Source organism: Odontesthes bonariensis, chromosome 20 (assembly GCF_027942865.1).
Source record: "Odontesthes bonariensis isolate fOdoBon6 chromosome 20, fOdoBon6.hap1, whole genome shotgun sequence".
NCBI classification, from domain to species: Eukaryota; Metazoa; Chordata; class Actinopteri; order Atheriniformes; family Atherinopsidae; genus Odontesthes; species Odontesthes bonariensis.
In genome coordinates this window covers 2,856,764-3,000,449 of record NC_134525.1, presented here as the reverse complement: position 1 = coordinate 3,000,449, position 143,686 = coordinate 2,856,764, and the positions used below count along the sequence as shown (strand labels likewise).

Sequence of the window (143,686 nt, the reverse complement as noted above, 5' to 3'; positions counted from 1 at the left end):
CATTTAAACTGACGGGAACGCGCTGAGATCAACGGATATTAACTGAATATTTAACGTTTTTTTTTTAGTTCCGGCCTCACAAGAATTATTTAAAGCAGAATCAAAGAAAATGTGACTTTTTGTTTATCAAATTTATCAAAGTAAAATTTATCAAATGTACTTATTCATTTATGTACCAAATTTATCGAAGTAAAACCCACATTTATGTTTGTGTAGAATAATAATTTAGTTGAATTAGTTTCAGATTAAAGTTAAATTTTTTCTTTAAGCAGTTAAATCAGCAGAATTATTGTACATGCTAATTATTATGTAGCTCTGCATAATAATTATTATGGCAGAATAAAAGCAAAACACATTATTACAGATGTTTTCATCCGTTAAACCTTCTAAATTACCCAGAATGCAGTAGTTACTTATCAGTACTATTTGTAATGTAGCAGCTGCAACACTTAAAGTTATTTAAGCATTTAATAATACATTAAATTATCACAGGAATACTGTTTTTAAGCGTCGGCCCGTAAGGCTCGGAGGAAAAGCCGAGCCGCACATCCCCGTCACCACCAGCGTCACCGTGACAACAGCCTGTCATCACCCCGCCGGCCGGCCTATCACATGTCTCGTGACACCAGATACCTGCATTCACCGGAGGAGACGGACGGAGGCCGCTTTTCCTCAGGTGACGACTGGAGGTGACGCACAAACACGACAGCGTCTGACGTCCGTAGGAAGACTTACGGTCAAACCGTAAACCAGAGGAAGTCGAATCGATTTAGACGTCGGAGGAATTACGATGAAGGAAAAACAGACGAGAAGGAGGAAAAGAAATCCAACGCGGAAACAAAGAAAATGTAAAAGAGCTTCAAAAAGGAGAAGAAGAAGAAGAATATTTGACCTCCAAACAAAGGAAGCAAAGAACAAAGGGAGAAAGAGGAGGAGGAGAAAATGAAGATGAGTGAAGATAGGACCTGCTGACATGTCGTTGAAACGCCGCTCTCCGATTGGCCGCTCTGACGCTCCACAGGTGTCTCCTGAGGTCGACCTGTGGTGACCCCCCCGCCTGTCAATCATCCGCCCACAGAAAGAAGTCATTGTCTGTGTTCGAAACCGCCTACTAAATTACTACATACTGCATACTACATACTGCATACTGCATACTTCCATACTACATACTGCATACTACATACTACATACTGCATACTACATACTTCCATACCGCATACTACATACTGCATACTTCCATACCGCATACTACATACTGCGTACTCATCGATCAGACAGTATGCAGAGCGTTTACCCACAATGCATTTTGCTCCTTTCCCGTTGCCTTTTATCACAGGGAAAGCCATTAGGATACAATTGGTGCTTTTGTTTTGAAAACAGGAAGTGAACCTACCCTCGCTGTAGCTAGCTTGAAACTGCCGTTTTGACAGGAAATGACGATCGGCGACGTCACGTTACGTTGCATCTTGGGTAGTTTGAGTATGAGTAGTAACCTCATGATGCATACTCAACATTTAGGAGAATCTAGTATGCATCCGGGAACTTAAAAAAAAGTTAAAGTTAGTAGGAGTAGTAGGCGGTTTCGAACACAGCCATAGTCTTCTTAACCGTGTGTTTGCTGATGAAAAGCGAGGCGTCATCTGCATAAAGACAACACGTCTCTTCTTCTTTTTCTCATCCTGCCATTTCTTCATTGTTTCCTTTCATCACGTTTGTTTTATCTCCTCTGAGTCAGGTTTGTTATTCTTCTTCTCATCATCATTTATCACCCCTTCTTCTTCTTCTCTGCAGGTGATCTGTGAGAAGATCTTCAGGCCCTGGTTTTCTCCCACGCTGCTCGGGGCCAAAGCAGGGCTCCCACTGCAGGTACTCCTCATATTATTCACATTTACGGGATATTTTCATGCATCAAACATTCTTTTAATTATTTCAGTTCAGTTTATATTTCATGTCGAGTCAATAAAATCAGAGATGACAATCAGAAACCTGAATAAGAGACGAGTTGCCACAAACCAAAAGAATAAAAAAACGACTGTTGGACACTTTCATGAGCGTTTATTTGAACCTTTTCTCTTATTTGAAAAGGCTCTTTTCATCACAGGTTTGTGTCAGTCAGGTTAATTAACTCCAAAATGATGTTGAAGCAGCTGAAGAAATAAAACGAGAATATGTGCCCGATACTCTGGCCCTCCGATAGTCCAGCAGAAAGCTACAAAAACAGGAGGAAATACAGTTTGTTGTAGCGCAAATCATAGTGTCAATGTATGCTTTTTTCTCTCCTGCTTCTGTAGTTTGTCTCTGTTTTTATTTGTTCAGAAATGGCAGATGTTCAAACCACAGAGACGGAGCAGTAATCAATCAATAATCACTTGTGGAGCACCTCAGGGTTCATTTCTGGGCCCCTTTTTATTTGCCTTAATTGCTTTCTTGTGAAGGTGGAGCTGCAACGAGCTGTGCAGGAGTGCTCAGAAACAGACGGAGGCGTGGAAGAGCCTGAGGAGCACCGAGAAGGAAGAGGCGAGAATATCCATCAGCGTCTTGTCAGCATCCTGAACCGCCTCATCCAGGAGGGAGGGGCCTCAGGAGAAGGGGGAGGGGTCTGGGAGGGGAAAGACCACGTCCACACGGCTTTAAACTTCTGAGGAGCTGAACGGAGGGCCGACAGGGATCTCCAAAACTCAGAAAACTCTCTGATGCGAGAAGGTTTTCTGCTGGGAAGCTGATGAGAAGCCATCTATCAAAGCGCTGACTGATGAGAAACCGATCAACAAGAGTAGCAGTATTGGGTAAACGGAGATATCCACCAGCAACAGGACTGACTGCCCCAAAAAAACTGGAGTCAGCGTCCGGGACAAAGTTTTATTTACTGCTTTGTGGAACTTTTAGGCCTTTTCCACTGCAGGGATCAGCATCATACAACTCATATAAGGACATACAGGATGTGTGGCCCTCATCTGTAACACGTCTAACCCCACCCTAAAAGATTAGGTGGACCTCCACCTTTATAACTTCTCCGTGTGTTAACAGCTTTTTAATTTAAAAACACTTTGCAGTGAACCTGGAAACATTCAGAGTTCAGCAACGCCTCTAGCATCCTCTCATCAGAGATGCATCTTTCTCCCGCCTAAAGCAGAACTTGGTAACTTCCAGAACGAGATGAACTTAGCAGAATCAGACTTGTTGTTTTCGCTCAGATAAAAACAACCAGGGGTGGAAAGAAGCTTTGGGATCTCCAGACAATCCCTCCAAGTATCACAGAAGCTGCTGAGTTCTGCTTTAAACAGTTGGTCTCAGTGAGATTTAAGTCATCTCTCTTGTTTCAAGAGAAACTGGTAAGAAAACAAAAAACATTATATGACAATAAATGCAAAAGCTGCAAGTAAAACAAAGGTGTAAATGACTGATGGATTAACACACTTTTTCACCCTAAAGTCTCATTTACAGACTTTTTAGATCTTTAAAGTAAATTAGTGATTTTTTTGGAGGGAATCTGACAATTCAGTTTGTTTGTTTGTTTGTTTTTTTCCGGCTGCATTTAATTCCTTCCAACAAACTGTTTCCAGAATTTTTGTCCCCAGATAAATCGTGTTTTTGACGACTTAAAGACCACGTTGTTCAGCATGGTGCTATAAATGGCTTTAATGCTTAGAGTCCAATACCACTTTAATGTTAGCTTAGCCGCTAGCATAAAGTGGAGGCAAAAGCGTACCAACCACCCCTTTTAAAGCTCACTAATTCAACACTTTAGTTTGTATATTTAGCTGTTTTATTGACAGTTATAGGTAACTTTTTTAACTGGAACCAGTAGCCTAAATTATGATAATTGGTTTGGACCAACAAGAGTTTTTCCATGTTATTTCCTCAAATGTTTTTCTTTATTTGTGTGTTTTTGTGTTAATGTTTGCAGTCAGTCTGCACTCGGGTGAGTCAGCTTTACTTTAATAAACAGGAAGTGGACTTTTTGGAGGGTCAGGCTTTTGTAAATAGTGTAATTCAGTTTAATAATAAAGCCTTTTCTGAATGCACATTGCATGTGTTACTTTGTACTCTTAACTCTGAAATCGCTGCCTATGAAATTAGCATTGACTTACTAATGACGCTAACTTTCAAACCACCTAATAGCTCAAATTTTCCAACTCCATCTAACGCCAGGGTAGCGCGGCTGGAAAAAACATGAATGTCACCAAAAGTTATTGGTTTGTCATGTTCATCGACTGTACAATCATCATTTTTTTCTCAATAAAAGTTAATAGCAACTTCTAGTTACCTAGGTAGCTAGCTAGCTTAAAATCCCCTATTTCTTCCACATAGATTATTTTAAGCTAGCTATGAAATTAGCATTAATTTAGAAGTGAAGTTAGTTTTAAAACCATCTAGAGGCTCAAATTTGTCATCTCCAGCAGTGAAAAGCACAAACGTCCACATCACAGCAACGGTTTGGTTTGTCCACTCTGGGTAACCGTAGCAACATGGTGAAGAAGCGGTATGTAGCTTGTGATAACGGTCCGATTTGTGGGGAAATTAACTGACCTGATGATGAGAAAAGTTGATTGGATGGCAGTACCTCACAGCTTTTGTGTTTGACAATGTAACTGACTGAGTTTTTAATTTCTAGCCTTTGTTCCACTTTTTACTTTTAATTTTACCATTTTCTTCTCAACAATATTGATAATAATGTATAAACATGAGTCTCCTCTGCTGAAAACTCCATAAAGATCTGAACTGTAATAAGCTCTGTTGAAAAACTTATTAGATAATAATTTAGTTTCTTGGTTGAATTATTAAGACTGCGTCTGAATTTGTGATCAGATGCTTTTGTTGTGTTATTAAAGCTGGAACTATGTACTGGGTTGTTTATTTTTGGTGTTAAATTTATTATTTCTTGTCATATTTCAATCATTGACGGAGCTTTTTATCTCAAAGCTTGCTGTGAAACAACTAATGTGGATCTATTTTTTTTAATCATATCCACAAGTGAAAACTGATAACATTTAAAAAAGTGTGTTAAGATTGTTTGAATATTTTCCTTTTAGAGGGAGTTTTCAGAAAGTTGGTTTTCAGTGAACTAAAACTGTGATTTTGTTTGGATGGCGGGCCGAAATGAATAGAAGATGGTGGTTTTACCTGTAACTGTACAGGTGCTGACAGGGTTTTGTGGTTTAAAATAAACAGGTTTGATCAGAGTTCTGCAGGTCCCACTTCATTCAGAGCAGCTGTCAATCACAGCTGATCCAACAGAGTCAATTTAAATGAAATGTGGGTTTGTGTGCAGTTATGTCATCTGCTTTCATAGGAAATGCTGCTTCTCCGTGTTTAGTCTGGAATGACCGACCAGTCAGCGGCTACATGTCAGCATTAGCGGCAACATGAGCGGCTATATGGCAGCATGAGCGGCAGCATGAGCGGCAGCATGGCAGCATGAGCGGCAACATGGCAGCATGAGCAGCAACATGGCAGCATGAGCGGCAACATGAGCGGCTATATGGCAGCATGAGCGGCAGCATGGCAGCATGAGCGGCTATATGGCAGCATGAGCGGCAGCATGGCAGCATGAGCGGCTATATGGCAGCATGAGCGGCAGCATGAGCGGCAGCATGGCAGCATGAGCGGCAACATGGCAGCATGAGCGGCAACATGGCAGCATGAGCGGCAGCATGGCAGCATGAGCGGCAACATGGCAGCATGAGCGGCAGCATGAGCGGCTACATGGCAGCATGAGCGGCTACATGGCAGCATGAGCGGCAGCATGAATGGCAGCACGAGCGGCAGCACAAGCGGCTACATGGCAGCACGAGCGGCTACATGGCAGCATGAAGCGGTAACACGAGCGGCAGCATGAGTGGCAGCACGAGCGGCAGCATGAGCGGCACCATGAGCGGCTACATGGCAGCACGAGCGGCTACATGGCAGCATGAGCGGCAGCTCATTGCAGCAGACACACCAGGCTCTATCCGTGCAGTTCTGATTATTTCAGTGTGCTGTAGTGAGTTTTTAAAGCTCTTGCTTTAGTGAGAGGATCGCCCACCGAGAGTTAACCAAGAAGTGGTTTCAGGGAGGGATCATCAATCCCACAGAGTCTGCCACATTCCTTCCACTTTTCCACTTCGGTCTCATTCCTGAATGATGAGTCGTAATTTTACTCCAGCCTGAGGATAACTTCCCAGCCATCAATGTGACACTCGCTTCAGGACGTTTTCCACGTTGCTGAGGTGACTGTGACCAGCTCAGGGAGTTCAGTCTCTGTATTTAAACGCAGAGTAAAGGCTGCAGCAGCAGAGAAATCTCAGCTGCAGGACAAACTCAGTTCATGTGTCAGCTCCTGCAGATCAAATCCAATCTGCATGTTTACCCTGAGAGGTGAGAACGCTGCTGTCAGGTCACAGATTCCAGAACTCATTATGTCTGTTTCCTTGTGAGTGTTGTGATGTCGGCCTGGAGACGGAGCAGTTATCAGTGATGATGAAGGGCGTGCGTTTGACTTCCAGATGTCTGAGTCAACATCTGTCAAAAAGAAAACTCGTCCAAAGCTCCAGTTCTGCAGGGCTGCTGGCTCATTATTAAACACATTCGATTTGATCTGCTTCCCTCCGTCTCTGCAGAAGTCGACGCTTTTTTTTGGCCGAAACTGGGCTCCAGATGTGGTTTCACTTCTGTGGGAATGAAAGGAAAAAGTGAAGCCAGCCTGGCAGAGAAACCAGAGCGTCATCTGCATCCAATTTGTTGATGCGTAACGATTGCAGCAGCCACACCTGGCCTGAAACATTAAATCACTTCGGTTTAGCTGCACAGCAGAGCAGAGTTAGAGAGAGCAGACTGACAGCAGAGGACGAGGACTCCAACTCGGACTAATAAAAGTTAGATTATCCGAATGGACGTCTCATTCCAGCCAGCCTCGGTCTGCTGAAGGGAAATAGCGATGGGAGAACGAATAAATGAAACAGTCGCTCTCTCCTTCACTCGTCTTCACTGAGTCTTCATCAACCATAAGCGCAGCAAACACAAAATACATATCTGGCATGATCACACCCCGCTTCAGGGCCACAGCAACCATGCTAGCATACGTTTTTTAACATTTTCTAAATCATCTTTTTAATACAACCTACTATATTGCCATGAAGATATGATTAGGGATGGGAATTGATGAGATTTTTACGATTCCAATTCCATTTTCGATTCTGCTTAACGATTCGGTTCTTTGTCGGTTCTTATCGATTCTCATTTGGGGAAAAAGGACAACAAACCGGTCGATTAGCATCAACTTTGTTTAGTTTAGAAGTAACACGAGTCATGACCTCACAAACCCAACAACGGTGAGGTCCACATTGGTCTATCCTGGCCTGGGTAATTGAACTCTTCCTGCTCTGGTGAAAGGAGAAGCTGGAGGTAGAGGTGAACTGGGGGTAGCACCACCAGCCTCTGGCTCTGAGCCAGTCAGGCTCTGTCTCTCATGATTTCATCTAAATGTAATGCCTGAGAAGGCATTCATTTAACCTTAACCGTTACTAACAGCAGCTTTTACAATCAGGCAAATGGTGCTAACATGATAGGCAGTGTTTGTTAGTTAGTGACCTGCAGTGTTAGCCGAGGACATGCTAACGTTGCTAACGTTGCTGGGTTCAGATTCACCAACGTTAGTCCGGAGCAGATCGAAAACGTGACATTCATTCATAGTTATTGCATGTTGGTAGTATTTCCTCCCCTTGGATGAAATATTCACTTTGCAAGTTGCCCTGTTGTCGTCTTTTTTAGGGATGTGTAACCAAACTTTCGAGCGTTTGTACCGCTTGGGCGCCATGTTTACTGTTGGCTGCTGGCTGCGCTGGACTCGCCACGCAACGCTGCGTGGTGACGTCATTCGCGCCCACTGGAATCGATAAGGGAATCGTTTGCAAAATTGCCAAACGATTCCAAGGAATTGAAACACTGGGAACCGGTTCTCAACAAGAACCGGTTTTCGATTCCCATCCCTAGATATGATACATATATTTTTTTAAACTTTTACTTATCTTGATGCGGACACAAATTGAACTCGGACATATAAAAGGGTAAGCACAGTCCTTATGTTAACACTCTTAACTCGCTAGCGTAGCCACGAGGTAGCTAGCCGCTTAGCTTGAACCTGTTTCCATGAGCTGTACACGACTTCTAAGACACCCAATAAAACGATTCTCCTATTGTATCAACCAACAATTACACAGAGAAAACTCTTATGAACATGCTATTAACAAATTTACATTTTCTTTTTACTTATAAATACCTTGAACGAGGGAAATGGCGATGGGAGAACGAATAAATGACGAATAAATGTCGCTCTCTCCTGAGTGAGGAAGAGGTGCTGCTCCCCCTACTGGATCCCCGAGGCATTACCAATAGCGAATATTTAACCCAAAACCGATTTCAAAATGCAATCATGTTAATCTTAAAATGCATTTACATTCATGACTAAATTAAACTACTTCTAACTAACAACTGTCTAATATCAGTTATAATATTACTGATCACACATATCCATCAAGCTCTTACGTCACTGCGGCTCTTCAGACTTTGTTTTTACCATCGTAGCGGAGCTCATTTCACTTCCAGTCCGAGCTCCGCTGAGCCGCTCCAGTTCAATCAAACAACAAGAGATCAATGGTGATAAAGGTTTTGTGGAAGCTAATTTCACACTGTGCTGGATCTGGGCTGGGAGCACTGAACGCTCTGAGCCGTGATGAAGAAGAAGGGAACATTAAAGTCTGCAGGTAATGACTCAGTGTCCTTCCACTGTCAGACACTTCTGTCAGAGGCAGTCTTACTAAGTATATTTGTCTCATTTCTCGTCCAAATATCTCATTACACTTAATATCAGACACAACTGCCTAACAAGCTCCATTTCAGCCAGATATAGGGACTTGTTTGAAGACAATACATCTGGAATATCTTGTTAAATGAAAAAGTCTTGAAAACAAATTGTTTTGAGTCGGATTTCATATGAAACAAGCTTTTTTTTTTATCATTTGAAGAGGTTTTTAAGCTAATTTCAAGATCACTTTTATCTCAAAAGTCCTAAATATCACATCTTATTTCAAGAAATCTGGACAAGCCGATTTTCACTAGTTCCATTGGCAGATTTATTTGCTTATTTCAAGCAAAAAACGTTTCGCAACATGGTGAAGAAGCGGTATGTAGCTAATGATAACGGTCCGATTTGTGGGGAAATGAACTGACCTGATGATGAGAAAAGTTGATTGGATGGCAGCACCTCACAGCTTTTGTGTTTGACAGTAACTGACTGAGGATTTTTATTTCTAGCCTTTGTGCCACCTTTTACTTTTAATTTGACCATTTTCTTCTCAACAATATTGATCATAATGTATAAACATGAGTCTCCTCTGCTGAAAACTCCATAAAGATCTGAACTGTAATAAGCTCTGTTGAAGAACTTTAATAATTTAGTTTCTTGGTTGAATTATTATTAAGACTGCGTCTGAATTTGTGATCAGATGCTTTTGTTGTGTTATTAAAGCTGGAACTATGTACTGGGTTATTGGTGGTTTAATTTTGTTGTTTAATTTATTATTTCTTGTCATATTTTCGATCATTCACAGAGAAAACTGATAACATTTAAAAAAGTGTGCCTAACAAGCTCCATTTCAGCCAGATATAGGGACTTGTTTGAAGACAATACATCTGGAATATCTTGTTAAATGAAAAAGTTTCATATTTCATATGAAACAAGCTTTTTTTTAATCAATTGAAGAGGTTTTTAAGCTAATTTCAAGATCACCTTATCTCAAAAGTCCTAAATATCACATCTTATGTCAAGAAATCTTGACAAGCCGATTTTCACTAGTTCCATTGGCAGATTTTTTTGCTTATTTCAAGCAAAAACGTCTCGTATTTGTTGTTTTTTTACTTATTTTTGGAGGGGCTTTTTTTCCAGTGAAGCGAAGCTGCTGCTGTTATTGATGCAGTTTGGTGCGAGATAAGAGTGGAAGCTCTGCAGGAACTCTTCACTGACCCACCTCCCTGGAGAAGGTTTCTGGCTTTACTTTATTCAAGCTGAGCCATAAACAGTTCGGCTTCAGCGATCCTGACAGATTTTTATGCTCAACAACAAAACAAGCAGGCAGGATAACGCTGCTGCCTTCGCTCTGAGCGGCAGAACAGAACTGGACCCGCCGGGCTGGATCTGTCCGGAGAACTTTACGAACAATACAGAAATGAAAATCTGTAAAACAATCTGTGTTTTCAAACCTGAGGCTGGTTTAAGTCACATTTATCCGACAGATTCCAGTTTGTTCACCTAAACGAGGAGTCTTCCTAACACGCCAGAACAAGTCGGGAGTTCCTCAGGCTGTCTCAGAGTGCCAGAAAGTTCCATCGCTATGCTGATGATACTCAGCTCTACCTATCTATGAAACCAGATTAAACCAATCAGCTGGACATAGATGGTATTTCCCTGGCTTCTGGTCTCATTTCTGACCAGGATTTGTCCTCTGACGCACATATAAAACAGGTTTCTAGGACTGCCTTCCAGAGCAGAGCCTTCAGTTATCAGGCCCCTCTCTGTGGAACCAGCTGCCAGTTTGGGAGGCGGAGCCTTCAGTTATCAGGCCCCACTCTTTGGAACCAGCTGCCAGTTTGGGAGGCAGAGCCTTCAGTTATCAGGCCCCTCTCTGTGGAACCAGCTGCCAGTTTGGGAGGCAGAGCCTTCAGTTATCAGGCCCCTCTCTGTGGAACCAGCTGCCAGTTTGGGAGGCAGAGCCTTCAGTTATCAGGCCCCTCTCTGTGGAACCAGCTGCCAGTTTGGGAGGCAGAGCCTTCAGTTATCAGGCCCCTCTCTGTGGAACCAGCTGCCAGTTTGGGAGGCGGAGCCTTCAGTTATCAGGCCCCTCTCTGAGGAACCAGCTGCCAGTTTGGGAGGCAGAGCCTTCAGTTATCAGGCCCCTCTCTGTGGAACCAGCTGGCAGTTTGGGAGGCAGAGCCTTCAGTTATCAGGCCCCTCTCTGTGGGACCAGCTGCCAGTTTGGGAGGCAGAGCCTTCAGTTATCAGGCCCCTCTCTGTGGAACCAGCTGCCAGTTTGGGAGGCAGAGCCTTCAGTTATCAGGATTGGATTGAGAGGTCCACACTGTGATGCTGATGATCATGTTTCCCTCTAACAGCTAAAGTCTCTTTAGGACTAAAGGACCATCCTTTCCTCATTTTGTCCTCAGTGAATAAATCCTTTAAAGTAGTGAAACCAAAGAGAAGAACTGAACCAAACTGCATTAAAGCTTCTGTGGAAGCGCTGACGTGTCTGAACTGCGCACGTTCTGACTGACATATTTACAGGCTGAATTCTGCCTTTAAAGTCGAACAAGTCGAAACAGGATGAAAAACCTCTGGGCTCAGTTTTCCTCGTCCACACTGAAAACCAACACGCAGCCGTTCCAGGCGACCTCTCCTGGATCGCTGACATGCCATGAGGCGGTTCTGACATGTGATCAGTTTCCTGCCATCTGGCTGCGCTTGTTGCTGATCACAGAGCCGAGACTTCAAAGACCTGAAAGGAGGCGAGGGACGGAACAATGTAACAGATGTAAGGACATTTTCCTGGGTCCACAGACGCTCAAATCGCCGTTTCAGACTCTAGTTTTGTATAAAAACAAAAAAATATTTGATTCTTTATTAAGGATCATCAATTTTTGATCTTCTTTAACCCTCTTTGACCCACCACCATGTTTAGCTGTAGAAAAAAATACCTTAAACTATCTTTTTCCAACTTGAAATGTTATGACTTTTCCTAAAGGGACCCCATCATTAGAAAAAGTCATACTTTATTTTTTTTTATGTTTCCATGTTGGCTGTATGGAAGCCCATTCCCGCCATGATAGAAAAAATAAAAGACCAACAGGAAGTCATAATTTTGACTTTCAAAGTCACAGTTATGAGATAGAAAGTCATAATTATTACTTTGCATCTCATAATTATGACTTTGAATCTCATAATTATGACTTTGAATCTCATAACAATGACTTTGAAAGTCGAAATTATGACTTTGAATCTCATAATTATGATTTTGAAAGTCGAAATTATGACTTCCTGTTGGTCTTTTATTTTTTCTTTCATGGCGGATATGGGCTTCCATAGAGCTGTACACCACTAGGGCACAAAGATTGTCTTATGGGTCATTTTTGACCCGTGAATTATAAAAACATTTAAACACCAGAAAAAAGTTCACAGTTTTTTTCCCTTTCAGTATAATTAATTCAGAAGTAATTACTTCACATTTATATAATAGCAATAATAAACATTTATTATGTAAAAGAAAACTGAGAAAACAAGAAAACTGTTGGTCCAACTGACAGTTGGCTTGTGGTAAAAAAAAAGTGTAATCCTGAAAACTGGTGATAGTCTTTTTGTATTGTGTAACAAAAAATACATGATAAAAAATGTATTGAATTGAGTTGAATAGATAAATAACAGGTGGTTTCATCATACAAAATAGATTTTGGATTTAAAATTCAATTAAGTTGCTTTATTTTGGGGCTTTGGTATGACGGGTCATTTCTGACCCGTAGGACAAAGGGGAGTAAACACAATGTTAAGACCGCACAAAGGGTTAAAATCGTGTAAAATCATGCATCAGGTGAGGTTCGCCTTACCTTTAGTGTATTTACTGTCTGAAAGTATCATGTTTAAAGTTAAAAAAAAAAGTAAATATAAAAAGAGTTTTAAGGCGGATTGTTTCGGCTCTGGGGCTCGTTTTCAGGTTTTCTGGAAGCCATCAGAAACCTGTGAAACCGCGAGTAATTATCGGGCCCATTATCCAGAGGCCTCGAGGTAAACAGTTTCATATGTTCAGAGGACTGACTGCGTCTGTTTGACTGGAAAAAGCAGGATTCAAACCTGCAGCAGATTCAAACCCAAAGCAGATTCAAACCCGCAGCAGATTCAAACCCGCAGCAGATTCAAACCGGCAGCAGATTCAAACCCGCAGCAGATTCAAACCCAAAGCAGATTCAAACCCAAAGCAGATTCAAACCGGCAGCAGATTCAAACCCGCAGCAGATTCAAACCCGCAGCAGATTCAAACCCGCAGCAGATTCAAACCGGCAGCAGATTCAAACCCAAAGCAGATTCAAACCCAAAGCAGATTCAAACCCAAAGCAGATTCAAACCCAAAGCAGATTCAAACCCAAAGCAGATTCAAACCCAAAGCAGATTCAAACCCAAAGCAGATTCAAACTGGCAGCAGATTCAAACCGGCAGCAGATTCAAACCAGCAGGAGATTCAAACCCAAAGCAGATTCAAACCCAAAGCAGATTCAAACCCAAAGCAGATTCAAACCCAAAGCAGATTCAAACCCAAAGCAGATTCAAACCCAAAGCAGATTCAAACCCAAAGCAGATTCAAACCCAAAGCAGATTCAAACCCGCAGCAGATTCAAACCCGCAGCAGATTCAAACCCGCAGCAGATTCAAACCCGCAGCAGATTCAAACCCGCAGCAGATTCAAACCCGCAGCAGATTCAAACCCAAAGCAGATTCAAACCCAAAGCAGATTCAAACCCAAAGCAGATTCAAACCCGCAGCCGACTCAAACCCAAAGCAGATTCAGACCCAAAGCAGATTCAAACCCAAAGCAGATTCAAACCCAAAGCAGATGACTCAAACCAGCAGCAGATTCAAACCAGAAGCAGATTCAAACCAGCAGCAGATTCAAACCCAAAGCAGATTCAAACCCAAAGCAGATTCAAACCCAAAGCAGATTCAAACCCAAAGCAGATTCAAACCCGCAGCAGATTCAAACCCGCAGCAGATTCAAACCAGCAGGAGATTCAAACCCGCAGCAGATTCAAACCCGCAGCAGATTCAAACCCGCAGCAGATTCAAACCCGCAGCCGACTCAAACCCAAAGCAGATTCAAACCCAAAGCAGATTCAAACCAGCAGCAGATTCAAACCCAAAGCAGATTCAAACCCAAAGCAGATTCAAACCCAAAGCAGATTCAAACCCAAAGCAGATTCAAACCGGCAGCCGACTCAAACCCAAAGCAGATTCAAACCCGCAGCAGATTCAAACCCAAAGCAGATTCAAACCCAAAGCAGATTCAAACCCAAAGCAGATTCAAACCAGCAGCAGATTCAAACCCAAAGCAGATTCAAACCGGCAGCCGACTCAAACCCAAAGCAGATTCAAACCCAAAGCAGATTCAAACCCAAAGCAGATTCAAACCCAAAGCAGATTCAAACCGGCAGCCGACTCAAACCAGCAGCAGATTCAAACCCGCAGCAGATTCAAACCCGCAGCCGACTCAAACCCAAAGCAGATTCAAACCCAAAGCAGATTCAAACCCAAAGCAGATTCAAACCCAAAGCAGATTCAAACCCAAAGCAGATTCAAACCCAAAGCAGATTCAAACCGGCAGCCGACTCAAACCCAAAGCAGATTCAAACCCGCAGCAGATTCAAACCCAAAGCAGATTCAAACCCAAAGCAGATTCAAACCAGCAGCAGATTCAAACCCAAAGCAGATTCAAACCAGCAGGAGATTCAAACCCAAAGCAGATTCAAACCGGCAGCCGACTCAAACCCAAAGCAGATTCAAACCCAAAGCAGATTCAAACCAGCAGCAGATTCAAACCAGCAGCAGATTCAAACCCAAAGCAGATTCAAACCAGCAGGAGATTCAAACCAGCAGCAGATTCAAACCCGCAGCAGATTCAAACCCGCAGCAGATTCAAACCCGCAGCAGATTCAAACCCAAAGCAGATTCAAACCCGCAGCAGATTCAAACCCGCAGCAGATTCAAACCCGCAGCAGACTCAAACCCGCAGCAGATTAGAACTCGCAGCAGATTAGAACCCGCAGCAGATTCAAACCCGCAGCCGACTCAAACCCGCAGCAGATTTAAACCCAAAGCAGATTCAAACCCAAAGCAGATTCAAACCCGCAGCAGATTCAAACCCGCAGCAGATTCAAACCCGCAGCAGATTCAAACCCAAAGCAGATTCAAACCCAAAGCAGATTCAAACCCAAAGCAGATTCAAACCCGCAGCAGATTCAAACCCAAAGCAGATTCAAACCCAAAGCAGATTCAAACCCAAAGCAGATTCAAACCCAAAGCAGATTCAAACCGGCAGCCGACTCAAACCAGCAGCAGATTCAAACCCAAGCAGATTCAAACCCAAAGCAGATTCAAACCCAAAGCAGATTCAAACCGGCAGCCGACTCAAACCAGCAGCAGATTCAAACCCAAAGCAGATTCAAACCCAAAGCAGATTCAAACCTGCAGCAGATTCAAACCCGCAGCAGATTCAAACCAGCAGGAGATTGAAACCCGCAGCAGATTAAAACCCAAAGCAGATTCAAACCCAAAGCAGATTCAAACCCAAAGCAGATTCAAACCCGCAGCAGATTCAAACCCGCAGCAGATTCAAACCCGCAGCAGATTCAAACCCGCAGCAGATTCAAACCCGCAGCAGATTCAAACCCAAAGCAGATTCAAACCGGCAGCCGACTCAAACCAGCAGCAGATTCAAACCCAAAGCAGATTCAAACCCGCAGCAGATTCAAACCTGCAGCAGATTCAAACCTGCAGCAGATTCAAACCTGCAGCAGATTCAAACCTGCAGCAGATTTCACCTCTGACCTGCAAACAGAGGGAAATGTTGTACCTACCAGTCAGAGCAGAAACATCTCAGTCCTAACTCACCCGGTGACGAACTCTGCTTCATTTAGTCTGAAGATAAAAAGCAGGTCAGTCCAGCCTGAAGGTTCCCCCGGGGGACGCCACTTCCTGTGGGAGTCAGACGGTCAAACTAACAGTTGGTGTAACATTTCAGCCGCCTCGGGCTCCAGTTTGACTCCCTGCTCCCGACAACACTCAGATTTCATAACACGAGCTCTTAGTTTGCCCTCAACATTCAGTTTCAGTTAAAATCATCTTTTGAAGCAGATTAAATCTGTAAACTGAAGACGATCAACAGACGCATCACATGGAGGCCAGCAGTTTGTTTCAGCTAATGAATTTCACAGGGTCTAACCAAGAAAACCTGCGGTCACATCATGAGTATCCTGAGGATTTTAAAACTAGTGTTCACCCAGAAATTCAACCTTTTTCTTTGTTTTAAGTTTTAAGAATGAGACACAGGAACTGAGGCTGCTTTGGACATGCAACCCGAGCGGCTGGTGTTAAAATAACCAGTTAAGAACAGTTAGATGAGTTGTTCACACTGAACAGAAACTGCAGAGCTGCTACTAACCTTTAACCCTACACTGGAAAAAACGCCCCTCCAAAATAAGTAAAAAAAACAACAAATAAAAGATGTTTTTGCTTGAAATAAGCAAAAAAATCTGCCAATGGAACTAGTGAAAATCGGCTTGTCCAGATTTCTTGAAATAAAATGTGATATTTGGGACTTTTGAGATAAAAGTGATCTTGAAATTAGCTTAAAAACCTCTTCAAATGTAAAAAAAAGCTTGTTTCATTTGATATGTGACTCAAAACAATTTGTTTTCAAGACTTTTCCATTTAACAAGATATTCCAGATGTATTGTATTAAAACAAGTCCCTATATCTGGCTGAAATGGTACTTGTTAGGCAGTTGTGTCTGATATTAAGTGTAATGAGATATTGTGAATAGAAATGAGACAAATATACTTGGTAAGACTTCAGCAGGACTCTGGCTTTATTTTTGAAAGGTTTCCAACATTAGTGTCAGATTTCTGTTGGGATTTGGGAAAGATGTTTTGGTAAATCTGTGCTGTCTGGATTTATGGGAGTTCCCCTCTCAGAGAGCAAAGTTTGGGGAGGCCCGGTGTCCGGAGAATTCTGTGGCCGTTCCCTGAAAACAACTCTGACACATCATGTGTACTTTCCTGTGCCGGTGCATCCGTCTCAGCAGCAGAGGGAGGGAGGGAAAGGCTAAGCAGGTCAGGATGTTTTATTATATGTTCCTAAACAAAGCACTGGAAAGAATCAAAGTCTTACCAAGTATATTTGTCTCATTTCTAGTCAAAATATCTCATTACACTTAATATCACACAACTGCCTAACAAATACTATTTCAGCCAGATATAGGGACTTGTTTTAATACAATACATCTGGAATATCTTGTTAAATGAAAACGTCTTGAAAACAAATTGTTTTGAGTCACATATCATATGAAACAAGCTTTTTTTTTACATTTGAAGAGGTTTTTAAGCTAATTTCAAGATCACTTTTATCTCAAAAGTCCCAAATATCACATCTTATTTCAAGAAATCTGGACAAGCCGATTTTCTCTAGTTCCACTGGCAGATTTATTTGCTTATTTCAAGCAAAAACGTCTTTTATTTGTTGTTTTTCTTACTTATTTTTCGAGGGGCATTTTTTCCAGTGAGTGGTTTCGGTGTGTATACTTGCATACTCATCGATCAGACAGTATGCAGAGCGTTTACCCACAATGCATCTCGCTCCTGCCCGAGCCGAAATCAGCCGGCCTGAAGCTGATTTCCCTTAAGCTCTAAACTCTGTAAACTTTAGCAACATTTGAAACATTTTCAGGTGAGAAAGTAGTCGTTTAGATCCCCAACGTGTTGAAAACCTGACAAAATACCGGCTGTTTACAATTTTGTTCCCACGAATTCGGCGCTACTAAAGCTAGCCGCAGTGAGCTAACGCACTTCCGGCTATTTTCACAAAATAAAATACCCGTTGCCTTTTATCATAGGGAAAGCCATTACCATACAAATGGTGCTTTTGTTTTGAAAACAGGAAGTGAATCTACCCTCGTTGTAGCTAGCCTGAAACTGCCGTTTTGACAGGAAATGACGATCGGCGACGTCACGTTACGTTGCATCTTGGGTAGTTTGAGTATGAGTAGTAACCTCATGATGCATACCCAACATTTCAGAGAATCTAGTATGCATCCGGGAACTTCTGCTTACTCAAACTCACATACTAACTCAAAAAGTTAGTAGGAGAAGGAGGAGAAGTAGGAGAAGTATGCGGTTTGGAACACAGACTGAGTCTAACTCAGACCAGCTGCTTTTCAGCAGCCGCCTGTTCTAACCTGTCAGAAGTGCTCGTTTTCTGGTTGATGAAGTGGACGCGTGACCCAAGAGTTTGTTAAAACAAGCAGGAAAAAAACCCTGAAACATGCTGCTCAGACATGTGAGCCGAGTTCAGATTATAGAAACTTATCTCAGAGCATGAAGCAGATGTGACCGACACGTTGGGCCAAATCTGCCTCAGAGACGTGAGATACAACGAGGAACAACGGCAGCAAACTGAATCCAGCAGCCAGAAATGATGGAGGAAAGTTAGTCAGAAGCTCTCATTTCCCTTTATCCTGTGACTTAAAGTTGGCTCATCTGATCCAACTCGCAGATAATCAGATTCTTTAAAGTACTAATTTAAAAAAAAGACTTCAGACGGTTGTATTCATTCATGAAAAAGCAGCTACGTGTGGTCCTTCAGTCATTTAGGATGCAAGACGCTGGGACTAAATTCAATACCTTTATAAAAGCCAAAATAAATGTAAGGTGGGGGTTGGGGGGTGGGCTTCAGAGGAGTAAAAACAAACCGATTTATTGTTTCCAGAACAAGGTTAACAAAAGGCTGGATGACAAAACTAAACTGTGAGAAATAAAACGTGAATATACTGTGACAAAAACAAAAGACTTGACATGAAAAACACTTATCTTGGATTATCTTGGATTGGATTGGAGTGGATTGGAGTGGATTGGCAGGTGAAAGGATCTCACAATGAATGTGAGAAACCAGAGAGACTAAATACTGAGGGAACTGATGAATGACTGGATGCAGCTGAGAAAAATCCACAGGTGAAGTGAATGAACTAATGACCTGAACATGAGGAACCAGAAACAGGGGAAAACAAAGGCAAAACTAAAACATGGCAAAACTTAAGAACTAAACATGATAAAACACAAAACACGGGGAAAACCCCATGGACATGACAAGAAATGATACTGTTGCTAAAAGCAAAGAAAAGTAATCGTAAATGACTCAATTACTAAATAAAATTTTGAATTTCCCCCATTGGGGGATGAATAAAGTATGTTTCTGTTCTATTCTAAAAGGAAATCAAGATGCATCAGATAGTTAACAGGTGACTATCTGTGTTCCCTCATTGTTCTCTGAGGAGAAGTCCTCAAACCACCTCAGACAATCAGATAATATCGATATATTCAGAGTGATTCAGACCGCTTATAGTGGTCACGGATATAGTAATCAACCGCTTATATAGATCAAAAGGCTTGGGACGGAATCATTTCTATACAAATGCTGTTTAAATAATTTGTTTATAGTACTCAAGAAATCCGCTTATGTTCATTTTTGGCCATTTTATGAATGTAAACATGTGCAAAAATAATTTTAAAACTACGTGTAGCTATTTTATTTTTTACTCCCTTGATTCCTTTCTGGACGTCTGCTTCTGCCTCGCTAGCTGACGTAACGAGTTGACACCGGGCAGCAAGCGCGCGAATCATGGCTGGAAAAAGGAAGTAATTTTCTCTGAATGAAAATCGTAGTCTCCTCGAGGCGTATGACAAATTACCAAAAACGAGCCAACGAGATGCTGCGGCGAAGCTTGGCATTCCTCAGGCTACCTTTTGTAGTCTAATTAAGCAACGAGAGACAGTCATGAATGCTAACGACGGAGAAAATAAACGACTGCGCAGTACTGTAATTAAATTTGCATGATAATACAATTCAGTAAATGCTGAAGCTATCCGTTTCATTTCATTTTTCTCATTGAAAAACGATACAAATGGCATTTAGATGATATTCTGCATTAAAAAATAAGTGAAATACCTGTACTGTAATACAAATTCGGTTTTAGTAATCAACCGCTTATAGTGTTCAAATTGGCTCTGGACCAACGTGATCACTATAAGCGGTTTCCACTGTAATTCAAATGTTATTGTTGTTACTCTGGAAAAACTGCATCCTTGTGGTTCCTTTCAGGTGAAACTTTGCAGCAGCTCATGAGGAGTTAAACACAAAGACAGATGAAAGCAGTGAGTCCTGTGAGTTTTATCTGCAGACGAAGCCTGAGGCTGCGGCTTTCATCTGCTGCTCCTCTTAATTAAACTCACCTCCAGCAGCAGAGTTCAGCTTCCTGCAGGCGGTTTGATTAATAAACTTTGCTGTGAAGTGTTCATTTCGTGCAGCTGACAGTTGAGAAGCGGAGGACATCTGTCACGCTGCTGAATCTGAGGTGGCTCCACTTATTTCTTGGCTTATTGTAGACCTGATGCGCAGCTTTAACGGGCATTTCTGCTCCCTGCAACGTTCCTGGATGGAGCTGCAAAGGATATAAAGTTAAGTGCAGAGTGAAATTTGGCACACGTAATCAGCCAAGTGCCAAACACAAACCCAAGAATTTTCATGCCCCAAGAGTCTACTCTCTAGCGCCACCAAGACGTCAAAGTTCAAAGTGCATTCAGCCTAATAACTTTGGACTACTTTGTCCAAATTTCACGTATACTTAGATTTTCCGCCATTTTGAATTTAATCAAAAACCTTAAAAAAGCATTTCAGGTCACAGAGATTGTCCAATATTCACCAGACTTGGCACATAGACTCTTCAGACCAAGCCGCACAAAAGTTATTGTGAGGAATTTTTAATTAGGCTTCCGATTTTCCGTAAAAGCCAATCAAACTCGAGGTTGACGCCGCCAAACCGGAAGTGAGGCCATATCTTGGCAACCATTTGATGTTATGACGTCAAACTTCTAACATAGACTTAAGACCGCTAAGGTAAGAGGCCCAAGAAGTTTGGTGATGTTTGGCCTATAGGTGGCGCTATATGCAGCATAAATGCATTTTTGCTCATATCTTTGGATGCAGACGAGGTCAAGGGAACCCATGACGTCATCTGCGCCATGTTGGATGTTCCGCCATTTTGAATTTAATCGAAAACCTACAAAACACATTTCAGGCCACGCCTATTGCCCAATCTCCACGGGACTTGGCACATAGACTCTTCAAACCAAGCCGCACAAAAGTTATCATGTGGATTTTTTCATTTCGCTTCCGTTTGCATGTGGCAGCCAATCAAACTCCACGCCCACGCGCAAACAAGACGTTAGGCCGTATCTCTGCGATGCATTGATGTATCGATGCCAAACTAGGTGCATGGACTCACCAAACCCAAGCCTTGCCTATTGTGCCATTCTGCTAGGACCCCCACATCGCTGCTTGCAGCTATATTTGAAAATGTATTGGCTGTGTTGTTTCTTTTTTTGTGGGATGTTTTATATGTAGAAATGCATATTTGCAAAAGGGGACTTTAGTATGTTGTGGTAAAAGTGTCTCTTCCCTTGATTTTGCTGCCAGTGGCTCTTGTGAAATAAACAGTGAGCATCACTGCTCTGGAGGTTTCTCAGGTGGAGGGAGGCCCAAGAATAGACCTGAACTCACAGCAGGGATCACATATCTCATCTGGCCATTCGTTTCCAAACCAAAGAAACATGTCTCCTCTTTGTTATGGTGAGTAAAGTCCAAGCTGCGGAGGAGCTTCTATCTGCGACGTGATTCATTAGTTCCAGGTGCAATAATCCATCATGAGCTGCAGAGAATAGTTCCAACATTTCATAAAGCCTTTCTGTCGGCCTGCAGCAGGACTGTTCCTCCCATCCATCAGCAGAAGAGGCTTCCTCATTCTTCCTGTTGATTAATTAAATAATCAATTGTTTTTGTCACCACAAAGGAAGATTTTCTTGCAGTGTGCTCTGAAATATGAGGTTTGAATTCCTCTCTTCTGAAGATATTTGACCTTTTCTCTTCATGTGGTTTCAGACTGTTTTCTGTCCACTCGTTCCACTGCGAATCCTTCAAACTGCTGCACAATAACGGCTAATATGAGTGAAGATCGACGCATCTTTAGCTGGTCTGTGCAGAATCTTTTATATTGATTCATTTCACCTGAACAGGGCCGCTTTTTGCTTTGGGCAATGTGGGCGACCGCCCAGGGCGCACTCTATGTGAAAAAAAAAAATTAAATTAAAAAAAAAAAAAAAAAAACGCCAGTTTTGTAGACTCCCGCTCATTTCTTTTTTAATTTTTTTAATTTTTAATTTTTTTAAAATTAATTTTTAAATTTTATTTTCCCGCTCATTTCCATGTCAAGTTAGTGGAGTGGGCGCTGGGGCAAGGGGGGACATAGACTGATCCCAGGCCACACAACACTAACTGCTTCCAATCCAAATAAACTGTATTTCATTCCTAAAATGAACATAATTAACTGGGTTATGTGAAAAATGTAAAAAAAAAGTTGTTTACATCACGTGACTCCGGTTGATTGACAGGTGAACGGACGGCGTTAATGGGAAAAGCAAAGGTAACTAGAACGCTGCAAGCAGCCTTGAGCGGGACCGAGATGTGCGCACGTTGGGTTATGCAAGAAGGTTTTTGAAAATGTCTTAAGAGTAACCTGGACAAGTTTGAAGTCTGTAGCATTAAATCTGAACGTCCTTCAGATTTAATGCTACAGACTTCAAACTTGTTCGATCATATGCAAGGCGTGGAATCGGGCAAAAATGGCACCAAAACACACTTTCCATCCAAAATGGCCGCCTTCCTGTGGACGTGGCACCATGGCGGCAAGAGACTTTTTTGTGCGTCTGGGCATGATGAATGAGTGTACTGAATTTCGTCATCCCACGTGAAACTAAGCCCAATGCGGGGACCATTTTTAAGCATCGTAGGGGGCGCTACAGAGTCAATGAGCGACTCCCAAAAATATAAAGTTTAGATTCTTTCATGTCGTTGACTGGCAGGTGGTGCTCGCAAAATTTCCTGAGTTTTCGAGCACCTTTTGCAAAGAATAAGAAAGAAAGAATAATAATCTAGAAGAACTCCTTTCAGGTTCACTGCTCGGTCCCCAATAATGTGGAGTCATCATGGATCATCATCATGGTGAAAGACCAAAGAAGCCATCAGGTGTCCAGTTTAGAAAGAGAAGAAGAAGAAGAGAAACGGCCAGAAGATAAAGGGATGCAGATTTCTATGAGTGACGTAGGCTATAGGCTATCTGTTAGCCTCTTGCTAACATGTTGCGATTAGCCACGACTGTGTTTGATTTTTAGTTTTGCTGAACTAGAATTAGAATTGAGGCATCATGTCATGCAGCTCATTTCACCCAAAGGCAACCTGGTCTGGTTTGTGTTTGCAACACAGCAAAGTTAATGTTGATGTCAGCTGTAAACAGGGTGAAAACAGCTGCTACAGTCTGAGCTCTGCTGTTAGCAGACCTGCAGGAATCTGTTTTTTATGCACCATAGAGTAGCCTTCAGTTTTTTTTTTAGCTTTCTTTGGTTATTTTTTAGGATTTTGAGGTTATTTAAGGAATTGTGATTGATATTTATATTCTGTATTTCATTTATTTATCGTGTTTTTTCTCAGTTCTTTTTATATTTAAGATTATATATAATAAAATAATACAAATAATATAATATGTTGTTGTGTTGGTGCCGGGGAAAGTCTTTTTTTGGGGACATCTCCTCTTTAACCCTTTGATTTTGGGTCTTATTCCAGACATTATAAAGCTCCGTCACCTGCTCCATCAGGTTAACAACTCTCCCGTTGCCACGGTTACGCATCATAACATTTGCCAGAAGCTGCCAGGATGAACAGCAGAACCTTAACATGTTTGACGAGAGCCTTAAAGAGAGAAAAAAATAAGTGACGTGACAAAGAAAGAGGTGAAAGAAGAAAGACGAAGCAGAAAAGTCTCTGGACTCGAACATCAACGAGCCTCAGCGCGAGCAGCCGGGCATGATAATAAAAACCCAGGCGGAGACAGAGAGGAAATAATGAGCCAACAGCAGTGAAATCTCAGAGATTCTTTAAAGGAATCTCAGTGAGAATCAATAAAACTTCAAACAGAAACAGAGGCTTTGATATACGGCAGCCTTTTACTGACTTTATTAAAGTCTTTAAACCCAGCCTGTTTATTTAAAAACCTGTTTTTAAGGACACTGAAATGATCCAAATACGTCTTCAGAACTTTAAATGCTCTGGATGTCAAGTTAAGTACGGTGGCTCCTGAGGACAAAAACCCAGGAAGGAAAACAGGAAGTTTGATTAATTAAATTTAAAAAAAAGTTAAATGACTCGAGTCATATTGACACCATAAGGCCATGAAAACATGTATGTGTGGTTCCTAAAACCAAACTGACTCACTATAGAACAGCTGTAAATAATCCTATAATAATCATAATATAATATATAATATAAGGAATAGTTAATTTTGTCTTAATGGACTCAGTTCCACTGTAATTATTAAATATTAAAGCCTAATACAGACATATACCCAACTTACCTTTTACTGATGAAATTCATGAAAAAAGTAGCAACTAATTACACATTTGCATATAAACAACAGTTTACACAAGGAGTTTTAAGTCCACCGTAGCACTGAAACTGCATTGATTAAAGTCAGAAATGACCCTCCTGAGGCCTCCATAATGGTTCGGTCTCTTTGTCGGATCACTGGTACTGTTTTGGACCGGTTTAGCTAATATCTATCTGATAGATTTGGTCAACCTTTGGGCAGTACCGTCAGGAAACACAAAATAAAGTTCTGCTGCTATGCTGATGACATCCAGCTTTATGAATCAGTGAAACCTAGTGATACTGACCAGTTACAGCCTCGTCTTTCAGACATAAAAACCTGGATGTATATTCAGAGTAATTCAGACGGATAATATCGATATATTCAGTGATTCAGACGGATAATATCGATATATTCAGAGTGATTCAGACGGATAATATCGATATATTCAGAGTGATTCAGACGGATAATATCGATACATTCAGAGTGATTCAGACGGATAATATCGATACATTCAGAGTGATTCAGACGGATAATATTGATATATTCAGAGTGATTCAGACGGATAATATCGATATATTCAGTGATTCAGACGGATAATATCGATATATTCAGAGTGATTCAGACAGATAATATGGATATATTCAGAGTGATTCAGACAGATAATCAGATAATACGACTTTAAAGAAGATCAAAAGTTTATGATTCTTAATAAAGAATCAAATTTTATACGAGCTGTAATTTCCTTCTGTTGAATTCAGACAGAGGTAATTGTTTTTTATTCTAAAAACCATAGTTACATAGTGACTGTGATGATTCTACGATAGATTTTAAAAGCGTTCTTACGACCTAAAAAGCCACACCTACAACTATGTATTGACCTATTCATTCATTATGCACCTCTGCTTTTTATTGGCATTGTAATTGCTTTAAATCATTTTTATTTTGGCTGTTTTCTCTTGATTTGGTTTTTACTTTAGAGGACTTTGGTTTACATCTGAAACAAAGTAAAGCTCTGTGAATAAACGGGTGGTGGTCAGCAGGTGGCGCTGTAGGCTCCGTGTGGCTGTAACAGAACCTGAGGTTGGGATTATACAACAAATTGTGATTAAACAAGTTCAAAAAAGGACTTCCAAAGAGCATTTTTCCTCATTTTGGTGTCAGAAAACGATGATGATGATACGGCAACTTAACCCTGAGTTGTGATCGATCCCGGGTCAATACCTTTAGGTACAGGTACAGCGCTAAATCCTGAGATTAATCAGTGTTTGCTTAAGAGTTAGTTGAGGTGCATAAAGCAAAGACACTTAAAGGAGAAGTCGTTAGAAAAGAGTAGATGTGAACGGAATCAGAGACATAAAAACCCTGTGGCGGTTTGGATTGGAGAGGAAATCAATACAAGAAATCACATGAATACAAACGAACTGGATGCTCATTAGTGATGCTTCGCTGCTTTGTTCCCAGGTAAAAAAAATAATTAAGGACAGACTGAGCATGCTCAGTCCATATAAAACAGTTTGATTCAGAGGCCTGTGCAGCCAATCAGGAGCCACATGCCCAGGTTGTCTTCAGGTGATCTGGTTTAACCAACCCTGAAAATGGAGAGCTCGTTAAGAGGTACGATGATGTAAGTGAACCCCCGCTGCCCAGCTCTGGGTGTGAGGGTGTTCATCAGCTGACCGATCAGAATCTATAGTTCCATCAGAGTGACAAGCAGCAGCTGCTGAGTCAAAGTGAAACAGAGTCATCGCTCTCTGACCCGTTTGATCTCGCCTCAACCGTCTTCGTTCTCAGCTAAAGGCCTCGGTATGCTTCTCCGTCGCTATCCGTCAACAGCGCACCTACCTCTCTCAGCTTCCGTGTTCCACAGGCGTGCGCACAAATCGATCGCCAAAGTCATACACTATAGTTTAGTATATATATAGTATAGTATATATATACATATATATAGTATTCCAAAATTGTCTTTTTGTCCACCAAAAACGACCCTCGGGAACCGAACTACACATTTCCATGTTTGTTATTGTTTCCTATCGAACAGCTGACTCGTTTCAACACCCATATTCGCCGTGATGTCATGACGTGTCACATGACGGAAGCTGAGAGAGGTAGGTGCGCTGTTTTTGAAATCTCAAAATGTATCATGTCTGTGCTAGCTAATGGTATGGTTAGCCCCTGAGTTGAATTGTATTTCTACTGACACCACGGCAAATTCGGTCAAAAGTATTTTGATACACGTTAAGAGCCTCAGGAAAGGTTAAAAGCTTGCCCGATAGAGCTCGCTTTCATGGAAATCAGCGCAATCGGACAACTTTGCGCAGCGGGCATGAACATTTCTCGCGGTTTTCCCTTTGGCCAACTTCCCTGGGTCTCCAACAGATGGGATATGTTTGTAAAATGGCCGGAATTCTCCTTTAAAGTGATACTCCGGAGTAAATTCAACCTGGGGTCATTTGAACCGTGACATCCAGCCAAGTAGCCCACCCGCAGTTTTTTCGATATTGGCTGAACATCAGCTGAGTTACTGAGTTATCCCGAATAGCTTCGTACAAGGGTTAATGTATCCTGGTCCGTATCTCCAAAATTACCACACTAAAATCACATGCCATGACACCAAACTTCTACAGTAGTACAAATATGGTCTGTACTCACCAAACGATGCATTTGGAAGTTTGAAAATAGTCCAGGAGTTTATTATTATCAACAAAAGCCTGATAGCTTCTCTGCAGCTAAAGCTGCGGCGACGTCACTTCCTTGATCTGGGAGCTTCAAAGTAAGATGAGGGTTGATCTACTACTGTAGACAACAAAGTATATGCTATATTCTACATGAATTTTTATGAATTTTTATGTTGTAGAGTTGTGAAATTATTTTATCAATGGAGAAATTGAGCAGCCTTGCTTTGTTGTCTACAGTAGTAGATCAACCCTCATCTTACTTTGAAGCTCCCAGATCAAGGAAGTGACGTCGACGTAGCTTTAGCAGCAGAGAAGCTATCAGGCTTGTGTTGATAATAATAAACTCCTGGACTATGTACAAACTTCCAAATGCATCGCTTTGTGAGTACAGACCATATTTGTACTACTGTAGAAGTTTGGTGTCATGGCATGTGATTTTAGTGTGGTAATTTTGGAGATACTGCCGGGATCCATTAACCCTTGTACTAAGCTATTCGGGATAACTCTGTAACTCAGCTGATGTTCAGCCAATATCGAAAAAACTGCGGGTGGGCTACTTGGCTGGATGTCACGGTTCAAATGACCCCAGGTTGAATTTACTCCGGAGTATCACTTTAAGCTGATAAAAGGCTGATTTGGTGACTGATTTGATATGATAGTTGAATGTCAGGTTCCGGACTCGGTCTTTAGTTTCTAGAGACGGTGACTCGAGGTGTTTACTGACAGCAAACCTTTTCTCTTTGTGGCCAAACACAATGACCTCAGTTTACACGAAACAGTTTCTGAGGACGCACCAAACAAACAGCCGTGCTTAGCACGAAGTTACCAGCAGGTGTGTTTTCAGCCTTCGACTCTCATGAAATACGAAGTCATCATATTTTATTCACTGTGGTGTGATTAGTTAGACTCTAACATCATGAAAGATCAAATAGATTTTACTCTCCTGTAAAAATATGCTCCAAAATTAACTTTAGACTTCAGAACAAACAGCAGAATCATACTGGATAACCCTTTTATCTATAATAAGTATAGTAATAACAGTCTTATTTAGTAAAGTTCAGTTTTAAAAGCATTTTTCTGTGCTGGTTTCGGTTTTCGGGGTTTCTTCTTCAGCTGTTACGGGGGGTTCTCTGCAGGTGAAGCTTAAGAACACACGCAGCGAAAGATATTTCATAAGCAGCTTTCTCTCTTTGTCCTTAACTGTCAGGCCGCTTTTGTTCCCCTGTTTGCCTTTTATCCGTCTGCATAAACTGAAGGGGAAAAGGACAAAGAGGAATAAAAGATGAGGGTGAATCCAGGCCCGAGGAGGCGGGAGGGAGGCAGCTCGGCTGTCTCTGCCAGAAGAAAAACTGCCGTGTGGATAAAAGAAAGAGCCAAGTCATGGCCTGGAGGAGGGAATAAAACGTCTCGCAGTGAAATGTCAGCGGACAAAAGCAGCAGATCGGCACGGCCGGGGAAACCTGGAACCCAGTCAGGACGCCCCGCCGGTCCACCTCGCTCCTGTTTCTGGGTCAGGACGGCCGAGGACACGCTTCATGCTCTGAGCGACCTCGGTGTTGTTTCACTCTCTGGATCATTACTATTCTGCTCTGGTGTGGCTGCACATTGGACGCACAATGCAAAAGCGACGCTTCATGTTGTGGTATTTAACCCATTTAGGGCCAAATCGTCCTTTAACCCTTTGTGCGGTCTATAATAAAGGTTTATTATTGCTATTATATAAATGTGAAGTAATTACTTCTGAATTAATTATATTGAAAGGGGAAAAAACAGTGAACTTTTTTCTGGTGTTTAAATGTTTTTATAGTTCACGGGTCAAAAAATGACCCATAAGACAATCTTTGTACCCTAGTGGTGTACAGCCCACATGGAAACATAAACAAAAATAAAGTCTGACTTCTTCTAATGATGGGGTCCCTTTAGGAAAAGTCATAACATTTCAAGTTGGAAAAAGATAGTTTAAGGTATTTTTTCTACAGCTAAACATGGTAGTGGCTCACTTTTGACCCGCAGGACAACAGGAGGGTTAAAAGAAGCCGTTTTATTTCTCAGCTCTTTCTGAAGTAAAACCATCCGACGGGCTGAACCTCTCTTATGTTCCTGGTAACATGTAAAACATATTTGTCTCGAGTCTCGGTAACGATAAACATGAAATATGTGCTCATAACAAATCAGACTCGGAAGGAAGAAGTTCCCAAAGAAGGTTGTCGTGGGTTCAGTTTTGTTTCTGAAAGGAAAAGTATCTCAAATTAAAGCTGCAACCCCCAGCAGGTGGCGCTATAGGTGGATGTCACTATAATAATATGTGCGCGTTCAAGCTGGGTCCAGCATTCACCGTATGAAGTTTGGGACAGGTTGGATAATGTATGTGGGAGTTATAAGCGACTTAATTTTTTGTGGCGAGTGATGGCGAGTCATCAAACTTTGAGGCGTCGCCACGGGCACGCCATTTAAGTTTTGAAAAAGTTTCTCCATGATTCTTTCCCTCCATGTCTTAAGAGTAACCTGGCCAAATTTGAAGTCTGTAGCATTAAATCTGTAGGAGGAGTTCGATCTTATGCAAGGTGTGGAATCGGGCAAAAATGGCACCAAAACACACTTTCCATCCAAAATGGCCGCCTTCCTGTGGACGTGGGACCATGGCGGCATGAGACTTTTTTGTGCGTCTGGGCATGATGAATGAGTGTACCGAATTTCATCGTCCGAAACTAAACCCAATGCGGGGACCATTTTTAAGCATCGTAGGGGGGCTAATTAAGTTAGGCTCGTATTCCTCTGTTGGTTTTATATCATCATTAAAATAAAGCTAAATGCTAAAAGCTATACACTACTTTTGAATTAATTTTTGGATTTTGCGTACAAATGCGATTAATTAGATAAAAAAAAATTTAGCGTTGCCCAGCCCTACTTTTTAGTCACAAAAAGGACCAAACTGCTGATTAGTTTTGTAAACTACTGTTGATGCTGACGAAGACAAAATCTTTGTAAACGCTGTATTTCACCAGTCAACGGCTTGAAGATATTTATCGAGATTGACGATGATTGGACAGAAGGTCATCGAGCTTTGACCATTTTCCTCTTTAGAGTACTTTTCAGCCTCGGCAGCCATGTTTTGAGACGAATCCAAACTGTGGTGGATTTTAATGGCTAAAAGAGGCTAAATTAATAATAAATTACAGCTGTTTTTCCAGAGAAACATTTATCTCAAGTTATCGGGCCAAGTTCCACGTTCGTGTCTCATCCCAGTGACGTTAAACTCGGCCGGCGTCGGCTGGATTCCAGAGAAGGAAACAGAAATTCAGAGCAGTGATGATACATATTTCAGGCTGAATCCCAGTGAAAGATGTGAGTCCTGCAGCGTCAGCTCCAGACATTAGCGACTGGTCGTGTTCGACAGGCTCACGAGCATCTCTCCGACGAGGAGATGATTAGCAGCAGAAAGAGAAAAGGCTGAGCCGGAGGGGAGGAGGCAGCGGATGAAAAGAGTTCTGGAGTTGGGAGGAAATCTGCAGCTAATCAGCTCCACATCACAGGAAGCGAGGGATGAGGCGGAAAGAGAGAGGACGGTCCGCTCAGATGGTTGAAGCAGACTCTCAAATGAGTTCGGCTCATCGCAGCGGGGCGTTTTCCAGCGATGCTGTAACACCCCGCTGGAAGATAAATATACTTCATTCCACTACAAATTAAACAGCTTTTTACCAGTCTAACAAAAAGGTGAACAGCTCCATTCATCATTCCATGAGAACACTTAAAATAACTGGAAAATTGTTCATTTTATAGGAGTATATTAAAAGATAATGTATTTAAGTTGTGTTTAAAATTCTATTCTGAGACTTACTGAAACAGTAAAGTTATTTAGGGACCGAGCAGTCCCTATTGTATCTGTAAGGTTTCTTCTTTCTTATTCTTATTCTTTAAAAAAGGTGCTCGAAAACTCTTTTTACGATGTTATGTATGACCATACCAAGGATTACCACGCGAGGGCATACTGCCACTAGGGCATTCGATGTAACCTAGGCAACCTTAGTTGAATAATAAACCACCATTGAACCAGTAAGAAGTGGTCCGTGTTGCTCTATGTATCCGGTAATATTGATTACTAGAAGGTACTAAAAAGGAGCGACACAACATAAATTGGCGACGAGTCGTGTATTTCGGAGTCGTTTTCACTGAATGACAGTGAACGTGTAGTTAAAATTTAAGTGAGTTTAGACCGAAATGAAACCCGCGTATCTGGATAAGCTAATGTGCTAACCAACTGTGAGCCAACCGTCAACAGCTGATGTCTCGAGAACAGCTGACGCAACTGATTCAACGGCATCAACAACTGTTTCAAGTTCATCTACAGTACAAGTAAATACAGGAAGACGTATAATGGCTGGAATATATGGACATATGGACAGTTTCGATGAGTCGGGTGAGCAATGGGCTACGTATATTGAACGTTTTGAGCACTATGTGGTGGCTAATGACATTCTGGAAGCTAAGAAAGTCTCCATACTCTTCAGTGTTATGGGATCAAAAACGTATGGACTGCTTCGTAGTTTAGTGGCTCCCGTGACACCTGGCTCTAAAACTTATGATGAAGTTGTGACTGTGCTGAAGGATCACTTTACGCCGAAACCGCTTGTTATCGCCGAAAGGTTTAGATTTCACAAGCGTAACCAGGGGGAAGGTGAAGCGATAGCACAATATGTAGCGGTGCTAAAGAAGCTATCAGAACACTGTGAATTCGGAGCTTACCTAGAGGATGCTCTGAGAGATCGTTTTGTGTGCGGATTAAAGTGCGAAGCTGTGCAGAAACGTCTTTTGACTGAGGATAAGCTCACGTTCAAGAAAGCAGTGGAAATAGCAGTGTCAGCAGAAACAGCCGCACGCGACGTACAGCAGCTGAGTAATTCCCTGAAAGTGCACGCAGTGTTGTCGCAAAGTGAAATGTGCCGCCGCTGTGGAAAGGGAAATCACAGTGATGATCACTGCTGGTACAAAGACCGCGATTGTCACCAGTGCGGGAGGAAAGGCCACACCAAACGAATGTGCAGGGGGAAAAGCAGTCACGAAACAGAACGTAAACAACACAGAGAGGGAAAGCCTGAACGGAAAAGCCACACACGCAAACGCAGCGAGAGAGACAGAAAGAAAAGGATACATCACATAGATGCGAGTGAAAGTGAATGCACGAAATCGGAGAGTGACAATGACTTGGGACTGTATGCAGTGTCAGAGAAGGGAAAATATTCACGCATAACAGTAGTGCCAAAAGTCAACGGGAAGAAATTAGAGATGGAATTGGATACAGGGGCTGCAGTGTCATTGATTCCTTATGAACTGTACAAAAGAAAACTGCACAAATTACCACTGCAACCCACGGACATTGTGTTAAAGACATACACAGGAGAGGCTTTGGCACCAGAAGGACTCATTAGAGTTAAAGTGGCACTTAACAAGCAACAGGCTGTCTTGCCATTGTATGTGGTGAAGGTGGATGCTCCACCATTGTTTGGCAGGGAGTGGCTGAGAGCCATCCAACTGAATTGGAGAGACTTAAAGACTGTGCATGCTATTGAACACACACAGACAGACAGCTTAGAGACTGTGTTAAAGAGACATTCAGCTGTTTTCTCCGATCAGTTAGGCACCATGAAGGGAGTGAAAGCCAGGCTCACTCTCAGACCAAACAGTGTCCCCAAATTCTGCCAGCCACGCAATGTGCCATATGCCCTCCGACCGCGAGTGGAAGCCGAGCTGAAACGCCTCACTGAGCTTGGGGTCATCTCACCTGTCGCACACAGTGACTGGGCGACGCCAGTGGTGCCTGTGAGCAAAAAGGACGGCGCCGTGAGACTCTGCGGGGACTTCAAAGTCACCCTCAACCAAGCTCTGTGCATCGACAAGTACCCTATTCCACGCATTGAGGACTTGTTCGCTTCCCTCGCTGGTGGTCAACGCTTCAGTAAGCTGGATCTTTCCAATGCATACCTGCAGATGGAAGTGGAAGAGAGCTCCAGGAAGCTGCTGACCATCTCAACGCAGAAAGGACTCTTCACCTTCAACCGCTTGCCATTTGGTGTAGCGTCATCGCCCGCCTTGTTCCAAAAGGCCATGGACCAGGTACTCCTCGGACTGCCAAACACACACTGCTACCTGGACGACATTCTTGTCAGTGGTCCTGACGAGCAGTCACATCTGAAAACCCTGGATGCAGTACTCAGCAGGTTAGAGGAATACGGCCTGCATCTCAAGAAAGAGAAATGTCTCTTCTTCCAGGAGTCCGTGGAATACCTGGGCCACATCATCGACGCCGCTGGTCTCCACAAGTCACCGGAGAAGGTCCGCGCCATCATGGACGCCCCAGCACCAGGCGATGTGAGTCAACTGCGCTCTTTCCTAGGAATGCTCAACTACTATGGACGCTTCATCCCTGACCTTTCCACTGTGCTTAAGCCACTGAACGAACTGCTGAACAAAGAAAAGAAGTGGCAGTGGACGTCAGCATGTGCAGCAGCGTTCCAGAAAGCCAAAGCACTCCTGGTGTCACAAGAGGTGCTCACACACTACAACCCTGAGCTGCCTCTCCGCCTTGCCTGCGACGCTTCACCCTATGGGGTCGGAGCTGTTCTGTCTCACATCATGCCGGATGGCGAAGAAAAACCCATCGCTTATGCATCCAGAACACTCAGCAAAGCAGAACAGAACTATGCACAGATCGAGAGGGAAGCGTTATCGATCGTCTTTGGAGTACGAAAGTTCCACCAGTATCTGTATGGCAATACATTTACTCTACTCACTGACCATCGCCCGCTTACAACCATCCTCAGTCCAGTCAAAAGTACACCATCCATGGCTGCAGCTCGCATGCAACGCTGGGCGCTCCTGCTGTCTGCTCACAATTACACCATAGAGTACAGAAAAGGGCCCCTACACGCCAATGCTGATGGACTGTCGAGGTTACCGCTCCCTCATGCCCCCAGTGAGACACAAGGTGCAGTGGAGGTGTTCTACACTTCACAGTTGGACACACTACCAGTCAGCAACGCAGAGATCAAGCGTCACACCATGTCTGACTCCACCCTGTCCCGTGTCATGGAGATGGTCACAACTGGCCGTTTTCCCACTGCAAAGGCCACTGGAGACGAACTGTCACCCTACCTCCAGCGCCGCCATGAACTCACTGTGCAGCAAGGATGCCTCATGTGGGGTCTGAGAGTGATTGTGCCATCCAAACTGCGCCCCTGGGTACTGTCAGAACTACACTCAGCACACCCAGGTGTAGTGAGGATGAAGAGCTTAGCTCGCAGCTACGTATGGTGGCCTGGCATTGACTCCCAGATCGAAGACCAAGCAAAGTCATGCCACTCATGCCCACGAGTACAGAAAGACCCTGGCCCAGCACCTTTACACCCGTGGATATGGCCATCCAGTCCCTGGGAACGGATACATGTGGACTTTGCCGGCCCATTTGAAGGGCACATGTACCTGGTCGTAGTGGACGCCCACTCCAAATGGCCTGAGGTACACATCATGGACAGCACCACATCTAGTAAGACTATCCAAGTGCTTAGAGGACTTTTTAGTCGCTATGGCATTCCATTCAGCCTGGTAAGCGACAACGGCCCGCAGTTTTGCTCTGAAGACTTCAGCACGTTCCTGAAAGCCAATGGAGTCAAGCACATTCGCTCAGCACCGTACCACCCTGCTTCAAATGGCTTGGCAGAGCGCTTTGTACAAACCTTCAAGCACGCTCTGAAATCTTCCAGAGGAACTAAGCCAGTGCAACAGCGCCTAGATACATTCCTCCTGACCTACCGCAACACCCCTCATGCAACAACCAAGGAGAGCCCTGCAATGCTCTTCATCAGACGCAAGCTGCGTTCACGACTGGATTTCCTGAAACCCAGTGTGGCTGGAGCAGTGCACCAGTCACAGCAGGCTCAACAACAACGACGCGAGCTACACTCCAAGCAGAGACAGTTTGCAGTTGGCGAGCCAGTGCTCGTGCGCGATTATAGGAGGGGGGAGGATAAGTGGATGCCTGCTGTGGTGATCGAGAAGACCGGACCAGTGTCCTACAAGGTAAATGTGGGAACACAAGGGGTCTGGAAGCGTCATGTAGACCAGATGCTGGCTCGGCCCGAGTCAGATCCACCAGAGTCTGTGAGTTTTTCAGTTACACCATCACAGACAACCACACCTGGTACCACACCTGACACAAATACACCTCAACAGAAGGAGGATGCTGATACAGTTACACACACACCACATGCATCACCCAAAACACCCAAGACACCACCACAGTCCATAGAAATGACACACGCAGAACATTCAGAGACAACAGGGACTGTACGACGGTATCCTGTGAGGATCACCCATCCGCCAGTACGTTATGGACATGAATGAACTTTTTGTTATGGACATGAATGAACTTCTAAAAAAAAAAAAAAAAAAAAGAAAGAAAGAAAACTTTGAAAAATGTTGAAGAATGCTTTAAGATGTTTGCTTGTGCAGAAATGTTGTTTAATGATTGAGTTTTGGAACTCTGCAGTGATTATAAATAATTTAAGTAATATATATATTTATATGAGTAATATATTTGTCTGTTTCCTATTAATGTTATGGAGAAGTAAGTCAGAAGTAATCTCAGGTATTGTTTAAAGATATATTTATATATTATACAGTTTAAATTGTTAATGTATTTATTACATAACCTTATGTAGTTTTAAAGGGAATACACTGTTGTAAATTATATTGCTAATGTATTCATTATATAATCAGTTTAAACTGAATATACAGTAAGATTGCTTCAGAAGAATGTTTTTGTAATTGACAACAAATCTTAGTGGGAAGGAGATATGTTATGTATGACCATACCAAGGATTACCACGCGAGGGCATACTGCCACTAGGGCATTCGATGTAACCTAGGCAACCTTAGTTGAATAATAAACCACCATTGAACCAGTAAGAAGTGGTCCGTGTTGCTCTATGTATCCGGTAATATTGATTACTAGAAGGTACTAAATTACTAGAAAGAATCTAAACTTTATATTTTTGGGAGTCGCTCATTGACTCTGTAGCGCCCCATACGATGCTTAAAAATTGTCCCCGCATTAGGATTAGTTTCACGTGGGACGACTAAATTCGGTACACTCATTCATCATGCCCAGACGCACAAAAAAGTCTCATGCCGCCATGGTCCCACGTCCACAGGAAGGCGGCCATTTTGGATGGAAAGTGCGTTTTGGTGCCATTTTTGCCCGATTCCACACCTTGCATATGAACTCGTCCTACAGATTTAATGCTACAGACTTCAAACTTGGCCAGGTTACTCTTAGGACATGGGGGGAAAAAATCATGGAGAAACTTTTTCAAAACTTAAAGGGTGTGTCCGTGGCGACACCTCAAAGTTCGATGACTCGCCATCACTCGCCACAAAACATTAAGTCGCTTATAACTCCCACATACATTATCCAATCTGTCCCAAACTTCATACGGTGAATGCTGGACCCAGACTGAACGCGCACATATAACATAGTGACATCCACCTATAGCGCCACCTGCTGGTGGTTGGAAACGTCTTTTTTTTCCACACCTCGCATTTGATTGAACTCGTCCTACAGATTTAATGCTACAAGCTTCAAACTTGGCCAGGTTACTCTTAAGACACGGGGGGGAAAAATCATGGAGAAACTTTTCCAAACTCTGAACGGTGTGGGTGTGGGCGTGGCCAGGCGGTGAAAATCGTGTGATGGTGTTTGTGGTTTGAAAGCCTTATCATCATCGCAAAGTCATGAAACTTGGCACACACGCCCACCCTGACGACCTCGTACATATGTAAAATGGCTCAGTGGCGCCCCCTTGAAATGTTCAAAAGCCCCTCCGCATTGGTACGAAGGGAGAGAAAATAGGGCCAAGAGATTCTGAGGTCTGACTTTTTCCTGGAGAACCATTTTGTGACGCAAATGTATTACTCTGTTGAACGCATATTGTTTTGAGAAGCAAAAGGCTTTATTTTTTAAACCCCAGCCAACTAGCCGGACTACCTTCATCAACACCAAAACGAGGCTGGAACTCTGCTCACAGGACGCAGCAGGGGGTAAGAAGATGTTCAGAAATGATGTTGCTGATATGGGATGTTACACAGCTTCATGTCAGAAGAGGCGAACTGTCCCTTTAACCGAAGGGATTGTGTCGGCAGTAAAATCTGTCAACGTTTAACTCAGAAAGGATCCCGTGTGTCTGATTTATTCCGGCTGCGAGTGAGATCCTCACAGGTGACGGTGCGTTACCCTGGAAACGCTCCATCATCCTCCATCTCTGCCTGACGGAGGCTGAAACATGTCTGCAGTAAAGTTTTAACACCGTCTTTAAAAGTATGAACATCTTTCTCCTGGTTGATGGTTTCCCTTCCACAGAACGCTTCTCAGCAGCAGCTCGTTCAGACGTTTGTGGTTTGAAGCATTCATCGCCGCTGACTCTCTCTGTAAATCACACAGTTGTTGCACATCCATCATTCTGACTTTCTCCTGGTTTCTGTCCCACAGACACAAAAGAGTCTTTGTGCTGGATCTGGAGCGGCTCAGCCAACTTCCCCACATGAGGATTTCAGAATGAGGCCATAAAAAAAGGAGGCAGCTGAGAAAGAAATTCCATGTTTACTGGACGAGCCCCCTCAGCACCACCCCTGCTGCACACCACGATCCGGAGACGGGTGTGTTTGGTTTTTGGGTCGGCGCAGTTTAAACTAGGCTGGAAGAGGTCACACAGCAAAAAGGCTGATTTATCTGGTCAAATTCATCACAGCTCCGAAATAAAAGCCTCAGAAAGCAAAAGTTTAGATGAGTATCTCATCTGATCAAATGCTTCGATTCAGATAAAGACTGCGGTTCAAGTTGTGGGTTTGAGTCTCTGTTTGAAGCTCATGAATAAACGCTGCTTGTGGTCGACCAAAGAAGACAAAAGGAGACAAAGGCTGTGTTCGAAACCGCATACTTCTCCTACTACTCATACTGACTTTTTTTCCCAGATGCATACTAGATTCTCCGAAATGTTGGGTATGCATCATGAGGTTACTGCTCATACTCAAACTACCCAAGATGCAACGTAACGTGACGTCGCCGATCGTCATTTCCTGTCAAAACGGCAGTTTCAAGCTAGCTACAACGAGGGTAGGTTCACTTCCTGTTTTCAAAACAAAAGCACCAATTGTATGGTAATGGCTTTCCCTATGATAAAAGGCAACGGGTATTTTATTTTGTGAAAATAACAGGAAGTGCGTTAGCTCACTGCGGCTAGCTTTAGTAGCGCCGAATTCGTGGGAGCAAAATTGTAAATAGCCGGTATTTTGTCAGGTTTTCAACACGTTGGGGATCTAAACGACTACTTTCTCACCTGAAAATGTTTCAAATGTTGCTAAAGTTTACAGAGTTTAGAGCTTAAGGGAAATCAGCTTCAGGCCGGCTGATTTCGGCTCGGGCAGGAGCGAAATGCATTGTGGGTAAACGCTCTGCATACTGTCTGATCGATGAGTATGTAGTATGTAGTATGTAGTATGCAGTATGGAAGTATGCAGTATGCAGTATGTAGTATGCAGTATGCAGTATGTAGTATGTAGTATGCAGTATGTAGTATGTAGTATGCAGTATGCAGTATGTAGTATGCGGTATGCAGTATGGAAGTATGTAGTATGCGGTATGTAGTATGGAAGTATGTAGTATGCGGTATGTAGTATGGAAGTATGTAGTACGCGGTATGTAGTATGGAAGTATGTAGTATGCGGTATGTAGTATGTAGTATGCGGTATGTAGTATGGAAGTATGTAGTACGCGGTATGTAGTATGGAAGTATGTAGTTTGCGGTATGCAGTATGTAGTGTACAGTATGTAGTATTGAAGTATGTAGTATGTAGTATGTAGTATGCAGTATGCAGTATGTAGTATGTAGTATGCAGTATGGAAGTATGTAGTATGGAAGTATGTAGTATGCAGTATGTAGTATGTAGTATGCAGTATGGAAGTATGTAGAATGGAAGTATGTAGTATGCAGTATGTAGTATGTAGTATGCAGTATCCAGTATGTAGTATGCAGTCTGTAGTATGCAGTATGCAGTATGTAGTATGCAGTATGTAGTATGGAAGTATGTAGTATGTAGTATGGAAGTATGTAGTATGCAGTATCCAGTATGTAGTATGCAGTATGCAGTATGGAAGTATGTAGTATGTAGTATCCAGTATCCAGTATGCAGTATGTAGTATGCAGTATGCAGTATGCAGTATGTAGTATGTAGTATGCAGTATGCTGTATGGAAGTATGTAGTATGTAGTGTAGTATGCAGTATGCAGTATGTAGTATGCAGTATGTAGTATGCAGTATGCAGTATCCAGTATGCAGTATGTAGTATGTAGTATCCAGTATGTAGTATGTAGTATGTAGTATGTAGTATGTAGTATGCGGTTTCGAACACAGCCATAATGTAGAGACAGATGTAGCTCTTGGGTTTCTGACCTCGGGGTGACCTTTAACCTTTAACATGCTAACTGAGGCCTGCAGAGTCTGAGATGTAGCTCTTTGGTTTCTGACCTTGGGGTGACCTTTAACCTTTAGCATGCTAACTGAGGCCTGCAGAGTCTGAGATGTAGCTCTTTGGTTTCTGACCTTGGGGTGACCTTTAACCTTTAACCTGCTAACTGAGGCCTGTAGAGTCTGAGATGTAGCTCTTAGGTTTCTGACCTTGGGGTGACCTTTAACCTTTAACATGCTAACTGAGGCCTGCAGAGTCTGAGATGTAGCTCTTGGGTTTCTGACCTTGGGGTGACCTTTAACCTTTAACATGCTAACTGAGGCCCGCAGAGTCTGAGATGTAGCTCTTTGGGTTTCTGACCTCGGGGTGACCTTTAACCTTTAACATGCTAACTGAGGCCTGCAGAGTCTGAGATGTAGCTCTTTGGTTTCTGACCTTGGGGTGACCTTTAACCTTTAACATGCTAACTGAGGCCTGCAGAGTCTGAGATGTTGCTCTTGGGGTTTCTGACCTTGGGGTGACCTTTAACCTTTAACATGCTAACTGAGGCCTGCAGAGTCTGAGATGTAGCTCTTGGGTTTCTGACCTTGGGGTGACCTTTAACCTTTAACATGCTAACTGAGGCCCGCAGAGTCTGAGATGTAGCTCTTTGGGTTTCTGACCTCGGGGTGACCTTTAACCTTTAACATGCTAACTGAGGCCTGCAGAGTCTGAGATGTAGCTCTTTGGTTTCTGACCTTGGGGTGACCTTTAACCTTTAACATGCTAACTGAGGCCTGCAGAGTCTGAGATGTTGCTCTTGGGGTTTCTGACCTTGGGGTGACCTTGAACCTTTAACATGCTGACTGAGGCCTGCAGAGTCTGAGATGTAGCTCTTTGGGTTTCTGACCTTGGGGTGACCTTGCAGGGACGTCCACTCCTGGGCAGACTGACAGCTGTCCTGAATGTTTTCCACCTGTGAATAATCTTTCTCTCTGTAGAACGATGGACTCCAGATAGTTTGGAAACGGCCTTATAACCCTTCCCAGGTCGATGGGCAGCAGCAGCTGCTGATGTCTTTCCTCCTTGGCATCGTGTTTACACACAGCTGAATGACATTTTCTTACGTCCTGATTCATAAAACCTTTCTGAACCTCCTTTTAACTGTAGATTCTTTTTCTTCTTTCTTAATAAATAAAGTTCCATCACACCAGAAGGACTTCCCACAGCTTTTTGGTTTTCCACTCCAGGCTTCAGGCTTGGTTTGGTGTCCTTTAGAGGCCTCTGCTCCAACCTCTCAGCTGACAGAGGAAGTGTGTGATCGGGGCTTTAAAGCTTAAAGCTGCTGAGTGCGACCTGACGAACGCCCGACTGCCGGCAGTGATTTCACCTGCCGGGAATCTGCGTACGCACACAGTGTGGAATTCCACCGCGTCCCAAACGTCTCACAGCTCAGGATAAGGTTTCCTGAGGGGGGATTTACCAAGATGCATTGTGGGAAGCTTCCCAGAAGGTTTGGAAGGAGGGGAGCGGCGGGCTCAGCTGGACAGAACACAACGTGCTGATGTCATATTTCCACACGATCAGCGGCGAGAGGCCAAACAGCCAGCACACTGGAAAAAATGCCCCTCCAAAAATAAGTAAAAAAACAACAAATACGAAACGTTTTTGCTTGAAATAAGCAAAAAAATCTGCCAATGGAACTAGTGAAAATCGGCTTGTTGAGATTTCTTGAAATAAAATGTGATATTTAGGACTTTTGAGATTAAAGTGATCTTGAAATTAGCTTAAAAACCTCTTCAAATGTAAAAATAAAAAAAAAGCTTGTTTCATATGATATGTGACTCAAAACAATTTGTTTTCAAGACTTTTAACAAGATATTCAAGATGTATTGTCTTCAAACAACACTGGAAAAAATGCCCCTCCAAAAATAAGTAAAAAAACAACAAATACGAAACGTTTTTGCTTGAAATAAGCAAAAAAATCTGCCAATGGAACTAGTGAAAATCGGCTTGTCAAGATTTCTTGAAATAAAATGTGATATTTAGGACTTTTGAGATAAAAGTGATCTTGAAATTAGCTTAAAAACCTCTTCAAATGAAAAAAAAAAGCTTGTTTAATGTGGAATGTGACTCAAAATAAGATGTTTTCAAGACTTTTTCACTTAACAAGATATTCAAGATGTATTGTATTAAAACAAGTCCCTATATCTGTCTGAAATGGTGCTTGTTAGGCAGTTGTGTCTTATATCAAGTGTAATGAGATACTCAATGAGAAAAATATACTTGGTAAGATTGAGATTTTTTCCAGTGCAGGAGGCTGCTGGGAGGCGCCGGATTCTGTGCAAGAATCTGACATTGAGCTGCTTGAAGAAACAAACTCAACCTCACGTTCTGAGAATCTGCTCTGATCTCTTCGGTCCACCAGTCAGAGGACGTCTGAGGGAAGCTGAGGTGGAGGCGAACCAACATGACAGAGATCCAGTAAATCAGACTGAGAGTTCTGGAGCGGCTCCAGATCTCAATCTGGATCTTAGTCCTGCTGAGATGCCGTGAGGTCAGCTGATGCTGAAACCTGTCTCCCGGGCGATGTTACCATGGGAACGAGATGTTTCCCAGTAAGAACTGGGAACTATTCATTGAATAATTCATTAAAGGGATAGTTCGCCTCTTTTGACATGAAGCTGTGTGACATCCCATATCAGCAACATCATTTCTGAACATCTTCTTACCCCCTGCTGCGTCCTGTGAGCAGAGTTCCAGCCTCGTTTTGGTGTTGATGAAGGTAGTCTAGCTAGTTGGCTTTAAATTGAATCTTATTTACTTTTTCTTGATGTTGAATAACATATAATTCTTATTATTATCTGTTTTTTCCTACTTTTAGATGTGATAACATTCATTTTTTTGGGATTAGGATTTTTTTAAACTGAATTTCTTATATTAATTTGACTCTTTTGGTAACTGAAAGCAGTTTTAAACGTAAATGTACAAAAAAAGTTGAAACTATGAAGCTGTTTTTCACACATGCAGCTAAAGAAATGGGAACAAATGATGTGTCTTTGTGACAGGCTGCTGGGAACAAAGTGCCTAAAGATCCAGTTTAAAACGGCTTCTTTGCTAAGTTGGACACAACACTGGCTCATCCCTGGAGTTAGGAGCCTTTTTCCTGCCTGAATGGTTCACAGCTCAGAGTTAAGTGGCTTAATGAAGAAAAAACACATTCCTCTGAAGATGCTCAGGTACGAGGACTGGAAACACATCCTACCGTTGATGTGTGATGAGATTTATCCTGAAAACTCTCCATTCGTGCAGGTTTAGAAGCCGACATCCAGAACGCGTCCACAGAGCCGGGGGCCCATAACTCTTCTTGTTATTATTAACTGAATTTGGAGGAGATTCCACGTCGGCCTCATTAAGTGGCGCTCTCAGATGTTTACACAGAGCAGATATTTCCCTCGGCCATGATCACTCATCGCTGCAGCTCTGTGTATTTTTAAAAGCAGAGTCGAGTTTGTTTTACTCTTGTTCCCAGGAAGAGACGGATTTATGGTGACCGCAGCGAGATGAGAGCCGAGAGGTTTATGCGCCATCGTAGTTTCTGTTTTTCAAAGCATTTTTCACTTTTTTTATATGTTAGCGTGTCATTTTCACATGAATTAACCATCACAAGGTTTACACAGTGAGACAAGGTTTATAAACCCAGGAGAAAGATGTCCGCCAGTTGCTTTATGTTACAGATACGACAGAAAAACATGCCGTGGATTCTCCTTCTTTCTCAAGGAGAGGGGAAAACATGGAATTGCCTTGTAATGTGGAATTCTTCAACAAATGAGTGGCTGACTGAAGGAAAATAATAAGAGAGCTCTCAGTAGAAACAGCGGAAAGAAGCTCATTTAAATCAAAGATTGGGAAAGATGTTGGCTGTTACCGATCAAGTAAAGGACCAGGGGAGATGGCAGGTAAAGGACATGGGGAGATGGCAGGTAAAGGACCAGGGGAGATGGCAGGTAAAGGACCAGGGGAGATGGCAGGTAAAGGACCAGAGGAGATGGCAGGTAAAGGACCAGAGGAGATGGCAGGTAAAGGACCAGGGGAGATGGCAGGTAAAGGACCAGGGGAGATGGCAGGTAAAGGACATGGGGAGATGGCAGGTAAAGGACCGGAGGAGATGGCAGGTAAAGGACCAGGGGAGATGGCAGGTAAAGGACCAGGGGAGATGGCAGGCAAAGGACCAGAGGAGATGGCAGGTAAAGGACCAGAGGAGATGGCAGGTAAAGGACCAGAGGAGATGGCAGGTAAAGGACCAGGGGAGATGGCAGGTAAAGGACCAGGGGAGATGGCAGGTAAAGGACCAGGGGAGATGGCAGGCAAAGGACCAGAGGAGATGGCAGGTAAAGGACCAGAGGAGATGGCAGGTAAAGGACCAGAGGAGATGGCAGGTAAAGGACCAGGGGAGATGGCAGGTAAAGGACCAGGGGAGATGGCAGGTAAAGGACATGGGGAGATGGCAGGTAAAGGACCAGAGGAGATGGCAGGTAAAGGACCAGAGGAGATGGCAGGTAAAGGACCAGAGGAGATGGCAGGTAAAGGACCGGAGGAGATGGCAGGTAAAGGACCAGGGGAGATGGCAGGTAAAGGACCGGAGGAGATGGCAGGTAAAGGACCGGAGGAGATGGCAGGTAAAGGACCAGGGGAGATTGCAGGTAAAGGACCAGAGGAGATGGCAGGTAAAGGACCAGAGGAGATGGCAGGTAAAGGACCAGAGGAGACGGCAGGTAAAGGACCGGAGGAGATGGCAGGTAAAGGACCAGAGGAGATGGCAGGTAAAGGACCGGAGGAGATGGCAGGTAAAGGACCGGAGGAGATGGCAGGTAAAGGACCAGGGGAGATTGCAGGTAAAGGACATGGGGAGATGGCAGGTAAAGGACCGGAGGAGATGGCAGGTAAAGGACCAGGGGAGATGGCAGGTAAAGGACCGGAGGAGATGGCAGGTAAAGGACCGGAGGAGATGGCAGGTAAAGGACCAGGGGAGATGGCAGGTAAAGGACCGGAGGAGATGGCAGGTAAAGGACCAGAGGAGATGGCAGGTAAAGGACCAGGGGAGATGGCAGGTAAAGGACCAGGGAGATGGCAGGTAAAGGACATGGGGAGATGGCAGGTAAAGGACATGGGGAGATGGCAGGTAAAGGACATGGGGAGATGGCAGGTAAAGGACCAGAGGAGATGGCAGGTAAAGGACCGGGGGAGATGGCAGGTAAAGGACCAGGGGATATGGCAGGTAAAGGACCAGAGGAGATGGCAGGTAAAGGACCAGGGGAGATGGCAGGTAAAGGACCAGAGGAGATGGCAGCTAAAGGACATGGGGAGATGGCAGGTAAAGGACCGGGGGAGATGGCAGGTAAAGGACCGGGGGAGATGGCAGGTAAAGGACCAGGGGAGATGGCAGGTAAAGGACCAGAGGAGATGGCAGGTAAAGGACCAGAGGAGATGGCAGGTAAAGGACCAGGGGAGATGGCAGGTAAAGGACCAGGGGAGATGGCAGGTAAAGGACCAGGGGAGATGGTAGGTAAAGGACATGGGGAGATGGCAGGTAAAGGACCAGGGAGATGGCAGGTAAAGGACCAGGGAGATGGCAGGTAAAGGACCAGGGGAGATGGCAGGTAAAGGACATGGGGAGATGGCAGGTAAAGGACCAGGGGAGATGGCAAGGTAAATGACATGGGGAGATGGCAGGTAAAGGACCAGAGGAGATGGCAGGTAAAGGACATGGGGAGATGGCAGGTAAAGGACCAGGGGAGATGGCAGGTAAAGGACCAGGGGAGATGGCAGGTAAAGGACCAGGGGAGATGGCAGGTAAAGGACCAGAGGAGATGGTAGGTAAAGGACCAGGGGAGATGGCAGGTAAAGGACCAGAGGAGATGGCAGGTAAAGGACCAGGGGAGATGGCAGGTAAAGGACCAGGGGAGATGGTAGGTAAAGGACATGGGGAGATGGCAGGTAAAGGACCAGGGGAGATGGCAGGTAAAGGACATGGGGAGATAGCAGGTAAAGGACATGGGGAGATGGCAGGTAAAGGACCAGGGAGATGGCAGGTAAAGGACCAGGGAGATGGCAGGTAAAGGACATGGGGAGATGGCAGGTAAAGGACATGGGGAGATGGCAGGTAAAGGACCAGAGGAGATTGCAGGTAAAGGACCAGGGGAGATGGCAGGTAAAGGACCAGGGGAGATGGCAGGTAAAGGACCAGAGGAGATGGCAGGTAAAGGACCAGGGGAGATGGCAGGTAAAGGACCAGAGGAGATGGCAGGTAAAGGACCAGGGGAGATGGCAGGTAAAGGACCGGGGGAGATGGCAGGTAAAGGACATGGGGAGATGGCAGGTAAAGGACCAGAGGAGATGGCAGGTAAAGGACATGGGGAGATGGCAGGTAAAGGACCAGAGGAGATGGCAGGTAAAGGACCAGAGGAGATGGCAGCTAAAGGACATGGGGAGATGGCAGGTAAAGGACCAGGGGAGATGGCAGGTAAAGGACCAGAGGAGATGGCAGCTAAAGGACATAGGGAGATGGCAGGTAAAGGACCAGGGGAGATGGCAGGTGAAGGACCAGAGGAGATGGCAGCTAAAGGACATGGGGAAATGACAGGTAAAGGACAAGAGGAGATGGCAGGTAAAGGACCAGAGGAGATGGCAGGTAAAGGACCAGAGGAGATGGCAGGTAAAGGACCAGGGGAGATGGCAGCTAAAGGACATGGGGAGATGGCAGGTAAAGGACCAGAGGAGATGGCAGGTAAAGGACATGGGGAGATGGCAGGTAAAGGACCAGAGGAGATGGCAGGTAAAGGACCAGAGGAGATGGCAGGTAAAGGACCAGAGGAGATGGCAGGTAAAGGACATGGGGAGATGGCAGGTAAAGGACCAGAGGAGATGGCAGGTAAAGGACCAGAGGAGATGGCAGGTAAAGGACCAGAGGAGATGGCAGGCAAAGGACCAGGGAGATGGCAGGTAAAGGACCAGGGGAGATGGCAGGTAAAGGACCGGGGGAGATGGCAGGTAAAGGACCAGAGGAGATGGCAGGCAAAGGACCAGGGGAGATGGCAAGCAGTCCAGATATCAATCTGAGTTCCAGTTTATGGCAACAGCTGCATAAAAAGCTGAAAACAAGCCAATAATACATTTATATTCAACTCTGTTAGAGATGTGAGAGCTGGGATTTGTTTTCCACAGAATTAAACAGCTAAATTTAGTGTTTCTTGCTGCATGTGGATGAATGAACGTGTTAAAACACACACTGAGATAACAAGCTGGGACGACTGTGAGCAAATAAAATGCCCTAAAGAGTGAATTCATGCACTTTTTTTTATTGTTTTCATGAATAAACGTGAATAAATGAATAAATATAACTGAGCCCGAAGCAACATGAGGATAAACACTGAATAAATACAGAAATAAATCAAATGAAAAACAATTTGCTCTTCAACTACCACCCAATGTGGTTGCTCACGGCTCGTAGCTCGTGTTTGAAATCGGATGAAACGTCTGAACTAAACCTCCAAAAGACTCAGGGAGGGAACATCGGTGAATGAATGCTTCATCTGAGCTGCTCAGCAGGGCGTTAATAATCTAACGGAAGTCTGTTCAGAGGCTGAATGTGTGTGTTTCAGGCCTCAGCCAGACTGCTCATGACCTTCATCATCAGCTCCTCCTTCCTGTGTTTGGCACCAACGACGACTCCTCTCTGTTTCAGCCACAGCAGCAGAGCCGCCGAGCTGAGTTTGGACAGCTGGAGAAAGAGAAGAAGAAGAAGAAGAGGGGTGGGTGAAGGCCGGGAAACAAGAAGAAGAAGAGATGCAGGCCTCAGTCAGCATGTTAAAGGTTAAAGGTCACCCCAAGGTCAGAAACCCAAGAGCTACATCTCAGACACTGCAGGCCTCAGTTAGCATGTTAAAGGTTAAAGGTCACCCCAAGGTAAGAAACCCAAAGAGCTACATCTCAGACTCTGCGGGCCTCAGTTAGCGTGTTAAAGGTTAAAGGTCACCCCAAGGTCAGAAACCCAAAGAGCTACATCTCAGACTCTGCAGGCCTCAGTTAGCATGTTAAAGGTTAAAGGTCACCCCAAGGTCAGAAACACAAGAGCTACATCTCAGACTCTGCGGGCCTCAGTTAGCATGTTAAAGGTAACCTTATGTACTTGTAACTTGTGTGCCTACTGCCTACTTCATTGGTTGAGATTGTACCAACTGTGTTTATTAGAAATGTTCATTTTTATAAGCTAGTATTCAATGAACAAATTGCATTATTCACAGTAAATTATGCTTTTACTGATGAAAACGTTTCAAAACATGAAAATCACAAGTACATGAATTTCACATCAAACAAGTGTCACAAAATAAAAAAAAAATGAATGGATGGATGAATGTATGTAGTTGGACGCTGGTGGTGATGTCAACACACTGGCAGCCAGACTTGAGTGTTTCTTGCTTTGAAGATGGCTCACCAGTGCTGCCTCTCCCATGCTGACAATGTCAATGTTTTTAGCGCAATGTTTGCAATATGCTTTTGTGTTTGATTTAGGGTCCGGTGCAATCCAGTCTTTAAATTTCGGGTGTTGTAGCCATAAATTCGAAAACACGCAATGACCCATTTCTGTTGACCACTAGGCTAGCTATGTGTCAACAGACCTCAGCAGTGACGTTACGAAAATGTGCCAGACTAGGCTAAGCATGCGCTGATTGGATCTCATCCCATTAGGCTAATACAGTACGTGACCAGTTAGTAAAATGATAGTTTTATAGCCTACCTTCCTATTTCTCATTTCACAATGCCTTTGAGCATACTGTAAAACTCTACCATACATTTATTTTCCATACTTATTGAGACTTTCAAGACTTGCACAAGCACCCTGAATCCACGGTCACAAAGCACAGAGCCTGAAACATGAACCAACTGGGAGGCTGATGGGAGACATCCCACCATCTGATGTTGTTATGTCCTCTCTGTTTAATAAAAAGGCTGCTTCTGTTGGAGCCTGTGATGTAACAGTAAGAATAAAACAGAACTCGCAGGTCTGAGCTGTAAAACTGATGAATGGTGTTATTAATCAGCCGGGCTCCCTGCGGGCCGCCACCTCCTCCTGAACATTCATCACTTTAACAGTCCTCACCCGCCTCTGAAAGGATGTTTGGGAGGAAAGTGAGGCCGACACAACTCTCCGTGCTATTCATCACACTAACACACTTTAAATGCATCACCGTAATGCCTGCCGTCCTCCTGAAGGATGTTTACGGGGAAACTGAAGCCGTGCACTCGGTGTGAAACACATTTCAGACAAAGGAAAACCCGCCTGAGGGCCGTACTGTGAAGCAGGCTCAGAGCAGCCAGGACTTCACCAAACCTCCACCTCCAACAGAACAGGGATCTCCTCCTCGGGCTCCGAACAGACGCTCAGAAACCTGTTCGTTGTACAAAGGGACTTCATTTCTTTTCACTTCTTTTTCACAGTGACTGCTGAGTTCTTCTCAAATTGATTTTTTTATTTTTTTTAGTGATTTATTATTATTATTATTAGTTAGTAGTAGTATTTTTTATTATAATTGGTATTATTATTGTTGTTGTTAATATACAATCGTTGTAAATATTATAATATAATGATATTATATAAAATATTATATATAATTTTTTTGACCTACTTGACTAATTTGAATTTCCCCCATTGGGGGAAAAGGTGAAAATCAGAGAAAAAACTTGTTTTATCGACAGACTCGGGTCTGTGTAGAACTAAATATAAAATATAAATGTGGTTACCAACTAGTTCAGATTAAATCCAGGATTAAATAGAATAGAATACTTTATTTATCCCCCAATGGGGGACATTCAAATTCGTCAAGTAGCTTTTAATATTTACAATGATTGTATTAACAACAACAACAACAACAATAATAATAATAAATGTGTCATTCGGATCACATTTGACGACCGAAATGCCGCCGTTTGATCGAGCGGGCTAAAGAGAGCCAGAACCCTTCGGTCGCTTAAGTTCATCTGCACCTGAGGCGTTCAGCATCGGTTACCATGGTGATAGAGCAGGCTAAAGAGAGCCAGAACCGATCTCTGAGAAAAGATGGAGCCCTTTGGATCTGAACCCGAGGCGTTCAGCATCTGTTACCATGGCGATAGAGCAGGTTACAGATGTCATACTTTACACTGACTGCACTGAGGCTTCATTGTTCCCGTTTGGGTGTTTCCTGACATGCTGTTCGGGTGTTTTGAACCTCAGGGCCACCGTACGTGGTCAGCAGGAGGATGAGGAGGGAAAAGCAGGAGGAAGGAGGCTCAGTCTGTGTCCTGACCTGGTTGCTTCTGGCCATTTCCTCCACCTCCACGTCTTGCTGCGTGTCTGTGGACTTCTTGGACTTTAGCTTGAAAACAACTCTCTGAAACAGCAGAGAAACACACACCAGTGTGAACCCTTTTCACACTGAAGGTTGAATTAATTCAGAACTCTGGACCCACCTTGGTGCTGCCGGTGCTTTCAGCAGCTGCTGGATGCTTCCTGTCCTTCTCCTCAGCGTTGCTGCTGGAGTTTGTGACAGTTTGGCCTTCAGACGTGTGTTTCCTGTCAGATTTGAGGCAGGACTTGGATCTGGGTTGGATCTCCGGCCTCGGAGCCAGGATGATCCCGGGTTTACGCTTCGATGCAGGACTGAGGCTGGAAATGTGCGTGACGTTGGGGAGAGCCGGCTGAGGTTTGGGACGGCGGCTGAAGCGTGGGACGATCGGCGGCAGGCGGGGGAGGGACGCCGCCGGGGCGGGGGTCTTCCTCACGAAGGCAGGTAACGTCACCCTCGCTGGCTGCCGCCCTCCTCCGCCCAGCTGCTCCTTCTGCTTCTGGAGCTTCAGCAGGGCAACGTTGATGTGGCGCGACGGATTTTGGTTCCTGAAGATGGGAAGCAGTTTGGGAGCGGCGTTCATCTGGATTTGAGGCGGGGGAGGGGCCGGTGGGAGGACTGAGGGGAAGGAGGAGGGAAGGAGTGAGGCCGGCAGGAAATCCGGGAGAGATGAGGAGGAAGCGGAACAGAAGGAAACCGAAGGCCGGGCTCCATCCGCTCTGCGTGCTTCGCCCTGGCTCAGCTTCCCAAATCCACTTCTGTTCTGCAGAGGCTGGCAGAAAGGGGCCCAGGCCGGCAGCTGCAGCCCAAAGGAGGGCCTCACAGTCTGGGCAGGAGGCTGGGACAGGACAGGCCTGATGGAGACGGAGGTGGTCAGGTTGATCTGCTCACCGTTCAGCACCTGAGGAAGGAGAAGAAGAAGCAGAGATCTGAGCAGGACACGGACGGTTAAACACGTGGGACGAACAGGAAGTGTTTGACCTCAGTGACCTCAGAGGACAGATGTTGTACCTCTGAGGCAGCTGTTTCAGAGGAATGCATGACTCCATCTGCACAGAGTGCCGATAAATAACGACCTGACCACCAGAAGGTGGTGAGGCCGACCTTCCTCTGGCCGCAGAGACTGAACCCTTCACATACTTTTTACATCAAATATATCTCCAAACGGCCGTAAAACACGGTCTGTGTGATGAGCTTTAAATCAGAGGAGCAGAGAGAGAACTTCTGTCCTCTGCTGCTGCTCATAAAACATAAAGCTGCCTGTGGAGGGTTTACTGGCTGCAAAGGGTTAGGGGCAGTAAGGGAGGGAGGGAAGGAAAGGAAAGGAAAGGAAAGGAAAGGAAAGGAAAGGAAAGGAAAGGAAAGGAAAGGAAGGAGGAAGGGAGGAAAGGAAAGGAAAGAGGTATTTTGTCAGGTTTTCAACACGTTGGGGATCTAAACGACTACTTTCTCTCCTGAAAATGTTTCAAATGTTGCTAAAGTTTACAGAGTTTAGAGCTTAAGAGAAATCAGCTTCAGGCCGGCTGATTTCGGCTCGGGCAGGAGCGAAATGCATTGTGGGTAAATGCTCTGCATACTGTCTGATCGATGAGTATGAAGTATGCGGTTTCGAACACAGCAAATGTTTGGGCAGGTGTGCAGCTGCAGCTACAGATGTTTGGGCAGGTGTGCAGCTGCAGCTACAGATGTTTGGGCAGGTGTGCAGCTACAGAGCAGATGTTTGGGCAGGTGTGCAGCTACAGAGCAGATGTTTGGGCAGGTGTGCAGCTACAGAGCAGATGTTTGGGCAGGTGTGCAGCTACAGAGCAGATGTTTGGGCAGGTGTGCAGCTACAGAGCAGATGTTTGGGCAGGTGTGCAGCTACAGCTACAGATGTTTGGGCAGGTGTGCAGCTGCAGATGTTTGGGCAGATGTGCAGCTACAGATGTTTGGGCAGGTGTGCAGACGCACCTGTACGGACGCAGCCGTGCTCAGGCTGACGGTGCGGTAACGGGGTTTGCTGGTCAGCTGCGCGGGGAAGCCGCAGACGCTCTGCAGGCTGCCCCTGACATCGGACAGGAAGGAGCCCAGCGCCCCCTGGAGGTCGAGCCGGGAGCAGCGCTGCACGGGCTGCAGGCGGACGCAGCTCAGAGGGTAGCTGCTCAGCAGGGAGGTTAAAGAAGCTTAAACAGGTGTGTTGCTGCTCTGTACGTCTATGAAAGCAGAGCTTTCTTCTCTCCTCAGATTTTATATCTCACTATTAAGTTCCTTTTTCTCTTTTTTGTTATTATTCCACCAGTTTTCGGCACCTAACTACTCCTGCATACTTTCAGCTATTTCTACAATTTTGGGATCAAAACATTCAGCTCTTTCAGCAGATTTGAATAACTTTGACACTTTTTAAGATCTACAACTTGTATTCAAATTTTCCCGTCATTCAATTGAATGGAAACGGCTTTCAGCTCTTCCAAATCATCTTCCTCTTTCCAACTACTTCTGCATGCTTTCAGTAAGACACCATCCAAACTTTAAATCATCAGATCATCTGTTTGAAATACCTGGTAAATATCTATTTCTGAGCTTTTTTGGAAGGTGTTGCAGCCTGAAAATGAATGTATATTAACCATTTAAATGGAGCTAATGAGCAAAAACACGATAGATTCGGGGCCCATATTATCTGCAATGTAAGAGTTTGTTTATAATCCCAGTGAAACCGTTTCTGATTTATTTCAGGGGAGTTTGTATTCTTTAAATTGTGCACATCTCTTCAACACCTGCTCTGAACTTATTATGAAATTACATCAGAACCTTTGACTGTCTGGAATCTGTATAAAACACTCATGACGTAAAGTTGCAGATAAATTGTTCTCTAAGCAGAATAATGAGAATAATTTAAGGTATTCTCACTATTAAGTCTCTTTATTATTATTATTCCGCCAGATTTCAGCACCTAACTACTCCTGCATACTTTCAGCTAGTTCTACAATTTTGTTCTCAAAACGTTCAGCTCTTTCAGCAGATTCCTGCCATCATTTTTGGTGTTTTTAACTTTGACACTTTTTAAGATATTCAACTTTTATTCAAATTTTCCCGTCATTCAAATGAATGGATACTGCTTTCAGCTCTTCCAAATCATCTCCCTCTTTCCAACCTAACTACTCCTGCATGCTTTCAGCTAGAGACACCATTCAAGCTTTAAATGGGTCACAAGACATTCAGCTACTACCAACTGTTTCAGCTTTTTCAAATCTTCAGCCAATTTTGAAATATGACAGTTTCAAAAACATGAACATTTTGCTCCTTCTTGATTTTTATGAATGAGCACACAGTTGACTGCATGCTGATAATTTTCACATTTTTCAGTTTTTTCAAACCAATTCCTCTAACTTTCATACAGTTTAACTTAGAGAAACAAATGATACCTTAAAATGTAGGAAAATTTGTCCTCTTTCAGCCAATGTAACTACTAAAGAGCTCACATTTACAGAATTTCAGCTATGAGCCTTGAACCCAGATCAACCTCTCAAATTCTCTGACTAACTCCAATGTTAAGTTTGGTAGAACACAAAAATCACAAAATTCCTTCAACCAATACCTCAGCAACAGTTTTTACTGCTAAAATTTAACTATTTTCAGCTTTTTTAGCATGGTCAGCTATCCCGATTCATCTCATAAGCATTCTCACTGCTGTTTCACAGGAACGGCTCTTTCTAGTTCTGAATAGTTTTGATTTATTTCCTCATCAACGTTTTTGTGGGTTGAAATGTTTTGGGGATACGTGAAGAGTTTCTCTCCCACCGGTCTGAAGAAGATGCTGCAGTACACCACCTCCTCCTCCTCCAGCTCTGGGAGGCTGTAGCCATACTGCAAACACACACCATCCCCGTCAGCACCTTTGCAACCACAGTCTCAGAGTTTCATAACTGACTATTAAGGAGATAAAAACTGCACTCAGACCAGGTTTCTGCTTCTCTAACCAAACGCCAGCAGCTCGGAACGAGTAAATACGGAGCTGAGAAGACAATGTCAGCTACTTTCTGTCCACAGACTCAGTTTTGCTTCTGTTGCCATGACAACATCATCTGGCGCACAGCAGCCAGTTAGCAGATTTATCTTGTGTGCAGTTTTTGTCGCTCAGAGGGGAAACAACGTATTTAGAGACAGCAGAAACGAGTGCTTTGGTCAGGAGTTTCAGAGTTTCAGAGTCTGACTCTGGTTTGGGTTCTGAGTACCAGGCGGCTCCAGTGGTTCTGCAGGTCTCTGTAGGTCCGGAACGGCCCGTTTCTGGGCAGCTGGCGGCTGATGGTGATAATCTGACCTTTCTTCATGCTGAAGGAACACAAACACAAGGAGAAATAACTCAGTCAGAGCTGCTGAACTTCTGTTTGAGCAGAGCTGCAGCTCCACCTGCTGGCCACACTCTGCCAGCTCACTCTGAGGGTTCCTTTAATTACCTTTCATTTAATAGCCGCTTTCGGACTGTAGGAACCTTCGTCAGTTCTAATAACCTTTTAATCCGCGGGGCCGTTTTCTCCCGTGTTCGGACATACAGGAACTCGGGGCTTTCTCCCTTAGTTCCTATAACTATTTAGCTCCTTCTCCGAGGTCGGGTCTTTTCATAGTTCTTATAGAACTAATCTGACGGAGGTGTGTGGTGGTCGGTAGCTGCGCCCCATGTCATGCTATCACGGCTGAAATGTTTCCTCATATGACACAGACACAACCAGCGGGTGTTTAATAAGTTAAACTTACACTTTGTCTGCGGCGCTCTGCTCTCCTTTCTTCCTTCATGAAATGAAAAAGTATCTCCTGACTCTCTTTGTGAGCTTTTCCAGCCTCGATATTAGACGCCTGATGTGATTGTCCATGATTAATATCACCATCATGCAGACCATGAACACGGTGGCCTCCCCGCTCTCCATGTTAGCTTCTTGGTGCTGTTTTTTCAACTCTCCTTACTTTTACCGTTTTGTTTTGTGTTTGAATGTAGCGCTAAACGGCTAACGGCTAACACGTCACTGAAGCAGACGGCTGCGCGCGGCGCATCAGTCCCTATCAGGTCCCGACTCATGTGCGAATGCAGACTGAAACAGTTCCGCTGGGGAAGGATAGTTATCAGAACGAAATTCGAGGAGGGTAGTTCTGATAACTACTTTCTTAGAACGGTCTGTCCGAAAGCGGCTAATGTCAGGCAGCATGGAGGAGGGGGGGGAGGAAGGAAGGGAAGAAGGAGGGAGATTACTGAGGAGGGGGGAGGGAGGGAGGGAAGGAGGGAGGGAGGAAAGGAAGGAAAGGAAAGGAAAGGAAGAAAGGGAAGAAGGAGGGAGATTACTGAGGAGGGGGGAGGGAGGGAGGGAAGGAGGGAGGGAGGAAAGGAAGGAAACGAAAGGAAAGGAAGAAAGGGAAGAAGGAGGGAGATTACTGGGGGGGTGGGGGGGGGGGTTGAAAGGAAGCTCCACCTGCTGGCCACAGTCTGCAAGCTCACTGTTCGGGTTCCTTTCAATTACCTTTCATTTAATGTCAGGCAGCATGAAGGGGGGGGGTACTACTGAGGGGGGGTTGAAGGAAGGAGGGAGGAAAGGAGGGAAGGGAAGGGAAGGAAGGGAGGAAAGGAAAGGAAAGAAAGGAAAGGAAAGGAAAGGAGGGAGGGAGGAAGGAAATGAAGGGAGGGAGTAAAGGAAAGAAAGGAAAGGAAAGGAAAGGAAAGGAGGGAGGGAAGGAAGGAAGGAGGGAGGGAATGAAAGGAAAAGATGGAGGGAGGAAGGAAGGGAGGGAAGGAGGGAGGAGGGGGGAGTGGGAGGAAGGGGAGGAAAGGAGGGAGGGATCTTTGTCCTTCAGCTGAGAAGCACCTTATTTAGTGGCAAACTGTTGGAAAATGTGCAGAAAGGTTTCCCACAGCAATGAATGCTTTAATGTATTCTGCTCTGCAGGGGGAGAAACATGCAGATCCCCTCCAGTCTTTCTCTGAGGAACTTTGTTTTAAACACATTCATGGACAAACTGGAGATCCTCTGAACATCTCTGCTCCTCACAGACTCAGCATGTCATGGAGGCTGCTGTAGGACTGAATCAGCTGTTGGAAATACCTGGTAAATATCTATTTATCAACTTTTTTGGAAGGTGTTGAAAGCCTGAAATGCCAAAAATGAATGTATATTAACAATTTAAATGGAGCTAATGAGCTAAAACACGATAGATTTGGGGCCCATATTACCTGCAATGTAAGAGTCTTTGTTTCTAATCCCCGTGAAACATCCATTTGTTATGAAATTACATCAGAACCTTTACCTCTCTGGACTCTATATCAAACACTCATGACGTAAAATTGCAGATAAATTGTTCTCTAAGCAGAACTGAGGCAGGTGGACAACACAAAGCAGCAGCAAGGTGTTAAAGAGGTGCAGTTTAATGTTACTCCTGTGTGGTGGTGCAGTTTGCGTTGCGTCCAGCAGGTGGAGCCGTCCTACCTGGGCAGGACGTGACACCAGACGGTTCCTCCGGTGCTGGACGGGTCCAGGACGCACTCCGGATCACTGCAGAACCTCCTCAGCACCACCGGGGGCAGCTCAAAGTCCTCCAGCTGTCACAAACACACGCTCACACTGCTGCTGTGGCTTCTGAACGTGTCGCAGATGCTCCACGGCGGGTTTGTTTCCTTACCGTGGTCGGAGGCAGTCGCACGGCGCTGGCTTCGATGCTGAAGCACAGCTGGCCCTCGCTGGTGCTCAGCTCCATGCCTAACGCACAGTTTAATCTGTTTTTAAATCAAGTCAACCAGGAGGGAGGAGATGTGATAAATAATGAAACTTACTGACAGCGTTGAGCCGTCCTCTCTCAGTCAGGAAGTCTTTTCCTAAAGACAAACAGTGAAAATTAGGGCTGGGCGAGTTAACTCGTTATTATCGCGTTAACTCGTTAATTATTTAAAGCCGATAAATATTTTATCGCGCATTAACGCAGGCTTTTATTACTTATTTTATTATTGTAAAAGTCTGTTGCTCACAGGCTTTTATTTTGTAAAAGTCTGTTGCTCACAGGCTTTTATTTTGTAAAAGTCCGTTGCCCACAGGCTTTTATTCTGTAAAAGTCTGTGGCTCACAGGCTTTTATTTTGTAAAAGTCTGTTGCTCACAGGCTTTTATTTTGTAAAAGTCTGTTGCTCACAGGCTTTTATTTTTGTAAAAGTCTGTTGCTGTCTGCTGTGGAACAGGAAAAGAAAGTAATCCACCAAACATGGAGAAGGGTACGGAACTTTTACTCGGCCATTTTCATGTTAAAGTTCTTCCAGACGGCGGAGTCGACAGAACCAAAGTCATCTGTAAACTCTGCCAAGTTGAATTGTCTTCTCAGCGTAGTAGTTCCAGTCTAAAATATCACTTAAAGGCAAAACACACAACTGATAGCAGCAAGTCATTCAAGGAAACAGACAGTGGAGCGAGGCTTCTACATAAAAACTACAGAAAGATGCTGATGTTAAAAGTGTGTTTGCACAACAAATGTTATGGCACTTTCATTCATATGGCAGCACATTTAAAATAAAACTAAATGCTAAAAGCTATAAACTACCTTTGGATTCATTTTTGGATTCTGCGTACAAATGTGATTAATCGTGATTAATCAGGGAAATCATGAGATTAATCAGATTAAACGTTTTAATCGTTGCCCAGCCCTTGTGAAAACAAAAGCTAAAGCTCCTCTAACACGGTCTGTTCGCAGCTGCAGTCACAGTTTGAAATACAGAGAGCGAACTGATAACTATTTAATTCTCTTGATTTGTACGACCTGCAGAGCAGATACAGCCACAACAAGCTAGGTTTCCCCTCGTACTGTGAATACACCAGCAGAAGAGCAGAAGACTCGGGAGTTTCAGTCAATGGGGTCACATGGCTCTGAAAGGATCAGATTATTGGCTAAATTACAATCAGACTGAGTTATTAAAGGGTAATTCTCCTTGGATATCTGGCGGTGAATGAATGGGATCAGAGGCACAAAGCGTGTCATACCCCGGTATGATAGGTGGCGCTGTACCCATTCCAGCTGTTGCTAATAGAGCCACTTCCTGTTGACCTCTTCACCACCAACAACAACAACAAACTCAGGCATTGGAGAAAGATGGAGAACGCAGAGCCAGATGAAGCTACGTCCCTCTACATTTGGTCTGTGATGAGCTGCTTGTTGCACAAACTCGATGCCCAACGGAGCATTCTCCATCGCGTTGTTTGTTTCTTTCTGACGGCGACAACAACAGGAATATCGTCTCCTTTGACTTCCGGGTCACGACCCCGGGAAAACATCTGGAGCATGCGCAGAACGCAAAGTCTGATTCACCACGAGCTTCAGCGTCTACAAGCAGGTTTAGAGTGACTTTCAACCCAGTTATCTCGGGGTCTGAATCCGATCCGATCCAGTTCTTAGTCAGATTAAGGTGTCTACATGCACTTAATAACTCAGTCTGATTGTAATTTAGCCAATAATCAGATCCCATTCTTAGTCAGATTAAGGTGTCTACATGCACTTAATAACTGAGTCTGAGTGTAATTTAGCCAATAATCTGATCCCATTCTTAGTCAGATTAAGGTGTCTACATGCACTTAATAACTCAGTCTGAGTGTAATTTAGCCAATAATCCGATCCGGTCCCATTTTTAGTCAGATTAAGGTGTCTACATGCACTTAATAACTCAGTCTGATTGTTATTTAGCCAATAATCTAATCCGATCCCATTCTTAGTCAGATTAAGGTGTCTACATGCACTTAATAACTCAGTCTGATTGTAATTTAGCCAATAATCCGATCCTTTCAGTGCCATGTGACCCCACTGAGTGAGATCAGTTTATTGAATTCGAACAGCCACAGTGGAAGCAGCAGGTTTAAGATGCACCTCCAACAGATGGCAGCAGGAAATCCTGAAAGCACAGACCAGGCCTTCCCGTGCTCCTTTGAAAAAAAATGTAGATAAGGAGAAAGCCTTGGTCACACAAACAAATCAAAGATTGAGTCTACATGGAGGCAAGGCCAACCGCCGCCTGAGCAGGAACAGCTCTGAGCTCTGCATGTAAACATCTCAAGGATGCACCCGGGTAGATAATGTCCCCACGATCCAGATCACACATGAAGGTGGCTGCAGCCAGCCTCCTCCTGGCCTTCAGCACCACTTCCTCCTGAGATAAAAGACTGCTGGAGATCGGTTTGAAAGGAAGAACCATCACTTATTACAGCTCCACATCACTTATTCATTTGGATAACAATCATTTTGATCGAGATTGATCATATATAGAACTTTAGCAGTAAAGAATTTTAGCAGTAAAAACTGTTGCTGAGGTGTTGGTTGAAGGAATTTTGTGATTTTTGTGTACGACCAAACTTAATATTGGAGTTAGTCAGAGAATTTGAGAGGTTGATCTCGGTTCAAGGCTCATAGCTGAAATTCTGTAAATGTGAGCTCTTTAGTAGTTACATTGGCTGAAAGAGGACAAATTTTCCTACATTTTAAGGTATAATTTGTTTCTCTAAGTTAAACTGTATGAAAGTTAGAGGAATGTGTTTGAAAATTACCAGCACGCACTCAACTGTGTGCTCATTCATAAAAATCAAGAAGGAGCAAAATGTTCATGTTTTTGAAACTGTCATATTTCAAAATTGGCTGAAGATTTGAAAAAGCTGAAACAATTTGGTAATAGCTGAATGTCTTGTGACCCATTTAAAGTTTGAATGGTGTCTCTAGCTGAAAGCATGCAGGAGTAGTTAGGTTGGAAAGAGGGAGGTGATTTGGAAGAGCTGAAAGCAGTTTCCATTCATTTGAATGACGGGAAAATTTGAATAAAAGTTGAACATCTTAAAAAGTGTAAAAGTTAAAAAACACCAAAAATGATGGCAGGAATCTGCTGACAGAGCTGAACGTTTTGAGACCAAAATTGTAGAAATAGCTGAAAGTCTGCAGGAGTAGTTAGGTGCTAAATGCTGCTTCTAACTCTGGCCCCAATAGAGACAAAACAGTCCCACATCAAAATATGCTGATTTCAATATCCTGAAATCCCTCTGTAATTTTCTTTTCATTTTGTATGTAAACAAAATGAAAAAAGAATTTTGCACCTGGCTTTATCATATGTTCAGATCTATCTTCTGGAAATATATGCACATTTACGCATATTTAACGAGATAATGCCTAATTTGCATAATTAAACATACAAATTTCTAAAACTTGTAATACATTTTTTTTTCCATACCTGTATAAGTAACCAACTGAGGAAGTTTCATGGTGATATCTATTCTTTTAAAATATTACCCTATTCACCTGTGGTGTCACTGTTGGACACCTTTAAACTGACGTCCTGAGAGCTCAGCTGAGGATTTAATCTGTTTCCTTTCAAACGCACACACACGTTTAACTTATATGGTCCCGGGTGAAGGCTTGAGCCGGTGTTGCAACACTCAGAAGCTCACTCACACTCACACCTTGATCCACAACAAACTCCCGGCTGGGGGCAGCGATTACAGGTTGGACTCTGCTGATATGAACCAGCAGAATCATTCCAACAGCTTAAAACGCCTCTGATACGGATATCTGCGTTGTGAGGAGCTCTGGAGCCTCCTGGACTGTCGTTAACATTTAGATAAAGCAAAAAACAGAAGAAGAATTGTTAAACTCTCCTTTTTCTGGCATCAAATTGGTGCCATAAAAGGAGAAAATCCTGATTTTCACATGTATTTCTAAATAATATCTTCATTTATTTATCGATTGGACATTAATTTGCTTTGTTTTTCTCTTTCCTCCCTGTTGAGTAACAGAAGAAGAAGAAGAATTGTTAAACTCTCATTATTCTGGCATCAAATTGGTGCCATAAAAGGAGAAAATCCTGATTTTCACATGTATTTCTAAATGATATCTTCATTTATTTATCGATTGGACGTTAATTTGCTTTGTTTTTCTCTTTCCTTCCTGTTGAGTAACAGAAGAAGAATTGTTAAACTCTCCTTTTTCTGGCATCAAATTGGTGCCATAAAAGGAGAAAAAAAATTATTTTCACATGTATTTCTAAATGATATCTTCATTTATTTATCGATTGGACGTTAATTTGCTTTGTTTTCTCTTTCCTCAGCTCCGTTGTTGCTCCACCTGTCAGTTTTAGTCACGTTCATGGGGTTTTCCCCATGTTTTTATCATGTGTTAGTTTTTAAGTCCATGTTTACTTAAGTTTTGCCATGTTTAGTTTTTCCCCTCACTTCCCATGTTCAGGTCATTAGTTTTTTACTCACGTCACCTGCATTCATTGTCCCCAGCTGCACTCCCAGTTCAGTATTTAGTTCCCAGGCTCCCCTTTCAGTTGGTGATTTCTTTCCCCGATCTCACCATTTCCCTCGTCACCACGGCCAAAGCCAAGTGTTTTGTTTTTCTTGTCACAGTTATGTTCATGTTTTTGTTCCCAAAGTCTAGCTTTGTCATCAGGCTTAGCTTCTGTCACGCCCATGGACTCACGTTTTTAGTTTCATGTTTTTAGTCATGTTTTAGTTTCCCTGCACTCTGTTAATCAGTTCACTCACTTCACCTGTGTTATTCCCCACCAGCTGCATCTTGTCACTATCACTGTCCCTCTTTAGTTTCCTGCCTCCCTCTCAGTTTGTCGGTGCTTTGTTTGTTTCTCCCCCTTCATGCCAAGCCACGACTTAGCCTGACCAAGCTAAGTATTTATTTATTCCATGCCAAGTCTTTTTGTTTCCGGCTTTGCTATCCGGCTCAGCCGCGCTTTTCGCCTGTACTTTGTTTTTTGACCCCTTGAATCCTGTGAATTAAACCAAGTTTTGCCTTTGAAGTCCGCATCCTTCCCTTCACCACACCCTGACAGCTTCTGTTGTAAATAAACCCAGTTCGCTCTCACCTCTGAAGTCCGTGTCCTGCCGACCCCAACTCTGTCAGTTTTAAACTTTTAAAGGAAAACACTCAGTTCTGCTGTTCATCTGATCAAACTCTCTGCTTCTTCGTTCATGTGTTTCATCATGAAGAGTCGAAGTAAAGTCTAAAACTGTTTCTCTGCTCCATAAAAACCAGATCAGGCATCATTTCAGCCTAATCCGTCATTCTCAACATTCTGTCAACCAAACATTTAAACATGGCTGTGTCCGAAACCGCATACTACATACTGCATACTTCCATACTACATACTGTATACTTACATACTACATACTGTATACTTACATACTTCCATACTACATACTGTATACTTACATACTTCCATACTGCATACTACATACTGTATACTTACATACTTCCATACTGCATACTACATACTGCATACTTCCATACTACATACTGCATACTTCCATACTTCCATACTACATACTGTATATTTACATACTGCATACTACATACTTCCATACTGCATTCTACATACTACATACTTCCATACTACATACTGCATACTTACATACTGCAAACTGCATACTACATACTACATACTGCATACTTCCATACTGCAAACTGCATACTACATACTACATACTGCATACTTCCATACTACATACTGTATACTTACATACTACATACTTCCATACTACATACTACATACTGTATACTTACATACTTCCATACTGCATACTACATACTGCATACTTCCATACTACATACTGTATACTTACATACTGCATACTTCCATACTACATACTGCATACTTACATACTGCAAACTGCATACTACATACTACATACTGCATACTTCCATACTACATACTGTATACTTACATACTACATACTTCCATACTACATACTACATACTGTATACTTACATACTTCCATACTGCATACTACATACTGCATACTTCCATACTACATACTGTATACTTACATACTGCATACTTCCATACTACATACTGTATACTTACATACTGCATACTACATACTTCCATACTGCATTCTACATACTACATACTTCCATACTACATACTGCATACTTACATACTGCAAACTGCATACTACATACTACATACTGCATACTTCCATACAGCAAACTGCATACTACATACTACATACTTCCATACTGCATACTACATACTTCCATACTGCATACTACATACTACATACTTCCATAGTGCATACTACATACTGCATACTGCATACTTCCATACTGCATACTTCCGTACTACATACTGTATACTTCCATACTGCATACTACATACTACATACTGCATACTTCCATACTGCAAACTGCATACTACATAATACATACTTCCATACTGCATACTACATACTTCCATACTACATACTTCCATACTGCATACTACATACTTCCATACTGTATACTTCCATACTGCATACTACATACTTCCATACTACATACTGTATACTTACATACTGCAAACTGCATACTACATACTACATACTACATACTTCCATACTGCATACTTACATACTGCATACTACATACTACATACTGCATACTTCCATACTACATACTTGCATACTACATACTGCATACTACATACTTCCATACTACATACTACATACTTCCATACTACATATTGTATACTTACATACTGCATACTACATACTACATACTGCATACTTACATACTACATACTTCCATACTACATACTGCATACTGCATACTACATACTTCCATACTGCATACTTCCATACTGCATACTGCATACTACATACTTCCATACTGCATACTGCATACTACATATTTCCATACTGCATACTTCCATACTTCCATACTGCATACTTCCATACTGCATACTGCATACTACATACTTTCATACTGCATACTTCCATACTTCCATACTGCATACTACATACTTCCATACTGCATACTACATACTGCAAACTGCATACTGCATACTACATACTGCATACTACATACTACATACTGCATACTTACATACTGCAAACTGCATACTACATACTACATACTTCCATACTGCATACTTCCATACTGCATACTACATACTTCCATACTGCATACTTCCATACTGCATACTACATACTTCCATACTCCATACTTCCATACTGCATACTTCCATACTGCATACTTCCATACTGCATACTGCATACTAAATACTACATACTTCCATACTGCATACTGCATACTTCCATACTGCATACTTCCATACTGCATACTACATACTGCATACTTCCATACTGCATACTACATACTTCCATACTGCATACTACATACTTCCATACTACATACTTCCATACTGCATACTACATACTGCATACTACATACTTCCTTACTACATACTGCATACTACATACTACATACTTCCATACTACATACTGTATACTTACATACTGCATACTGCATACTACATACTGCATACTTACATACTGCAAACTGCATACTACATACTTCCATACTGCATACTACATACTTCCATACTACATACTTCCATACTGCATACTACATACTTCCATACCACATACTTCCATACTGCACACTACATACTTCCATACTACATACTGCATACTACATACTTCCATACTGCATACTTCCATACTGCATACTACATACTACCATACTGTATACTTCCATACTGCATACTACATACTTCCATACTGCATACTAAATACTGCATACTGCATACTTCCATACTGCATACTACATACTACATACTGCATACTTACATACTACATACTTCCATACTACATACTGTATACTACATACTGCATACTACATACTTCCATACTACATACTTCCATACTGCATACTTCCATACTGCATACTACATACTACATACTTCCATACTGCATACTTCCATACTGCATACTGCATACTGCATACTACATACTTCCATACTGCATACTTCCATACTGCATACTACATACTTCCATACTGCATACTGCATACTACATACTGCAAACTGCATACTACATACTGCATACTACATACTGCATACTACATACTACATACTGCATACTTCCATACTGCAAACTGCATACTGCATACTTCCATACTACATACTTCCATACTGCATACTACATACTTCCATACTGCATACTGCATACTACATACTACATACTTCCATACTGCATACTTCCATACTTCCATACTGCATACTACATACTGCATACTTCCATACTGCATACTACATACTACATACTGCAAACTGCATACTACATACTACATACTGCATACTACATACTGCATACTACATACTTCCATCCTGCATACTACATACTGCATACTGCATACTTCCATACTACATACTTACATACTGCATACTGATCGATCAGACAGTATGCAGAGTGTTTACCCACAATGCATTTCGCTCCTGCCCGAGCTGAAATCAGCCGGCCTGAAGCTGATTTCCCTTAAGCTCTAAACTCTGTAAACTTTAGCAACATTTGAAACATTTTCAGGTGAGAAAGTAGTCGTTTAGATCCATACTACATACTGTATACTACATACTGCATACTACATACTTCCATACTACATACTTCCATACTGCATACTGCATACTTCCATACTGCATACTACATACTACATACTTCCATACTGCATACTTCCATACTGCATACTGCATACTGCATACTACATACTTCCATACTGCATACTTCCATACTGCATACTACATACTGCATACTACATACTGCATACTACATACTGCATACTACATACTACATACTGCATACTTCCATACTGCAAACTGCATACTACATACTACATACTGCATACTTCCATACTACATACTTCCATACTGCATACTACATACTTCCATACTGCATACTGCATACTACATACTACATACTTCCATACTGCATACTTCCATACTTCCATACTGCATACTACATACTGCATACTTCCATACTGCATACTACATACTGCAAACTGCATACTACATACTACATACTGCATACTACATACTTCCATCCTGCATACTACATACTGCATACTGCATACTTCCATACTACATACTTACATACTGCATACTGATCGATCAGACAGTATGCAGAGTGTTTACCCACAATGCATTTCGCTCCTGCCCGAGCTGAAATCAGCCGGCCTGAAGCTGATTTCCCTTAAGCTCTAAACTCTGTAAACTTTAGCAACATTTGAAACATTTTCAGGTGAGAAAGTAGTCGTTTAGATCCCCAACGTGTTGAAAACCTGACAAAATACCGGCTGTTTCCAATTTTGTTCCCACGAATTCGGCGCTACTAAAGCTAGCCGCAGTGAGCTACGCGCTTCCGGTTATTTTCACAAAATAAAATACCCGTTGCCAGGGGCGGTCCTAGGGGCGGGCAGACCGGGCATGCGCCCGGGGCGGCATCGCGTGGGAGTGAAAAAAAAAGAAAGTTTAAAAAAAGTTTTTAAAAAATGTAAAAAAATAAAAATAAAAATAAAAGATCGAGAGGGGGTTGCGGGGGTGGGGGGGGTTGTTGTGTATTCGTGGCGCCCCCATCTTCCCCTCCTCCCCTTGGCCAGACTCAGATCACACATCATCAATACACGTTTCGGCCACAGTTGTTTTTCGGTGCCCCCATCTTCCCCTCCTGAGACTCTCACCTCTTGTGTTAGGTGAGCAACGCAGCACAGTGCAGAGTTTGGGGAGGGGGGATGATTCAATATATATTCTTTTTAATTATTAATGAATAGTTTTGAATGAGAGTGCATTATTATTATTATTACTATTATTACTGTTATTATTATTATGTTTTTTTTTCCTTTTGTTGATTGTATTTTTCCCCTTGGTCGGTCATTTGTGATTTCAAGCCTTTCATTTCACTCACAGGGTGATAACAAAAAAAGTGTCAAGTGTAATCATTATCATTATGACACAATAAAGTATCATAACTGCCTTAACCCCTTAGCATTCCTGGTGATTTGCCTGAAGGAACGCCTGCAAACTGCACTTTTTCTTAAACGATCACTGTAGATTATTCTACAGGAAAAACTACATATGAGCCTTTTCCTCATGGCTTGAAGGAAGCCTCTCTTTGAGCTGGGCTCCGTTGACCAATAGGAAAGAAATGCGATGGAGCGAGGGCGGCACCAGCACCGGGTTTCGCCCGGGGCGTAAATCAGTGTCGTTGCCTTTTATCATAGGGAAAGCCATTACGATACAATTGGTGCTTTTGTTCTGAAAACAGGAAGTGAACCTACCCTCGTTGTAGCTAGCTTGAAACTGCCGTTTTGACAGGAAATGACGATCGGCGACGTCACGTTACGTTGCATCTTGGGTAGTTTGAGTATGAGTAGTAACCTCATGATGCATACCCAACATTTCGGAGAATCTAGTATGCATCAGGGAACTTCTCGCTTACTCAAACTCGCTTACTAACTCAAAAAGTTAGTAGGAGTAGTAGGAGAAGTATGCAGTTTGGAACACAGCCATGGTAATTTGAAATCTTGAGCCGACTGCACATTCAGCAGGAGTCCTGTGATAGCAGCTCATGCTACGTACCACAGATCAGGTAGAGTCCCGCTTTGTTCCACCTGGGAGACAGTCTGGTGATCAGAGCGTAGGACAGACAGCGCTGCAGGTCACCTGGAAACACACTCTGAGGAAAGTCTGCCTGCACACACAGTCAGAAACAAAGCCCAGCTTTTAAAAAGGCAGATTAAAGTCATTTCTGCAGTTAAACATGACAAACACACCGTTGGTGGAGATTAGGCAAAGACCTACGACTACGAAGTGCCTCCCTGCGCCTCACCTGCAGACAGTTTCTCTGAGCAAACGCTTGCAGGATGCCTCTCTGAAAGAACTGGATCTGTAGGGAAAGTGTCCAGATGAGGACAAAGACGAATCAGCTGTCAAACAAACTCAGAGTGCAAAGATTACGAGGAGCATCACGGACACTAAACGGGATGAAGAAAGTGTAAAAGCTGTCGTTTTTTATCAGAAAACAAGCGCATGAAAACTAATCTACATTAAATTAACTCCCAAATTCAACAGGTTTAACTTAAAAATGTCATCCAGGTGTGTGTTAACACGATGCCAAGGAGGAAAGACATCAGCAACGATCTCAGAGAAGCAGCTGTTGACTCCGTTAACTCTGCAGGCCTCAGGTAGCATGTTAAAGGTTAAAGGTCACCCCAAGTTCAGAAACCCAAGAGCTACATCTCAGACTCTGCAGGCCCAAAGGAAACCATTACTTCAGACTCGTTTTAATGTTTACTGCCACAAACTGGACTGGAGTTTGGAGTCTGAAAAGTCCACCTCCAAAGGCTGAGTTCATGCACTTGAAAGCCTGAATGAGTCTGATTGAAAAGACTTTTCTGGGACCTGCAGAGCAAACAAGTTTCTCCTTTAAGCTGTTTACGTATCCACACGTGATACACGGTTGCTTCTTCCACTCTGACATTCAAACGATGCTCAAAGAGAAGACACCCTGAAGCAAACTGCTAACTGAACTGCTTTAAAAACACGTCTGAATAATGTGTGTGTGTGTGAGCCTGTGTTAGTCCACAAAGGAATGTTTGGAATTCAGATGAGCTATTATGGCTGCGTGACAGCACTTAGGAAGCGTTGGCACGCAAACAGGCGTGTGAAACACACGGTTCGGAAGGAAAAGCAGTTTGTTAAAGGGCCTCGTTCGGCTGCAGAAACCCTGTAAAATCAGCTGAAATATAAACATTTAATAAAAGGATTTCTGAGAGGCCGGAGGGTGTTTCTGCTCATTAAACGGCTGAACCGTGGCGCCTTTCTGAAGCTGTCCCTGTCCCAGTATACATGCACAGGATCCAGTCAGACTTAACTAAAATATTAAAGAAATCCTGCTGCCTCTGACCTCCATCTGAGTCCAGCTGAATTCTCTGCTCAGACGCCGTCTTTAAGCTGCTTTAATGCTGATTCTGTGGCTGTAAGATCAGGATTTTTCCAGTATCTCAGCCTATGGAGCACCTACTAACACCAAACTTTCCAGTTATACACTTAGCAGTATTCCAAAGATATTTACAGAAGGATTTGTTGATAAATCATTCCTGGCCTGATTTATGTGACATTATAATAAAAAAATATGGCGAAAATCGATGTTTTTTAGGCTATGAACAGTATATTTTGATTTCCTAGGAAACGAAAGCAGATATCCTGAAATCCCTCTGTAACTTTCTTTACATTTTGTGCGTAAACAAAATAAAAAAAGAATTTTGCACCTGGCTTTATCATATGTTCAGATCTAGCTTCCCGGAAATATATGCAAATTTGCGCATATTTAATGAGATAATGCCTCATTTGCATGATTAAACATACACATTTCTAAAACTTGTAATACATTTATTTTTAAATACTTGTATAGTAACCAACTGAGGAAGTTTCATGGTGATATCTATTATTTTAAAATGTTACCCTATTCAACTGTGGCGTCTCGCCTTAAAGCATTTCCAGACTGTCGCTCTGCTCTAATAAAATCCTGATTTCATAACCAACGTTATCCGTCATATTACAGCTCACCGATCCACTTTTGAGATTTTCGTAGATTTTTGTAAAATCAGGATTTTACAGAGTTTTTACTGAAAGATGCAGAATGATGGAAGTTTGGATCCTGAACGTTTATAATATCTGAATGTTTCTAAGTATGTTAAAGTTCCGGTTTGGGTCACGTTCTGGATGTCTTCGGTCTGTGTTGTCCTCAGTTTTAACCTCTTCCTGAATCGGGTTTCCTCTGAGTTTCCTCTGAGGTGGGATAAATCCATCAGTCCGGGTTTGACCCGTCCATCTTGTGTTTTCTGTGAATGAAACTGGAATCGGAGCGGCTTCAGGCTCAGCGTTTTGTGCGTTTCAGGGAGAAAACCTCACAGAGACTCGCAGTCTGCCAGCAGAAGTCTAATCTGTCAGGATTGATTACGATCTGCCACACAACGGAGGGAAGCGTGTGAGTCTTTGTCTTCCTGTGTGCTGCTGACATGCGTGTGTGTGCGCGCACGTGAAGGCATGTGGCGTGTGAGCAGAGTGAGGTGGCGTGCAGAGCCTGCTGTGTGCGTGCAGCGTCTCCACGGACGCCTCGTCTCACTGACTAAACTGATGCAGATTAACCGTCAGATGGTCGAAGAGACGACAGAAAATCTCAACAGCGGACCGGTGAGCTGTAATATGACGGATAACGTTGGTTCTTTAATCACCGAAATTAGCCTCATGCAGGCAATTGGTGGGTTTTTATAAGGTCTGGGCGAGTTGACTCGCTCAGGCTTTTATTTTGTAAAAGTCTGCTGCTCACAGGCTTTTATTTTGTAAAAGTCTGCTGCTGTCTGCTGCGGAACAGGAAAAGAAAGTAATCGGCGGATCCACCAAACATGGAGAAGGGTACGGAACTTTTACTCGGCCATTTTCATGTTAAAGTTCTTCCAGACGGCGGAGTCGACAGAACCAAAGTCATCTGTAAACACTGCCAAGTTGAATTGTCTTCTCAGCGTAGTAGTTCCAGTCTAAAATATCACTTAAAGGCAAAACACACAACTGATAGCAGCAAGTCATTCAAGGAAACAGACAGTGGAGCGAGGCTTCTACATAAAAACTACAGAAAGATGCTGATGTTAAAAGTGTGTTTGCACAACAAATGTTATGGCACTTTCATTCATATGGCAGCACATTTAAAATAAAGCTAAATGCTAAAAGCTATACGCTACTTTTGGATTCATTTTGGGATTCTGCGTACAAATGCGATTAATCGTGATTAATCAGGGAAATCATGTGATTAATTAGATTAAACATCTTAATCGTTGCCCAGCCCTAGTTTGTATCCTTCTCACGTGAGTCTGAGGAGGAAAAACTGGTTAACAGCAAAGATCAGAAACATCTGAGTCCAGCTGAGTTCACTGCTCAGACGCCGTCTTTGAGCGGCTTTAACGCTGATTCTGTGGTTATAAGATCAGGATTTTATCAGAGCAGAGCGACAGTCTGGGAATGCTTTAAGCAGAAAAAACTGTGAATGAGAGCAGCTTTATGGGGAATTAATCTGGATTAATAACACTTTACTGTTTTTCCTGAAAGATGCAGAAAGATGGAAGTTTGGAGCCTGAACGGAGCAGCTGGGACCAGCTGAGTGGATTATCTGGGTTTACTGGTCAGGTTTGGAGAAGCTCGGTATAATTTAGTTTGTTAAAAGTTCCAGTTTCTGTAAAAACTGGAGTTTAAATCAGAAACGAGCGTCTGGGATTCAGACTGAAACTCTCCATCAGAGTCATGTCGGTATTCGTTCTTTCTTTCTTTCTTTCTTTCTTTCTTTCTTTCTTTCTTTCTTTCTTTCTTTCTTTCTTTCTTTCTTTCTTTCTTTCTTTCTTTCTTTCTTTCTTTCTTTCTTTCTTCGGCCCTGTTGTCTCTGTGAAAACACCCCTCAGGGTTAGGGTGAGAACAGATGTTTTCCAGGGTTACCTTCAGTGCTGACACTGAGCTCTGCAGCAACTCTCATCAGTTATTTTACCCCTCACCTTATTTCCCTGGTGTTACATCTGATTATCAACAGGTTCACGTGTCTAAACCGACAAAGAAACACTTTCCAAATGTCCAACATTTGCTCAAGAACACTTTGACCCTAATCCCTGAAAACTAAAAAGCTGTAAAAACTGATGTTGTAGCTCATCAATGACATATCCCAGACCTAATAACCCCCCAGAGAATATTTCACTTTGCACTGCATACTTTGAAAATACAGCAGTTTTTGTGTGTGTGTTTTAACAGAAACTGGTGTTTACCTTATATACACAAGTATTTAAAGGGTTAATTTTTTGAAAATAATTGAAAACTTGGTAGTTATGATCAGAACTGAAGTGGAAGAAAATATTTATGAAAAAAAAAGTGGAAAAAAATATTAACATATGATGTTTTTAGGTCGTTTTAAAAGGGGACAAAAATGTCCCTTTTCAGAAATTAAGGAGTTTTTTTTGTTTGTTTGTTTTTTTAAATCAAAAATAGCAAAAAAATTAAAGATCCCTAAAAATCAATGTTGTTGCTGATCATTGACATATCCCAGACCATAATTATCCCTACTCAGCAATTCCACTTTGCATGCTATATATGGAAAATATAGCAGTTTTTGTGAGGGGTTTTTTGTTTTTTTTTACAGAAATTGGTGTTTACATCATATAAACCAGTATTTAAAGGGTTACATTTGTGAAAATAATTGAAAACTTGGTGGTTATGATCAGAACTGAAGTGGAATAAAAGATTTATCAAAAAAAAGCGGAAAAAAATATTAACATGATGTTTTTAGGTCGTTTTAAAAGGGGACAAAAATGTCCCTTTTCAGAAATTAAGGAGTTTTTTTTAAATCAGACATAGCAAAAAAATTAAAAATCCCTAAAAATCAATGTTGTTGCTGATCATTGACATATCCCAGACCATAATCATCCCTACTCAATAATTCCACTTTGCATTCTATATATGGAAAATATAGCAGTTTTTGTGTGTTTTTGTTTTGTTTTTACAGAAATTGGCGTTTACATCATATAAACCAGTATTTAAAGGGTTACATTTTTGAAAATAATTGAAAACGCGTATTTTCTCCTCTAATTTCACAGCATGCGTTTGCACGTGTGTGTGTCATAGTCTAATGCTGTATTCATTATAATGAATGTCTATGGGAGCTAAAAAATATTAACATATGGTATTTTGGGGATCATTTTAGAAGGGGACAAAAATGTCCCTTTTCAGAAATTAAGGAGTTTTTTTTGTTTTTTTTAAATCAGGCATAACAAAAAAATTAAAAATCCCTAAAAATAAATGTTGTTGCTGATCATTGACATATCCCAGACCATAATTATCCCTACTCAATAATTCCACATGCATTCTATATATGGAAAATATAGCAGTTTTTGTGAGTTTTTTTTTTACAGAAATTGGCGTTTACATCATATAAACCAGTATTTAAAGGGTTAAATTTTTGAAAATAATTGAAAACTTGGTAGTTATGATCAGAAGTGAAGTGGAATAAAAGATTTGTGGGAAAAAAATATTAACATATGATGTTTTTAAGTTGTTTTAAAAGGGGAAATGAAGTTGTGTTTTAAATCAGATATGAGGGTTAAAAGATTCCGGGAGAGTGTGGCTGGATCAGGACTTTTAAACAGGCCTGGATGCGTGTGAGTGTGAGCGTTTTGCTTACAGCCATGACCGCTGTGATAGCAGAGAAGGAGTCCAGGGCAGGGCAGGCCAGAACATCAGCGTACAGCAGCACCAACTCTCTGTGAGGACACACAAACACACAGTCAAAGCAGCTGGCGTCCTTCAAACTGAGCTCACCGTTAACTGTTAAACGGCCACGTTTTCCTCACAGCTCAGAAACCGCTCGGCCCTGAGTGAAGAAGCACCATTCACCTGCAGAGCTTCAGCTGCTTGCTCCTCAGCTCCTCGTCCTCCTCCTCCTGCAGGGTCAGGGTGACGCACACCAGCCTCCTCAGCTCGGGAAGTCTGAGGAAAAACAGCGACTTCTGCGCTCCTCCGCTCATCCTAAACTCATCCGAACACAGAGAATAACCTGCTCTAACATCAGCAGAGAACTGTTTCAGGAAGTCAAACACCTTTTCTCAAGTTTTTAAATGTCAGAATATAGTTTCTTTTTTTATTTTCAGACACAACAACTGCAACGGAAACCCGACTTATGTTGTGTTTCCCGTGTATGAATTCAGCTGGGAACTGACTTTGATGGAGATACACTGAAAAAGGGCAGAATCGGGTCATAAATGCTCAGTTTGCTGATGTAATAAAACTTTCTGAAACATGTGGAGCCCACATTTGAGCATTTAGACGACGGTTGCACACAAATTTCGAAAATCAAACGCTCACTTTTTTCCTTTGTATATGTGATATTTGGCAATAAACCTGAGAAAAACAACACTAAAGACCCTTTTATCGCAGGTGAGCTTGTGCCTGTTTCAGAGCCACATTAACTGCTTCAGAAGGTTATATCTTAGCTTTAAAAAAAATCAGTTTGTGACATTGTTTTTACAGGTATAAATTTCCTGATTTGTCCTGCTCAATTATCACGAAAATCAGTGAAAACAGGTTAAAAAAAAAGCTCTCAACATCATCACAAATCTATTTAACAACTTACACACTAATAATAAAAGCATTAATGTTGGTAAAAATCAAAATGAATGATTAATTCAGTCGAACTCACCTGTTTTAATCTCTTCAAACCCCCAAAGCTAACTTTTTGTTACCAAACAATAAGCTAGCAGCAGCCAAACTGTTAGCTAACGACAAAAATTAGCTAAAACAGTTCTTTAAATTGATATTAGTATCTAAATATTGAACTCATTCGCATTATATTTGATTGATATTTGTGTTCTACTGGATATCTATTTGTTATTAAATGTATTATCTATAAAAGAAAATAGATTAGCTCTCAAAGTAAACTTTAAAATGTCAAAAACAGACCCGCTTACCAAAGATGGGTGAGGAGGGGAGAGGAGCTCCCACTCCTCCTAATTTAGCCAAATGCTCCTGATTAATAAGTATTTTCGATTTCTGGATACTGTGTGGGGCAAAACTGACTTTGAAAAAGCAGCTATATATTTAGATATCCCTTTATCTTAATGTGTAATCATTAACCTGCTTTATTATGCTAATCACAGTAAGTGCTTATTTTATGCCGCGGAGAGTGACAAAGTGCCCAAATAGACGATCTTTGACGCAGAGCGGTTTTCCCGCCGGAGAAAAGCGGCAGTTAAAAACAACATTTTTGTGCCCTAAAAGCCCATTTCTGTCAACTTTCAACAAGTTGTAGGAGTCGACAGGAAGTTGAAATGAAAACAGGACCTCGGACTGCCCGCTGAAATGCATCCACTGGGTCATAAAACACTCATTACGTGAGATGCGTGAGATAATCCACTCCTTGCGTGAGAAGGTGGTTTCCTTGAAAACAAGTTGAACTTCAGTGAACTTTAGCCTCGTCCTCGCCTCAACGTCCTCGCCGATGATTGACAGGGAAAGGGAGCCAATCAGAGAGTCTCCCAGCTATAGGCAGGAAGCTTACGGCCAATGGCAGCCCGAGGATCATGTGAAGGCGGAATCATTGGCGATTCCAGCCTCTCTGAGGCTCTGTGAAGCGAACACGTAAAAATATGACCTAACCGGAAGTGGGGATATATTCCTTCAAAATAAAAAAAATAATAAAAAAGAAGCTTAGATTACTGAATGAAACGATCCAAAACAGAACAAAATAAAGAGTTTAAAACCAGAAATTTGTCTGGTGCTGATTTGATAATGCTTTTTTATAAAGGACAATAATTAAATAATAATAATAATTAGATAAAAATAATTAAATAAAAGCTCAATAATTGGCCATGGGATTCAAATAATTGGCTGCAGCTGAATTAAAAAACAGACTGAAAAATCTGCCATACACGTACTTTATATGGGGTGGTTTTGGGAATGACTTTCGGCCAAAGATCAATTTTTTTTTCATTCATTGAAGGTTTTCTGTGCTAAACAATCACATAACATTCAACCTGCATCTGTTAAGCATGTATTATCTGTAAGATATTAAATCAAAACCTATGAGCTCCATGTTGAAATTTGCCCCTGGTCTCACGCTTCTGTGACAGTATCTTCAAACAAAGTAAACATTCACAAAAGTTTATTAGGGCTTTCTGCTGTTACTTCCTATCACTCTCGACCTGTGTTTGAGGATGCATCATTTGAAAGATATCAAAGGATTTTTGTCCCAAAAATTTCTCACATCTGCAGTCCTCTTATGGCTCACATCTGGTCTAAAAAGACTCTTAAACTCCCCCACAAATGGACCAAATATGCATTTTCTTTGGGACACTTTTCAGGCCCCTCTCTGTGGAACCAGCTGCCAGTAAATGTCCGGCAAGCAGACACCCTTTCCACTTTTAAATTGTTTTTGAATTGGCTCTATATGAATGAAAAGTGGTGAAAAGTTGCTTCTGTCGTGTTTTATTTGACATTTTGTACTGGATGTTCGTTGATATTACTCCGCCACCGCTAAGAAAATAGTGCGAGCATGAACGAGCTGCCAAATAAAACACGACAGAAGCAACTTTTCGCCACGAAATTTGATATGGATTACCAGTGCACACCAGTAACCACTCCGGTGAGTTGATGATTTTGAAAACGGACGTTTATTGTGCTTTTACGGACCTTTGTAGACATGCACATGACTTGCCGTTCTGAAGCAGGTTGAGAAGAATCAAAATTAGGCAAATACCGGAGACAGCAGTAAACATCAAAAAAGCGGTGAGGGGGGTTCTAAAACATTGCAGACGACTCAGAAAAGAGGCTTAATGTTGAAAATACCGGAGTTCCCCTTTAAAACTTTCCTTTTTAATAAAGCTTATAGTTAGGAAATAATTTTCCTAACTATAATACTATAATTTTCTAAAACCTATACTAAAAATGATAATTTTCCTAATAAATTTCCTATTTTCAGGTTTGAAAATAATTTTGATTACAATGAATTGAATTCCAATTGGCTTGAATTGGACTTTATTATTTAAGTGCCTTGAGATGACATTTGTTGTATTTAGCGCTATATAAATAAACTGAATTGAATTGAATTGAATCCAAAAGTGTCTGCTATTTGGGTTGTAATGACAGACATTTAGAGATAAAGATGTAAAATGCTTCTTCTTCCAAAAATTCAATGGGAAAATCGATTGAAAAGCACTTAACGAGCCCCAAAATGCATTTTAAAAATGCCATAAAAGCTGTATTTTAAACAGGACCTTGATAAAAAATGACATAACTGTCTTCAGCAGACATGTGTTATGAATTTTTGGCCTCGCAGAGACCACAAATTCAATGGGAAAATCGATTGAAAAGCACTTAACGAGCCAAAAATGCCAAAAACTGCCCTATTTTGGAGGCCTCATTCAAAGTTTTTATGTGACAGGAGACTCTCAACTTCAACTGAACTAAAGGGTTTGTTGATAGGGCGGGCAGTAGATTGGCACCCATCAAAATATCTTCATAATTTTTTCTAGTTCTAAATAGAACCAATAATATTGATGTTATGCAGCTTGTTTTAGGGTTTTATTTTGAAGGCGGAAAGCGGAAGCTCGCGGTCGTCCCGGTAACTGTCCCAGTGATGAGCTCACAGCGCTGAAACTCGTTTGGGACAGTTTCTGGGTTAAATGTCGGGGAGTTTGTGCGGAGTCACGGTCCGGACGCACTCCCTGGGATTACATAAGCCCTCACAGGCCGAGCTGCTGCCACACTGCCCGACTCTCCAGCGACACAAATGGGTGAAAAAGGGGAGCAGAGCCCCGCCGGAGTGAAATACTACAGACTGTCAGAGATAGAGGAGCAGAACTCCTTCAAATCTACCTGGATCATCATCCACAACAAAGTCTACGATGTCACCAAGTTTCTGGAGGAGGTGAGGGGCTTTTTTTTCTGCTTCTTTATTTATTACAGCAACCTGAAAGAGGAAATCAGCCAAAAAAACAGGGAAATCCAGCAGGTAAAAACAACCAAACAGCTGTTTTATTCAGTAGGAAACATCCTGAAAGTGTTTGCGTTGTTCGCTGCTTTAAATGTGAACCTTTTTGGGGCTTAAAATCTGGAGGAAAATCCACAGTTTGAGTTGAGACCAGGGGCGTCACTGGAGATTTCAGGTCTGCGGGGCCCGGGCCCCCTGCTGAAACTTAAAACATCAGGTAAAAAGTGTTTCAGGTGTAAAAATGAGCAAATGCAACCTGAGGAAATTCACTGCAGGTGTGGTCTCTGTTAGACCAAAGAGGATTTGCATGGCTTTAAACGTCCCTCGGATGTTTTTCTGAGTTTCTGCAGAGGACAGATCACAGAGTTTGGCTCATTTTCCTGCAAACCGATGTCCTAATATCACCAAACTTTGGTTTAAAAGCACTGTTTCTAAACGATATTTATACTGAATGGTATTTGTGAACAGCGCTGGGTTCACACATGCTGATATTAAAATATTAAAACACCCGTAACCGTTAATAAATGTAGGGGAAAACAGCCACAAACGGCAGGAAATTCAGACGTTACTCTAACTTCAAAAGGCTCAGTTTTTGTTTTTTTTTACTGCTGGCATTGATTTAAGCAAATCAAACACAACAATGACTCTGTAGCTTAAAGGAGACACTTTATGCCTTTTTAATTAAAGGAAATGTCTGTAATATCTCCTCATAACGAAATGCTACACGTAGTTATAAAGCAACACGTTTAATATCAGTGTAATAAGTCATAAAAGCCCGGGCATATAACTGCAGAACATAAACGCACCAGAGGTGGGTACAGCAGCCAAAAGTACCGTTACTTTAGAATAATATGACTCCAGTAAAAGTAAAAAGTAGTCATCCAGATAATTACTTGAGTAAGAGGTGAAAAAACTACTCGAGTACTGAGTAACTGTTGAGTAACGTCTGATTTATTTGTTAACACAAGCATTCAATCAGACAGACAAAAATACTAAATAATCATCTTTAGGCCAATTAGAGTTCATCCAATTGATAAAATAAATTAAAATGAATTAATTAATTACAAAATAGCTTAAATTAAAATAATCCAGGTAAATTCAAGAACTTCAATAAAGAATAAAAGAGACTTAGGAAATGTTTAAAACATATGTAACCCATATGTAACCTAAAAAACAAACATTCACCTATCCATGGGGGGAAAAACGAGTTTAGGAAACTTAGCGCTACATGTTTCCTCAAGTTAGATGTTGAGTTTCTGCTGAAATGTGCGTTTGTTTTGGTTGACGCAGAAGACACATAATGTAGCTGCTGTTTCTCACTCTTTGTAAGGTAAACATGCTTTCAGTATGAGGCCTCGTCTGCGTCTTCATTTCCCACCGTTGGTTCTGACATCTTTCATCTGTTTCTTTGTTTGTTTGCTACGACTGCTAATGCTAAAGCTAACCCGTCCCGCCGCTGAGATTGAGTACGGTCACGTGACCAGACTGCACGGCTGCGTCTGATTGGTGGAACACAGTCAGGTGGTAGAGCCTTTGGCGGAAGTCTCTCTCTCTGTCAGAATAAAGAAGAGAAGTAACCTGCTCATTGTAGCCTAATGTAGCGGAGTAAGAGGACAGTTTCTGCTGCACACATCTACTCAAGGAAAAGTAAAAAGTATAGAGATTTAAAACTACTCCTGGAAGTATAATGTTTTCAAAAAACTTACTCAAGTAAATGTAACTCGTTACTACCCACCTCTGGTCCCCACTGAGAGCATTTCATCTATTATGAGCTGCTTACTTTTAGAAACGGGCCAACAAAGGGGCTCGTTTCTGTGTTCCGGGGCTGGATGGAGGCCGATGGCCGCCCTTCCTGGTTCTGTTATAAGCAAGTTTTTCTCCCCACCTTCGCCTCGTCCACGCTCTATTGTTTTCCTTGAATTGTCTTGAATTGGTGCTAAGTCCATTTAGTTGGTTTAATAACTCAAAATGCGTCTTTTTCTGTGAGCAGACGTGCTAGTTACTTATGTAACCAGTTTAACTAGTCTCTGAGGAGTGATAAATCTTTGTGGCAGTATTTAGTTCCCAGGTGGGTCAATTAGCCATTTAAGTTGTCTTTGTTCTTTAGCTGTAAATATTCGGTCGTTTCATAGTAACAAATAAGACTAGTTGTTTCCTGGCTGCTGCTGGTTAGTTAGAGAGCTGGTTGTGATAGTAATTAGTTATTTATCTCACCGGCTTTGTGTTCGGGGTAGTTTTGCTGGCGCGTCTAACTGGTTGGAAATGAGGCAGCTGGTAAGCTGCTTGGGCTGTAAAGTGGAAGTATGCTTAAAGGCTACAGCTTAGTTAGTTAAATCTGAATGCTTTGCAGCTTTTCTGGTTAGTAGTTCAGTTGGTGAACTGAGTTTTTCACTCGTGCACACGGAGGAACCTCTAACACACAAAGAAGAACACTCTGTTTGGACTTTGGAGCCGTGGCTTCAGTCAGAAGGATTGTTCAGGCTGTGCAGAGGTGAACGGCTTGTTGATATGTTACCGATCAGATTAAAACCTTTAGACCCAATAAGCTGCCTGAATCCAGCTGTTTCTTGGCAGCTGTGCAGAGGTGAACGGCTTGTTTTAATGTGTTACTATGAGTCACTGCCAGGACGCTGGGATCGGTCTTAATCAGGGACACGGAGAAGCAGGACAGTTGGAAATAAAGACGTGGATTAGTTACCCCCAAACATCTGTAATGTCAGGTGGGGGTGGGGGTGGGGGGACACGGATGCGGACTCAGATGTAAAAAGGCACAACTTGGATTTATTCACGAGAAACAAAGTTCAAACAAAAGACGCGGCTGAGCCGGATATCAGAAAACTTAAACTGTGGAATAAGTACTTGAATAATAATTGCGACAAAACAAAAACAAAAGACTTGACATAGCATGGATACATACTTAAAGGGACAGTTCGCCTCTTTAGACATGAAGCTGTGTAACATCCCATATCAGCAGCATCATTTCTGAACATCTTCTTACCCCCTGCTGCGTCCTGTGAGCAGAGTTCCAGCCTCGTTTTGGTGCTGATGAAGGTAGTCCGGCTAGTTGGCTGGGGTTTAAAAAATAAAGCGTTTTGCTTCTCAGAACAATATGCGTTCAAAAGAGTAATACATTTGCATCACAAAATCGTTTTGCATGAAAAAGTCAGACCTCGCATCGCTTGGCGCTATTTTTGCCTCCCTTGATATCACTGCCTGCTGTGCAGACCGAGCAGCAAACACCAGCCAAGCGATGCGAGGTCTGACTTTCATGCAAAACGATACTTTATTCATCCCCCAGTGGGGGAAATTCAAATTAGTCAAGTAGCTCAAATTTAAAAAAAATATTTACAATGATTGTATTAACAACAACAATAATAATACCAATTCTAGTAAAAATACTACTACTACTACTACTACTAACTAATAATAAAAATACATGACTAAGGTGATGGCAAAGCAACAGAAACTACGGGGAAAACATGGCTAAACTAAAAACTAAATCAAATCAAATCGTCAAATCAAATCAAATTTATTTATATAGCACATTTCATGTACAAACAATTCAAAGTGCTTCACATAAAATAAAAGCATTGCAGCAGGGAGTGGAAGAAGCATTAAAAATACATAAAAGAATATAAAGAGAAACAAATAAAATCATTTAAATTAATTTAAAAACAAGCAACAGTCCAGATAAGTTCAAAGATAGCGTGCAGATTTCATGCATAGACACATGAGAACAGAAATGTTTTTAACCTGGATTTAAAAATGTCTCCATTTGGTGAAAGTTTAATCTCCACTGGCAGTTTGTTCCACTTGTTTGCAGCATAACAGCTAAATGCTGCTTCTCCATGTTTAGTCTGGACTCTGGACTGGACCAGCTGACCTGAGTCCTTGGATCTAAGAGCTCTGCTGGCTTTATATTCTCTGAACAGATCACAGATTGGAAACCATCAGCAGGCTTTTAAAATCTATTCTGTGACGGACTGGAAGCCAGAGTAAAGACTTTAAAGCTGCTGTGATGTGTTCAGATCTCTTAGTCCGGGTTAAAACTCCAGCAGCAGCGTTCTGGATGAGCTGCAGATGTTTAATGCTCTTTTTGGGAAGTCCAGTTTAAAGAGCGTTACAGTGATGGAGTCTACTGGAGATGAGTGCATGGATGAGTTTCTCCTGGTCTAAACTTGGACTTAAAAACTAAGACATGATTAAGACATAAAACACCAAACTAAAACCTCCCATGGGCGTGACATGTGAGCGTCTGTGGGAGGTTGGTGCCGTCAGGACGCCATAAAGGCTGTGTGTGTGTGTGTGTGTGTGTGTGTGTGTGTGTGTGTGTGTGTGTGTGTGTGTGTGTGTGTGTGTGTGTGCGTGTGTGTGTGTGTGTGTGGCGGCAGCACCCCGGAGGAGAGGAGGTGCTCAGGGAGCAGGCGGGGGGGAACGCCACCGAGAGCTTCGAGGACGTGGGACATTCCAGCGATGCCAGAGAGATGGCGAGCAGCATGGTGATCGGAGAGGTGCACCCGGTCAGTCCGTGCGTGTGTGTTATAGTGTGTGTTTTTTTTTGTGTTTTCAAAGTGTGTGTGTGTTCAAAGCGTGTGTGTGTTCAAAGTGTGTGTGTGTTCAAAGCGTGTGCGTGTTAAACGTGTGTGTGTGTGTTCAAAGTGTGTGTTTTCAAAGTGTGTGTGTGTGTTCAAAGTGTGTGTGTTCAAAGTGTGTGTGTGTTCAACGTGTGTGTGTGTTCAAAGCGTGTGCGTGTTAAACGTGTGTGTGTGTGTTCAAAGTGTGTGTTTTCAAAGTGTGTGTGTGTGTTCAAAGTGTGTGTGTTCAAAGTGTGTGTGTGTTCAACGTGTGTGTGTGTTCAAAGCGTGTGCGTGTTAAACGTGTGTGTGTGTGTTCAAAGTGTGTGTTTTCAAAGTGTGTGTGTGTGTTCAAAGTGTGTGTGTTCAAAGTGTGTGTGTGTTCAACGTGTGTGTGTGTTCAAAGCGTGTGTGTGTGTGTGTGTTCAAAGTGTGTGTGTGTGTTCAAAGTGTGTGTTTTCAAAGTGTGTGTGTGTGTTCAAAGTGTGTGTGTTCAAAGTGTGTGTGTGTTCAACGTGTGTGTGTGTTCAAAGCGTGTGTGTGTGTTATAGTGTGTGTGTGTGTGTGTTATAGTGTGTGTGTGTGTGTGTGTGTGTGTGTTTTAAAGTGTGTGTGTGTGTTCAACATGTGTGTGTGTGTGTGTTATAGTGTGTGTGTGTTTTAAAGTGTGTGTGTGTGTTCAACATGTGTGTGTGTGTGTGTGTGTTATAATGTGTGTGTGTGTGTTTTAAAGTGTGTGTGTGTGTTCAACGTCTGTGCGTGTGTTTTTTTTGTGTGTTCAAAGTGTGTGTGTGTGTGTGTGTGTTTAACGTGTGTGTGTGTGTGTTATAGTGTGTGTGTGTGTGTGTGTTTTAAAGTGTGTGTGTGTGTGTTCAACATGTGTGTGTGTGTGTTATAGTGTGTGTGTGTGTGTGTGTGTGTGTGTGTTATAGTGTGTGTGTGTGTTTTAAAGTGTGTGTGTGTGTGTTCAACATGTGTGTGTGTGTGTTATAGTGTGTGTGTGTGTGTGTGTGTGTGTGTTATAGTGTGTGTGTGTGTTTTAAAGTGTGTGTGTGTTCAACATGTGTGTGTGTGTGTTATAGTGTGTGTGTGTGTGTGTGTGTGTGTTATAGTGTGTGTGTGTTTTAAAGTGTGTGTGTGTGTTCAACGTGTGTGCGTGTGGTTTTTTTGTGTGTTCAAAGTGTGTGTGTGTTCAACGTGTGTGTGTGTGTTCAAAGTGTGTGTGTCTAACGTGTGTGTGTTTTAAAGTGTGTGTTTTATAGTGTGTGTATTTAACGTGTGTGTGTTTTAAAGTGTGTGTGTTCAGCATGTGTGTGTGTGTTCAAAGTGTGTGTGTTTAACGTGTGTGTGTTTTAAAGTGTGTGTTTTATAGTGTGTGTGTTCAAAGTGTGTGTGTTGAACGTGTGTGTGTTTTAAAGTGTGTGTTTTATACTGTGTGTGTTCAGCATGTGTGTGTGTGTGTGTGTTCAAACTGTGTGTGTGTGTTCAAAGTGTGTGTGTTCAGCATGTGTGTGTGTGTGTTCAAACTGTGTGTGTGTGTTCAAAGCGTGTGTATGTGTGTGTGTGTGTGTGTGTGTGTGTGTGTGTGTGTGTGTGTGTTTTAAAGTGTGTGTGTTTAACGTGTGTGTGTTTTATAGTGTGTGTGTTCAGCATGTATGTATGTGTGTTATAAACTGTGTGTGTGTGTGTGTTTTAAAGTGTGTGTGTGTATGTTTTAAAGTGTGTGTGTGTTATAGTGTGTGTGTGTGTGTGTTCAACGTGTGTGTGTGTTATAGTGTGTGTGTGTTATAGTGTGTGTGTGTTTAAAGTGTGTGTGTTATAGTGTGTGTGTGTGTGTGTTCAAAGTGTGTGTTCAAAGTGTTTGTGTGTTCAAACTGTGTGTGTTTTCAAAGTGTGTGTGTGTGTGTTTTCAACGTGTGTGTGTGTGTTTGTGTGTTCAAAGTGTGTGTCTTTAACATGTGTGTGTGTTTTATAGTGTGTGTGTTCAAAGTGTGTGTGTGTGTGTGTGTGTGTGTTTCTTATAGTGTGTGTGTTCAAAGTGTGTGTGTGTGTGTTTTAAAGTGTGTGTGTGTGTGTGTGTTTTAAAGTGTGTGTGTGTGTTTAATGTGTGTGTGTGTGTTTTAAAGTGTGTGTGTGTGTTTAATGTGTGTGTGTGTGTGTGTTTTAAAGTGTGTGTGTTTTAAAGTGTGTGTGTGTGTGTTTTAAAGTGTGTGTGTGTGTGTGTGTGTTTTAAAGTGTGTGTGTGTGTTTAATGTGTGTGTGTGTGTGTGTTTTAAAGTGTGTGTGTTTTATAGTGTGTGTGTGTGTGTGTTTTAAAGTGTGTGTGTTCAAAGTAAATATCAGTGCCGACACACTCGGTGTGAGCGTAATGATGAACAGTGTGTGTCTGTCTGCAGGACGACCAGGACAAGATCTCCAAACCTGAGGTGAGTGAAGCAGGTGACTCAGAATGATGGAAAACGGTCAGGTGCATTGTGGGAAATGTAGGATGTCGTGAAGTGATGTCACGTCTCTCTGTTGAGTCTCATCATGTGCGTTTGTTTTACAGGAAACTCTGGTGACCACTGTGATGGAGGAGAGCAGGTGCACACACACACACACACACACACACACACACACACACGCATACACACCTGGTTTTAACCTTTTTTTACCATTAAAGTGAAACTCTTCTGCTTCATCACTACTCCGACATCAGTGGATGTTAGATGGTTAGTTGGGTATATAGTTAGTTGGTTCGAGAGTTAGTTGGTCAGATAGTTAGTTGATTAGAGGGTTAGTTAGTTAGATAGTCAGTTGGTCAGAGAGTTAGTTGGGTTAGATAGTTAGTTGGTTCGAGAGTTAGTTGGTTAGAGAGGTAGTTGGTTAGAGAGTTAGTTGGGTTAGATGGTTAGTTGGTCATATAGTTAGTTGGTTAGAGAGTTAGTTGGGTTAGAGAGTTAGTTGGTTAGAGAGTTAGATAGATAGTTAGTTGGTTAGATATTTAGTTGGGTTAGATAGTTAGGTTAGTCAGTCAGTTGGTTAGAGAGTTAGTTGGGTTAGAGAGTTAGTTGGTTAGAGGTAGTTGGTTAGAGTTATTTGGGTTAGAGAGTTAGTTGGTTAGATAGTTAGTTGGTTAGAGAGTTAGATAGATAGTTAGTTGGTTAGATATTTAGTTGGGTTAGATAGTTAGGTTAGTCAGTCAGTTGGTTAGAGAGTTAGTTGGGTTGGATAGTTAGGTTAGTCAGTCAGTTGGTTAGAAAGTTAGTTGGGTTAGATAGTTAGTTGGTTTGAGAGTTAGTTGGGTTAGATAGTTAGGTTAGTCAGTCAGTTGGGTTAGAGAGTTAGTTGGTTAGAGAGTTAGTTGGGTTAGATAGTTAGGTTAGTCAGTTAGTTGGGTTAGAGAGTTAGTTGGTCAGATAGATAGTTGGTTAGATAGTTAGTTGGGTTAGATAGTTAGTTGGGTTAGATAGTTAGTTGGGTTAGAGAGTTAGTTGGGTTAGAGAGTAAGTTGATTAGAGGGTTAGTTGGTTAGAGAGTTAGTTGGTCAGATAGTTAGTTGGGTTAGATAGTTAGTTGGGTTAGATAGTCAGTTAGGTTAGTCAGTCCATTGGTTAGAGAGTTAGCTGGGTTAGATAGTTAGTTGGGTTAGATAGTTAGCTGGGTTGGATAGTTAGTTGGGTTAGAGAGTTAGTTGAGTTAGATAGTTGGGTTACATAGTTTGTTGGAGGGTTAGTTGGGTTAGAGAGTTAGCTGGGTTAGATAGTTAGTTGGTTAGATATTTAGTTGGGTTAGATAGTTCGGTTAGTCAGTCAGTTGGTTAGAGAGTTAGTTGGGTTAGATATCTAGTTGGTTAGATAGTTAGTTGGGTTAGATAGTTAGTTAGGTTAGTCAGTCAGTTGGTTAGAGAGTTCGTTGGATTAGTCAGTTGATCAGATAGTTAGTTGGTTCGAGAGTTAGTTGGTTAGATAGTTAGTAGGGTTACATAGTTAGTTAGGTTAGTCAGTCAGTTGGATTAGTCAGTTAGTTGGTCAGATATTTAGTTGGTTCGAGAGTTAGTTGGTTAGAGAGGTAGTTGGTTAGAGTTATTTGGGTTAGATGGTTAGTTGATTAGAGAGTTAGTTGGTTAAATAGTTAGTTGGTTAGAGAGTTAGATAGTTAGTTGGTTAGATAGTTAGTTGGGTTAGAGAGTTAGTTGGGTTAGAGAGTTAGTTGGTCAGATAGATAGTTGTTAGATAGTTAGTTGGTTAGATAGTTAGTTGGGTTAGAGAGTTAGTTGGGCTAGAGAGTTATTTGGTCAGATAGATAGTTGTTAGATAGTTAGTTGGGTTAGATAGTTAGTTTGGTTAGATAGTTGGTTAGATATTTAGTTGGGTTAGTTAGTTAGGTAAGTCAGTTGGTTAGATAGATAGTTGGTTTGATAGTTAGTTGGGTTAGATAGTTAGTTGGTTAGAGAGTTAGTTGGGTTAGAGAGTTAGTTGGTCAGATAGTTAGTTGGTTAGAGAGGTAGTTAAGTTAGAGAGTTAGTTGGGTTAGAGAGTTAGTTGGTCAGATAGATAGTTGGTTAGATAGTTAGTTGGGTTAGAGAGTTAGTTGATTAGAGGGTTAGTTGGTTAGAGATTTAGTTGAGTTTGATAGTTAGTTGGGTTAGATAGTCAGTTAGGTCAGTCAGTTGGTTAGAGAGTTAGCTGGGTTAGATAGTTAGTTGCGTTGGATAGTTAGCTGGGTTAGAGAGTTAGTTGATTAGAGGGTTAGTTGTTAGAGAGTTAGTTGAGTTAGATAGTTAGTTGGGTTACATAGTTTGCTGGGTTAGATAGTTAGTTGGGTTAGATAGTCAGTTAGGTTAGTCAGTCCGTTGGTTAGAGAGTTATCTTGGTTAGATAGTTGGGTTAGATAGTTAGCTTGGTTAGATAATTAGCTGGGTTAGATAGTTAGTTGGTTAGATATTCAGTTGGGTTAGATAGTAAGTTAGGTCAGTCAGTTGGTTAGAGAGTTAGTTGGTTAGAGAGTTAGGTGGGTTAGATAGTTAGTTTGTTAGAGGGTTAGTTGGGTTAGAGAGTTAGCTGGGTTAGTCAGTCAGTTGGTTAGAGAGTTAGTTGGATTAGTCAGTTGATCAGATAGTTGGTTCGAGAGTTAGTTGGTTAGATAGTTAGTTCGGTTAGATACTTAGCTGGGTTAGATAGTTAGTTGGGTTAGTCAGTAAGTTGGTCAGATAGTTAGTTAGTTAGTTAGTTAGTTAGTTAGTTAGTTAGTTGGGTTAGATAGTTAGTTGGTTAACTAGCGATAGTTAGTAGTGAGTAGAATACTTAACGAGCTGTCTCTTTGTTCCAGATCATGATGTAACTGGATGTTTGGTTGTTTTAGCTTGGTTAGTTTTTTCTGTCAAGTTAGCATTCTGATTATTTATGATTACATTTAACCAGTTTATGGCTAACCTGGGTGGATAAATGGGTTGATAAATAGTCTGTTACGTCGTTAACTACTTGTCTGCGTTTCTATACCAGTAGGTTAACATGCTATTTGTTTTATTTGGTCATCAGTTAGGGATCTAACAGAATGTTTAGCTTTTAGTTATCGCCTGCTAATCTAGTTAGTTAATCAAGTATACAGTTAACGTTATAACTACATACTGTGACGGTTCTCTGATTAGTTTGTTTTCTGATTAGAGTTTTCTGTCACGTAAATCAACAGACTGACAGTCAGTCAATCAGTTAGTTAGTTAGTTAGTTAGTCAGTCAGTCAGTCAGTTAGTTAATTCGTCAGTCAGTCCATTAGTTAGTTAGTTAGTTAGTTAGTTAGTTAGTTAGTTAGTTAGTTAGTTAGTTAGTTTAGTTAGTCAATCAGTCAGTTAGTTAGTTCGTCAATTAGTCAGCCAGTCAGTTAGTTAGTTAGTCAGTCAGTTAGTCAATCAGTGAGTCAATCAGTCAGTTAGTTAGTTAGTTAGTCAGTTAGTTAGTCAATCAGTTAGTCAATCAGTCAGTTAGTTAGTCAGTCAGTCAGTTAATTAGTCAGTTAGTTAGTCAATCAGTCAGTTAATTAGTCAGTTAGTTAGTTAGTTAGTTAGTTAGTTAGTTAGTTAGTTAGTTAGTTAGTCAGTTAGTCAATCAGTTAGTCAATCAGTTAGTTAGTTAGTTAGTTAGTTAGTTAGTTAGTTAACTATGTTGCTCTGTCTTCCAGCTGGTGGACCAACTTGGTGATCCCTGCACTTGCAGCCGCCATCGTCACGCTGATATACCGCATCTACACCACAGAACGCGAGTGACATCATCAGACACGCAGATGTGATGTCATCACCAGGTGACAGCGGTGCATCGATGCTGTGGCTCCTCCCGGCGTAGAGCGGCGTTTCTAGAGCAGACGAGCAGCTGCTGCGGACCAACGACCTCCCGACATTAAACACTCGATCTGTTCCAGATCTCCGACTCTACGCTGCCTCGCCGTCAGTCCTGAAACTCCCAGAATTCATTTCTTCCCGTTTAACCAACCAATCAGATCGCATTACGATAATGAAGTAATTTATGTACGGCATTTTGAAATACTGATGTTGAATTGAATCTTTATGATCTGAATCTTGCACAGATGCACTGGATGTATAATTTTTTGTGTCTTTTTGTATCCTCGTACCTGAATGTAAACGGGTTTAAAGGTGCAGTCCGCAGCTAGCTCGTCCCACTGCAGAAAGCTCACATCCGTCACTCGTGTTTGTCTGTTTTCCTCGATGCTGCTGATCTCAGCGTGAAGTTGAAATGTGAAGGGAAGATGGACACCTGACCAGACCACGTAGTTTAAAACAGCTAAAGCTGCTTCTGTCCAGTCAAACTTCAGATATCTGCAGCAGTTTAATAAAAACGGAAGGTGTTCCGTTAAAGCACGACGTCTGCTCTTTAATCTTCAAGCCCACAGTGCTGAAATTATTCATTAATTCACAGGAAAACAGAGAGCTCAGTAAAGTATAACATTTCCATCCGATCGTCTCTTCAGTGATGAGGAGAGAATTAGGGCTGATTTTTCTTGTCATTCCTCCCTGAGGTGGTGCTCAGTGTGCAGGGAATCAAACTTCAGTTAAACCGTGAACCTCTACGTGCTGCAGCACCAACTAAAAGTGCCTTTTCAAGGACCGTCTGACGCGTGCAGCTCATGTGATGATGTCAAGGATCTCCTGCAGGTCCAGAACCAGTAAACAGAGCCAGTCTGACTGCTTTTTAATGCAATAAAAGTGATTAACTCGTCCTCTCTGCTTTTGTCCTGATTGCTGTCAGAAATGTCTGTTTTTAGGCGGTCACATCAGATCATGTGACCTGGGAAACTGTCCTCCCGTTTGCAGGAGACGGCGCTCTTCAGCTCCAACCTGTGACCTCTGTTGGTGGAAGTCATTTTAAAAAGCCATGTCAGAAAAATAAAGATTCTGCTGCTCAGCGATAATCTGTATCTGAGGTTGAAGGTGTGCCGCTGCTCCAGTTTGATCTGAGGCAGAGGTCGACGGCTTCATGGGATGAAAAGTGCGCCACACTGTGGACGCACTGCACACAGATTACAGATCCTGGTAACGTTCCCTAAATGCTGCGACCACACTTTACACAGCTAATTCCATCATTTCGCATCACACTTGCTTTGCCAGGGGAAGCTTAAGCCTGAGCTGGAGAAGCTATTGTTCTGTAACGGATGTTTCATTTGCACTAAACTATAGAAAGAGCTGATTGCTATTTATTTTTAAAGTCTACAAACCAAGCTAATGAAGCTATTGTTTTTTTCTCAATTTCAGCTCCTTTATTATTTAATATTTATTTTATTTTACGTTGGATTTTGACTGACTGAACCAGTTACACTTGTTATATTTTCATGGTTTTACTGGTGCAGAATTATTAGATAAATAAGTAATTCAGTACATTTATATCCGTTTATTTGTTTTTTAAAAAACAGTCTGATGCTGTCTTGCACACAAAGAATGATCCCAGTCTGTTCCACACGAGGAAACTTACCGTTTGTTACCATAATTCTGCCGTTTTTCTGTATCGGAGGTGAAAAAAGCGGATCGGTGCATCCGGCAACATGTTGGATTCATGTGCAGCAGCTGATTCCATCATTTCAGGAGAAGCTCGTCTGCTTTACTTAAAGTTCTGTGAGGAAAGAAGCTGACGGGGAACTGGAGCTTTAACATCATGAGTCACTGTGAAAGTGAAGTTTCTCTCCAAAGGGATTAAAAGAAGAATGGACCCGTGTTTTAACCATGAAGACTGCTGTGACACAGCTTCGACACACTTCCTGCTCTGCCCACATGTCTCCTTGTTGCGTCCCCTTCAGATCTGCAGCTGAAGATGGGTGTAACCAACAGGAGGGGAACCCACCGGCTCTGTTCTCTGTCCTGTTAATCATCTCAAAAAAGTTCATCAGTTCATTCTCTGATATCAGATCCAAACGACACAATAAGCTGGACTTTGAGCTTTTTATGTGTTTATGATGAATAAAACCACCCAGTTTTTATTACTTAATGGATATTATCTCAAGTTTCTCCTCCTCCTGGAAAGATTAGAGCCTGATGACACATGTTAAAGTCCAAAGTGTTCAGAGTACCAGCTGTGAGGAGGCCTTTATAACAGGAACACAGACGGCTCAGTCGCTGATCTGAGAGGAGAAATGGCTCAGAAAGGAGTTCAGCTGGACCGAGAAAGCTTCTCCTGTTCGATCTGCCTGGATCTGCTGAAGGATCCGGTGACTATTCCCTGTGGACACAGCTACTGCATGAGCTGTGTTAAAGGCCACTGGGATGGAGAGGATCAGAAGGGGATCCACAGCTGCCCTCAGTGCAGGAAAACCTTCACACCGAGGCCTGTCCTGGAGAAAAGCACCATGTTAGCTGATTTAGTGGAGCAGCTGAAGAAGACTGGACTCCGTGCTGCTCCTGCTGATCACTGCTATGCTGGAGCTGTTCTACTGCCACAACCAGAACAAGAACCAGAACCTGAGAGCAGAGCTGGATTCTTAAGATATTCATGTGAAATCACACTGGATTTCATACAAGAACATCAGCAGAGCAGGAGGTGGGAATGAGTGTGTATTTGGATCTAATGACAAATCTTGGGCATTATATTGTTACTCAAACAGTTATTCATTTAGGCACAACAAGATCTTTACCTCCATCTCAGTTCCTCGGGCCTCCAGAGTGGGAGTGTACCTGGATCACAGAGCAGGTATTCTGTCCTTCTACAGCGTCTCTGGAACCATGACTCTCCTCCACAGAGTCCAGACCACATTCACTCAGCCGCTCTGTGCTGGGATCTGGCTTTATAATGGAGCCTCAGCAGAGTTTGTGTAAAGTGAAATAAATGTATTTAGTCAGCTGGTTGCTGACAGCTGGTTGCTGACAGCTTGTTGCTGACAGCTTGTTGCTGACAGCTGGTTGCTGACAGCTGGTTGCTGACAGCTTGTTGCTGACAGCTTGTTGCTGACAGCTTGTTGCTGACAGCTGGTTGCTGACAGCTGGTTGCTGACAGCTGGTTGCTGACAGCTTGTTGCTGACAGCTTGTTGCTGACAGCTAGTTGCTGACAGCTGGTTGCTGACAGCTGGTTGCTGACCGCTGGTTGCTGACAGCTGGTTGCTGACAGATTGTTGCTGACAGCTGGTTGCTGACAGCTTGTTGCTGACAGCTTGTTGTTGACAGCTTGTTGCTGACAGCTTGTTGCTGACAGCTGGTTGTTGACAGCTGGTTGCTGACAGCTGGTTGCTGACAGCTGGTTGCTGACAGCTTGTTGCTGACAGCTGGTTGCTGACAGCTGGTTGCTGACAGCTTGTTGCTGACAGCTTGTTGCTGACAGCTGGTTGCTGACAGCTGGTTGCTGACAGCTGGTTGCTGACAGCTGGTTGCTGTGATGTCTCTGCTGCTCTGCTGTTAAGTTGCTGCTGTTTCCTGTGTCTGTGCAGCCATGGAGGATATCACTGCTGATGAGGAGTTTGATTCACAGAAATATTTCTCCACATGAAAATCTAAACTTCTCTGAGCTCTAAACATCAGTCGGATCCTGGTGCTGATGTGTCTGTATGTTGTTGTTTCTCTTCCACTTCATGGAGCCCAACAGAGGAATCAGCAGACCTTCCTTTATCACAGACTCTTTTCAGATCTCATCACTTTGGAAATGGGAAATAATCTGGATTAATATCTGAATTTATCTGGACTGTTGCTTGTTTTTAAATACATTTTATTTGTTTCTCTTTATATTCTTTTATGTATTTTTAATGCTTCCACTCCCTGCTGCAATGCTTTTATTTTATGTGAAGCACTTTGAATTGTTTTGTATATGAAATGTGCTACAAATAAATTTGATTTGATTTGTTTCTGTGGAATCTGATGGAGAAAATGTCAAACTGATATGAGGGTCTAACTGAGGCAGTTTTCCTGTAACAGCACAAAGTCCAGAGTTCATGTTCAGAGCAGGAAATATTTGTCCTTTTGACTTCAATAAAACAGCTTCATCACAGAGAAATGAGTCCAGTTTTCTTTCCTCCATCTCAGAAAGATTTAGCTTCAGATGATCAGTTATTATTCTCTGAGCTCTGTTGTTCTGACATTTCTGTCATGGTTAAAAAAGATTTCTTTTTTTTAACCCCTTGTCCTTGTCCAGCATTATGGCAGCAGAATTGTAATCTGAATACCGTTAATAACAAACACATTTGCTTTGCCAAGGGAAGCTTTATGAATGTAAAGCTCCCCTTGATGCCCATCAACTGCTCATTTTTATTTATTTATTTTTGTTACAATACTTAACATGATGTGATAGTGCTGAACCGGACCGGGGGACAGAGAGAGAGGGAGAGCGAAGAAGGAAAAAAAAGGAACAGAAACATGAAGAGACAAACATAAAAAACAATGAAAAATCAGACAACCAGCTGCTACACCTGTAAAAACAAAACTGAAGTCAATCCACGGCTTTTGTGGGGAATCCAGCCTGAGAGGCACCAGGAGCACCTGTAAGCAGACAAGCAGAGAACAAACACACAAACAGACAAACAAACAAACAAGAAGAGAACAAACACACAAACAGACAAGCAGAGAACAAACACACAAACAAACAAGCAGAGAACAAACAAACAAACAAACAAACAAGCAGAGAACAAACAAACAAAAAGAGAACAAACGCACAAACAAACAAACAAACAGAGAACAAACACACAAACAAACAAGCAGAGAACAAACAAACACACAAACAAACACACAAACAAGCAGAGAACAAACACACAAACAAACAAACAAGCAGAGTACAAACACACAAACAAGCAAAGAATAAACAAACAAACAAGCAGATAAAAAACACACAAACAAACAAACAAGCAGAGTACAAACACACAAACAAACAAAGAATAAACAAACAAACAAACAAACAAGCAAGCAGAGAACAAACACACAAACAAACAAACAAAAAAGCACAAGCAGCAGCAATCTCATATAATACAGCTGTGGATACAGATGACCTTAAACCACAGGACAACACAACAACTGATCAGTGAGCATGCTACTGGGCTAATGAATGTGTGTGTAAGAGTGTGTGTGTGTGTGTGTGTGTGTGTGTGTGTGTGTGTGTGTGTGTGTGTGTGTGTGTGTGTGTGTGTGTGTGTTCTTGCACTTACTGTTGAGTGAGGACTAACTCTAGTTTTTAACCAACATAGTGAGGACATTTTGGCCGGTCCTCACTTTGTTTCCCTCTAGATGACCTCCTCAGGTTATATAGATGCTATCCTCTAATTTTCTCAGTAGGACCTCAGAATGTCCAAAGTGTCAATTTTTCACCCCTAAAGTTTAAAACAGATTAAATTATTTTTCTGAATCTTTTGTGCTTCTCAAAATCTGAAGCAGTGTATCTGATCACGATGCCACCGAGTGCCTGGAATGACACTTTGTTTGTTTCTAAGTGAACTAGAAATACTGGTCCTCACTTTGTGAGTGGTTTTACTCGGTCCTTACTCTGCATTAAGTACGAGAATGTGTGTATGTGTGTTTTATAGTGTGTGTGTTTTATAGTGTGTGTTTTAAGGTGTGTGTATTTTAAAATGTGTGTTTGTTTAACGTGTGTGTGTGTGTTTTAAAGTGTGTGTGTTTAACGTGTGTGTTTCTTTTAAAGTGTGTTTTAAAGTGTGTTTTAAAGTGTGTGTGTGTGTGTGTGTGTGTGTGTGTGTTTAACGTGTGTGTGTTTGTGTTTAACGTGGGGTTTGTATCGTTAGCTATGCAGCTAATAGCATCTGCAATCACTCATCTCTGCCAACTGGGCTGTGGGAGGTGTTTGCATGCCCATGAGATGGTTAGCTCGCTCATTTTAGACCAAAACCCCCTACTTCAAGCTTCCTGAAGAACAATGAATCCGCAAATTCAGTGCATTTCATCAGGATAATGATTCATTCATGGTTCCATAGTCAAAACGGCCAGTCTGTCTGTGTTGTTAGCTCTGCAGCTCTGCAGCTAATAGCTCAGTCACTGTCGCTAATGTAACGGTAAATAGCATGAGGTATGCGAGTGGACACCTCATTTACTGTAACGCCAGTGTTGTGTACTTATTTGTTGTTTTGATAGCCATTCTGCTGTTGGTGTTATGGCGCGCACGATATCTCCCTTTCCCCTGATTGAAATGATAAGCGCTACGTGCATCTTTGCAAACCAGAGCAATCTTTGCCCCGCCTTTCTCCTCCTAATTTGCATTTAAAGCTGCAGACCCTAAACAGCTCGTTCTGAGGATCCTAAGGAAAGCTCATTTTTGGGACTGGCTGTAATTCTGCACCAAGGCAGAATTTTTGGGGGAAAAAACTCAGATACAGTATTAGGGGACCACTACAGCCTATGAAAATATTTAAAAGCCTTCATTTATTTTCATGCCATGGCACCTTTAAGTATACACAAGAGTAATATGTGTGTCTAAGGCCTTCAGTATTGGCACCCATAATAATAAATTTAGTGCTCAGGTCAGTGAGAGCTTCTATCATCTGTCTGATATTTCAGTTAAATGCAGTTTCTGAGCTCCTTTAGAGAAGTTTCAGAAGAAAACATCCTGAAACCGTCTCATCAGCTCAGTTTGAAGCTGATGTGATATGAAATCAGCCTTCATATAAATATACATTTGGCTTGACGTGTGTTTGCTCAGGATATGATTTTAATCTTCGTTCTCAGCAGGAAAACCTACAAGTTCATGTTAAGAATGTGCTTTCACTCAGAGCATCAACACCAAAGTAAAAGGATGATATTAATCAGAGGGACAAAGTGTTTCTAAAGGTTCTTCCTGATCTTTCAGGCTCAAAACTCTGCTGCATTCATGTCGAGTGCAGTTTAGCATCCAAAGCAGCAACATGTTGGATTCATGTGCAGCAGCTGATTCCATCATTTCAGGAGAAGCTCGTCTGCTTTACTTAAAGTTCTGTGAGGAAAGAAGCTGACGGGGAACTGGAGCTTTAACATCATGAGTCATTGTGAAAGTGAAGCTCAGTTTCTTTGCAAAGGGATTAAAAGAAGAAACAGCTTCGACACACTTCCTGCTCTGCCCACAGCAGCTCCGCTCGGCCCACATGTTTCCTGGTTCCCTCCCCTTTAGATCTGCAGCTCACGATGGGTGTAACCAACAGGAAGTGAACCAACCGGCTCTGTTCTCTGCACAGACACGTGATTTATAGCTCAGAGCTCAGATAAGTTTCAGTTTTCAGGAAGTGAAACTCACTGAGTCGCTGATCTGAGAGGAGAAATGGCGCAGAAAGGAGTTCAGCTGGACCGAGAAAGCTTCTCCTGTTCGATCTGCCTGGATCTGCTGAAGGATCCGGTGACTATTCCCTGTGGACACAGCTACTGCAGGAGCTGTATTAAAGGCCACTGGGATGCAGAGGATCATAAGGGGATCCACAGCTGCCCTCAGTGCAGGAAAACCTTCACACCGAGGCCTGTCCTGGAGAAAAGCACCCTGTTAGCTGATTTAGTGGAGCAGCTGAAGAAGACTGGACTCCGTGCTGCTCCTGCTGATCACTGCTATGCTGGAGCTGAAGATGTGGCCTGTGATGTCTGCTCTGGGAGGAAGCTGAAAGCCGCCAAGTCCTGTTTATCCTGCCTGGCCTCTTACTGTGAGGAACACCTTCAGCCTCATTATGATTCAGCTCCACTCAGGAAACACAAGCTGGTGGAGCCCTCCAAGATGCTCCAGGAGAACATCTGCTCTGATCACGATGAGGTGATGAAGATTTTCTGCCGTACGGATCAGAAGTGCATCTGTTATCTCTGCTTAATGGATGAACATAAAGGCCACGACACAGTGTCAGCTGCAGCAGAAAGGACTGAGAGGCAGAGAGAGCTGGAGGGGAGTCGGCAGCAGATCCAGCAGAGAATCCAGGACGCAGAGAAAGATGTGAAGCTGCTTCAGCAGGAGCTGGAGGCCATCCATCGCTCTGCTGATAAAACAGAGGAGCACAGCCAGAAGATCTTCAGCCAGCTGATCCGTCTCCTCCAGAAAAGAAGCTCTGATGTGAAGCAGCAGATCAGATCCCAGCAGGAAGCCGAAGGGAGGCGAGTCAAAGAGCTTCAGGAGAAGCTGGAGCAGGAGATCACTGAGCTGAAGAGGAAAGATGCTGAGCTGCAGCAGCTCTCACACACAGAGGATCACAGCCAGTTTCTGCACAGCTGCCCCTCAGTGGCAGCACTCAGGGGGGCTACACACTCATCCAGCATCCAGATCCGTCCTCTGAGGCACTTTGAGGATGTGACAGCAGCTGTGTCAGAGCTCAGAGATAAACTACAGGACATCCTGAGAGAGGAATGGGCCAACATCTCACTGAGAGTCGCTGAAGTGGATGTTTTACTGCCACAGCCAGAACCAACGAGCAGAGCTGGATTCTTAAAATATTCATGTAAAATCACACTGGATCCAAACACAGCACACAGAGAGCTGTTACTGTCAGAGGGGAGCAGAAAAGTGACATTAATGAAACAACTTCAGTCTTATTCTGCTCATCCAGACAGATTCACTGACTGTTCTCAGGTCCTGAGCAGAGAGAGTCTGACTGGACGTTGTTACTGGGAGGTGGAGATGAGAGGAGGAGTTGCTGTAGCAGTCGCATACAAGAACATCAGCAGAGCAGGAAGTGTAACTGAATGTGTATTTGGATCTAATGACAAATCTTGGGCATTAGATTGTTACCCAAACAGTTATTCATTTAGGTACAACAACATAGAAACCTCCATCTCAGGTCCTTGGTCCTCCAGAGTGGGAGTGTACCTGGATCACAGAGCAGGTATTCTGTCCTTCTACAGCGTCTCTGGAACCATGACTCTCCTCCACAGAGTCCAGACCACATTCACTCAGCCGCTCTGTGCTGGGATCAGGATTTATTCTTTTTCTCCTGGAGACTCAGCAGAGTTTGTGTAAAGTGAAATAAATGTATTTAGTCTGCTTGTTGCTGACAGCTTGTAGCTGACAGCTGGTTGCTGACAGCTGGTTGCTGACAGCTGGTTGCTGACAACTGGTTGCTGACAGCTGGTTGCTGACAGCTTGTTGCTGACAGCTTGTTGCTGACAGCTGGTTGCTGACAGCTGGTTGCTGACAGCTGGTTGCTGACAACTGGTTGCTGACAGCTGGTTGCTGACAGCTTGTTGCTGACAGCTAGTTGCTGACAGCTGGTTGCTGACAGCTGGTTGCTGACAGCTTGTTGCTGACAGCTGGTTGCTGACAGCTTGTTGCTGACAGCTGGTTGCTGACAGCTGGTTGCTGACAGCTGGTTGCTGACAGCTTGTTGCTGACAGCTTGTTGCTGACAGCTTGTTGCTGACAGCTGGTTGCTGACAGCTTGTTGCTGACAGCTGGTTGCTGACAGCTTGTTGCTGACAGCTTGTTGCTGACAGCTTGTTGCTGACAGCTTGTTGCTGACAGCCTGTTGCTGACAGCTGGTTGCTGACAGCTGGTTGCTGACAGCTGGTTGCTGACAGCTGGTTGCTGTGATGTCTCTGCTGCTCTGCTGTTTAGTTGCTGCTGTTTCCTGTGTCTGTGCAGCCATGGAGGATATCACTGCTGATGAGGAGTTTGATTCACAGAAATATTTCTCCACATGAAAATCTAAACTTCTCTGAGCTCTAAACATCAGTCGGATCCTGGTGCTGATGTGTCTGTATGTTGTTGTTTCTCTTCCACTTCATGGAGCCCAACAGAGGAATCAGCAGACCTTCCTTTATCACAGACTCTTTTCAGATCTCATCACTTTGGAAATGGGGAAATAATCTGGATTACTTTCTGAATTTATCTGGACTGTTGCTTGTTTTTAAATTCATTTAAATCATTTTATTTGTTTCTCTTTATATTCTTCTATGTATTTTTAATGCTTCTTCCACTCCCTGCTGCAATGCTTTTATAAATAAATTTGATTTGATTTGATTTGATTTGTTTCTGTGGAATCTGATGGAGAAAATGTCAAACTGATATGCGGGTCTAACTGAGGCAGTTTTCCTGTGACAGCACAAAGTCCAGAGTTCATGTTCAGAGCAGGAAATATTTGTCCTTTTGACTTCCTTCAATAAAACAGCTTCATCACAGAGAAATGAGTCCAGTTTTCTTCCCTCCGTCTCTCAGAAAGATTTAGCTTCAGATGATCAGTTATTATTCTGTGAGCTCTGCTGTTCTGACATTTCTGTCATGGTTTAATCAAGATTTCTTTTTTTAACCCCGTTGTCCTGTCCAGCATTATGGCAGCAGAATTGTAATCTGAATAACAAACACATTTGCTATGCCAAGGGAAGCTTTATGAATGTAAAGCTCCCCTTGATGCCCATCAACTCCTCATTTTTATTTATTTATTTTTGTTACAATATTTAACATGATATGATAATAGTGCCCAACCGGACCGGGGGACAGAGAGAGAGGGAGAGCGAAGAAGACAAAAAAGGAAAGAAAAAAAAGGAACAGAAACATGAAGAGACAAACATAAAAAACAATGAAAAATCAGACAACCAGCTGCTTCACCTGTACAATCCACGGCTTTTGTGGGGAATCCACCCTGAGAGGCACCAGGAGCACCTGTAAGCAGACAAGCCGAGAACAAACACACAAACAAACAAACAAAAAAGCAGAGAACAAACACACAAACAAACAAACAAGCAGAGAACAAACACACAAACAAACAAACAGAGAACAAACAAACAAGCAGAGAATAAACAAACAAACAAACAAACACACAAACAAACAAGCATAGAACAAACACAAACAAACAGAGAACAAACAAACAAGCAGAAAACAAACACACAAACAAGCAGAGAATAAACAAACAAACAAACACACGAACAAACAAGCAGAGAATAAACAAACACACAAACACACAAACAAACAAGCAGAGAACAAACAAGCAGAGTAAAAACACACAAAAAAAACAAAAAACAAACAAACAAACAAGCAGAATATAAACACACAAACAAGTAGAGAACAAACACACAAACACACAAACAAGCAGAGTACAAACACACAAACAAACAGAGTATAAACAAACAAACAAACAAATAGAGTATAAACACACAAACAAGTAGAAAACAAACACACAAACAACCAAACAAGCAGAGAACAAACACACAACCAAACAAACAAAAAAGCACAAGCAGCAGCAATCTCATATAATACAGCTGTGGATACAGATGACCTTAAACCACAGGACAACACAACAACTGCTTAGTGAGCATGCTACTGGGCTAACGAATGTGTGTGTGTGTGTGTGTGTGTGTGTGTGTGTGTGTGTGTGTGTGTGTGTGTGTGTGTGTGTGTGTGTGTGTGTGTGTGTGTGTGTGTGTGTGTGTGTGTACTTGCACTTACTGTTGAGTGAGGACTAACTCTAGTTTTTAACCAACATAGTGAGGTCATTTTTACATAGTCAGGACATTTTGGCCGGTCCTCACTTTGTTTCCCTCTCGATGACCTCCTCAGGTTATATAGATGCTATCCTCTAATTTTCTCAGTAGGACCTCAGAATGTCCAAAGTGTCAATTTTTCACCCCTAAAGTTTAACACAGATTAAAATCTTTTTCTGAATCTTTTGTGCCTCTTAAAATCTGAAGCAGTGTATCGTATCACTATGCCACCGAGTGTCTGGAATGACATTTTGTTTGTTTTTAAGTGAACTAGAAATACTGGTCCTCACTTTGTGAGTGGTTTTACTCGGTCCTTACTCTGCATTAAGTACGAGAATGTGTGTGTGTGTGTTTAACATGTGTTTTTTAAAGTGTGTGTGTTTTTAACGTGTGTGTGTGTGTTTTAAAGTGTGTGTGTGTGTTTAACGTGTGCGTGTGCTTAACGTGTGTGTTTTAAAGTGTGTGTGTATGTTTAACGTGTGTGTGTGTGTTTTAAAGTGTGTGTGTTCAAAGTGTGTGTGTTTTTAACGTGTGTTTTAAAGTGTGTGTGTTCAAATTAAATATCAGTGCCGACACACTCGGTGTGAGCGTAATGATGAACAGTGTGTGTCTGTCTGCAGGACGACCAGGACAAGATCGCCAAACCTGAGGTGAGTGAAGCAGGTGACTCAGAATGATGGAAAACGGTCAGGTGCATTGTGGGAAATGTAGGATGTCGTGAAGTGATGTCACGTCTCACACACACGCACATACACACACACACACACACATAAATACACACGCACACACAAACACAGACGTACACACACACACAAACACAGGCACACACGCAGGCATGCACACACACGCCATTAGCTAATTGGGTTAGTTGGGTTAGATAGTTAGTTGGTTAGATAATTAGTTGGGTTAGATATTTAGTTGGGCTAGAAAGTTAGATGGTTAGAGAGTTAGTGGGGTTAGAGAGTTAGTTGGTTAGATAGTTGGGTTTGTTGGTTAGCGAGGTAGTTGGTTGGTCAGTTAGTTGGTTAGATAGTTGAGTTAGAAAATTAGTTGGGTAGAGAGTTTGTTTGGTTATATAGTTAGTTGGTTAGAGATTTATTTGGGTTAAAAAGTTAGTGGGTTAGAGAGTTAGTTGGGGTAGAGAGTTAGTTTGTTTTAGATTTAGTTGGGTTAGATGGTTAGTTGAGTTAGAGAGTTAGTCGGGTAGAGAGTTCGTTGGGTTAGTTAGTTAGTTAGTTAGTTAGTTAGTTAGTTAGTTAGTTAGTTAGTTAGTTAGGTTAGAGGGTTAGTTGGTTAGATCGTTTGGTGGGTTATAGAGTTAGTTGGGTTAGAGAGTTAGTTGAGTTAGAGAGTAAGTTGGTTAGAGAGCTAGTTGGGTTAGACAATTAGTTGGTTTAGAGAGTTAGTTGGGTTAGAGAGTTAGTTGGGTTAGATAATTAGTTGGTTATAGAGTTAGTTGGGTTAGATAGTTAGTTGATTAGATAGTTAGTTGAGTTAGCATCATGAGTCACTGTGAAAGTGAAGTTTCTCTCCAAAGTGATTAAAAGAAGAATGGACCCGTGTTTTAACCATGAAGACTGCTGTGAAACAGCTTCGACACACTTCCTGCTCCGCCCACATGTCTCCTTGGCCGTTTCTCAGTATGTGTACTTGTCTGTACTTGCGTACTCATGTACTTCTGAAACGTCATCACTGAAGGACCAAGTACTGTTCCAATTCAAAGTACGCACCTAGACAAGAACGCTCCACATTCCCCGATGTGTGCTGGCTCCGCCCATTTTATCGAGTTTGCTTCTGTGGTGACTTGTGTAGACTTCAGACAGCTTGCTATCCCAGAAAGCAGTGCGGCACGAGCGATGATGACGCTTCTGTTCCAAATGCACAATGAGCGTACTTGGGTATTGAGAAACGGCCCTTGTTCCCTCCCCTTCAGATCTGCAGCTCATGATGGGTGTAACCAACAGAATGTGAACCGACCGGCTCTGTTCTCTGCACAGACACGTGATTTATAGCTCAGAGCTCAGATAAGTTTCAGCTTTCAGGAAGTGAGACTCAGTCAGTCGCTGATCTGAGAGGAGAAATGGCGCAGAAAGGAGTTCAGCTGGACCAAGAAAGCTTCTCCTGTTCGATCTGCCTGGATCTGCTGAAGGATCCGGTGACTATTCCCTGTGGACACAGCTACTGCAGGAGCTGTGTTAAAGGCCACTGGGATGCAGAGGATCAGAAGGGGATACACAGCTGCCCTCAGTGCAGGAAAACCTTCACACCGAGGCCTGTCCTGGGGAAAAGCACCATGTTAGCTGATTTAGTGGAGCAGCTGAAGAAGACTGGACTCCGTGCTGCTCCTGCTGATCACTGCTATGCTGGAGCTGAAGATGTGGCCTGTGATGTCTGCTCTGGGAGGAAGCTGAAAGCCACCAAGTCCTGTTTATCCTGCCTGGCCTCTTACTGTGAGGAACACCTTCAGCCTCATTATGATTCAGCTCCACTCAGGAAACACAAGCTGGTGGAGCCCTCCAAGAAGCTCCAGGAGAACATCTGCTCTGATCACGATGAGGTGATGAAGATTTTCTGCCGTACTGATCAGAAGTGCATCTGTTATCTCTGCTTAATGGATGAACATAAAGGCCACGACACAGTGTCAGCTGCAGCAGAAAGGACTGAGAGGCAGAGAGAGCTGGAGGGGAGTCGGCAGCAGATCCAGCAGAGAATCCAGGACGCAGAGAAAGATGTGAAGCTGCTTCAGCAGGAGCTGGAGGCCATCCATCGGTCTGCTGATAAAACAGAGGAGCACAGCCAGAAGATCTTCAGCCAGCTGATCCGTCTCCTCCAGAAAAGAAGCTCTGATGTGAAGCAGCAGATCAGATCCCAGCAGGAAGCCGAAGGGAGGCGAGTCAAAGAGCTTCAGGAGAAGCTGGAGCAGGAGATCACTGAGCTGAAGAGGAAAGATGCTGAGCTGCAGCAGCTCTCACACACAGAGGATCACAGCCAGTTTCTGCACAGCTGCCCCTCAGTGGCAGCACTCAGGGGGGCTACACACTCATCCAGCATCCAGATCCGTCCTCTGAGGCACTTTGAGGATGTGACAGCAGCTGTGTCAGAGCTCAGAGATAAACTACAGGACATCCTGAGAGAGGAATGGGCCAACATCTCACTGAGAGCCGCTGAAGTGGATGTTTTACTGCCACAGCCAGAACCAGAACCAGAACCAGAACCTGAGAGCAGAGCTGGATTCTTAAGATATTCATGTGAAATCACACTGGATCCAAACACAGCCCACAGAAAGCTGTTACTGTCAGAGGGGAACAGAAAAGTGACATTTATGGAACAACTTCAGTCTTATTCTGATCATCCAGACAGATTCACTGACAGGTGTCAGGTCCTGAGCAGAGAGAGTCTGACTGGACGTTGTTACTGGGAGATGGAGATGAGAGGAGGAAATGTTGCTGTAGCAGTCGCATACAAGAACATCAGCAGAGCAGGAGGTGGGAATGAATGTGTATTTGGATCTAATGACAAATCTTGGGCATTATATTGTTACTCAAACAGTTATTCATTTAGGCACAACAAGATCTTTACCTCCATCTCTGTTCCTCGGGCCTCCAGAGTGGGAGTGTACCTGGATCACAGAGCAGGTATTCTGTCCTTCTACAGCGTCTCTGGAACCATGACTCTCCTCCACAGAGTCCAGACCACATTCACTCAGCCGCTCTGTGCTGGGATCTGGCTTTATTCTTTTTCTCCTGGAGACTCAGCAGAGTTTGTGTAAAGTGAAGTGTGTTTAGTCAGCTGGTTGCTGACAGCTGGTTGCTGACAGCTGGTTGCCGACAGCTGGTTGCTGACAACTGGTTGCTGACAGCTTGTTGCTGACAGCTTGTTGCTGACAGCTGGTTGCTGACAGCTGGTTGCTGACAGCTTGTTGCTGACAGCTGGTTGCTGACAGCTGGTTGCCGACAGCTGGTTGCTGACAGCTTGTTGCAGACAGCTTGTTGCAGACAGCTTGTTGCAGACAGCTTGTTGCAGACAGCTGGTTGCTGACAGCTGGTTGCTGACAGCTGGTTGCCGACAGCTGGTTGCTGACAGCTGGTTGCTGACAGCTTGTTGCAGACAGCTTGTTGCAGACAGCTTGTTGCAGACAGCTGGTTGCTGACAGCTTGTTGCAGACAGCTTGTTGCTGACAGCTTGTTGCTGACAGCTTGTTGCTGACAGCTGGTTGCCGACAGCTTGTTGCTGACAGCTGGTTGCCGACAGCTGGTTGCTGACAGCTGGTTGCTGACAGCTTGTTGCAGACAGCTTGTTGCTGACAGCTTGTTGCTGACAGCTGGTTGCCGACAGCTTGTTGCTGACAGCTGGTTGCCGACAGCTGGTTGCTGACAGCTGGTTGCTGACAGCTGGTTGCTGACAGCTGGTTGCCGACAGCTTGTTGCTGACAGCTGGTTGCCGACAGCTTGTTGCTGACAGCTGGTTGCTGTCAGCTGGTTGCTGACAGCTGGTTGCTGACAGCTTGTTGCTGACAGCTTGTTGCTGACAGCTGGTTGCTGACAGCTTGTTGCAGACAGCTTGTTGCAGACAGCTTGTTGCTGACAGCTTGTTGCTGACAGCTGGTTGCCGACAGCTTGTTGCTGACAGCTGGTTGCTGTCAGCTGGTTGCTGACAGCTGGTTGCTGACAGCTTGTTGCTGACAGCTGGTTGCTGACAGCTTGTTGCTGACAGCTGGTTGCTGACAGCTGGTTGCTGACAGCTGGTTGCTGACAGCTTGTTGCTGACAGCTTGTTGCTGACAGCTGGTTGCTGACAGCTGGTTGCTGACAGCTTGTTGCTGACAGCTGGTTGCCGACAGCTGGTTGCCGACAGCTGGTTGCTGACAGCTGGTTGCTGACAGCTTGTTGCTGACAGCTGGTTGCTGACAGCTGGTTGCTGACAGCTTGTTGCTGACAGCTGGTTGCTGACAGCTGGTTGCTGACAGCTTGTTGCTGACAGCTGGTTGCTGACAGCTTGTTGCTGACAGCTGGTTGCTGACAGCTGGTTGCTGACAGCTGGTTGCTTACAGCTGGTTGCTGACAGCTGGTTGCTGACAGCTGGTTGCTTACAGCTTGTTGCTGACAGCTTGTTGCTGACAGCTGGTTGCTGACAGCTGGTTGCTGACAGCTGGTTGCTGACAGCTGGTTGTTGACAGCTTGTTGCTGACAGCTAGTTGCTGACAGCTTGTTGCTGACAGCTGGTTGCTGACAGCTGGTTGCTGACAGCTTGTTGCTGACAGCTGGTTGCTGACAGCTGGTTGCTGACAGCTGGTTGCTGACAGCTTGTTGCTGACAGCTGGCTGCTGTGATGTCTCTGCTGCTCTGCTGTTTAGTTGCTGCTGTTTCCTGTGTCTGTGCAGCCATGGAGGATATCACTGCTGATGAGAAGTTTGATTCACAGAAATATTTCTCCACATGAAAATCTAAACTTCTCTGAGCTCTAAACATCAGTCGGATCCTGGTGCTGATGTGTCTGTATGTTGTTGTTTCTCTTCCACTTCATGGAGCCCAGCAGAGGAATCAGCAGACCTTCCTTTATCACAGACTCTTTTCAGATCTCATCACTTTGGAAATGGGAAAATAATCTGGATTATTTTCTGAATTTATCTGGACTGTTGCTTGTTTTTAAATTCATTTAAATAATTTTATTTGTTTCTCTTTATATTCTTTTATGTATTTTTAATGCTTCTTCCACTCCCTGCTGCAATGCTTTTATTTTATGTGAAGTACTTTGAATTGTTTTGAACATGAAATGTGCTACAAATAAATTTGATTTGATTTGTTTCTGTGGAATCTGATGGAGAAAATGTCAAACTGATATGAGGGTCTAACTGAGGCAGTTTTCCTGTAACAGCACAAAGTCCAGAGTTCATGTTCAGAGCAGGAAATATTTGTCCTTTTGACTTCCTTCAATAAAACAGCTTCATCACAGAGAAATGAGTCCAGTTTTCTTTCCTCCGTCTCAGAAAGATTTAGCTTCAGATGATCAGTTATTATTCTGTGAGCTCTGTTGTTGTATGCGCTTCAAAGACGCGGGAGGTTACATTTTGTCCAAGCGATTTTACTTTTTCAGGCTGTGGGAATTTATATCGATGCTGAATGTTTTTACTCACTTTTATTTTTCTTCTGTGTTTGGATTAAATGTATTCTGTTGCATCTTTATCATCTGTTCATCTGTAAATAAAAATGACCTTGCACCCACTTTCAGACCGTTTTTAATATTCAGTTCAATTCATTTTTATTTATATCGCACCAATTCACAACAAAAGGTAGAGTCCAATCAAATCAAATTTATTCAGAGCTCCCCCAGCAGTCTGGGCCTATAGCAGCTTAACTATGGGATGTTTCAGGATCACCTGTGCCATCCCTAACTATAAGCTTTATCAGAAAGGAAAGTTTTAAGGTAGAGAGAGGGTGTCTGCTTCCTGAAGCCAAACTGGCAGCTGGTTCCACAGAGAGGGGCCTGATAACTGAAGGCTCTGCCTCTCATTCTACTTTTAGAAACACTGGGAACCTCAAGTAAACCTGCAGTCTGAGAGCAAAGAGCTCTGTTTGGAAAATATCCAACTGTGAGATCTTTAAGGTATGATGGAGGAAAAAAAGCTAAAATTCACATTAAAGAAGAAGAAAATAAAGAGTGGATGGCACTTTTGATTGTACAGTTTCTCCTTTATTATAATTATTTATTTTCTGTCGATTTAATTTACTATCCTCCATTATACGCCAACAGTATATCTTTATTTTATTGAAACCCTTCCGGTAACTTTTAGGCTTTTATTGTCTTAGCGGAAGTTGTCTATTTAAACCTATGACGTATTTCCGGTTCACTGTGCTGGGAAACTCCTCCGCTCTGTGGCAGCTCTCTTATCTCGTCTCAACCGTCAGTTTATGTAAAAAAAACAAAAAAACTCTTGTCTCCGACTTGTAAAATATATTTTACAGTGACTAAAGTTTACCTGACAGTTTTCTGTACGTGTCACGTTGCGTGACGCTTTATTTTTCGTGTCGTTTTTCTCACCAAATCTTCCCCGAATCTTGCTAACGTTAGCTCAGCAGCTAGCCACCATTCAATCCCGAAAGAAACAAGCGACCGATCGATATTGCAGTTATGGATCAAACAGGAGTCACAGCGGAGATACCAAAGGTAAGAAGGCCCTGGCTGGGCTTTTATCTCCACCTTTTGTTTATGTTCTAGCAGCTGAGGGTGTCGTCGTGGTTAGCTGTTAACGTTAGCCGTTATCCAAGATGGCCTCGCCGGCTTTCATATCGACACAGCTGAGCGATAAGACGACATTTGACACAACTGGACATCGAAGTGATGAAGACTGGGGACCCAAAGGAGGCGGAACAGATATTCCGAACCTTTAAGTCTGTAAAAGTAGATATGAAGCTGTTCTTAGTTCCAGGAAATGTCTTGTCAGTCAGATTTTTCAGTAGAAGTTAAAAATGAGAATCTAAAATTTAAAGTTGTGAGTTTGTTTGAATATTTCAGAAGCACAGCTTTCACTCCGCCTCGTGTGTGATGAAGAAACGTGTTTTTAACCTGTTTTCTGTTCTTGCCGGAGTGATTTTTGGTACTTTGCTCAACTGAGCTTTGTCAGCGTGTTCAGAGTTCACCTGTGACATCATCAGCTCAGGTGCTGCCCAGCTTCAGAAACAGCATCCCAACCCATTTATGATGCGTGAGGACTTCAACCACACGCCTCTCTGCTGCTTTACGGCTAAATAAAAATTCTTATTGAATCAAAGTAACTACAGAATGTGTTTATAAAGTGATATGAATCACTTATAGGTACTAAAGCATTAGATATTTTTATTTCCCACTAGTTTATCCATCAAAATAAACTGTAGAAATAAGTGTTTGTTGGTCATGTCGGGCAGCAGCTGGTCTCTGACTTAGAGACGGTGTGATTTATCATGTGAGGTTGTTTTACTTACGTCCAGATGAGGACAGATGTGGCAACACGAAGGTCATCCTGATGTGTCTGCCTCACAGGAAGTGACTTTAAATGCATTTACCGCAGCAACCAAGGACTGGTGTGACACAACGTGGTTCATCCGAGTTTAATTGCTTGTTCTGCAGAGCCCGTGGGGTTCGGTGGCCCCGGCGCCTCCGGCCTGCTCTCTGACCGAAGTGATGAGTGAGGAGCTGGCCCGGCAGCTGGACGAGGAGAACAACGTCCTCCCGGCACTTTCAGAGTGAGTCCTCGCTGCAGCTTTTGTTTTTCCTTCAAAGGTTTCAGACAATATTCAGCTTTAAGGCGAGACACTACACAAAATGTAAAGAAAATTACAGAGGCATTTCAGGATATCTGCTTTCATTTCCTAGGAAATCAAAATATACTGTCCATAGCCTAAAAAACATCAATTTTCGACATATTAATTTATTATAATGTCACATAAATCAGGCCAGGAATGATTTATCAACAAATCCTTCTGTAAATATCTTCAGAATACTGCTAAGTGTATAACTGGAAAGTTTGGTGTTAGTAGGTGCTCCATAGGCTGAGATATTGATACTGGAAAAATACAAAAAAATGAATTTGAGAAAACGGCATTTAAAGATTTAAATAGGGGAATTCAATACATTTGTATTAGAAACAATTGCTCAAAAACAGAATAAATGCTCAGGGCCTTAGTAATACTAATATAGAATAAAATAATCTTATTAATAAAGAATACAAGCTCAATACAATACAATAAAAGATCGACATGTATGACCAGCCTTTAACTCCCCTCGGTTTCCTAACGACAGTTTAAGGTCAGGTGTGCTGCTCCCCGATGCTTCATCAGCTCATCTGATAGATTTTCTTTTATTGCATCTTGCAAAGTGCAATTGTTGCTTAATTTGTGATGTTTTGGGGCATTTTCAGAGCGTCAGAGTCCACCACGTGACGAGTCTGAGCGAATCACGTTAGCAGAAACGAGCAGCAGCCAATGAGATTTGGTCATTAGCTATAAATCCGCCTTTAGACATTCCTGATTGGTTACTGATAGAAAGGAAGTGTCGTTATTTGGTTTCATATCATTGTGCAGGAGACTCAGAGCTTTCCGGTCATGACAGACTTCAGTAAATAGACGAAGCTCGGCACGGCGCGTTGGAATGCTAACTTTTTGGTAAAGTCGGGCGAAACGCACTGCAGCGAGTGAACAAAATGTAATAAAATAAACATTTTAATTTATGTCTTCAATATTTTCTTTATAGCAGGTAGAAAGAACACATGTTGAAGGAGTAGACTGGCCCAAAATCTCAAAATTGACCACTGCCTGAAAAATGCCTGTTTTTTCCCAGCCGTGTCTCGCCTTAAAGTTCTAAAATGTCTCATTAAAGCTCATTAAAGCTTCTATCTGCAGCAAAGCCGTAATGTTTGTGACAAAAAGAAGAAAATCCAGAACACGGCTTGTTCTGCAGAGCAAAGGATGCTTAAAAGTTTCCTGTTAATGATCTAAAAAGCAGAAAATCATGTGTCTAACTTCATCCTGTTAGAGGGAAGAACGAGGTGTAGAATACTTCATTTATCAATTTCAAATATCAATAAACATTGTTAAAAACAAAACAAAAAAACAGTTGACATCTTTTCAGTAGGTGCCATCTAGTGGAAGAGAGTTGTTACTACAGACGGCTTTATAGCTTCATATACCTGAGCCTGACGGATCATTACTGGGTTTAAGCCGCGGTGTCATTCCTTTCCTTCAGTCCCGGAGCCGACCTGCTTCTGTCGGACGAAGGTCCGGACACGACCAGCGATCTGATGCTTGCCCAGATGCTGCAGATGCAGTTCGACCGCGAGTTTGACAGTCAGCTCCGCCGCGAAGAGAAGAAGTTCAACGGCGACAGCAAAGGTAGAACCCCAGCAGGCTGACGCACCGAGCACCTTCACCCGCGGCAGTTAGCATTATGTTATGTTGTGTTTACGCCGGTGTTAATTTTGTCAGCTTTTTTTAATTTAGTCTTAGTCATGTTTAGTCATTTTAGTCAACACTGTGCAGAATAGAACTATAGAACATATACTATAGAACTATAGAATAAATAGAACATAATAAACCTTCTCCGCACACTGCTTCTCTTTTTCTCTATTTTATTTATATAACACTGTGCAGAATAGAACTTCTCCACACACTGATTCTCATTTTTTACATATATATCACACTGCCCAGCTCCAACAAACCGTATACTGGTATCCGAGCCCGACGCCATGACTGGACTGCAAAGTTGAACTTGCTACGGTTAAGTTATAGCTAGCTACGGGCTACGTTACTTAACATGGGAAGGGCCTAAACTCAACTGAACTGGACAGGCGCCGTGCAGGGACAAACAGGGCAACAGCGCGTAATCTTCTATGAAGTTCAAGAAACACTTATATTAACAATTACAAATGAATTACAAACAATTACATTTTTTAATGTCCATTCGTCCATGGCTTGTAAATTTTGTCTTGTCTTAGTCTCGTTAACGAAAATAATTTTTTATTCTCGTCATATTTTTATTTTCTGGAAGCAATTTTGTGCGTCGTCGTCACGGGAAAAAGGGGCGTTAACGTCCAGGTTGACGAAATTAACACTGGTTTACGCATTTGGCAGACGCTTTTATCCAAGGCGACTTACAGGTAGGATACTAAGTAAGGGGGTCTTAGCCCCCTAAGGATCCCTACTGGATGTAGTACCTTTCATGCAGGGGGATTTGAACCCAGGTCACCAACACTAAAGGTGGCAATCTTACCACTACACTATCCAGTCCCCAGTTAGCTTCTCCATCAGTTAGCTTCTCCAACAGTTAGCTTCTCCATCAGTTAGCTTCTCCAACAGTTAGCTCCTCCAACAGTTAGCTTCTCCAACAGTTAGCTCCTCCATCAGTTAGCTTCTCCATCAGTTAGCTTCTCCAACAGTTAGCTCCTCCAACAGTTAGCTTCTCCATCAGTTAGCTTCTCCAACAGTTAGCTCCTCCATCAGTTAGCTTCTCCATCAGTTAGCTTCTCCAACAGTTAGCTTCTCCATCAGTTAGCTCCTCCATCAGTTAGCTTCTCCAACAGTTAGCTCCTCCATCAGTTAGCTCCTCCATCAGTTAGCTTCTCCAACAGTTAGCTCCTCCAACAGTTAGCTCCTCCATCAGTTAGCTCCTCCAACAGTTAGCTTCTCCATCAGTTAGCTCCTCCATCAGTTAGCTTCTCCATCAGTTAGCTCCTCCATCAGTTAGCTTCTCCACCAGTTAGCTTCTCCAAACCAGACAAACGCACATCCCTCCTGCCTGGAAACACTCAGCGGCCTCGGGCAGAGAAACGTGTTCCACCGGCTGGTTTTACACAGCTAACTGTGCAACCTTAGGTCATCAATTTCCACAAAGAAGTTTTGACTGTCAGAATCGTCCACGTTCGCATCGTGATGCATCTAAAAACAGATGTGGACCCCCCGCCCCCCCTTAATGTTTACTTTGAGGTCGGGGATCATAGTTTTCAGGTGTGTTTGGAGTCATTTGTTGAAGTAATCGTGAGCTTTTTTTTTAAAAAGACGTGACAGTTTGTGTTTGTTTTTCTGTCCAGTGTCCATCTCCTTTGAGAACTACCGGATGGTCCATCCTTATGAGGACAGCGACAGCTCCGAGGACGAGGTGGACTGGCAGGACACGAGACACGACCCCTACAGAGCCGGTAACGCTGTTTCTGTTGCTCGAAACATTCCTGTTTACCAGAGACGGGGACTCGAGTCACTGTTTTGATGACTTAAAAAATAAAAATAAAAGACTTGAGACTCGACTCGGACTTGGAAGTTAGACTCAGCACTTGACTTGAGACACGATGACTTAAATGACTTGAGTGTTATTCAGTTCATGTTTTCAGTTTGAATTTAAAATTGATAAATTAATTTAAAAAATAATATGGATTACCCGGTAGGAGCGCAGGCTGAGAATGGCGTCATGATTGGATCCCTACCCTGTCAATCAGCCATGCCCTCTCTACGTACCTTAGTGTTTATTAAACTCATATCAGATATGCATCAACATGTCAGCGGGACCGAGAGTCATAGACTGTGTTCGAAACCGCATACTTCCATACTACATACTGATCGATCAGACAGTATGCAGAGTGTTTACCCACAATGCATTTCGCTCCTGCCCGAGCTGAAATCAGCCGGCCTGAAGCTGATTTCTCTTAAGCTCTAAACTCTGTAAACTTTAGCAACATTTGAAACATTTTCAGGTGAGAAAGTAGTCGTTTAGATCCCCAACGTGTTGAAAACCTGACAAAATACCGGCTGTTTACAATTTTGTTCCCACGAATTCGGCGCTACTAAAGCTAGCCGCAGTGAGCTAACGCAATTCCGGTTATTTTCACAAAATAAAATACCCGTTGCCTTTTATCATAGGGAAAGCCATTACCATACAATTGGTGCTTTTGTTTTGAAAACAGGAAGTGAACCTACCCTCGTTGTAGCTAGCTTGAAACTGCCGTTTTGACAGGAAATGATGATCGGCGACGTCACGTTACGTTGCATCTTGGGTAGTTTGAGTATGAGTAGTGACCTCATGATGCATACCCAACATTTCAGAGAATCTAGTACGCATCCTGGAACTTCTCGCTTACTCAAACTCGCTTACTAACTCAAAAAGTTAGTAGGAGTAGTAGGAGTAGTATGCGGTTTGGAACACAGCCATTGTCTTCGGCTTTCGTAATTACCGTTTTGACGGCAAAAGACGAACAGCTCAGTGCAAGACATGCGGCATCAACATCTCAGACAGCCAGACGACAACTTCCAACTTTGTTCATCATCTGAAGATCCATTCTGACCAGTAAGTGCTCGTCAAATTAGCTAATATTATCCTGTTAGCCTAGTCGGTAGTTAGCTAACGTTAGCTTGATATGATACGGGGTGGACAGGTTGGACACATTGGCCAATGACGTTTACTGACAGTTACTTATATCTTTGTGTTTTCACTTTATTAAGATCAGATTCTGCAGGTAAAATTGCAATAATAAGGTGACTTGACCAAGAAAAAATTACTTGAGACTTGCACATGTGTGACTTGGTCCCATCTCTGCCGTCTAACCTCCTAATGAACTCTAACGCTGTGTGTGTGTGTGTGTGATGATTCAGTGAAACCTCAGACCACGCCCAGGAAGGGCTTCACCGGGAAGGGCAAAAACATCACCACCAAACACGACGAGGTGACCTGCGGCCGCAAGAACACGGCGCGCATGGACAACGTAAGGCGCTCGTTCAGCTGCAGCACGTTCCCCAAAACCCGTGTTTATGTATAAACATCTGAAAACGGCGAGAATATTCCACCAAACGGGAAGCCGTGCTCAGCTTTAACCTCCAGGAGTCTGCCACACGTCTTATTGATCTTTCAGCAGTTTGATCACATTTTACGCGCATCTCTTTACCGAGTTTATTAGATAGATACTTTATTGATCCCGAAAGAAATTCAAGCATCCAGTAGCAAGACATAATAAAGCAATAAAAATGTTTATACAATTATAAACACTTTAAAAACAATCTAAGAATTTAAAAAACTATTTAAAAACAGTTTAAAAATGTAAAAAAAACAGTTTAAAAATGTAAAAAACAGTTTAAAAATGTAAAAAACAATTTAAAAATGTTTAAAAATGTAAAAAACGATTTACAAATGTAAAAAAACAATTTAAAAAAAACAGTTTAAAAATGTAAAAAACAATTTAAAAAACAGTTTAAAAATGTAAAGAAAACAATTTAAAAATGTAAAAAACAATTTTAAAAATGTAAAAACAATTTTAAAAATGTAAAAACAATTTACAAATGTAAAAAACAATTAAAAAAACTGTTTAAAAATGTAAAAAACGGTTTGAAAATATAAAAAACTATTTAAAAAACAGTTTGAAAATATAAAAAAATAATTTAAAAACAGTTTAAAAATGTAAAAAACAGTTTGAAAATATAAAGTGATATAAAGTATTACTGGTCCTCAAAGGCAGCACGCCACGCCTCCTGGGACAGGTCGCCCAATATTTCAGTGTTCAATAGAAATGACTCTTCATCGGCTGATGGCGGGGGTCATTCTGCCCGTTTATCAGGTTCTATGGAGTGCCTTAAAAGGTGATATTTATCATTGAGACTCCTAAAAGTTAAACTCCGCCCCTTTGTCTTGCAGTTTGCGCCGGAGGTGCACGTCGGTGACGGTTTGGGGATGGACCTGAAGCTGTCCAATCAGGTGTTTAACTCTCTGAAGCAGCACTGCTACAGCGAGCAGCGCCGAAGCGCCAGGCTGCACGAGAAGAAGGAGCACTCCACCGCCGTAGGTTTACACGCACTGCTCCTTTTTCTGCTGCGCCGTTCAAGAAGTAACTCGCCTTCATTCACTCCCTGCCGTCTGAACGCCTTCGTCTCTCCTCAGGAACAAGCGGTGGACCCTCGCACCCGCCTGCTGATGTACAAGATGGTGAACGCCGGCGTGCTGGAAAACATCAACGGCTGCATCAGCACTGGGAAGGAGTCCGTGGTCTTCCACGCCGACGGAGGAAGGTGAGCGCAGACGAGCCTAAAAAGCAGCAAAGAAACCTGCAGATAGTTCAGGAAATTGTTTTAAAGGGACAGTTCGCCTCTTCTGACATGAAGCTGTGTAACATCCCATATCAGCAGCATCATTTCTGAACATCTTCTTACCCCCTGCTGCGTCCTGTGAGCAGAGTTCCAGCCTCGTTTTGGTGCTGATGAAGGTAGTCCGGCTAGCTGGCTGGGGTTTAAAAAATAAAGCGTTTTGCTTCTCAGAACAATATGCGTTCAACAGAGTAATACATTTGCATCACAAAATGGTTCTCCAGGAAAAAGTCGGACCTCACAATCTCTTGGCCCTATTTTCTCTCCCTTCGTATCACTGCCTGCTGCCGCCTGCCGACAGCCGCACCTGTTACGGTGTTTGCTGCTCGGAAGCAGGGGACTGCTCGCTCTGCAAACAAAAGGAAAGGAAACGAAAGGAAACAAAACAATAGGAAAGGAAAGGAAACAAAAGGAAAGGAAACCAAAGAAAGGGAAGGAAACAAAACAATAGGAAAGGAAACAAAACAATAGGAAAGGAAAGGAAACAAAAGGGAAGGAAACAAAACAATAGGAAAGGAAACAAAAGGAAAGGAAACAAAACAATAGGAAAGGAAAGGAAACAAAAGGAAAGCAAACAAAAGGAAAGGAAACAAAACAAAAGGAAAGGAAAGGAAACAAAAGGAAAGGAAACAAAACAAAAGGAAAGGAAAGGAAACAAAAGGAAAGCAAACAAAAGGAAAGGAAACAAAACAAAAGGAAAGGAAACAAAAGGAAAGCAAACAAAAGGAAAGGAAACAAAACAAAAGGAAAGGAAAGGAAACAAAAGGAAAGCAAACAAAAGGAAAGGAAACAAAACAAAAGGAAAAGTCTGACTTTTTCCTGGAGAACCATTCTGTGATGCAAACGTATTACTCTGTTGAACGCATATTGTTCTGAGAAGCAAAACACTTTATTTTTTAAACCCCAGCCAACTAGCCGGACTACCTTCATCAGCACCAAAACGAGGCTGGAACTCTGCTCACAGGACGCAGCAGGGGGTAAGAAGATGTTCAGAAATGATGCTGCTGATATGGGATGTTACACAGCTTCATGTCAGAAGAGGCGAACTGTCCCTTTAAAGAGGCGAACTGTCCCTTTAAAGAGGCGAACTATCCTTTAACCGCCTCTTTTGACGGTTAAAGAGAGTTTACCGGCTTCGTTTTGGGTGTGTCGGCAGCATCGAGGAGCAGCCCGTCCCGGGCGAAGTGGTGCTGAAGGTGTTCAAAACCACGCTGAACGAGTTCAAAAACAGAGACCGCTACATCAAAGACGACTATCGCTTCAAAGATCGCTTCAGCAAGCTGAACCCGAGGAAGATCATCAGGCTGTGGGCCGAGAAGGAGATGCACAACCTGACCAGGTAACTCTGCTGAGCGCCCGACACCTGAGCTCTGCAGGTAACATCGGCCGGATTCTATCTGTCGCTCAGTATAGCGTTCAGTCTCACTTTAATAATCAGCTCCTCCCCCTCTGGATGGTGGAGCTCCTCCCCCTCTGGATGGTGGAGCTCCTCCCCCCGGATGTTGGAGCTCCTCCCCCCGGATGATGGAGCTCCTCCCCCTCTGGATGGTGGAGCTCCTCCCTCTGGATGGTGGAGCTCCTCCCCCTCTGGATGGTGGAGCTCCTCCCCCTCTGGATGGTGGAGCTCCTCCCCCTCTGGATGATGGAGCTCCTCCCCCTCTGGATGATGGAGCTCCTCCCCCTCTGGATGGTGGAGCTCCTCCCCCTCTGGATGATGGAGCTCCTCCCCCTCTGGATGGTGGAGCTCCTCCCCCTCTGGATGGTGGAGCTCCTCCCCCTCTGGATGATGGAGCTCCTCCCCCTCTGGATGATGGAGCTCCTCCCCCTCTGGATGATGGAGCTCCTCCCCCTCCGGATGGTGGAGCTCCTCCCCCTCCGGATGATGGAGCTCCTCCCCCTCTGGATGATGGAGCTCCTCCCCCTCTGGATGGTGGAGCTCCTCCCTCTGGATGGTGGAGCTCCTCCCCCTCTGGATGGTGGAGCTCCTCCCCCTCTGGATGGTGGCGCTCCTCCCCCTCTGGATGATGGAGCTCCTCCCCCTCTGGATGATGGAGCTCCTCCCCCTCCGGATGGTGGAGCTCCTCCCCCTCTGGATGATGGAGCTCCTCCCCCTCTGGATGGTGGAGCTCCTCCCCCTCTGGATGATGGAGCTCCTCCCCCTCTGGATGATGGAGCTCCTCCCCCTCTGGATGATGGAGCTCCTCCCTCTGGATGGTGGAGCTCCTCCCCCTCTGGATGATGGCGCTCCTCCCCCTCTGGATGGTGGAGCTCCTCCCCCTCTGGATGATGGAGCTCCTCCCCCTCTGGATGGTGGAGCTCCTCCCTCTGGATGGTGGAGCTCCTCCCCCTCTGGATGATGGAGCTCCTCCCCCTCTGGATGGTGGAGCTCCTCCCCCTCCGGATGGTGGAGCTCCTCCCCCTCCGGATGGTGGAGCTCCTCGCCCTCTGGATGGTGGAGCTCCTCCCCCTCCGGATGGTGGAGCTCCTCCCCCTCCGGATGGTGGAGCTCCTCCCCCTCCGGATGGTGGAGCTCCTCGCCCTCTGGATGGTGGAGCTCCTCCCCCTCTTGGAAATTGAGGAGGTGACAAGTTAGTTTTAGGGTTAGATTTCATCACAGATCTCAGGCTGTTTGAGCTTTAAAAGCTGCTTTTTTAAAAAAAAAAACTGATTTAAGACTTGAATCGCTTCTAACTTTTGTTCTAAGGCTAAAGCGAGTCTCCACGTAGCGCTTGCGAGTGATCTAAATGTGCTGTGAAGTGATGAAAACCCAACGGTGTGTGTTCAGGATGAAGAAGGCAGAGATTCCCTGTCCAGAGGTGGTGACGCTGAAGAAACACATCCTGGTGATGTCGTTCATCGGTAAAGATCACGTCCCCGCTCCCAAACTCAAGGACGTCATCCTGGGCTCCGAGGACATGAAGAACGCCTACTGCCAGGTCCTGCACGTACGTACACGGGCAGGAAGCACACACACACACACACACACACACACACACACACACACACCTTTACGAAGTTCTTTGGCTCCATCAAAGACGCCCTGATGATGATCTCCAGATGTTTGGAGTTTATTTGTCCCAGACGGACTGGTGCAGCTTCTTCTTCTTCTTCTGCAGATGATGCAGCAGCTGTATCAGGAGTGTAACCTGGTTCACGCTGACCTCAGTGAATACAACATGCTGTGGCACGAAGGGAAGGTACGACTCTCAGTCTGTTTCTCGTCTTTCACCATCCCTCCATCATCAACTTTTCACTTCTTCATCCTTTTTTCCACTGATTGTTTCCTTCTTTAGACCTCTTTTCATCCATCGTTTCCGTCTCTCCTCTTTGTTTTATTTCTCTCCTTCTTTTTTTTATTCTTTTGCTTCTTCCTTCTGTGGTATGGAGCACTGAAACTGCCAAATAAATAAGTTTCTATGATGATGAAATTAAGTAAGCGATAAATTAATACAACAGTAACCGTATAAAATGTGAAATAAATACATTTTTCCGCATTAATTTAAGATTGTTATGTTATTTATTTATTTACGGTTATTTTTAATTAACTAATGTCTTTATTAGTTATTCCTTTATTTATTTCCCTTTATTATTCCCTCTAAATGATTTATTTCTGCACAGAAAACGTTGGTTTTGGTGAATAAATGAGGAGAAAAGTTGATACATCTATAAATAAGATAAAATGCACCTTTTGCATTTAAAAATGTACCGTAAAACTAAACTACATTATTTAAAGGGAATAAATGGATCAATATGATATAAAGGAAGTAATACAGAAATAAAAGCTAATAAACATTTTTACAACAATAAATTTATTTTTAATGTAATTTTATTTGCATTTTTAAATCGTATAACTTAATTATCTGTATTTTTTTTATTTTTTATTTTGGATTATGGCAGTGTTAGTGCTCCATATTACGATACCCTGAAAAATAATTTGATCCACGAGTTAAAGTAAAATTTAACGTATTTTATTTTATCGTAACTTCACGATGAATAATGATGAATAAATTCATTTATTATAAATAGAAACGTTAAAGTTTGAGGAAAAAGGGGAAATAAACTCCTTAAAATGATGATAATCTTTCTTTGTAACGTAAATATGTTGCAATTGTTTGAATTATGTTAAATATGTCCTGCGGGTGTTTCCTTATTTCCACAAACTTCTGGTTTTTCCGTCTCGTAGGTTTGGCTCATCGACGTCAGTCAGTCCATCGAGCCGACCCACCCCCACGGGCTCGAGTTCCTCTTCAGAGACTGCAGAAACGTCTCCACGGTAACCACAGAGGATTATTAATACTTTATTTATTTATTTATTTATTTATTTCAGATTCTTTTAGAAATAGAATTTTTTTTTAAAATTATTTTTATGAAATCTTTTTACACTTTTATTTATTATAAATAATAATAATGAATAATAATAAATAAATATATATAATGTTTATTGATTTTGAAGTCTTAAAAAAGATTTTTTTTTTAATTCATTATGTATTAATTTTTTTTTTTTTTATTATTAATTTAATTATTATTGCTATTATTTATAGTAATTTTGTTAGTACTGATTTCAATAACTTTTTTTTAATTCTTATTTATTTTTATTTACCCCTGTTTATGTTTTTTCATTTATTTGTCACATTTTATCATTGATCACCTTTTTTAATTATTATTTTTTGTATTTATAGTTGATTTTTATTTAGTATTTAATTTTTATTTAATGTAATTTCTTTGATTGTTTGATAAAATTTTTGATTAATTTATTATTAATTATTAGTTTATTTTAGGTTTTACAGTTTTCATGCCTGGTTAATTGTTCTGTGAGATGAAGAAAAGCTTCTTCAGAGAAACTGAAACTAATTAATCTGAAAATGAACTGAAATTATTAAATTGATCATAAAATGTATTGATCTGGCACCTGTGGAGTAAATCCTGGGTCCCGACAGGAAATGTGGAACAACTAAAGGTTACTGGTGTCCTGGTGAAGCTGGTAAAATAATATTTAACCGGGTAAAGTAACTGGTAACAACACAGCTGGCTGGCTGGTTAATTGGCGGCTCGGATCCGTTTGTGTGTTTCAGTTCTTCCAGAAGCGAGGAGTCGGCGAGGCGATGAGCATGTGCGACCTTTTCAACGCCGTGACCGGGCTGAACATCCCCGTCGGCGCCGAGGACGAAGCCGAGTTCATGACAGAGGTAGCGGAAGACGCAGAGTCGCTCAAATCAAGCCAAACCTTCTTATTAACGCTGTCGTCGTGTCATCAAAAAGGAAGAAGTGGAAGTTTGGGTTGAAAAGTTCTGTCTTTGGTTTGATATTCAAGAAGTTTAGTTTGAGGGAAAATTAACTTCTGTTGAGACGTCAGTGTTTTTTATTTTAAGTAGGGCTGGGCAAGTTAACTCGTTATTATCGTGTTAACGCATTAATTATTTAACGCCGATAAATATTTTATTTTGTAAAAGTTTATTGCTCACAGGGTTTTATTATTGTAAAAGTCTGTTGCTGCTCACAGGCTTTTATTTTGTAAAAGTCTGCTGCTCACAGGCTTTTATTTTGTAAAAGTCTGTTGCTGCTCACAGGCTTTTATTTTGTAAAAGTCTGTTGCTCACAGGCTTTTATTTTGTAAAAGTCTGTTGCTCACAGGCTTTTATTTTGTAAAAGTCTGTTGCTCACAGGCTTTTATTTTGTAAAAGTCTGTTGCTCACAGGCTTTTATTTTGTAAAAGTCTGTTGCTGCTCACAGGCTTTTATTTTGTAAAAGTCTGTTTCTCACAGGCTTTTATTTTGTAAAAGTCTGTTGCTCACAGGCTTTTATTTTGTAAAAGTCTGCTGCTCACAGGCTTTTATTTTGTAAAAGTCTGCTGCTGTCTGCTGTGGAACAGGAAAAGAAAGTAATCGGCGGATCCACCAAACATGGAGAAGGGTACGGAACTTTTACTCGGCCATTTTCATGTTAAAGTTCTTCCAGACGGCGGAGTCGACAGAACCAAAGTCATCTGTAAACACTGCCAAGTTGAATTGTCTTCTCAGCGTAGTAGTTCCAGTCTAAAATATCACTTAAAGGCAAAACACACAACTGATAGCAGCAAGTCATTCAAGGAAACAGACAGTGGAGCGAGGCTTCTACATAAAAACTACAGAAAGATGCTGATGTTAAAAGTGTGTTTGCACAACAAATGTTATGGCACTTTCATTCATATGGCAGCACATTTAAAATAAAGCTAAATGCTAAAAGCTATACGCTACTTTTGGATTCATTTTTGGATTCTGCGTACAAATGCGATTAATCAGGGAAATCATGCGATTAATTAGATTAAACGTTTTAATCGTTGCCCACCCCTAGTTTTAATTCTTCATTAGATTCACTTCAGAGTTTTTTTTTTTACTTGATTTAGCATGAATCTGCCTTCTCTGTGACAGATCATGGCCTTGGAGAAGAGGAACGAGGATCACGTGCAGAAGCGTCGGAAGAAAACTTTTCCCGTGGCCTCGGAGGGCGGCGGTCCCCCGATAAAACCCGACTCTGACGACTAACCTGGTTCGCCCTCTCCGTGTCTAAAAGAAACGCCAAAAGGAGGACATGAACAGAGGAGGCCTCTGGTACCTTGAACCCTCTCCAGCCTGCAGCGCCTCCTCCTGGCTGCAGGAGGAAGGAAGCGTCCGGCAGGCTGGGAGGCAACGACGCGGTTTTCTGACGCCGAATCCACACCTCATATCCTCCTGCTTTTATTCATGTGTCTGTTCTGTTTTGATTAAAGTGAGAAAGCTTTTCACACGGGAACTCGTGTTCCAGCTGAGCTTCGTTCAAACGTTTCCGGAAGCTTCCAGAAGCTTCCACAGATTGTTTTAGAGCATTTTGGGGGGGGAAGGTAGCTTCAACAAGGTGGAATTTTAATCATGCGTCTGCAGGAAAACATGTTTATTAACGGATCTAATCCTGAGAAGTGGTTCCAACACGAGTAAACTGATTTTGTCCCAAATGAAAAGTGTTTGCTCTTTCTGTCTTTGCTTTTTTTTTCGTTTTTGTGAGTTGGGCTTAGAAAAAGGCGGGAAATGAAACATCTGCTCATGAACCGACGGACGAACTCGGCAGAGTTTAAATGTGGAAAAGAATCATCAGTTTGCAGTGAGAACATTTTTACATCACGGTGGTCAGATTATTTGCATGTTTTTGACTTAAAATGCCAAAAGTGATGATTTTATGGTGATGAAATGAAATTAAAGGGTGAACCTGGAAGCTCCTCGTGTCTGTTTTTGTTCTCGGACTTTAATCTGGTTATAGTTGCCCCCATAATGACTGTTTCTGATTAATCCAGCTTAACCTTTCGATGCTGTTGATCATTCTGCTCTTCTCAGTAGGCATCATGGTTCTAACGGCCATAAAGGATGAATTTAGGGCGCATTTTTATCTGTTCGGCCTCTTTCCGTCAGTAATGGCGTACCTCAGGGCTCAGTACTCGGCCCACATTATTTTCTGTATACATTAAAGGGATAATCCGGAGTAAAATGCACTTTAGATCAGTTTACGGGATGTTGGGAGTACATACGTTGAGTTGACATCAAAATCATGTCATTCGGATGTGTTTTGAGAATTTCGATTTGACAGTTTTTAGCCAAAAGTCGTTAGCCTGGAAGTGAGCGGGGCAAATCGTATCGCCGCTACAAAACGCTATTTTTATACCTCTTCTACAGCTCCAAACAACATAACACTTACGTGGTAGTGAGTAGAGGGTCCCTAAAGCCAAACCGAAGTGTCCCGAGGTCTTCATGTGGTCGGATATAGAGTCCAGAATGAATTTAATCAAGCCAGTACCTTTCCGGAAATGTTGCTGCTGCAGCTGCCATCTTTAGCGGAAAGTCCGTAGGAGTTGATTGCCGAGTGTGGAGTAACTCGCTCTGGAAATTCACAATTTCGTTGCTGTTTTTTTTACAAACATAGTCCAGTATTTCTTTTTCGAAAGTGAAATGAAATCGTCCCGTAAATTGATCTAAAGTGCATTTTACTCCGGATTATCCCTTTAACCTTTCGATACTGTTGATCATTCTGCTCTTCTCAGTAGGCATCATGGTTCTAACGGCCATAAAGGATGAATTTAGGGCGCATTCTAATCTTTTCGGCCTCTTTTCGTCAGTAATGGCGTACCTCAGGGCTCAGTACTCGGCCCAGATTATTTTCTGTATACATTAAGGACACTGTTCATTCTGTTGGTGGTTCTTTCGGTCACTTCTACGCCGATGACACCAGATGCTGTGCTTGCATCCCTGCTGGTTGTTTTCTGAGATCTCAACGAGTCTTATTCTCTTCAAACCTTCTGTTAAACGCCGCCAACGCCCAGGAGAGTTGTGACGGGATCTGGTCGTTTGGTGTAAAGTGGTCATAAAACTCAATCCAGGCTGTTTTAAGGTGTCTAAATCAAACAAGTTTCATATTAACGGACGTTTTTAGTCTTGTTTTATGCAAATTTGGGTCGTTCAGAGACACATTCTGACTGTTTTTATCCAATATATGTGCAAACGGGAATCCTGAGAGCTGGAATAAGGGCAACTGGACTACTACTTCTTGGATCTTGAAGACGTTTCATCTCTCGTCTGAAAGGCTTCTTCAGTTCTAAACTAGTTGGAGGGAAGTATAAGCTTATAAGGAGCGGAGGGTCAGTTCATTCTCACCTGTCTGAACAAGCTTTAGTCTCAGCAGCCAGGATCCTGGGACCAAAACTTGCTCGTTCGGACGGGAGAAGGATTTCTAGGTGAGAATGACCCAGACATTAGTCAGGTGTTTCAGTGATAAATGTGACCGCAATGACCCGGTTCTACTAAGAACTGAAGACGCTGATTGGATGAGAGGTGAACCAAGAAGAAGTCCGGTTTCCCCTTATTATTCAAGCTTCTTCGTCTTACTGAGAATCCACGCTCACAGATTCCAAACAGGAAGCAGGGTGACGGTAACCATGGCGACGAGGCAAAAACCCATCCAGTTCAGTTGGACCGTACACAAAGAGGGGCAACTAACTGCGTTATAACAGCACGAACGCAGCTGTGGCTAAAAGATGCTCATCGGTCGACTACATTGTTCAGAGCGTTCTAGAATAGAATAAAATAGAAAAATACTTTATTCAAATTCAAATTAGTCAAGTAGCTCAAAAAATATATAAATATTTACAATGAGTGTATATTAGCAACAATAATAATAATACCAATTCTAATAGAAATACTAATACTGGGGCGGTCGGTGGCGTAGTGGGTTAAGCAGCCATCCCATGTACAGAGGCTACATTCCTTGCTGCAGCTGGCCCCGGTTCGAGTCCCGCACGGCCCTTTGCTGCATGTTGTTCCCCCTCTCTCTGCCCCCTGCTTCCTGTCTCCCTCCAACTGTCCTATCATTAAAGGCATAAAAAGCCCCCAAAAAATTTTTTATTTAGAAATACTAATACTACTAATAATGATAATAAATGACTACATAAATATATAAAAAATATAAATAAAAATATAATATATAATAATATAATATATAAATAAAAAATAAAAAAATCAATCAATTTGATTAACTAGGTGTCTGACTGTAAAATCAGTCTCAGAGCTTCCAAAGTTGGAATCCACCTAACAGCACCTGGTGCCAAACGTTGGGATGGGGGTCACTTTTTCATGCTCTCCAACTAGTTTTAAATCGGAAGTAAATCGATGCTCTTATTCTGAAGTTCTGAAGCGGAAGTTGGGCTAGCCCGGTTAAAGTTTTGGTTCCGTGTCGACGCTCTGTAGCCGGAGCGCCTGAACTGAGGAGGGGGGGGGAAACTACAGGTAAAGTGCGCTAGGATGGCCGAGGAGCACTACCTGGAGCTGAGTGAGAACCCCGTGCAGTTCGAACATGCCTCCAACGTCAACAACGTCTTCTTCGACGAGGCCAACAAGCAGGTGAGCTAGCCGGCTAGCATAGCCGCGGCTAACATGCTAACGGGCTAACGGTTCGCTTTAAAACGGGTTCAGAACCAGAACACCACAGGTTTGGACCCCTCTGCTCCTATCTGTGGGTCAACTAAAACAGAAATGTGAGTTTAACCCGTTTCCTGTGACGTGTGTCGGCTCAGATTTTAATTATAATTAATATAAAGTCAAACAGAAAAAGTAAACAATGATGAAAATGTTCCAAACAAATTATTATTATTATTATTTTTTCACTTTATTTATGGGTTTTCACAATTTAAAATGATACATAAGACATACAGAAATACAGAAATATAAGAACACCCCAAGGGGACAAGCAGAAAAAAAATAAAAATAGAATAAAACATATTAATTAAAGAAATGAAGACAAAATAAAGGTGTGTGAGAGAACATTCATATGGTTTTCAGTAATGGTGAATGACAATATATACATGACATATCAAAACATTATACTTGTCCGAGCAGTTATGTAATAAAAGGTTGCCATAACCTACGTCGTAGAGCCAGTCTAATCTTTTCTAGCTTCAGGAGTTGCAGTGTATCTCTAACCCAATGTTTGTAGGAGGGTGGAGCCGCCTGCTTCCAATGAAGTCAAATTATTCTTCTCGCCAAGAGGGTGACAAAAGCAATGCCATCAGATTGTGCCCTAGGAAGATGGTCATCCTCACACTGAATACCAAACATGTCAGTGAGAGGGTTTGGGTTTATTGTTCTTTTAAATACTTTAGATAGGGCATCAAATATAGAGGACCAATAACCCGAGAGCCTCGGACAAGACCGGAACGTATGAGCCAAGGTTGCAGGTGAAAAACCAAACAAATTCTTTTTTTAATAAAAAAAACTCACTGTAATCAGCTACAAAATACACTTCTTTTTTTTATCAGAAGGGTGTAAACCTCTTTATTAACCCGTAAAGGAGGATCAAACAGACACTTTAAGGCCTCATACGGTTGGTTTTTACAGATGTTTTTACAGATGTTTAGCTCCAGCTTGTCGTGTTTGGATGTAAACTGGGGTCAGTTTTCTCATGTTTGTTTGTTCTGGTTCTGACCCGGCTGCTTCCTGAAGCTGTGACGGAGTCAGAGTCTCTGACTTTGGGTTTTTGTGCCCTGCGCTCCCGCCTGCAGGTGTTTGCGGTGCGTTCAGGCGGAGCCACAGGTGTGGTGGTCAAAGGCCCGGACGACAAGAGCAGCGTGGCCTTCAGGTACGTCAGCTCAGGCAGGAATCTCTGAGTTTTTGAGAAGTTTTCTACAGAAAAACAACAAACAGCCGCTGTGTTGTTCCAGATTACAGAGTTTCATGTGACTGATAAGTCATTTAAGTCTCGTCTTCAGCACGTAGAAGGCGTGCTCAGCTGGATTTAAATCAGCTGACTGGCTCAGCCAATCAGGAATGTTCCCCGTTTCAGCTCTGAGAAACTCTGGTGCTGGCTCAGCAGGATGTTTGGGATCGTTTTCATCATCTGTGTGTGTTTTCCTGCACAGGATGGATGATAAAGGGGAGGTGAAGTGCATCAAGTTCTCTATTGGGAATAAGATCCTGGCCGTACAGAGAACCCCAAAGTCTGTGGTGAGTTTGTCTCGGGTGTATTTATTGGAGAAGCCGCTCAAACAGCGATGAAGTCCGAGTGTTTGCCCTCAGACTTTAAAACAAGCTGAACAGTTTTAGATCTGATCAACAATCTGTAAGAAAAAGTCACGAGTTAAAACGGTAAAGCATCAAATAAAAGAGTGAAATAAGATAAAAACGGTGCGTACGTGATTAAAAAAGCTGAGATCTGCCGCTCAGCCAGGTCTGAAAGCCAGTGTTCGAGGGTCAGAGTGAAAAGGAAAGGTTAGAAAAGGCTCCGTCACCTTTAGATCCAGAGGCTTCAAAAGTTCAGGCAGCTAAGGTGGCGACAGGTACGGAGCCACTTCAGGGCCATAATGTTTGTTACCCCACGTTTCTAGAAGGCAATGTACAACAAGCTGTTACTCATGATGTCACACCCCTGTCATCTGAAGCCCCGCCCCCCCACGCCAGAACAGGACCAAGGCTGTGTTCGAAACCGGATACTGCATACTGCATACTACATACTACATACTGCATACTGCATACTGCATACTGCATACTACATACTGCATACTACATACTACATACTGCATACTGCATACTACGTACTGCATACTACATACTACATACTACATACTGCATACTGCATACTACATACTACATACTACATACTACATACTTCCATACTACATACTGCATACTACATACTACATACTACATACTACATACTTCCATACTACATACTGCATACTACATACTACATACTGCATACTACATACTGCATACTACATACTGCATACTACATACTGCATACTGCATACTACATACTGCATACTGCATACTACATACTACATACTACATACTACATACTACATACTTCCATACTACATACTACATACTACATACTACATACTGCATACTACATACTGCATACTGCATACTACATACTACATACTACATACTGCATACTGCATACTCCATACTACATACTGCATACTGCATACTGCATACTACATACTGCATACTGCATACTACATACTACATACTGCATACTACATACTACATACTGCATACTGCATACTAACTACTGCATACTACATACTGCATACTACATACTGCATACTGCATACTGCATACTGCATACTACATACTACATACTGCATACTACATACTGCATACTGCATACTGCATACTAACTACTGCATACTACATACTGCATACTACATACTGCATACTGCATACTGCATACTACATACTGCATACTGCATACTGCATACTGCATACTACATACTACATATTGCATACTGCATACCACATACTGCATACTGCATACTGCATACTACATACTGCATACTGCATACTACATACTGCATACTGCATACTGCATACTGCATACTACATACTACATACTGCATACTGCATACTACATACTGCATACTTCCATACTGCATACTTCCATACTGCATACTCATGGATCAGACAAAATGCAGAGCGTTTACCCATAATGCATTGTGTTCCTGCCCGAGCCGAAATCAGCCGGCCTGAAGCTGATTTCCCTTAAGCTCTAAACTCTGTAAACTTTAGCAACATTTGAAACATTTTCAGGTGAGAAAGTAGTCGTTTAGATCCCAAACGTGTTGAAAACCTGACAAAATACCGGCTGTTTACAATTTTGTTCCCACGAATTCGGCGCTACTAAAGCTAGCCGCAGTGAGCAACGCACTTCCGGTTATTTTCACAAAATAAAATACCCGTTGCCTTTTATCATAGGGAAAGCCATTACCATACAATTGGTGCTTTTGTTTTGAAAACAGGAAGTGAACCTACCCTCGTTGTAGCTAGCTTGAAACTGCCGTTTTGACAGGAAATGACGATCGGCGACGTCACGTTACGTTGCATCTTGGGTAGTTTGAGTATGAGTAGTAACCTCATGATGCATACCCAACATTTAGGAGAATCTAGTATGCATCCGGGAACTTCTCGCTCACTCAAACTCGCATACTAACTCAAAAAGTTAGTAGGAGAAGTATGAGAAGTATGCGGTTTGGAACACAGCCTATGAGTTCTGAAGGAATCTGAAGAATGACTCAAATTTACTGTTTATGATGAGTTGTTTTTATGAAAATCGTTGTTTTTTTCTTCACTTAAATAAACATCATCATCGCTCTCTTTGGGATTCCGTAGCTCAGATGTTTGTTGGATTTTCTTTGTTGGAAAAATGTTTTTTTTTTACCCTGAAACGGTTAAAATAAACTCAAACTCGTGCGTCTCAGTGAGCTGCTTCTGTTTGCAGGACTTCATCAACTTCATCCCCGACTACCCGCACACAGAGTTCACTCAGGAGTGTAAGGTGAGTCTGGTGCTTAGAGGCTCTGAGTCGGGCTGCAGCTGGAGGCTGTTTCTCAGGAAGCTGTTTGTGTTGCTCTGCAGACGAAGAACGCCAGCGTTCTGGGGTTCTGTTGGACCAACTGGAACGAGATCGTCTTCGTAACCGACCAGGGGATCGAGTTCTACCAGGTAAAGCGGCTAAAGCGGGACGTTAAGTTGGACTTCCAGTCTGAAAACTCACTTTTCCATTCTTATGCTGGTTTAATGGCTGTTTGTGAGGGACAAAAAGACTTCAAACAGCAGAGTTTAAGAGGATTGGAGTCCAGTGAAAGAAAGAAACAGAAATTATTGATCTGATCGTGTTCTGAAGCCGTTTTATTCCTCCTGACGTTCGGTTGGTCCGCAGGAGGCCGTGCGAGGCAGCTTAGAGTGAAATAAGTCCTGAAATGAATTATTATTCATTTATTATGAAATTAATAATAATAACTCAGTGAAATAAGTCCTGAAATGAATTATTGATTTATTATGAAATTAATAATAATAACGTTTTGAAATAAGTCCTGAAATTAATTATTATTAATTTATTATGAAATTAATAATAATAACTCAGTGAAATAAGTCCTGAAATGAATTATTGATTTATTATGAAATTAATAATAATAACGTTTTGAAATAAGTCCTGAAATGAATTATTACTAATTTATTATGAAATTAATAATAATAACTCAGTGAAATAAGTCCTGAAATGAATTATTGATTTATTATGAAATTAATAATAATAACGTTTTGAAATAAGTACTGAAATTAATTATTATTAATTTATTATGAAATTAATAATAACTCAGTGAAATAAGTCCTGAAATGAATTATTACTAATTTATTATGAAATTAATAATAATAACGTTTTGAAATAAGTCCTGAAATGAATTATTACTAATTTATTATGAAATTAATAATAATAACTCAGTGAAATAAGTCCTGAAATGAATTATTGATTTATTATGAAATTAATAATAATAACGTTGTGAAATAAGTACTGAAATTAATTATTATTAATTTATTATGAAATTAATAATAATAACTCTGTGAAATAAGTACTGAAATTAATTATTACTAATTTATTATTAAATTAATAATAACTCAGTGAAATAAGTCAAAGATGAATAAATACGAGTCATTTCTCTTTATTACACATAACTTATGGACCTTATATGTGTGTTTACTGAGAAAAATGTTGACCGTTCCTGCTTATTTTCCCTATTTATTTATTAATTTCAGTAATTAATTATCGATTTAATTTGAAATGAAACATTCTGTCCGTCTGAACCGAACGTTTGGGATGAATAAAGTTTTTCAAACCGAACCGTGCGTGTGCCTCAGGTGTTTCCAGACAAGCGCAGTCTGAAGCTGCTGAAGAGTCAGAGTATTAATGTGAACTGGTACCAGTACTGTCCGGAGACGGCCGTCATCCTGCTGTCCACCACCGTGCAGGGCAACATCCTGCAGCCCTTCGCCTTCAGAGTGAGCCTCTCTGTGTTTGTTTGTTTGTTTGTGTTTCTAACGCTGGCTTTTCTACCGGTAATGTTTGTTCTGCCCGTCCTCTCAGAACGGGACCATGTCCAAGATGTCCAAGTTTGAGATCGAGCTGCCGGTCGTCCCCAAACCCGCCAAACTCACCCTGTCTGAGAGGGACATCGCCATGGCGACCATGTAAGTCACAGCCCGCGCTGATGCTGCCCCGGCGTGGCTCGGAGAACGTCTCACCTGGTCTGTGTTTGCAGTTACGGTCAGCTGTACGTGATGTACCTGAAGCACCACTCGAGGACGGCCAACAGTCCCAGTGCCGAGGTGGTTCTGTACCACTTACCGAGGTGAGCACACACACACACAGTTCGATGGATAAAAAGCAGCATTTCATTTTGTTGCTCTTTTGTCTCGGAGCGTTCAACAGTTTTATTTCCATAAAAAGCAGGAAGCAGCTGCAGAGATCCACTGAAACATGTTCCAACATGAACATAAACCCAGAATCTGAGGCAGAACCAGAGTTAGTTCAGTTCTGAGCAGCTTTAAAGTGAATATCTGCAGATGTTTCCATGGTAACAGCTGCAGAGATTCACTGAAACATGTTCCAACATGAACATAAACCCAGAATCTGAGGCAGAACCAGAGTTAGTTCAGTTCTGAGCAGCTTTAAAGTGAATATCTGCAGATGTTTCCATGGTAACAGCTGCAGAGATTCACTGAAACATGTTCCAACATGAACATAAACCCAGAATCTGAGGCAGAACCAGAGTTAGTTTAGTTCTGAGCAGCTTTAAAGTGAATATCTGCAGATGTTTCCATGGTAACAGCTGCAGAGATTCACTGAAACATGTTCCAACATGAACATAAACCCAGAATCTGAGGCAGAACCAGAGTTAGTTCAGTTCTGTTCATCTGCTGGAGATAGTTCTTTAGGCCTGACACTTCTTCTTCTGTCCTCCACTTGTCCAGTTTCCTCAAATGTTTTAAGGACACACTGCACACCATGCTGAGATATGCCAAGTTTTCAGCTAACAGCTCTTTGGGAATCACCTTGTTGCTGCAGAAATCCTGTTTTCTGTCTGTCACACTGTGTTATCTTTGCTGTTTTTCACACATGCAGCTAAAGAAATGGGAACAAATCTTAATTCCAGTCTAAAACCCACAAAGAGCTTCTAGATTATTCATTTCTGGTGGCATAAAACAGTTTAATCATTTCATTTATATTCATTGTTCCATAATTAGTCATTAGATTATATCTTATATTCCTTTTTTAAGCTTTAAATTGAATCTTATTTACTTTTTCTTGATGTTGAATAGCATATAATTCTTATTATTGTCTGTTTTTTCCTACTTTTAGACGTGATAACGTTCATTTATTTGGGATTAGGATCTTTTTTAAACTGAATTTCTTATATTAATTTGACTCTTTTGGTAACTGAAAGCAATTTTAACGTAAATGTACAAAAAAGTTGAAACTATGAAGCTGTTTTTCACAGATGCAGCTAAAGAAATGGGAACAAATGATGTGTCTCTGTGACAGGCTGCTGGGAACAAAGTGCCTAAAGATCCAGTTTAAAATGTGGACACAACTCTGGTTCATCCCTTGAGTTAGGAGCCTTTTTCCTGCCTGAAGGGTTCATAGCTCAGAGTTAAGTGGCTTAATGAAGAAAAAACTGGACTGAAGATGAGGGAAAAGGCAGAAAATGTCCAAAGAGAAACTCTGAAAGAGCTTCAGGAAGCTGCAGAACTGCTGATCAGGACCCTTTAAAGGTTACAGGGATGATCAGGAGCTTGTATCATTCTTATTTTTGTTTCTCTGCGTTTTAAATTTATTGATTTATTTATTTATTGCCACAGAACAGTTAAAGTTGGAGGTTTGTGTGATTTCTTTTCCTTTGCGTTCAGGGAGGGAGCGTGTAAGAAGAGTCACGTGTTGAAGCTGAACACGACGGGGAAGTTCGCTCTCAACATCGTGGATAACCTGGTGGTGGTTCATCACCAGAGCTCGCAGGTGGGTGAGCTCGTGCACGCGTCCCGCCTCCGCCGGTGGAGCCGGCGCTCGCACACCTGCGTGGGTCACTGACTGTCTTGTCTCCACTTTGTGCGTCAGACGTCGCTGATCTTCGACATCAAGCTGAAGGAGCCGGACTGTGCCGTGAACACACACCAGCCTGTGCTGCCGGCCAGGTCCATCCACCCCTACAGGATCCCGCTGTCAGGTACGCACACACCTGCACACTGAGTGTGGGCTTCGGCTCCGTCTCTGAGAGTCTGTGTTGCTGTGTGTCTGCAGGTCCGGCTGTCGTTCCCTCTCAGCCTCCAGTGCCGTGCCAGCTGTGTATCCTTCTGAGCCACGCTGTGCTTCACCACATTATTCTGTGTTATTATTATGTTTTGCTTCCTTGACCGTCGCTCCAGACTCTTCCTCCTGGAGCGTCTTCCAGCCCGACATCATCATCAGTGCCAGCGAAGGTTTGTGGAACAAAGGCGGCGCTCATTGCCAAAAATAAGACCAACAGGTTCTTCTGGTCAGCGTCGCTCTTTCCTGTAGGCGGCTCGTTTACTGGCGGTGTCGCCTTAGCAAGCCAAGTTTACCTCTGATGGCTCAAAATAATCTGATAGCTCAAAATAAAGTTGGAAAACAATGAAGGGAAGGAGACGGGTTTAATGAAAAGCAGCTAATATTCTGTTTTATACTCGCTATCAGTGGAGTTTATTTCTTATTAATTTATTAGATAATAATATTTTATTTCCCTAGATAGTTTGTTGTGCTTTTTAATTAACTGATTAACTGATTTAAAAAAATAATAATAATAAAAAAATCGTACCTGGCTACTTCCGGTAGCAAAAATGGTACTTCCGGTAGCGAAAACGGTACTTCCGGTGCCGAAGCTGCGCTTCAGATGGCTCGCTAATTAAAAAAACCGAGACAGTTTGTGTTCTCTTAGTCACTCATTGTTTGAAATACATCAGTTATTTTTAAAGTTTGAATAAAAATGGAAGCTGTGCGACGAACTGCATTTAGGTCGTTGTTCTGACTGCAAGTTAAGCTAGCCGCTAACGCTGTTAGCCTTCACCACTTCCGGTCTCTGTGGCTGTTGAGAAACAGGCCGCCATGACACCATCTGAAAATAATAAATTAATTAATCGATAAATAATAATATATGTACGCGAAATCAAATGAAGTAAAGTAAGAAGTTAAAAATATTCCAATTAAAGTCGAGTGGCAAAGTAAATGAAGAACAACACAAACTTACTTCAAATTAAAGCAGAAAAATGTTTTTATTTCACATTCTATTAAATTATTTGTGCATGAATTATCATTTGATTTGATTTGAGAAGCATTTTTCATCATATAAACCTATTTATTTATATATTTATTTTCTAATTATGGCAGTTTTAGTCCTCCACAGACACCAACACTCATGAATGTTTAACTTTAACTCAAGAACACCAGTCCAGTGTGAGTGCAACATGGGTTTCTGTTATAATGGCAGTAAAAGCTGTCATCAACTTTCCTTCCAAACCTAAAATCATATGTATCACTGCAGTTAACACAGCGATCTGATGACCAAAAGATTCAGCGGCTCCTCTAACGTGTTGCTCACCTGTCTGTGTCAGGTTACCTGTGGTACCTGCAGGTGAAGTTGCCTCCAACAGTCAACCTGCTTCAGGACAAAGGCAAGCTGATGGACTTCCTGCTGCGACGCAGAGACTGCAAGATGGTCATCCTGTCCGTGTGCTCGCAGAGTACGTCTTTTATCGTTTTTAATGAGCTCGTAGCTGCAGTTTGAGCGCTCCTCCTCAGACGAGGAAACACCTGTCAGGTGATGTCAAGTGTTTCTTTGAGTTTTAGGGTGAACTAGCCTGTTTGCTCTTTAGCTGCGACAGTGGCTGTGTTCAAAACCACATACTACATACTATATACTGCATACTACATACTGCATACTGCATACTACATACTGCATACTACATACTGCATACTGCATACTGCATACTACATACTGCATACTACATACTACATACTGCATACTGCATACTACATACTGCATACTGCATACTGCATACTACATACTGCATACTACATACTGCATACTGCATACTACATACTACATACTGCATACTACATACTACATACTGCATACTGCATACTGCATACTACATACTGCATACTGCATACTACATACTGCATACTGCATACTGCATACTGCATACTACATACTGCATACTGCATACTACATACTGCATACTGCATACTACATACTGCATACTACATACTACATCCTACATACTGCATACTACATACTACATACTGCATACTGCATACTACATACTGCATACTGCATACTACATACTACATACTGCATACTACATACTGCATACTGCATACTACATACTGCATACTACATACTGCATACTACATACTGCATACTACATACTGCATACTATATACTGCATATTGCATACTACATACTGTATACTACATACTGCATACTACATACTGCATACTGCATACTACATACTGCATACTGCATACTACATACTGCATACTGCATACTACATACTGCATACTACATACTGCATACTACATACTGCATACTACATACTGCATACTGCATACTACATACTGCATACTACATACTACATACTGCATACTACATACTGCATACTATATACTGCATATTGCATACTACATACTGTATACTACATACTGCATACTACATACTGCATACTACATACTACATCCTACATACTGCATACTACATACTACATACTACATACTGTATACTACATACTGCATACTACATACTGCATACTGCATACTGCATACTACATACTGCATACTACATACTGCATACTGTATACTACATACTACATCCTACATACTGTATACTACATACTGCATACTACATACTGCATACTACATACTGCATACTACATACTGCATACTACATACTACATACTACATACTACATACTGTATACTACATACTGCATACTACATACTGCATACTACATACTGCATACTACATACTGCATACTACATACTACATACTGCATACTACATACTACATCCTACATACTGCATACTACATACTACATACTGCATACTACATACTGCATACTACATACTGCATACTACATACTGCATACTACATACTACATCCTACATACTGCATACTACATACTACATACTACATACTGTATACTACATACTGCATACTACATACTGCATACTACATACTGCATACTACATACTACATCCTACATACTGCATACTACATACTACATACTACATACTGCATACTACATACTACATACTGCATACTACATACTGCATACTACATACTGCATACTACATACTACATACTGCATACTACATACTGCATACTGCATACTACATACTGCATACTATATACTGCATATTGCATACTACATACTGTATACTACATACTGCATACTACATACTGCATACTACATACTGCATACTACATACTGCATACTACATACTACATACTACATACTACATCCTACATACTGCATACTACATACTACATACTACATACTGCATACTATATACTGCATATTGCATACTACATACTGTATACTGCATACTGCATACTGCATACTGCATACTACATACTGCATACTGCATACTACATACTGGATACTACATACTGCATACTACATACTGCATACTGCATACTGCATACTACATACTACATACTGCATACTGCATACTACATACTGCATACTGCATACTGCATACTACATACTACATACTTATCAATCAGACAGTATGCATAGCGTTTACCCACAATGCATTTCGCTCCTGCCCGAGCCGAAATCAGCCGGCCTGAAGCTGATTTCGCTTAAGCTCTAAACTTCACGTTACGTTGCATCTTGGGTAGTTTGAGTGTCAGTAGTAACCTCATGATGCATACCCAACATTTAGGAGAATCTAGTATGCATCCGGGAACTTCTCGCTTACTCAAACTCGCATACTAACTCAAAAAGTTAGTAGGAGAAGTATGCAGTTTGGAACACAGTCTGTGAGACCTCAGTTAGGAAGGAGCAGCGATTCTGTTTGTGTTTATTCGTCCATTTTAAAACTCGCCTCGTCTCTGTTGTAGTTCTGGAGGGCGGCGAGAAGGGAAGTCTTCCCGTCGTGGCGACCGTCTTCGACAAACTCAACCAGGTGTACAAAGAATACCTGGAGGCGGAGCAGAGCTACACGGCGGTGAGTGGAGGAGCGGCCATCTTGGCTCAATCCCAAGTCTGTGGGGTCCCACTCATGGGATAATTTCTTACTGTTTTATAGGCCATGGAGTCCGGCCCGAGTCGAGGCAGCGCCGCCCAGAAGCGCCCAGTCAGGACGCAGGCCGTCATCGACCAGTCGGACATGTACACACACGTCCTGTCATCGTTCACGGAGAGGAAGGTAGGCACGGCAGCGCCTGCACTAACCCTTTGTGCGGTCTTAACATTGTGTTTACTCCCCTTTGTCCTACGGGTCAAAAATGCCCCGCCCTACCAAAGCCCCAAAATAAAGCAACTTAACCTGTTATTTATCTATTCAACTCAGTTCAATACATTTGTTATCATGTATTTTTTGTTACACAATACAAAAAGACAATCACCAGTTTTCAGGATTACACTTTTTTTTTTTTTTTTACCACAAACCAACTGTCAGTTGGACCAACAGTTTTCTTATTTTCTCAGTTTTCTTTTACATAATAAAGGTTTATTATTGCTATTATATAAATGTGAAGTAATTACTTCTGAATTAATTATATTGAAAGGGAAAAAAAACAGTGAACTTTTTTCTGGTGTTTAAATGTTTTTATAATTCACGGGTCAGAAATGATCCTTAAGACAATCTTTGTACCCTGGTGGTGTACAGCCCACATGGAAGCATAAACAAAAATAAAGTATGACTTGGGCTGTGTTCGAAACCGCCTACTTCTCCTACTAACTTTAACTTTTTTTTTAAGTTCCCGGATGCATACTAGATTCTCCTAAATGTTGGGTATGCATCATGAGGTTACTACTCATACTCAAACTACCCAAGATGCAACGTAACGTGACGTCGCCGATCGTCATTTCCTGTCAAAACGGCAGTTTCAAGCTAGCTACAACGAGGGTAGGTTCACTTCCTGTTTTCAAAACAAAAGCACCAATTGTATGGTAATGGCTTTCCCTATGATAAAAGGCAACGGGTATTTTATTTTGTGAAAATAACAGGAAGTGCGTTGCTCACTGCGGCTAGCTTTAGTAGCGCCGAATTCGTGGGAGCAAAATTGTAAACAGCCGGTATTTTGTCAGGTTTTCAACACGTTGGGGATCTAAACGACTACTTTCTCACCTGAAAATGTTTCAAATGTTGCTAAAGTTTACAGAGTTTAGAGCTTAAGGGAAATCAGCTTCAGGCCGGCTGATTTCGGCTCAGGCAGGAGCGAAATGCATTGTGGGTAAACGCTCTACGCTCTGCATGCCGTCTGATCGATCAGTATGTAGTATGGAAGTATGGGGTTTCGAACACAGCCTTTTTCTAATGATGGGGTTCCTTTAGGAAAAGTCATCGAATTTCAAGTTTAAAAAAGGTAGTTTAAGGTATTTTTTCTTAGTGGGTCACTTTGGACCCGCAGGACAACAGGAGGGTTAAAGGCAGATCAGCGTAATGGATCCCAAAGTGATGTGGCGCCTGCTGTGTCCCGCAGGGCGTCTCCCATAAGTTCATCATCGCCGTGCTGATGGAGTACATCCGCTCTCTGAACCAGAACCAGATCACCGTGCAGGTAAAAGCGGTAAAACTCCTCAGGGGCCTGTTTCACTCTGTAACTGGTGCTAACGGCCTGATGCTAACGGCCTGATGGTGTTTCTCAGCACTACCTGTACGAGCTGGTGATCAAGACGCTGGTGCAGCACAACCTGTTCTACATGCTGCATCAGTTCCTGCAGTACCACGTGCTGAGCGACTCCAAACCGCTGGTGAGTCTCACACCGCTCCTGGTCCTGGTCCTGGTCCTGGTCCTGGTCCTGGTCCTGGTCCTGGTCCTGGTCCTGGTCCTGGCACTTTCACTGAGCTTTAACTTCAGGTCTGTTTGATGAGCTCTGATGGTTTTTTTAACCAGGAAAATAGACCCGTTGAGATTAAAAATCTCTTTTACAAGTGGCAGCACAATTAAATTAAATTAAAATTTCCGTTGCATTAAAATAACAAATCAAGTAAAACAATTACAGACAAGGGACTCGGTCTCATCCTGGAATTAAAATCGCTCAAAGGAAATCAGTTCCGTTCATTTCAAATCCTTTTGTAAATTGTTCCATGAGGAAGGAGCAGAAAAAGCTTTGGTGTGGAAGCGTCCTTTAAGGTTCCAGGTTCCAGGTTCCAGGTTTCAGGGTTTCAGGCTCCAGGTTCCAGGTTCCAGGTTTCAGGGTTCCAGGTTTCAGGGTTCCAGGTTTTCAGGGTTCCGGTTTTCAGGTTCCAGGTTCCAGGTCTCCAGAGCAGAACTGTTCTGCCCAAAGCGTAGGACCCGGTCTGTGTCTGATCCCAGCTGTGTTTGTGTTTGCTGACCTCAGGCCTGCCTGCTGCTGTCTCTGGAGAGCACGTATCCTCCGGCGCACCAGCTGTCTCTGGACATGCTGAAGGTACCTCGCTTTATCTCGCTTTTCTTTCACTTCCGCTCGGCCTCACCGCCGCTTCCACCGTGTTAAAGTTCCCGCTTGTGCGTTCGCAGCGTCTGTCCACGGCCAACGACGAGATCGTGGAGGTTCTGCTGTCCAAGCAGCAGGTTCTGGGCGCGCTCAGATTCATCCGCAGCGTCGGTGCGTTTCACGGACCAATCGGTGATCTATCAATACGAGCTGCAGCGTCACATGACCCTCTGACCTCTGACCCGCTTTCTCCCAGGTGGCCACGACAACGTGTCGGCCCGGAAGTTTCTGGATGCGGCGCGGCAGACCGCAGACCAGATGTTGTTCTACACCGTGTTCAGGTCGTTCCAGCAGCGGAACCAGCGGCTCAGAGGAAACCCCGCCTTCAACCCAGGTGAGCGCACGGGTAGCTCCGCCCACACGGAAGCGCCTGCAGAACCAGACATCTTTCTGTAGTTTTTATGTAGAAGCCTCGCTCCACTGTCTGTTTCCTTGAATGACTTGCTGCTATCAGTTGTGTGTTTTGCCTTTAAGTGATATTTTAGACTGGAACTACTACGCTGACAAGACAATTCAACTTGGCTGTAAATGCAGAAGTTTTTTTTTAACATTTATTTTGAAATACGTGCTTTTATGTTGAAACAAGTAAAACAGGAAGTAGCGCCGGTTAGCTCCGTTAGCTTCACACCTGTAACGGTGATGTCCAACTTTAAAAATTAAAATGGCCGAGTAAAAGTTCCGTACCCTTCTCCAGGTTTGGTGGAGACATTAAACAGACTTTTACAATAATAAAACCTGCGTTAATGCGCGATATTTATATTTATCGGCGTTAAATAATTAACAAGTTAACGCGATAATAACGAGTTAACTCGCCCAGCCCTAGTTCTGACTAATCTTTTCACCAGGAGAGCACTGCGAGGAGCACGTGAACCACTTCAAGCAGCTGTTCGGGGAGCAGGCGCTGATGAAACCCTCCACCGTGTGACCCTCCGGGACCAAAGGCACTCCAGCAGCTCCTCCCAAGCTGCAGACGGGACTCAAACCATCGCGTTTACGTGCACATCGGCAGCGGAGGTGCGCCGCGCCGCCGCCTGCTGCTTCTGAACGAACCGACAGGAAATCAGCAACAAACAACGAGCTGTGATTTATTCTTTCTCTGAACGGCTGATGATGAAAAGCAAAGCTTAAAATTCCAGGATGAAAAGATAAATTCTTAGATTTTTATCGAGGTAAATACTGAGATGAGGACTGTTTTTTTTGTTTGTTTTTTTATGTAAAAGCCCTGATACGGCTGTTTTATTTCAGTATGGAAGACTTTTCTTTGTGAGTCTGTAAAAAAAAATACGATGCTTAACACTGTTTCTACGGCGACGGACGTGTTGTTATTGTTATCAGTGAGCAGGTTCTGGATATTATAAATATGTTGGAAATAAAGGTTAATTATCTGATGAGTTCAAGAGGACTTTTATACCAAAGACACAAGCTGTATTTAGGTGGGATTGGGTCTAAAATACCAGTTCAGAAGAGACTTCTGGGCAGAAACTACACAAATAAAATCAGATTCTAAAGCTGCTTTACCTGATGATACATCACTGATAATAGTGGGAAGGACTCCATCATTCTTCTCTCTAATAGAAACAGTTTTATTGATAAAGAAGCTCATGAAATCATCACTGCTGAGAGTTAAAGGAATACCTGGCTCAGCAGAGCTCGGACTCTTAGTCAGACTGGCTACAGCGCTGAAGAGAAACCTGGGATTATTCTTATTCTCTTCTATCAATGATGAATGATAAGCAGTTCTAGCTTTACGAAGGGCTTTCTTATACGTTATTAAACTATCTTTCCAGACTAACTGAGACTCTTCTAAATTAGAGGAACGCCACTGTCTCTCCAGCTTTCTTGCAGTCTGCTTTAAAGCACGCAGCTGTGAATTATACCAAGGAGCCAACCTCTTCTGACTGATTACCTTCCTTTTCAGAGGGGCAACATTGTCCAGTGCTGTACGCATTGAAACTATAGTGCTGTCAACAAGAGAGTCAAGTGCTGCTGGAGTAAAGTTTATGTAGTCGTCCTCTGTCATATCTGCACATGGCAGTGAAGAAAAGGATGATGGAATTAATTCTTTAAATCTGGTTACAGCATCCTCTGATAGACACCTTCTATATGTAAATTTCTTCTCAGAATCTGTAAGTAATGTAAACTCAAAGCCGTAGTTTGAGCTCTAAAGCTGATCAGTGTGCAGAGGAAGACTGTTCCAGATGTTGGTGGCCCTCTCAGTCTCCTCTGGAGGAGGCCCCTGTTCTCCTAGGTTTGAACAAGGTAAACACTGGAGGTGGGGCTAGTCCATGTAGCGCTTTATAAATGAAGCGTACATACTTAAAATTAATACAATTTTCAAAATTTAAAAGATTGTACTTGTTTAAAACATTACATACATGAAAAGAATTGGGTTTTCGGTCCAAAACTTTAAGAGATGAATTATTTACAGCTGAATACATTCATACATATATATGTATATATACACTTTATCAGAAACAGCTGTTCAATCAGCTGTTAATACAAACAGCTGATCAGCAGCAACTCGGTGCACGTAGAGGTGGTCGAGACATCAAACCGAGCATCAGAACGGGGATTTAAGGGACTTTGATTGGCTGTTGGTGCCAGACGGGCAGAAAACCATCTCTGAAGGCAGAACACGTGGAACCATGAAGAAGCTGCAGCAGCAGGAGACCCCACCGGGGGGCGCTCCTGTCAGCTAACAGCAGGAAACTGAGGCTACACTTCCCTCAGGCTCACCAGAAGTGGGCAGCAGAAGGTTGGAAAGACGCTGCCTGGTCTGACGAGTCTCGATTTCAGTCGAATTAGTGGCGGAACGGAAAAATTAAGTTTGAAATTTACGTTTTAACACAAAATCGGCTTTTTAGGCAAGATTAACATGCGCACGCTCTGTAAATATGTCAAATTTAACATGTTAACATATATGTATATAAATATATATATATATATATACATATATATATATATACACATATATATATACACACACACATATATATACATATATATATATACACACATATATATACATATATATATATACACACATATATATACATATATATATATACACACATATATATATATATATATATATGTATATATATAAATATATTAACAATGAATTCATTTTGACAGCCCTCGTGTATATAAACACATTCACACATACAGCGGGTGAACTAAGTATTGAACACGTCACCATTTTTCTCAGTTAATATATTTCTAGAGGCGCTATTGACATGAAATTTTCACCATGTGTCGGTAACAACCCAAGTAATCCATACATACAAAGAAATCAAACCATAGATGTCCAGAAATTAATGGCATGGCACAGGGAAAAAGTATTGAACACGTGACGAAAAGGAGGTGCAAAAAGGCATTTAAAGCCAAGAAACCAGCTGAAATCTCCCAGTAATTAGAAAGCAACCCTGCCCCTTGTCAGTGCAAATTAATATCAGCTGGTTCAGTCCCAAATGATAAAAAGGTATCACACAAGAAACATCTCATGATGGGTAAAAGTAAAGAGCTCTCTCAAGACCTTATTGTTGCAAACCATAATGATGGCATTGGTTACGGAAGGATTTCTAAACTTCTGAATGTTCCAGCGAGTACTGTTGGGGCCATAATCCGGAAGTGGAAAGAACATCATTTCACCATAAATCGACCACGACCAGGTGCTCCTCGCAAGATTTCTGACAGAGGAGTGAAAAGAATTATCAGAAGAGTTGTCCAAGAGCCAAGGGCCACCTGTGGAGAGCTTCAGAAAGACCTGGAATTAGCAGGTACAATTGTTTCAAAGAAAACTATAAGTAATGCACTCCACCGCCATGGCCTGTGTGCACGCTCACCACTGCTGAAGAAAAAGCATGTTGAAGCTCGTTTAAAGTTTGCTGCACAACATTTAGAAGCCTGTGAAATACCGGGAGCATATAGTCTGGTCAGATGAGACCAAAATGTAACTCTTTGGATGCCATACTACACATCATGTTTGGAGGTCAAATGGCACTGCACATCGCCCCAAAAACACCGTAGCAACAGTGAAGTTTGGCGGTGGGAACATCATGGCGTGGGGAGACATTCTTGATAAACATCTGCTGCCATCTAGCAGGACGATGAAGATGAAACGTGGGTGGACATTTCAGCAAGACAATGACCCCAAACACACAGCCGAGGAAACTCTCAACTGGTTTCAGAGAAAGAAAATAAAGCTGCTCGGCTGGCCCAGCCAATCACCTGACATGAATCCAAGAGAACATCTATGGAAAGAACTAAAGATCAGAGTTCATAGAAGAGGCCCACAAAACCTTCAAGATTTGAAGACTCCATACAGGAGGCGTCTTGAAGCTGTCATTGCCAACAAAGGCTTTTGTACGAAGTATTAAATGAATTTCAGTAAGCGTGTTCGATACTTCTTCCCTGTGTCATTTCACTTTATTGCAAATAACTTAATTTCTGAACTTATTTGTTTTGGTTTCTTTGTATGTATGGATTACTTGGGTTGTTACCGACATCTGGTGAAAATTTCATGTCAATAAACCTAGAAATATATTTACTGATAAAAATGGTGACGTGTTCAATACTTATTTCACCCGCTGTACAGACATACATACACACATACAAACATACACCCACACACACATACACACATATATATAAACATACAAACATACACACATACATACACAATGGGCGTCATGCAAGAACCGTTCGTACGAACAGATTTGTTCTTAAGTCGTGCATACGAGGTATTTAGAGAATTTACAGTGATCCAGACCTGTCGTAGGAGTTTCGTAAAGTAGTCCGCTGTTATTCCAATCAAGTTTGCTTGACTAATGGATTGTATATTTAATTACTTTGAAGAAAACATAAATAAAAATATACATTATACCCCATAATGATGCTGAAATTATTCTGTTTGACTTTAATTATACACTAATTGAAGGTTAATTTGACTCTGTATATAACAAGGTCAATGGGAAGCGTAACCAGCGGCTGATTTTCTACTTTCGGATGCCTTAGCGCGTTAAGGCGGTAGCATGGTTGCCGCGTCTGTCACGGCGGTGTCGCACCGTGACGTCAAAGTGACGTTTCAGGCATGGCGCTTCCCTTGAAAAGACGGCGCAGCGCGTTGTCGTGCACCAGTCAATTTTTGTAACTTGGCGGCGCCGAGCACAACGAACCGGATGGACCGATGTGAGACCAGGCTCAGTCAGGAGGTGCGTTTGTACAGGCAGCTGTACGACACTGCAGTGAAACAGCAGAGGGACCAACGTAAACTCCCAAAACTGGTGCACAGAGATGGGCAGAACTTTGGGGAAAGAGGGAGAGTTCTGTAAGAATGTGTGGAAGAAGCTACGGGACAGATACGTGAAGGCAAAGAAGAGGGCAGAGACTCTGTTGATGCCGGGGGCTTCAGACCTTCACCTCTTTTAACTGAATTAAAAAATTAAAATGATCCAAATACTGCAGCAGTGTCATTAATGAC

At 42.4% G+C, this 143,686-nt stretch overlaps 7 protein-coding genes across 7 annotated transcripts in view; 6 read left to right on the top strand and 1 right to left on the bottom strand.

Moving 5' to 3' along the window:
• Positions 1 to 5,303, top strand: part of dipk1c (divergent protein kinase domain 1C) — a 60,778-nt gene extending 55,475 nt beyond the window's left edge. Inside the window, exons 7-8 of the mRNA XM_075453031.1 lie at positions 1,792 to 1,866; positions 2,436 to 5,303. Coding sequence (XP_075309146.1) covers positions 1,792 to 1,866; positions 2,436 to 2,642 — 282 coding nt within the window. The 3' untranslated portion in view covers positions 2,643 to 5,303. The remainder of the gene's footprint in view (positions 1 to 1,791; positions 1,867 to 2,435) is intronic.
• A 41,519-nt stretch (positions 5,304 to 46,822) lies between these two features.
• On the bottom strand, positions 46,823 to 74,637 carry c20h18orf63 (chromosome 20 C18orf63 homolog). Its single transcript, XM_075452479.1, has 14 exons — positions 74,586 to 74,637; positions 73,093 to 73,224; positions 72,881 to 72,959; positions 67,496 to 67,552; positions 67,246 to 67,357; positions 56,660 to 56,701; positions 56,509 to 56,585; positions 56,316 to 56,428; positions 54,081 to 54,177; positions 53,627 to 53,712; positions 51,820 to 52,006; positions 49,994 to 50,770; positions 49,831 to 49,914; positions 46,823 to 47,264 (listed from the first exon to the last, which is right to left on the bottom strand). Exons 2-14 carry the CDS (start codon positions 73,221 to 73,223, stop codon positions 47,142 to 47,144), a joined length of 1,965 nt encoding a protein of 654 aa, XP_075308594.1. The 5' UTR covers position 73,224; positions 74,586 to 74,637; the 3' UTR covers positions 46,823 to 47,141.
• A 2,187-nt stretch (positions 74,638 to 76,824) lies between these two features.
• cyb5a (cytochrome b5 type A (microsomal)) lies at positions 76,825 to 88,965 on the top strand. Its single transcript, XM_075452482.1, has 5 exons — positions 76,825 to 77,119; positions 81,574 to 81,702; positions 84,153 to 84,182; positions 84,305 to 84,339; positions 87,913 to 88,965. Exons 1-5 carry the CDS (start codon positions 76,982 to 76,984, stop codon positions 87,995 to 87,997), a joined length of 417 nt encoding a protein of 138 aa, XP_075308597.1. The 5' UTR covers positions 76,825 to 76,981; the 3' UTR covers positions 87,998 to 88,965.
• A 6,390-nt stretch (positions 88,966 to 95,355) lies between these two features.
• Positions 95,356 to 97,298, top strand: LOC142370061 (tripartite motif-containing protein 16-like). Its single transcript, XM_075452481.1, has one exon. It carries the CDS (start codon positions 95,449 to 95,451, stop codon positions 97,114 to 97,116), a length of 1,668 nt encoding a protein of 555 aa, XP_075308596.1. The 5' UTR covers positions 95,356 to 95,448; the 3' UTR covers positions 97,117 to 97,298.
• Positions 97,299 to 101,651: 4,353 nt separating this feature from the next.
• LOC142370059 (tripartite motif-containing protein 16-like) lies at positions 101,652 to 103,336 on the top strand. Its single transcript, XM_075452480.1, has 2 exons — positions 101,652 to 103,056; positions 103,133 to 103,336. The coding sequence occupies exons 1-2, from the start codon at positions 101,652 to 101,654 to the stop codon at positions 103,240 to 103,242; spliced, it is 1,515 nt and encodes a 504-aa protein (XP_075308595.1). The 3' UTR covers positions 103,243 to 103,336.
• A 3,070-nt stretch (positions 103,337 to 106,406) lies between these two features.
• riok3 (RIO kinase 3 (yeast)) lies at positions 106,407 to 121,125 on the top strand. The gene is made up of 13 exons (XM_075452584.1): positions 106,407 to 106,734; positions 107,674 to 107,789; positions 109,288 to 109,433; positions 111,128 to 111,235; positions 112,680 to 112,789; positions 113,713 to 113,856; positions 113,956 to 114,083; positions 115,315 to 115,497; positions 116,944 to 117,103; positions 117,275 to 117,355; positions 118,342 to 118,431; positions 119,231 to 119,344; positions 120,566 to 121,125. Exons 1-13 carry the CDS (start codon positions 106,699 to 106,701, stop codon positions 120,677 to 120,679), a joined length of 1,530 nt encoding a protein of 509 aa, XP_075308699.1. The 5' UTR covers positions 106,407 to 106,698; the 3' UTR covers positions 120,680 to 121,125.
• Positions 121,126 to 123,852: 2,727 nt separating this feature from the next.
• Positions 123,853 to 139,595, top strand: rmc1 (regulator of MON1-CCZ1). Its single transcript, XM_075452595.1, has 21 exons — positions 123,853 to 124,054; positions 125,212 to 125,288; positions 125,569 to 125,653; positions 127,929 to 127,985; positions 128,066 to 128,152; positions 129,344 to 129,484; positions 129,570 to 129,673; positions 129,745 to 129,834; positions 131,393 to 131,498; positions 131,598 to 131,706; positions 131,781 to 131,825; positions 131,906 to 131,959; positions 133,109 to 133,237; positions 135,621 to 135,727; positions 135,809 to 135,928; positions 137,208 to 137,285; positions 137,374 to 137,478; positions 138,070 to 138,138; positions 138,228 to 138,315; positions 138,401 to 138,538; positions 139,050 to 139,595. The coding sequence occupies exons 1-21, from the start codon at positions 123,956 to 123,958 to the stop codon at positions 139,127 to 139,129; spliced, it is 1,968 nt and encodes a 655-aa protein (XP_075308710.1). The 5' UTR covers positions 123,853 to 123,955; the 3' UTR covers positions 139,130 to 139,595.
• The last annotated feature ends 4,091 nt before the right edge of the window (positions 139,596 to 143,686 follow it).

What these genes read in the sequence shown, in the direction of transcription:
- riok3 (XM_075452584.1), top strand. Translation starts at nt 106,699, where the DNA reads ATGGATCAAACAGGAGTCACAGCGGAGATACCAAAG. An exon ending in AGAAGGAGCACTCCACCGCC is followed by an intron (nt 113,857 to 113,955) that starts GTAGGTTTACAC and finishes GTCTCTCCTCAG; the next exon opens with GAACAAGCGGTGGACCCTCG. An exon ending in AAGCCGAGTTCATGACAGAG is followed by an intron (nt 119,345 to 120,565) that starts GTAGCGGAAGAC and finishes TCTCTGTGACAG; the next exon opens with ATCATGGCCTTGGAGAAGAG.
- rmc1 (XM_075452595.1), top strand. Translation starts at nt 123,956, where the DNA reads ATGGCCGAGGAGCACTACCTGGAGCTGAGTGAGAACCCCGTGCAGTTC. An exon ending in AGAGAACCCCAAAGTCTGTG is followed by an intron (nt 125,654 to 127,928) that starts GTGAGTTTGTCT and finishes TTCTGTTTGCAG; the next exon opens with GACTTCATCAACTTCATCCC. An exon ending in AGTTCACTCAGGAGTGTAAG is followed by an intron (nt 127,986 to 128,065) that starts GTGAGTCTGGTG and finishes GTTGCTCTGCAG; the next exon opens with ACGAAGAACGCCAGCGTTCT.
- LOC142370059 (XM_075452480.1), top strand. Translation starts at nt 101,652, where the DNA reads ATGGCGCAGAAAGGAGTTCAGCTGGACCAAGAAAGCTTCTCCTGTTCG. An exon ending in GAACATCAGCAGAGCAGGAG is followed by an intron (nt 103,057 to 103,132) that starts GTGGGAATGAAT and finishes TTATTCATTTAG; the next exon opens with GCACAACAAGATCTTTACCT.
- c20h18orf63 (XM_075452479.1), bottom strand. Translation starts at nt 73,223, where the DNA reads ATGAGCGGAGGAGCGCAGAAGTCGCTGTTTTTCCTCAGACTTCCCGAG. An exon ending in GCACGGCTGCGTCCGTACAG is followed by an intron (nt 50,771 to 51,819) that starts GTGCGTCTGCAC and finishes CTCCTTCCTCAG; the next exon opens with GTGCTGAACGGTGAGCAGAT. An exon ending in AAAGCACCGGCAGCACCAAG is followed by an intron (nt 49,915 to 49,993) that starts GTGGGTCCAGAG and finishes CTGCTGTTTCAG; the next exon opens with AGAGTTGTTTTCAAGCTAAA.
- LOC142370061 (XM_075452481.1), top strand. Translation starts at nt 95,449, where the DNA reads ATGGCGCAGAAAGGAGTTCAGCTGGACCGAGAAAGCTTCTCCTGTTCG.
- cyb5a (XM_075452482.1), top strand. Translation starts at nt 76,982, where the DNA reads ATGGGTGAAAAAGGGGAGCAGAGCCCCGCCGGAGTGAAATACTACAGA. An exon ending in TCACCAAGTTTCTGGAGGAG is followed by an intron (nt 77,120 to 81,573) that starts GTGAGGGGCTTT and finishes GTGTGGCGGCAG; the next exon opens with CACCCCGGAGGAGAGGAGGT. An exon ending in ACAAGATCTCCAAACCTGAG is followed by an intron (nt 84,183 to 84,304) that starts GTGAGTGAAGCA and finishes TTTGTTTTACAG; the next exon opens with GAAACTCTGGTGACCACTGT.